The following is a 121896-nucleotide window of genomic DNA, read 5'->3' as shown; positions in this document are numbered from 1 at the left end:
AAGTGATGAGCCTGAGATTTCCCTAAAATAAAATAACTGCACAGTGGGGCTGGGTGGCTTCCCCTTCCCCCCCCACCACACCCCAGCCTCGGAAAATAAAGAGGAAAGGGGAAGCAAATAGGTAAAATTCAGAATAAAATCATATTGCTCGAAAACTCACACGTCCTCCCTCCCTCCCTCCCTCCCTCCCTCTCTCTCTCACACACACACACACCACACGCTCTTTCTCCTCCTCCTCCTCCTCTCTGAAGGTGGGTAGCAGGAGCCATGCAACATCTGCAGAACCGGATGGCAAAAGAGCAGGAGGAAAAATAATCCAAGTGGAGTGCTCAGGGGACACTGAGTTGGGGGTTTTTTTTCTTTTTTCTTTTTCCTTTTTTTTTTTTTTTTTTTTTTTTTTTAATTTTTTTTTCCTTCTTCTTCTGCGGCGTACCTGTGAGATTCGATTTCACATTTTGCTGAGCCCATTTCGGGGCATTTTATTTTTCTTTCTCCTGGGATTTTCTCCATTGCCAGAGGATGTCTCTTGTTGAGAGGATGCTGAGAGGAAGAAGAAACGAATTCTTTGACTGGCACTGAAGGAGTGGGGGGGGTATTTTTCCCCCTCATTTTTTAGTTTTTCTCCATTATTCTTTTTCTCTAGGAAATCATTAACTGGGGGGGGGGTCGGTATCTTTTTTTCCCTCCCCCCCTTTTTTTGGAGGGGGATCTCAGAAGATCCATCTTTCCTTTCCCCTCCCCTCCAAAGACATTTTTTTTTTCACCCTTCGTCTTTGTGGAAATGTGGACATTTCGAGCAGACAGATTGAGTGGAATCGTCTCTGCTTTAGCAGCTCTTTGTCTCGCCTGCTGTGCGCAAAGGTAAGGACTGCGATCCCAGGCTGCGGGGACGGCGGGGCTGGCACGGGGCTTGTTTGTCTTCCTCGGGCTTTTCTCCATCGAGCTGCGTGCGGGAAAGGGGAGGGGGCTCTCTCCCCCAAATCGCTTCCCCTGCCGCCTGCTGTTGTTATTCCCCGATCTAGGGGGAGGAGGGATGCTGTTCCACGAGACGCGGAGCAGCCCCTGCGGACGGAGCCCATCTCGCGGAGCGCGCCCGCGCGTCCCCCTGCCCGAGCCGGGGGAAAATGGCCAAACGAAGGGGTTTTACCGCGGAACATGGAGCCGCCGGAGCTGCGCTGCGCACCCGGCACGGGCCGCCTCGGCCGTGCCCGAGCCTGCACACGCAGCCACGCTCGCATCCGAGCGAGCTCTGCGGAGCTCCGCGGGCGATGCCCACGGCCGCGCCTCCGCGCAGATTTACGGGCGCGCAACGCCCTCCTCCGCGCCTGCCATCCCTCCGCATCCGTCCCTGCGTGCGCGCAGCCGCCCGCGGGTCTCTCCGCACCTCCAGAGGCAGCTTCACCTGCCCTGCCAGGCCCCGGGGCAGAGCCGAGCATCCCCGGCGTGCCGGGGCTGCGGCTGCGCCCGGAGCGCTCGCAGCGCTCCGCAGGTGCTGGAGCCCCTGCGGCCGGGCCGAGGGGTGCGGGGTGCAGAGCGCACACCCACACACACACACACACCTGTGAGCTCGCTCATCCGCTGCTCGCACACGCGGGGCAGCGCTGCTGCTGCTGCTGCTGCTCCCCGCCCTCCCTCCGTCCCTCCGTCCCTCCGTCCGTCCGTCCGTCCCTCGCACACCTGCGGGCAGGTGCGCCTGTCCCTGCGCGGGCGGGGCAGCGGGGACATCTCCCTGCTCAGCCGTGCACGGGGGGCAGCGAGCTCCCGACACACGCGGGTCCTTGCAGGGCTCTGGATGTGGGGTCTGTGTTCCCATAGTTATAGACACACACACACGGGTCCTTGCAGGGCTCTGGATGTAAGATCTGGATGTAAGGTCTGTGTTCTCACAGTTATAAACACACACACAGGTGCTTGACGGGCTGTGGATGTGAGATCTGTGTTTCCATAGTTATAGACACACACAAACAGGTCCTTGCAGGGCTCTGGATGTGAGATCTGGATGTAAGGTCTGTGTTCTCACAGTTATAAACACACACACAGGTCCTTGACGGGCTGTGGATGTGAGATCTGTGTTCCCATGGTTATAGACACACACAGGTCCTTGCAGGGCTGTGGATGCCCAGGTCTGCATTCCCATAGTTATAGACACACACACACGCACAGGTCCTTGCAGGGCTGTGGATGTGAGCTCGGTGTTCCCATAGTTATAAACACACGCAGGTCCTTGCAGGGCTCTGGATGTGAGATCTGTGTTCTCACAATTATAAACATACACACAGAGGTCCTTGCAGGGCTGTAGATGCACAGATATGTGTTCCCACAGTTATAAACACACACACACACACACACACACACAGGTCCTTGCAGGGCTCTGGATGGTCACATCAGTGTTCCCATAGTTATAAACACACACAGGTCCTTGTAGGGCTGTGGATGCCCAGATCTGTGTTCTCACAGTTATAATCATACACACAGGTCCTTGCAGGGCTGTGGATGCCCGGGTCTGTGTTCCCATAGCTATAAACACACACACACACACACACACACACACACACAGGTCCTTGCAGGGCTCTGGATGGTCACATCAGTGTTCCCATAGTTATAGACACACACAGGTCCTTGCAGGGCTCTGGATGTGAGATCTGTGCTCCCATAGTTATAAACACACACAGGTCAGTGCAGGGCTGTGCATGCTCAGGTCTGCGTTCCCACAGTTATAAACACACACACACACACACACAGGTCCTTGGCAGGGCTGTGGATGTGAGATCTGCATTCCCACAGTTATAAACACACACACACACACACACACACACAGGTCCTTGCAGGGCTCTGGATGGTCACATCAGTGTTCCCATAGTTATAGACACACACAGGTCCTTGCAGGGCTCTGGATGTGAGATCTGCGTTCCCACAGTTATAAACACACACGCACACACACACAGGTCCTTGCAGGGCTGTGGATGTGAGATCTGCGTTCCCACAGTTATAAACACACACGCACACACACACACACACTCAGGCAGCTCAGCACTCACTGTCCAGGCAATCGTGTGCCATTTAAAGCCCACCGCAGCCCCCTCTGCTCCGACGTGTGCCCTCGCACGTGTGTTTGTGCACCCAGCGCTGATTTCCACCCAGAGTCTGCGTGTGTATGTGTGCACAGCTCGGAGACAAAACACTCTCCATGTGCACAAGCCTCCAGCTACTCCCACACGCCCCAGCCAGCAGCACGGGGTGCTGGTATGGAGATGTTTGCCTGCGAGTGTACGTGGATGTGCCGAGCACATGCCCGCTGACACGGAATCGGGGGCACAGCGCTCCGGAATTCAGATCACAGGCTGGCTGTATGTGCTCCCCGAGAGGATGCAGACCCACATTTGCCAGGAATAGCGCTGGCATGCAGCTGCTCGCCCACAGCTGGGCAAATGCATGACTTGCCTCCTCAGCAGGAGGGACGTGGCTTTTTGGATCAGAGGGAGCACTGGGAGGCAAAAGACCTTGTCCTTAATCATGATGGTTTATTCCCTCAGTAGGCCAACTTGTAGCTGGTGAGGAGGAGAGAGTCCCCAGGGCCCTCTTCTCACTCTGCCCCTTCCTGCAGGGCCCCTGACACATTGCTTACTGTCACTACCTCAAATTCCCTGCTCATATTTATGAGGTAAACACTGATTCCTGAGCCTATGCACTGCGGGAAGCCAAAGAGAGGTGTCTAAATCCCCCGAGAAATGCAGGGTGTCCATGTTATGAATATTTGTGTACCGAGGCATACCTGTCTAGAGATGAACAAATGCTGGAGCACCCTCTCCATCCTCAGCGACAGGACTGAGTTTTGCATGCTGCAAAACCTCACACACCTGCAGAGAAACCTGGAGATGCAAGTGGACCTGGTGAGCCCATGTTGTGAAAGCGTCTGCCTGCGCACACCTCTCTGGCCTTTTCACAGCAATTAAAGCTGTGTACAGAGCTGTACCTCTCTCAGGAGCACGCTCAGGAGCGGAGCTCAGACCCCTTCCCCTGCCAGCACATCCCTGTCCTGCCGAGGAATTCCTGCACATCCAGAACCTGCGCATCCAGAGCCCCGAGAGCTGCCCAGGCTCCCCGGTGCTGCCGTGTGCTTCCACCCACACCCCCAAGGGAGAGTCTGGGCACCAGGGAACCCAGCCTCAGGGACCCACAAATGCCTGCTGCTGTGCTCCCCATAAATCGTGTCTGCAGCCCAGCACCTCGTCACACCCCAGCAGAGCCAGGTCTGCACCCCCAGTCACCCCCTGTCACCCCCAGACACCTGCTGGGATGCGGTCACACGCGTGCACACACATCTGTGCATCTCCTGGGTCTGTCTGTCTGTGTGCACAGGCAGGGCACGCCTGTCTGTCTGTCTGTCTGTCTGTGCGGACACACGGACACCCCAGCCGTGTCCAGCCGGGCACGGGGCGGGCAGGCAGAGGCAGTGCCGTGGTGCAGCTCTCCAGGTTGACCGGGATGGCGGTGGGAGGCGGTGCGGACAGGGAGACACGCTGTCGTGGTGGGTGACTGCAAAGAGCAGCAGCTGTCCCCGGCGGGGTCTCCATTCTCATGCAAAGCAGGGGACGAGGGCGGCACAGAGGCTGGGTGTTCAGGCACAAAACCTGATAACACCCCGCAGCACCGAGCGGCTCCGGTATTTTTAGCATCCCCTGCTTTCTGCTCTCCCACCTTCAGCTTTGGTTTGGCCCTCGGGCTGATTTTAGAAGGAACTCCCTTCGTGCTGTAGGTGTTGGGGAGGACATCTGCCCCCTCCGTGTGCAGGTGAAAGGGCTGGGAGGGAAAGGATCGCTGCTCTGGCACACAGAGGGGAAGATGGACTCTCCTTCCCCGTCTCTGCCTCTTCATCTGCGTTGCTAAGAAGTCACAGTGATGCTGAGTGACAGAAACTGAATTTTCAGCCGCGCACTGAGGCCATGGAGAAAAAGGAGCATTGTTTCCTCCTTCTCTTGAGTCACCTGGAGGAAGGCCTGGGAGCAGTGAGGAGCAGAGGTCACAGGGGTGTGTGTGACACTGCAGGGTGCCACTTGTGCAGTGGGGACCTCGGGACGTGCCAAGGCTGTGCCGGGTGATGTAAGAGCTGGAGCGAGAGCCCAGCGTGGCTGAGGGAGGGGAGTGAGACCTGCAAGAGAGAGGCGGCAGCTGCCCCACGCACAGCCCGGGGGACAGAAAGGACAACTTCTGTCGGTGCCCCCTCTGTGGGCAGGGCACAGGGAAGCCCCCCAGGTGTGTGGGTCAGTGGCTCATTGAGGGGGGCAGCAGCAGGACGTGGGGTGCTCACACCAGAGGGATACCAAGGGACGGAGCTCGGGGTGCCCCAGAGTGAGGGTGAGCTGCGGAAGAGGAGCCAAAACACTGCTGAGACTTCAGAGCACCTCCCAGGATGGCTTGAGGGGCCCTGTGGGGTTTGTGGGCAGGTGGGGGGCTGAGAGCTGCACCAAGGACGGAAAACACGAGTGAGAGAGAAAACAGAGAGGCTCTGCCCGTGGCTGAGGTGTTCTGGCCTGTGGAGGATGCCGAGGTACCCGGCCAGGACCTCTGGTGCCGTGCGGGATGACGAGAACTCTCTTCTTTTGTCTTTCAGCCCCTCCACTGGAAATATTTCTGTGGTGAAAGAGATTGTGGACAAACTGCTGAAGGGCTATGACGTCCGCCTCAGGCCTGACTTCGGAGGTACGGTGAGGGCTGACCGTGGGCAGCGGGGCAGGGACGGCCGGAGGAGCAGGGATGGCTGGAGGAGCAGGGATGGCCAGAGGAGCAGGGATGGCCAGAGGGGCAGGGATGGCAGCAGGGCAGGGATGGCCAGAGGAGCAGGGATGGCCAGAGGGGCAGGGATGGCAGTGGAGCAGGGATGGCAGTGGAGCAGGGATGGCCAGAGGAGCAGGGATGGCCAGAGGAGCAGGGACGGCTGGAGGAGCAGGGATGGCAGTGGAGCAGGGATGGCCAGAGGAGCAGGGATGGCAGTGGAGCAGGGATGGCCAGTGGAGCAGGGATGGCCAGTGGAGCAGGGATGGCCAGAGGAGCAGGGATGGCCAGAGGAGCAGGGACGGCTGGAGGAGCAGGGATGGCAGAGGAGCAGGGATGGCCAGAGGAGCAGGGACGGCTGGAGGAGCAGGGATGGCAGTGGAGCAGGGATGGCCAGAGGAGCAGGGATGGCAGTGGAGCAGGGATGGCCAGTGGAGCAGGGATGGCCAGTGGAGCAGGGATGGCCAGAGGAGCAGGGATGGCAGTGGAGCAGGGATGGCCAGAGGAGCAGGGATGGCCAGAGGAGCAGGGATGGCAGCAGGGCAGGGATGGCCAGAGGAGCAGGGATGGCCAGAGGAGCAGGGATGGCCAGAGGAGCAGGGATGGCAGCAGGGCAGGGATGGCAGTGGAGCAGGGATGGCAGCAGGGCAGGGATGGCCAGAGGGGCAGGGATGGCCAGAGGGGCAGGGATGGCAGTGGAGCAGGGATGGCCAGAGGAGCAGGGATGGCCAGAGGAGCAGGGATGGCAGTGGAGCAGGGATGGCAGCAGGGCAGGGATGGCCAGAGGGGCAGGGATGGCCAGAGGGGCAGGGATGGTCAGAGGGGCGGGGATGGCAGTGGAGCAGGGATGGCAGTGGAGCAGGGATGGCCAGAGGAGCAGGGATGGCCAGAGGAGCAGGGATGGCAGTGGAGCAGGGATGGCAGCAGGGCAGGGATGGCCAGAGGGGCAGGGATGGCCAGAGGGGCAGGGATGGTCAGAGGGGCGGGGATGGCAGTGGAGCAGGGATGGCCAGAGGAGCAGGGATGGCAGTGGAGCAGGGATGGCCAGAGGGGCAGGGATGGCAGTAGAGCAGGCATTGCTCTGTGTCTGTACCAGTCCCTCAGCCACTCCCAACACGCACAGATCTCAGGGAGTGCTCCCCTCAGGAACGTCCAACCCCAGCCCTCACCTCCTCATGGCCTTCTCCCACACATTTCTTTCACCCTTCCTGCTTGTCCTTCTCCTCTCCTTTCACCATCACCCATCTCTGCAGACAGCTGTGTTGTCCATGGTGTGATGTTTCTGGGGATATTTTGCCACAACAGAGACACTCAGCTTTTCCTCTGCTCCAAGCTTTCCTCCATCACAGACAACAAGTCATCCCTCCTCCATTTCTGCTCCCAATGCCAGATATTTTGGCTCTTTTCCCCGCAGAGGGTCGAGGTGATTGCTGCTGGGGTTGTTGGCCTGCAAAGCTGCTCCCTCAGCAACAGTGAGGCACAAAATATTCCCTGGGGAGCTCCTGGCCTGACTGCCATTCAGCAGGAGGTGCAAGGGTCTTCAATTCCTCCCTTGGGTGCTGTGAGCAAACAGGAGAATCACGAGGGCCTGGTGGAGATGAAATATGGAAAATTTTTGGGCACTGTGGTGTTCCCACGTCCAGTTGAGGTCCATTTCTTGGAGAGGAGCAGGCAGTGGAAAAGCACAGGGAGGGGGATTTGAGGATTTCTGAACTCAGTTTTCCAAGTTTGTTTTTTTTAAGTTTTTTCTGGGTGCTGCTATTTCCTCCTCATGGGGAGATGCGTGGGGCTGGGGGACAGCTACACGTCAGGGTGTCCCTCTCCCTGGGACTGATGGCAAACAGGCTCATGCCTGTTTGTCAGGGGAAGAGAGGCCAGGGACAATTATTTAGTGGTTCAAGAGAGCAGTTTTCTCCTAACAGGGCTGATCCATAGTTCCTAGAAGCTGGGAGTGGAGGAATATCCTCACTGATTTCATCAGGTTTTGAAGGCACCCCTGTGAATCGCTGCTTCCCACGGCCAAACCCGTCTCTCCATGAAACCTCTGGTTTCCCTGTGCCTCACCCAGACTGCCCCAAGCGCCGTACCCTTCAGCAGGCACTCCCTTCCCTCCCCACAAACGCCGTCCCCACCGCCCTCATCTCCTTGTCCCACCCTGTGGTGGAGCAGGGGCTTTCAGGTGGCAGCAAAGGCGGCTGGACCCCGGCCTCAGGGAGGGCTCTGGGGTGGGGGAGATGACCCCCATCCCTCCGTAGTGCTCAGGAGCCTCTGGGAGGTCAGCCAGTGCAGTGGGGAGACACTTGGGGTGCAGCATTCTGCAGGCAGACAGGGCTTCCAAATCTTCCCTCTCTCCCTTGGAGGTGGGATATGGCTGGCTTTGATTTAAAGGCTCTGCCCGGCAAACGTCAAATGTCCCTATTGCCTGGCCAGCCCTGACCACGGGGATTGGTGCAGTCACATTTTATGAGGGGGAGAACCGTGGAGATGACATAAAACTGGAAGGGAAGCGCGGTGTGGAGCCACGGCGGCGGCTGTGACACAGTGAAGCGGGAGGCGAGCTGGCTCCGCAGAGTCACGGAGCAGAGGCAGCGGTGGGGTGGGGGTCCAGCAGCTTTTGTTTCCTGATTCCAGGTCCCCAGGGCACCCAGGAGAGGGCCCAGCCCTTCCTTCAGTGCAGGGCTCCACTGACCCTGCCAGATCTGGGGCTGGGCCGGGCAGGCGCTGCGTCCTGCCGGGCTGCAGGATGGACGGGGCTGGGCAGCCGTGGCGTTTGATTTGATTTTACTCTGAATTCTCACGGTGCAAAGCTGCATTTCTCTTCACTCCGGCAAAGAAATAGAATTATGGCCATAACCCTTTTCCCTGCAATCGTCTCACTGTTGCCCTTCACCCTTTCTTGTCCTTCCCCTTGCTCATGAAAGCAAGGTCCTGGCGGGGAGCGCCTTGGTGCTCCTGGTGCAGGGATGCCCAAACTATCAGCACCCCTGGCTCCCTCCCCTGGGGACAAGCTTATCCAGGAAAAAATCCTGCAGCAATTCCAGCTAGGCTGGCACGAGAGTCTGGAAGCTGGAGATCGTTGGTGTTATAAGGCCAGGGGAAAGGGGTGGAGGTTTCCTTGTACCACCGCTGTACCCACAGCTCACCGGTTCTCTGGGGTTTTGGATCAAAGCCATTTCCAGGTGAAATCCAGTGGGATCGTGCCAGGAGGTGTCTATCCCTGTGGCAGGGTGAATTTTCCCCAGTAAGTTGTGTGCAGCCGTAGGGCCCACGGGAACAGCAGGAACAGTTGTGTCAGGGGAGGCTCAGGTTGGGTATTAGGAAAAGGTTCTTTTCCCAGGGGGTGATTGGAACTTGGAATAGGCTCCCCAGGGCTGCCAGAGCTCCAGGAGCTGTTGTACAATGCTCTCAGGCACAGGCTGGGGTTGTTGGGGTGCCCTGGACAGGGTCAGGAGTTGGACTGGATGATCCTTGTGGGTCCCTTCCCAGGTGTTCTGTGATTCTATGGAAAAGGCACGGCTTGGGCAAAGCCCTGGGAGCTGTGTGTGTGTGTGTGCAGCCCTGCCGTCTCCCAGGGGCGTGTGGGACTGGACTGAGCTCCAGCTCCAGTATCCTGAGGACTGGGCTGTTCTCCAGGACTGCCCTGTGCCCCACCTGGACTGTCCTGCCGCCCCTCCTCTGCCTTCCAGCCAGGGATAAAGAGTGCGAGCTCTCTCTGGGGGGGAGGCGATCCCACCACCCGCTGTGCTCTCATCCTGGGAACACCACTTGGGGTGAGCTGGGAATGGCCAAGGTGGCACCCTGGAGGGGTGGCAGGTCCTGCTGGGAGCCCTGTGCCCTAAAGGAATGCCATGGAGCCGTCTCAGGGCGGGCCAGGGGTGACCAGGGGGTCTGGCTGGACAGACAGCTGCCTGCCCCAGCGGAGAGGACTGGAGCAAAGCAGCTGCCGCTCAGCTGCCCGTGAAGCTGGGTGAGCTGTGCCCCTAAAGCCAGAGCTTTGGGCTCTCTGTGGCTCAAGGAGGAGGCACGGGGGGCAGGAAGGTCACAGCAGCCAGTGCTGGGTTTCCCAGAGGTGTGGGCACAGCAGGTCCCCACACCTGCACCCCACAACGTGATGAACTTCCCTTCCTCCCTTCCCTGCTCTTTCCTGCCTGCTTTCCCCACGTTTTCCTCCTGCAGCAGAGTGGTTTCCTTCTTGCCATCCCCATCAGTGGCAGTCACCCTGCGCTGTCCCCACCCTCTCAGCCTTGTGGACAGTGTCCCACCTCCACCACCTGGGGTGCCTCCTCCGTTCACTCCTGCCTGTGGAGCAGGAGGAACCGGGATCCTTTGGATGCGAGGGCACATGGAAGAACCTGTTCCCATGTACCTCTTGCCATGATGATGCTGTTCTTGCCCCTCACAGTCTTCCTAAAAAACCCCCAGGGCTCATCCCAGCACCCCCACCCTGCCCAGGATGTTGTGCTTCCACCGCTCCAAGTACAACTCGCGGCTCCCCAGTCCTATTTTATTTTATTTTATTTTATTTTATTTTTTTCTTTGAAAAAGAGAAAGAGAACTCCGCTTGATGCCAAAAGGAGGACAGGCCTGCTGGGGATTGCAGTTCACTTTTTAATTTTGAGATGCCTCGTTAGCTCTGGGCCGAGCTGAGTGGCTGAGAAGCATCAACCACTCGCTCTCCTCCCTCTCCCCCACCCCCTTGGAAACCCATTAGGCCGAGGAGCAGGTCGGCTCCTGGGGCTGGTGCCGTGGCAGCGAGCTCCATGTGCTCACCTGGGGAGCTCGGAGGAGTGGGGGGACACCGAAAGGAAAAGCTGGAGCCGTGTGGACACGACGGAAAAATCTGGGAGCAGCTCCACCGGCGAGCCACGCCGGTTAGGTGGGAGCAGCCTGAGGGACTGAACCCAGGCTGGAGAGATGTGGGACAGTGACAGGGACCACAGGGCTGCTACAGGACAGGGCCTGGGGCTGAGAGGACAGGAGGGGTCATGGCAAACAAGTCCAAAGGGTCTGGCCAGGGCCGTGGAAGGGATCTGGAGCGGCCTTCAGGAGGGGTGTGCAGTGGGGAGCGAGATGCAGCCAGGCCACCAAGAGGGAGATCCTTGTGCTGGTACCACCAACGAGGCAGAGAGAGGGCTTTGAGCTTTGGGACAGCACAAGGGGACATCAAATCACAGGTGGGTGCCATCCAGCTGGCCCTGAGGGATGGACAGCCCGGGGGGTGATTTATAGAGCGCACTAATTACACCGTGAGGCAAGCGGGACGTTCATGGCTTAGGGCTGGGTGAGCAGGGGATGCTGCAGGTGATGTCTGGGAATCATTGCAGAGCCATGGGCAGGGAGCTTTCAGAGCAGCACCCTGGCTCCTCTAAGTGCTCTTAGGCACTCGCTTTCAGAAGCATTAGCTCCACAGGAGAAAAAAAAAAAAAAAAAAAAAAAAAAAAAAAAAAAAAAAAAAAGGAAAAAAAAAAAGAAAAAAGGGAAAAGAAAGCAAACTAAGATCATATTGCCCCGGGGTAGAGGAGGCAATGAAGGAATGGCAGGAAGATCCCACTTGAGCTCAGTGACTCAGCTGCTCTCCGTTGGTGCAATGTTTCCAGCCCGAAACTTTACAAGAGTTCCAAGCAGATGGCTCTTTATGGTTTTCCAGCATCATTTGCAGGTCTTGGTAGCCAAAAGCAAGGTGAGGGCACTCTCTGCTCCTCGCTGCCAGGCCTCCTGGAGCGAAGGGCTCCTGGTGTTCCTCCTGGGGGGTATGCGGGTGTCTGGAAATGCCCGCTGGAAACAGAATGGCCGTGAAGCCCTTGGGATTGCACAGTAAATCCTGCGTGGATCCAGCAGCTTTCCCCACCCCTTTTTTAGTTCAAACTTCCCTAAGGAAAATGAGCATTTAAGGGGTCTTGGGTTGAAATGAGCCTGTGTCCTGCTCCTCATCTGCTTTGTGTCATGGACGAGGCTTCCCAGCTCTCGTCGCCCTCATTTGGGATATCCAAACCCCTCTTTGCAGCAATATCTTGGCCTTCCCCCTTGCTGTCCCCTGCCCCTCCTGCTCTCAGCTCCTCTCTGCTCCGTCACACCTCCTCCCTCCTGGGCACCCAGCCCTGCTCCCATGTCCTGTTTATTCCAAATTCTGTGGAGCTGGGGGTGAGATCCTCAGCCTTTCCCCGTATAACAGCACCACTTGAAAGCCAGAATTGTAAAAATAAATGATTGCTGATGCATAAAGCGTTGCAGTGAAAGCATCGTCAGTGGTTCAGGGCTCCAAAACTGGCGGGGCTGAGCGGCTGCGCCGGCTGGCAGCGATGCAGCAGTGTTGGGGCTTGTGTTGTTTCCCTGGCCCACCAGCCCCGTGTGCCTGGGAAACAGCTGTGCTCTTAGTGGTCCTGTGCTGGAAGGAACGGGAATTTGGTTTCTTCCATGCTCAAGGCTGGTGGTACTGTTAAAGCCTTCCCAAAAACCTCCCTGTTTTCCACTGCATGTCAGGTTGTGGGTTTTTGGTTTTTTTTCCAAGGCAGCTAGCTTGCTTTGGATTTTTGAAGTGGGGGGGGTGAGCAGAAATTTTAGGAAAAATGATTCAGAAATTTCTGAGAGCAAGCCAAAGCGTGTACGTGCTGGGTATTTTTTTTTTTTTTTTTTTTTTTCCCTGTCCTAAAACGTTGGGGGATGAAACCGGCGGTACCTACTGCAGGGCTGGCCCCTGTGCGTGCGGAGCAGGCAGGTCCTCGAGGCCACCAGCCCTGGCACAAGGGCTGTGTCCCCACTGCCTCTGGTGCTGGGGCAGCGCCTCAGAGCAGCGATGCAGCTGCAGCAGGACCAGGGTGTGGGGCTGGAGGAGCGCAGCGGGCGCCGGCCCTGTGCTGCCCGTCTGAGGGGACACAGGAGCTGCTCTCCTTCTTTTCCAGGCTTCAGTTCTCAGATTTCCCCTTCTCTTCTGTGGCAAAAAAAAATATTTAAATCTCAGAGCATCCAGATTCAATTTTCCTTTCTCTTCTGAGATGCCTCGAGTCAGTCTTTTGGGGCAGGGAATTGAGATTTAGCAGGGAGGATCTCGTCCCACCAGCTCCTTCCCTGCCCGCAGGAGGACTTGCCCAGCGTTGGGCACGGGCTGAACCTGAAATGCTGCTCTTCACAGAGCCTGGCTGTGCCAGAAAACGTCACCCTTCTGTCCCCATGCCGTGGCTGGGCAGAAGAGCAGCTCTGGGTTTGAAAGCAGAGGGGTAATTATGGATCAGGCTGGGGAAAGGAGTTGATCGAGGAAGGAGAGACAGGAGCTGTCAGGGCAGTCTGTAAACCCCAGCGTCACTGGAGGCCAAAGGAAAGGTGGATACCTACTGGGGCTGTCAGCAGTCCCACTTCCCTTCCTGAATGAAGAGCATTAAGAAAAGGCCATTCTTGGTCAGTAAAACCAGCTGCAGCTGTGCAGCCCTCACTTCCTCCCCAGTTTATGTGACTTCTGGCTCCAGACCATGGGTCACGTCCTCTCTAGGGCTAATCCAGAAGGAGGATGACAACCTCCTGCTGTTGTGTCTTACTTCATTAACTGAAGTGGCAGGAAATGAAAGGATCCCGTCCTTCTTGGGACATATGTGGATGTTAACACATTGCCACATGACGGAATTTCTATTTTTTTTCACTTTGCTCTTTTTATACGAAATACATGCTGCCAAGAGGACTTGGAGGCTGCAAAGTCAGGCGCACAAAGACTTCAGAAAAAGCCAGAACTGGGGTTTCTCCGGGGATCTACATTTGGTCCCTTTGGGAGGGTGCACCAGGAGGCAAGGTCCAAGAGCTGCCTCCTCCTGAGCGGCCCTGCAGAGCACACCCAGGTGCCATTTACACGTGGAGCTGATTTCTCTCATTCCCTTCCCTCCAGAGAGGGACACGGCCGTGGGGACAGCTGAGGTGGCCACAGCAGGCGATGAGGGTGGGTTGAGGTGATTGTCTGATGCAAAGCCCGGGACTGAGCACCCGAAGTCCACCTTGGACTTGCCCTTTCCTGGATGTTTTGTGCCCAGACCCGCTCTCCACACAGCAGCAGCTGTTTTTATGACTGCTGTCAAGCACACCAGGACAGCAGGTGTTCACACCTCTCCCCCAAGAAGCCCCAGTGAAGGTGTGGTTTTCCAGGATGCTCGGCAGCACTGGAGCCTGTTTGGAACACAGCTCCCATGGATTTCAGCCATAGCTGTGAGCGCTCAGCCCCAGTGCCCTGAGAGAGAGACAGAGTTCACCAAAACCCCTCAGCTTCAGGTGGCTGGGGCAGGACAGAGCATGCAGGAGCCCTGTGGCACATCCAGTCCTGAGGAACAGGCTCAGCCACAAAAACATCTTCCCTTCCTGGTGGGCCTCCCCCCGACTCACTGCAGGGCAGGCAGGGACCCCACTGTCAGTGCTGCCCGCCTGCAAATCCATCCTCTATCAATCAAGGAAAAGGAATGAGCTGGGGACAGTTTAATTAAGAACTGGCTCCATAACATCCATTCAGCAGTGGGCATCCTTCCACCTAACCTTCATCCATTTTGTTTTCCTCATGATTTTGTTCTTGAGGGCAATAATATTTTAGGATATTAGACCAGGCCCTTCCTCCAGTGTGACAGAGCTTGTGAACCTTTGGCTGCCATTGAACACCCTTGTGCATTCGTGTGTGGCCACCCTTATTATCCTCCTTCCCAGACAGGTATCCCTGGCACAGAGCAGTGGAGGCAGATTTGGGGAGAAGACAACAATGGAGATGAGTTCCCCTGAGTCTCAGCCCAAAAACTGACCTCGGGTTTCTGAGCAAGCTTTGTGCCTGCCACAGAGCTGTGCCTGCTTTTCAGGATTTGGTGTTCAGCGGGGAGCTCGGAGTTTTGCTGTTGTCCATTCCAGGGTACTCCCACTGGAAATGGGGGAGATGTCCATTCTCACGCTTATGCCCAAGCCTGTGTGGGATAAATGCACCTGGCTGCACTTCTCCTTCCTTTCCCCCTTGCCTGGCACAGTGTCTCCCTGCAGCTCTGACACAGCTGCTCTTCCAGTCCATGGCAGGGCACTGGGCTAGCAAGGACCCCTCAGAGATCTCTCTCAGAACCAAGATGTCATCATCATCTTAACTGAGCTTTCATTCCAGGGATCTCTCTCAAAACCAAGATGTCATCATCATCTTAACTAAGCTTTCATTCCAGGGATTTTGCCTCCACCCTTAGTCACAGATTTTTTTTTACATCAAGATGCAACGCATTCGCGTTACTGATTAGCAGAATAATTCCAATACTTCTTAATTAACTAACTGACTAAAAGCAGATTGTTGTTTACAGCCACTCTGGAGGATGTTTGCCACATCACCTGGACCCATGTTGCTCCCTGACAAACATCCACGTAATGCTCACCATTTCTGAGATTATTCCTGCCAGTAAACCTGCCTTTGAGGGACTGCCACTGAAAGCAAAATGTGAAAGGAGTGTAAAATCCATTAGCAGAAGTCCTTTTGATTACTCAAAATACATTCCCATCGCCCTGGAGCTGTTCATCAGAGCAGCTTTACATACCTGCATTGTTCATCTCCTAAGACTCCCAGTATCCCACTTAGGCAGAGAAGTATTTTTAATCCATATGACACAAAGTGGAAAAGCCAAGGAATGTGCTGTGGTTTTAATGCTGTGTGAAAGAGACTCTGTGTGTGCATGTCACTTTTCTCACCTGTGTCTGGTTCAAAGAAAAAGAGTTGGAGGGTGATGCAGTGTCAGGCTGGCTGGATGTTAGAGGGTTTTTCGGTGGTACTGACAGGGTTTGGATCTGTAAAATCCATTCTTGCAGAGAGCCGTAAAATCCATTCTTGCAGAGAGCCCTTGCTGGAGGTTTTTATATCTTGGCATTTCATGTGAAGCGTCATGCACTTGTTAAAGCATGACCAGAAACATGGAGAAGACAAAAGATGTGTTTAATGAAGGCACGAGGTCTTTCAGAGGAATTCACATCTCCCGTGTGAGAGAGGGCAGGGTTGGATGGTGGAGCCCAAGAGCACGGGTTTGACAGGTCAGTCAAACGGCTTTTCTGGAGATGCAGGGTTTGATCCTGCTCCCAAGAGATGGAGGGATGCAGAGCTCCTCTCCCTTCCCGCTGGGATGTGGGAGCAGCTCTGTTTGCTGTGAGCAGAGCAGCAATTCCAGCCTGGCTTGGGAAGCGCTGATCACGCCGTTCCTACAGGCTGTTTTTCTGGTTGTGGCATTTATCCCTGGTTCTGTGTCACGGCTAAAAACTCTTTTTTCCCTCTGATCTTTCCCCCCTCCCCTTCCTGTTTCTCCTGCTCTTTGCAGTCCTGCAGGAATAGTGCTGTTAAATAATTGTGCTTGTGACAGGGGTGAGCCTCAGCCCGACCCACTGCATCCAGAATTCCCCTCCCTAGACCTCAGGACCTCTTAGTTCAGCTCTGGGATGGCTCCGAGTGTAGCTCTAGAGAGGAGAGACTCTGTAAAATTACATCTTGTTGTTCCATATTTATTCTCCCTCAGTGGTTTCCATGTCAAACTTGCTCAGTTTACCAGTCAAAACAAGATATTTCTACCTGCCAGCTCTGCCAGCTCAGCCTGGGCTCTGGAAATCAAGCTGTGCTCTCTCTGCCCTGGACATCATCACTCGCCAAAAAGGATTCTCAAACCAGGGCTGAGCTGGATGTGATGTGGAGTTTGCACCAGTATAATTTGTTCTCGGACGGTCTTAGGGGCTCTGTGTGACAGATACCAGCGAGGCTCCTGCGCTGTGCAAATCTTGACTAACAAATCTTCCCCACCCCCTGGGGGAGGACGGGCCACCACCGGGGCCATTTTACACCTCGGGGACGCCCAGAGCGGGAAGATTTTTGGGGGATGATGCTGAAAACCCACAGCAGCACCAGGGAGGGCAGTGGGAATCTCTGCTTCCTGTTGTTCTCTTTACTTGCGAGAACAGACCTAAGCACCTCCTGATCTCTGGGCATTGCTTGGTCACCACACTGGGAGCTTTCCTTCAGCTGTGGTGTCCTGTGGAATCCCCACAGGGAACATTCAGGTGGGGCCACTTTGTGCTGCAGAGAAATGCCGTGGTATAGCCATAGGAAAGGCTCTTAATTAGTGGGCATTAATCTTGCTCACAAATAGTTCCTCTTCTGGTGGATGAAGCAGAAGGACTTTCCTCAGCACCTCTTCCGAGAAAACCTGAAATTCTGTGAATCTCATCGCTGGCAAGATGTTTTAAAAACCACTGCGTGCGGCTGAAAATATATTTACCGTGTATGATCGTGTCACAGAGTAGGAAAAACCTTAAAAAGGGCAGGGTGTCCTGCGCTGCTTTCAGCTTTCACTCTTGGGCTTCTGCAGTGAATGTCCCAGGAGCTGTCAGCAGCAGGGGACTCCAGAGCCCTCCCTGTCCCCAGGTGAGGCTCACCCTGAGCCTGCACAGCCATTCCAGCCACCGACAGCCACGGTGGCCCTTTGTGACACAGCCCAAGAGCAGGGGAAGAAATAGGGTGACTGCCTCGGTCCCTGGGACACTCTGTCACCACCCTGGGAGAACACCAAAGCGCCCCTTCCTCCTCCACAGCTCTGTGCTGCAGAGCCAGGATGGGTTTTCTGGCCAGCAGATCTTTCCAAACACATCCCCTCAGCCCCCCGGAGTACTTCTTGCTCTTCTCTTACACTCTGAGATGATTCATGCTCCCTTTAAGGAGCTTGGTGCTGGTGTGACCGCAGCAGGTGATGTCTCCAGGCCAGGGGAACATCGTGCCAGGGGAAGAGCCACGTCCAAGGGCTGCACTGGGCAGTTCAAGGGGTGATGCATAAAAAAGGGGGTGCCCATGGCAGTGGCACAGCTCTGGGTGTAAGGCCAGAAGCTGTCAGGCCAGGAGAGGAGGTCACCCAGGTCACAGATGTCACCTGGAGAAGGTCTGCAGGAAAGCCCACTCTCCTGGCCTCTGGAGAAGGATCTCAGCTTGGCAGGAAATTTTTGGAAGTGAGGGAGAGGGCAGGCTATGAGCTGAAATCTTCTTCTTATCCTCCTTTCACAGCAAAAATAGAACATTTATCACAAGTTCCCCTACATGTTTTCCTTCCCTATTGCACGCTAGCTCCTTGCTAGTATTTGAAGCTCTAGAAAAAAAGAAATTGATGAGTACTCAAGTTAATAATGTGTGCTTATTGTGTTGATGAATTGCTGGAGATGAATATATATGTAAAAGCTCTGCAAGACTCACTCATCCATGCATCCTGAGTGAAAGCAATTATTTTGGTGAGCAAATGGGACTTAGTTTTATGTCTTAATAAAGAGGTTCTGGGCTAAAAGGCGACTTTTGTCCCGGACATTCTTGCAAATCAAGCCTTGCTGGAATAATGGAAACACCAGCACATGGGGCAATCTTTCAGAAATGAACATCTCAGAATCCTTTTTCCTACTAAACTCTTGCAGTTCTTGGTTACCACTGAATTTTGTAAGATCTTCCCTGCCTCCAGGCTGTGGAGGAAGGGCAGGACCACCTGAAGAAAGCACACCCAAGAGCCTCAGAAACTGAGGGATAAAAACTTATCCTGTGGATGGCATTTGGAAAGGGGAGGCTTCTTTGTATGTGTGTGCTTTGTTTCTCATCATTCCTAACTGAGATATGAATTTAATGTGAATGTAATGGTTTTCTCAGGCCTGACTCGTTTCATTTTTTCAATACTTGTCCTTTAAATTGTCCTGACTGCCCCTGAGCATAAACCTTGGGCATGGTGCAAGTTCAGCACCAGGTCCCAACCTGGCCATCTTGTTCCTTTCGTTTTTTCCCCCCCATGCTGGGGATGTCCAACTGGATCCAATCCAGGAGTTACCTCCTTTAAACACAAGGATTTGTAAACAGTGATGAGGAGGTGTGACTAACTCATCGAAAAAAAATTTGAAAACAGGGAGGAAACAAGAGAAAACACCTTGTTGTTGTCACTTTGATAAAAATGACGAGTCCAGGTGTTTTGCTGTTGCTACAAACACTTCTGAGGCAGAGAAACGGATTTGATGTGAACAGAGGAGCTTGCGTTAACCCATTTAGATTAATTTGGCTCAGCTCATTTGCAGCTAAGGGGATTAGATGGCTCAGGATCTGGTAACGTGCGAGAGCGTTTTCCCAGACAGGTCATTTCCTGCAGGCCAGGTCTGCAGTTCTTGTGGGAGGACATTTCCAGTGCTCACCAGAGAGAGGCTCCTCCACGGAGAAAACTTTCATTGCTCACCTGCCGGGGCAGCCCCAGCGCCGCAAAGCTGGGTCGGCACCTTTGTGCCCTGGGTGGGCAGGTGAGAAGTGAGACACCCCGACGGGCAGCTCAGGAGAAACTTCCACAGCTGCCAGGCGGGGAAATCTCCTAAATGACCTCCCCTGTGGGCATTCTGGAACCTGAACTGAGGGGGTGGAGTGTCCTGGGGAGGGAGGGAGTGGCTGTGATGCCTTGGGAAGGCTGAGCTGGAACGGAGACTGGACAGAGCTGGAGAATAAAGTAGATATTTATTGAAAGGCCTGTAAGGATACACCTTGGGCAGGACAGGGCTACACCCAGGGTGGACCCAAAATGGACACAAAATGGAAAAATCGTCACAAGGTCTTATATTTTTATAGGTTTTGGTCCATTTGCATATTGGGGTTTAATTGTCCAATTCCAGCTCCAGGCTGTGAGGTCCCATCCTTCTTGTTCCTCCCTCCAGCCACCCTTGTTTGTGCTTTTGGGGCTGAAAGTTGTCCTTGGTGTGCAGCAGGAAAAGGATTTGTTTTGTGTCGCTGCTGTGTGCAGAGAGCTGAGTGACCCTGAGTGTGAGCTCAGAGCTGCACCTGGGCAGCACAGAACATGGAACACATGAAAGATGAACCTTTACACATCAGCTGGATGCTGTGGGATGGGATGGGATGGGATGGGATGGGATGGGATGGGATGGGATGGGATGGGATGGGATGGGATGGGATGGGTGTCCCTCATATAGCAGCACCTCCCCTGCCATTGGGGGTGGTTTGGCTGTGAAGAGGAGGGTGGTGCTGTGGTTTTCCAGGTATTTTGCTGCACTCCTACCTCCTGGCTCTGCAAGGAGTGTTGTGATGCTGGGGGAGGGATCCCAGCACTTGGGATTCAGCCCTAAACCTGAATTAAAACCTGTGTGCCTCTGTGGACCTTGTAGCATCAGAACTGGTGCAGAAATTGAGCATTTGGCATTGTTAAAGGTGTTTCTGAGGCTGTGATGAGTCCTGGGAGTTGGTCTGCTCAGCGACTGACCTGGGGAGCTGGAGATGGGGCAGCTGCCTGTGGTGAGTGTGTTCTGGTACATGGTTAAACACCCTGCTTACTTTTGCACCCAGGGGCTCAAAATATTTCCTGTCTGTGTGCAATCCCTTCTGAAGAGCTGCCCCCTTTCAAAAGCAGGTGCTGGTCTGGAAAAGGAGGAGCAGGAGGGTACCAAAGGCTCCTGAGCCTGCCCCAGCTGGAGGAGCAGAGGCTCTGGCACTGCCCTGGCTGGCTCTAGGAGATGGGACAAACACAAACTCTGAGGGCCTGGGTAAAAGCAAAAGGCCTGGACTATCCCTGAGCCCACCAGAGCTTCCCAGGCAGGCAGAGCTGTGCCCCAGGGCTGCTCTGGCAGGGCCCCTGGAGAGATGCAGTTGCCTGCCAGGATCCTGACAGAGGTAGGAGGGAAGTCTTCTCAGGTGGAGCGCTGTGGGGGTGGCGGATCAGCGTGGGCACAATGCTTCACGCTGCTGCTGCTGGGGAGAAGAAGCCTGGCTTGCGTCGCTTTGCTGTCAGTCTACGACAGGCACTTGCTTGGCAGAGCCCCGCTGTCCTCCTGCTACTACTCCTGGTGGAGGAGAGCTGGAGGGACCTGGGATGCTCGGAGCCTCTGCTCTCCTGGGGTTTGCTCGGTGTAAACACAGGCAAACGTGGCACTCCGTAGTGGCAGCTCTGCAGCGAGGGATCCAGCAGGGGAGCACCAAGCCTGTGCCCTGCAGGCTGCAAAGCCCCGGGGCTGGTCCATGTGGGTGCCCTGGGGGACGCGGGGAGGGCAGGTGACCCATCCCGCAGGAGGGTGGATGAAAATATACTTCCCTCTAGCCACCCCCCGGCTCTCGCTAGCTCAGTTATTCAGGGGTTTTAGGGAAATATATTTCAGAGAGACAGAATAGAGATTTCAAAAGAGTGGCTCTCACCCCCAGCTTCCGTCCAAGCTTTATTCTCGATGTGATGTTCCAGGAGGCCGAGGAGAGAGAGAGCGAACCAGGAAGAAACAGGGGTATATCTAGTTTTGGGCCAAGGAAAGATATTGGCCCTGAGCCAATAGGGTCAGGAGTAGGTATGATAGGGAAAAAGGGTTGAACTACATAGCACAGGTTTCAGGGGGACTCTGAGGGGAAAAACCATTCCTCAGAGGAACACAACAGGTGGAGCACTGCCTTCATCTCCCGAGGGTCAGGTCTGGGTCCACCTTCTGCAGTGTCCCTGCTCCAACAAAGACTCCAGTGGCAGTGGCAGCCCTGCAAAGCTTTAAGGGATGGATGGAGCTGGCACACATTCCTCTTGGCAAAGGGTTGATTGCTAGGATCAGGTTGGCGATGGTCAGTTCTGGTGAGGTGATGCAGTTGTGTGTCTCTAAATTAGAGCTTGACAAACCTGAGAACTTAATTTCCTCTTGCTCTGCCGTGACCTTACCAAATGTGCCTCACCTGGGCAAGAGATTCACAGGCAGAAGCTGTTGGAAGACTGTTTTCATCACTGAAGATGAAACAGCTTCAAAAATCTATCTCCTGGACATTGACCTAGGCCTCTTCCAAGAACAGATGAGGTTCTGAGTAGTCAGTAACTTTTTTTAATGCTGAGAGCCCTGTGTGTGTGTGTACAGGTGCTCTGCTGGACTGGATCCACTGGCAGTCCAGCTGTCAGGTTTGGTCTCTACTCTCTCATTCCATTTTTGAGCCTGTACTTTTGAGACCTTGTTTTTATTCAGCTTGGGTAGCTGTCTACCAACATCTTTTTAAATCAGCCTTGATTTAGCTTCCTCTGTGATCCTTCAATCCCTCTGGGACAACCTTTACACTGTTTTTGCAGCCAGCTGATTGTTCTCTCTCACTTCCGAATTTCCACGGGACATTTGCAATATCCCACTCTGATACCGACTAATCCATTAAAGATACCCGTGAGATAGATTAGGTGATCCAGCGTGCCTCACCGATGGTGCTCCTTAGCTCTGCTTCCCCCGGAGCGGTCACAGAACGGGTGTTACATCTGCCCTGGGAAAGCGCTGTTCCTTCAGAAGGATCGCTCAGCGCTGCCTCAGGAGCAGGCACGGTCTGCTTGAGAAAATGTTCTGTGACTGTTCGGATCCGTGGGGAGGCTTCCTGCGACGACAGGCTGGGGCTGGGGCTGCTGTTAGCGGGGAAACCTGCGTGTCTGCAAAGAGCCGTGCTGGCAGGAGCAGAGGTCAGCTCTGCCTGCTCTGCAAAGGGCTGTGGCTCCTGGCTCCTCACTCAGCAGGTTTGGATATTCCAAAAGTCTTCCCAAGAGCTGTGCTGTGGTTGTTCCCTTCCTCAGGTGTTCCGTTCTACCTTTGTGCTGTCCTCCATTTCACCATCCCGGTGAGAGCTTCCTGCAGCTTGCCATTTTCCTCAGGATGTTCCAGTTATTCCCCTTTCTTAAATAAATGTTTCAAGTTCAGTTGTCCAGATGGATGAGGATGCCAGGAGAGGAGCCTGGAAGTCCTCATTGTCCTCTTTGCACGGGGTGTGGTGTGGGTGGAAGGAAACCATACCAGGGCTAGGCAAAATCTCATTCTGTGCATGGGCTCAGTGGTGTAAAAAGAGCAAAGCACTCCCTAAAGGAGTGTGGGGAAATGTAGGAGACCTGTCACACCCAAGGAACTGTTGTCTGCCAGACGGACCTCCTTGGAGAGCAGCTGCAGTCTCCATGGGACCTACTGGTGGTAGATATCCTTCCTGCCCCTCCAGAACCATGAATCCATGGGGAAAGAGCAGGCATTGACATCCCCAGACACCCTGGAGGCCAGGGCCCTGTCTTTTAGATCCAAAATCCCACTGAGAGATTCCTCAGCAGTGACAAATCCCTCATAAAACCTGTTCCCCCCCCGCAGGCAAAAAGCCAATGAGAGATTTGCTGTCTTGCCTTGAGACCATCTCTCCTTCTGGTAATGTACAGCAGTGCCCAAAAGTGTAAAACCAGGGAGGGTAAAATCCAAGGGATTCCATGGGGTGACCTGCTGGGAGTAGAGGAAGAGCTTCAACATCAGCCTCTGAATGTGCTCGATGTTTCTGGCAAAAGGAATGCACAGCATTGGCTGTGGGTGGGGGAGAGATCATGAAAACAAGAGTGGAGGTAAAAAAAACCCAAAAACCAGGTGGGAAAAGGATTGGAAAGTGTTAAATGGATGTTTAAACCTAGATTATATTGGAAAAGTTTGAGTTAGGTTCTTAAGGGACCCTGCTGAACTCGGTGCTTCTAGGTGTCACTGCAAATCAGAGATGCTGGATGAAAGTGGTTCCCAGAACATTTCTGCTTTCATGATACATGGTCAACTTTTCTTGTTCCTCAAGTGATGTTAACACTAAACTGAGTTCGTGCTTGATGCTGTACATAAGCTCAAATAAAAGGAAAGGAATGGGAAAATCAGCGTTGGGAAACTTCTTTGTGATTTGGCTTGTGTCGCCTGCTGGGCTGGCATCTTTTAGACGTTCTCTCGCTGCTGTAGCGGAGCCTCAGTGCTGAGATCTGTAAGCACAGCTATTATGCAGACAGCAATTTGTGAGCTCCTCTCTTGCAATCTTCCTGTGTGCTGAAAACCCAGGAGCGTTTCCATCCTGCCTGCGCTGGCGTGTAGTAAATTTGAGTGTCCTGACAGCAGCCTGGCCTCTGAGTTATCTTCTGGGTGGTTTCAAAAAAACTACAGCACAGGACTAATTAGTCCATCAGCCGAAAAGGATTCAGGGCTATCTGTTTTGGGAGGGCCAGAGGGAGATTTATGCGGAGGATGGACGTTTTCATCCTGGCAGCAGCTCCTCAGCCAACGACGAGCCCGGTGCTGGATGTGCCACCTTCTGCACCTCCAGCTACCTGGGAGCTCTCGGCTCCCCCCTAAACCACGTCTGTCAGGCCTTGTGCAAGCAGCCCATGGAGCCGTGACGCGGGCGCTGGCTCTGAGCTGCAAACACAAAGCCAGGCTGCCCCGAGGTTCCGAGCTGGGAACAAAGCAGAGGCAGCGGCCTGGGCAAGCCATTTTGTGCAGCAAGAACGAGCAGAGGCCGAACGCTCCCGCCTCGTTCCGGAGCGCGGAGTGAAGACCGAGGGGAGAAGTGCTGGTGGTGGAATGGCAGGCTGTGTGCTGGTGGTGCCTCTGGGGAGGCTGAGATCGCCCCAGGCGCTGCTCCTGTTGGGTGGAGGGTCGCTGGATACGCAGGAGAGGCACTGGGGTACCTGGCCCTCTTCCTGCCTGCCTGTACCACCCTGTGTGTGCAGAAACACTTCCACCAGACGGTGCAGGGCAGCCTTGTCTGGGACTGGCTGTTTTGGGGCTGCCCTTCAGCTTCTGGAGGCTTTGGAGTGAGGAGCAGGATTTTGCACGGATGGGAGCTCATGCCTGTGGGTATTTACCATCGCAGGGTAAGGCACAGACCTGTTCTAAATGTGGGTTTAGTAACTGAAGCCTCTAATTTTTTCTCTGGTTGGCTTTGTTTACTCAGCAGAAGACCTAAAAGCAGCTTTCGTGCTGCTGCAGGGATCTCAGAGGCTGGTGATGCCACAGGCAGGGTGCGAGCAGGGAATGCTGAGGCTCATGCACAAAGCTGTCTCGAATAATTTCTCCCCTTGTCCAGAGGAGAACGGGGCTGAGCTCCCTCCTGCTGCACGCGTGATGCACTCCAGCGGCAGGAGCTCAGCTGCCCCTTTGCCATCTCTAACCTCCTACACAGAGTGAGCAGCTCCCAGGATGGGTTTGGAGACGTTTTCTGTGGGTTTGGGATGCGGGTTCTGTACAGGAGAGGTTGCTTTTTTCTTTTGTCTGTGCGAGCGTGTCGTCGCTTCAGGGGCTGGTTCGTGGATACCTTTAAAATAGAGATGTAGACAAATTGGCAAAAGGCCAGAGGGGAGCAGCACTAATTGTCAGCGCTTTAGAAAACATGACCTCCGAGGAGAGGTTGAAGAAATCAGGTGCATTTAATCTAGACAAGGCAGCATGGCTGGGGGAGGGAGGGGGATGTCATGGTTTCTCAGAACATAAAAGCTGTTGTTAAGGAAGGATGATTGATTTATTCTTTCACCGTCATGGAGTTGGGGGGGGGTGGGGTGGAATGATGAGACCAAACTACATTTAAACTGCAGAGAAGATTTGGTTTGGGTATCTAGGAAAATAGAGATCTTTCACTTCAGTATATTTCACTTCAGCGCAGTGAAATGTGGGAAGGTATTGTTCAGGGAAGCTGTGAAATTTCTGACACCCTGTTAATGCCTTTGTTCCCGTAGTTCAGACTAAAGGGTGATTTTCAGGCTGATCCCTGTCCCGCAGCCACTGCAAACCTTGGCTCTGCCAGCAGTGCCAGGTCCACGTGGGCAGGAATGCAGGAACCAGGAACCTTGAAGCGCTGGCTGGAGTTCATAAAGATGATGTGGCCTCAGCGGACCATAAATCGAGCTCTGTTCACCTGCCCACAGGTTTGGAGTCTTTTTGGCTGCGTCCGTGTTGCAGTTGGAGATCTGGAGGCACAGGAACCCAAGCTTGTTCTGGTTTTAACTTCCCTGGAGAGGAGTGAAGAGGGGACAGCTTGGACCTTAGCTCAGAGCAGTCGCCTGAGTAATCACCGCCCTGTTTCACTGAATTTTGTGCTTTTGCCTTCAGTGAGCTCTGCAGGCTCAGAACCAGGCTGAGCTCTGGGAGAGATGTCCCAGTCCAGGCTGCCGTCACCTCTGGCTGCAGTGCAGGCACACGCAGGCTTGGAAACACAACCTTTCCTCTACACTTGTGCTGAGTTATTCCTGTTAGCAACGTGACTCCAGGTGCTGGGGGTTTATGCATTATAAAATAAAATGTGAAAGTAATAACTGGTTGCTGGGAAAATATTGCAGATTAGCACAACTTGTTCTCTACCTTGACTGTGTTTATATTTGACAAGTATCACTTTCAAAAAAAGGACAGGTTTTATTATAACTTGTTTGTCTGCTTCCCTTCCAACTTCCTGAGTGCATTATTCTCAGGCATCAAGCAACTTTCAAGACAAAATGTTGGTGAACTCTCCAGTGGTGGTGAGAAACAGGGATGTGTGAGGGTGCTGGTAAAAGTGGCACAACTCCTCACACTCCCTCACTCGTGATCTTGCCTACAAATCCTTTCCAGGCAGAAGCTTTTTCTTCAAGGGGAGAAAGTCTAGTTCTTTGTGCCCACTGGCAAGGCACAGATAAAAGCACAGGCCTTTAATATCAGGTTTACTTCTTTTGCCCTCTCTCGGACCCACAAATGCAGAGTTCTGTCCATTCTGGGCAAATCTACAGATGATGTTATCCCAAATTTGAAACACCCTACTTTTGTACCCCTCTTGCCTGAAGCCATTAGCATTGGCAGAATCGATGTCCTTTGTTTATTTCCCTGTACTACTTAAAGTTGGGCACCAGCTGGCCTGGTTTTCCATTGGGCTGCACTGAGAGTCAGGACATATTTTTGTGCTGGCTGTGTCCACCCTCCTGAATCCCTGTCCTGAGCAGGCTGGGGGCCAGCCTTCACAACAGGGCTGGAGAAGGTGAAATGGCTTTCCTGGCATCAAGATAAAGCAGGTGCAGCAAGGGCAGGGCTTGCGTTTCTTTGTTTGTGGGACAGTCACACAGAAGCCCACGGGCTGCACACCCCAGGGCTCGCAGGTGGGCAGTGGATCCTCCCAAATTCTCTGGTTGGTGGGATGTGGAGGAGCTGGCAACGCCAAGGGGAGCCCTGCTGACTCTGCAGGGAGCTGATCCCTCCACTCCAGAGCTGCTCCTGGAGCTGGGAGTGGGGAGGTCTGGAGCTCTGACACTGAGTCACTGCATGACCCCGGGCGCTCGGATGCCATGGTGATGAGCACAGCACAAACGTCTGGATGGATAGAATGGATTGGATGGGCTCTGGGTTTGACAAATATTTGTCTGTCCCCGCTGCCAGTGCTCCCCTGCTCCAAACACCCAGCCTGCTGCTTTCAGCAGGGGAAAGAAGCCTGGCTGGGGCTGGGGAAGGACGGGGTGCACAGCCACAGTGACACAAGCCCCGGTGGGGACAGGCTGGAAGGCAAGCAGGCAGTGGGGCACTCTTGGAGGGAGCAGCATTGCATGGCAGAAAGGCTCTGGAATGGGAATCTGGCTTCTCCCAGGCTCTGCTGCAGCCCTGTGCGTGGCCCTGACTCTCCTCCTGTAACTAATTAGCCTGCAAGATCCTCAGGGCAGCGCTGACTTCCTCCTCCTGCCATGGCTTCTATCACAAGGCCCTGACTTCAGGGTAAAAAAAAAAAAAAAAAAAAAAAAAAAAAAAAAAAAAAAAAAAAAAAAAAAAGACAAACTATCAAAGTGAGACTTCCTTAAAAGCTTTGCTGTGCCAGTGTCAGCCTCTGGCACAAAGAGGCTGCAGCAGGATCGTCTCTCCCTGGTGTGACTGTTGGTTATTTTCCCACCTGGCTCCCTTGTGAAGGATGAAGGTACAAGCACTCAGAAGTGTCTGTGAGGGGATCTTCAGAGGCTCCAGGAGGTCTCCTGAGCGCCCCTGCCTCGGGCACCCTGTCAGCGAGCCCGGGGTGCTGCAGCCTGCACTGCCTCTTTAAGGAGATTTGCATAGCAGGGCCTAATTACAGTGGTTGATTCTGATGTTTTCAGTGTTGTTCATATTCCATTAAAGGATAATGCTGCTTAATTTGCAGCAGAGGGTCTCGGTGAACAGCACACCCAATCACAAGGCACCCCTAATGACACTGCTTCCCTGCTTCTGGTAACACATAATTAAAAAATCACTTCATTTCCAGTTGTGTGGTTCTCCCCTCTCCCCCAATCTCCTAATTACTTTCTAAGCCATTTCATGATTATCTGTAAATACTTCAGCACTTAGATCTACTAATGAGTGCATGGAAGAGTTAATACCTTGAGTGGCACAACTTCTTGCCTTTCCCTTTCTAGTGACGCACTGCACGGGACCGTTTTCCACCTTTCATGTGTGAGGAGAGGGGCTTTTCTTGGGGTGGGACTGGGTTTGCGCTCTGCCTTTGGGGTTGTGGGCCTGAGCAGGGGAGGGGTAACATGCAAAAACCCCGTCTCCAGCTACAGGAAGGGTTTTGCTGGCTTGGGTCGTGGGTGTGTGTCACTAGAGGACATGAATAGAAACGATACACTCCAACTCCAAGGTAAAAGAAGGCTAACTTTGTTATGATGACCTCACTTATATAGATTCCGGACAGTGACCAGGGATTGGAGAACGAGGTTGCCACCTCTCCATCCCACTGGCCAGGCTAGAAGTCAATCAGTTGTCCCTCATCAGAGAGGAATGTGAAAAACAACTCTTGTTTATGTTACAAGCGTGAGAAGACTCCACTACAAAATGTAAACGTTCACAGAAAGCTAATAGAATATGGCACCAGGTGTGTACCTCGCTGTAAATTGTTTTACGTGGCTTAAACCCCACTGCAGGGACTGTCCTGTTCATAGCTCTGCTCTGAGAAACCACCGTACAAATGCTGCCTTTTCACTTCGTGGATCTGTTTCCTCTACTTGTCTGGTGCCTTGGGTATTAAAACTCTCTTGGGATTTTCAGACTGAGTACTCAGAGCAGACAGAGTGATGGAGGAGTGAGCTGGAGCATGTTTCCTGCCCGTGGCTTCCACGGGCTTGGGTGCTGTGTTCTTTGTATGGTCAATCAGGACCACCCTATGTGAGCCCACCAGGAGCCTCCTGATGGTCTCTGAAGGGATTGTTTGGAATAACCAGGGATAATTGCGTTACTAGGGAGTAATGAACTTCCAGGAATTAAAAAAAAAAAAAAAATCAAGCTTAGGCTGCGCTGCTCCTTGGGGTGAGTCTGTAAGTCTGGGAGTGAGAGAAATCTGATCACTTGAGCACATTCAGTGCTGAGATACTCAGGGAATGTGGGGCTGCCTAAAATCAAATCCATGCTTTTCTAGGAAATTCTTATATTGCAGATAAGAGAGGAGGACTTGAACGGTGTCCTAACCCAGCCTGTTTGTGTTTCAGGTAACCCTGTCACAGTGGGAATGAGCATCCACATCTCCAGCATTGACCAGATCTCTGAAGTCAACATGGTGAGTCTGGAAAGAAAGAAAGAAAAGAAAAGAAAAGAAAATAAGAAAGAAATGGGAAAACAAACAAATAAAAACAAACAACCAAAATGAACAAACAGAACCAAAACAAAACAACAAGAAAACCCCCACCAAACTCCACCCTCCAAAAAACCCCCAAAAAACCCCCCAAAACCCAACCAACCAAAAACCAAACAAAAAAAACCCCTACTATAAACTGTTGTTCCACTTTCTGGCTGAGATTTACTTCCAAGGCAATGGCTCCTTGGAGGCAGCTGGATCTCTGCTGGCATCTCTGGAGCTTGTGGCATCTCATCCAGAGTAGATTCTTATCACTCCTGGTTGCACAAACACCTCCTCAAGTCAGAAAAGCTTATGCCTTAAAAAGTAGATGTGGATTGTATTTTTTGGTTGATACAAAGGTGGCTTTATAGTCAATGTGTCCCTGCCAGGTTAAAAACAGTGAGTTTTCATTTGCTGGTGGTAATTCAACATTTCCATGGAGACCTGTGCTGGAAAGAGAGGCATCTAATGGAAATCTGCTTTTGGGTGGCATTGATAGATTGGAGCTTTTCACACAGTGTGAACAAAAAAAAAAAAAAAAAAAAAAAATTACCTGCTCGAGTAGCAATGGTTTGGGGTGAAATCTGTGAAATTTGCTGATTGCTTTGGTCGTGGTTTATGTTCACATCCAGGACTGTCCCTCAGAAGCCCTGAGCACCCAGCAGAGGACAGAGATTGTGTTGTAATTGCCTAAACTTGCCTTTCTCCCTGGGGTCCAGAAGCTTTTCCTCCAGACTCTTGTCCTTTCCCAGAGGCTGGTGGGAGCCTCCTGACAGTTCCTGTCCAGCTCCTCACTTCCTGACCCCTGCAGGAGAATCCTGGGCCAGTTCAGAGCTCTTGCAGTTCCAGTCAATTAAAATCTTGGCCTCCCACTGCTCCTGTCCCATTTCTCTGTCCCTGGCCTCCCCTGCCCCGTTTCCCTGCCCCACCAGCTCCTCTGCTGCTCTGTGGAGGGGAGGAGGGGAGGTGACACCACCTGACCGGTTGGTTTTGTTTCCAAACTGCCTGAAAAGCCTGAACACGAGTTGGAATGACCCAGGGGGAAGAGCCAGCCATGAACCTTGATGCTCCTGTGTGAGGGTTTCTTTTGCTGCCTCTCTGCTACCGTCACCCGAACTCTCTGCGTGACGTGTGACGCCTCAGTCCAGTGACAGTGACACTGGGCACTGTGTGTGGCCCCAGATTTGGGTACAGAGGCACTGGGTAGCTGTGCTTGAGTTTAGGCTCAGCTTAGCAGGGGCAGATGTCTTAACCTAGTTCCATCTCTCGTTCCTGTCAGGCCACAACTCAACTTTGAGTCATCTCCTCCCGCAGGCCCAGCTTGGACCTGGATCTTCTGGGGTGCTGGGCCAAATGTCACCCTGCTGCTAGAGCCAGAGTGGACAATCTGGGGGCTGGGATCCTGGCTTAAGACCAAGACTGGCACAAACAAAGCTGGGAGGGGGTGAGGGGTTGTCTCTCAGCCCCCCTGCAGCAGCTGCCCCTGTGAGCCTGAGCAGGTCTGTCCCCAGCACAGGAGGGACAGGGACCCGCTGGGGTGAGTCCAGAGGAGGCTCCAGCATGAGCAGAAGGATGGAGCAGCTCTGCTGGGAGAGCTGGGATTGTTCAGCCTGGAAAAAAAGCCAGTTTAGGGGTGGCCTTCCAGTACCTGAAGGGAGCCCACAAGAAAGGTGGAGAGAAACTTTGTACACGTGCCTGGAGTGACAGGACAAGGGGGAATGGATCAGACTAGGAGAGCAGGCTCAGATTGGATCTTAGGAAAAAAATCTTCCCTGGGAAGCAGTGAGGCCCTGGCAGAGGGTGCCCAGAGGAGCTGCGGCTGCCCCTGGATCGCTGGCAGTGTCCAAGGCCAGGCTGGATGGAGCTCTGAGCAGCCTGGGGTAGTGGAAGCTGTCCCTGCCCATGGCAGGGGGCTGGAACAAGATGATCTTTAAGGTCCTTTGCCATCCAAACCACTCTGTGAGGGCAGCTGAGCCCTGCAGAGGCTGATGGAGAGGTGTCCATGGGCTAAAGGGGGCCAGGCATGCAGCAGCCATTGGCCCAGCAGCACTCTCCAACCCTCACCATGTAAATGCAGTGCTCCCCCCTCTCCAGTGAGCCCCTGCTTCCCTCTGGCACAGAACTGGGGCAGAAACAGCAGCAATAATCCCTCTGTGAGGCACAGATCTCCTGGCGCAGGCCTTCATCCACGTGCTGCTCTGGATCCTGCAGAATCTGAGCAGCACAGGGACGGGCACTGAGTGCGTGGCTGTGGTCAGGCTGGGCACCACTGTCTGTGCCACGCTCCTGTGGGCATGAAGGAATGCCACTTCTGGACTTTTGATTATCCCTCCTGGCTCTCTGTTTGACAAGAATAATCTCCAGCCCATCTTTCCTACATAGACTGGGGCAAGGGGAAAGGGTGTGGAAAGGTTTGGGGATGGGAGATGAGGTGAGGATTTATTCAGGATCAAGATCTCTGAGCACCGTGGGTGAGGCAGCTTCAAAGAAGGGGTTAAAAATCAGAATCATCTTGAAGAACAAACATCCAGGGAGCAGAAGAGTTCTCATGTGATGTAAGTTTCCAGGCTGAAGGGATTTCATGTGCATCATTCTTCTGTGTGACAGATGCCCCGGGGAAAGGGCTGTGTTTTACCCCCGCTCTGGACATGGATACTGGCAAGAAAAACAAGGCTTTTTTTTTTTTTTTGGCATCGTGTGTGCTTGGGAAAGGAACTGTGCAATGAATAAATTAAAGGCGCACAAGTGAAGCTGGGTTGTCATGGCGACCGAATGGCTTCTATTGTTCCACGAGGAGTGTTATTACTTACTGCCCCTTGTAGGATAATTAATTAATCCTCAGACATCGTTTTGGGAACAATGGTGCTGGGACTGGGCAGGCTGAGGAGAGCCCCCGGCTCTCCCAGGCCTTTCCCTGGCGCCTGCTGGCTGCCTGGTGGTGGGGAACAAGTGCTGTCAGTGACCAGGCATTGCACGCTCCCAAAAGTTGTTTTCCAAGGGAGTCCAGCTGGTTGTGGTGCTGCGGAGCCATCCAGCTCCATCCCCGAGCGCCTCTCGCCCTCACTCCCATGGGAACCGTGTTCCCAAGATGAAGAGGTGGTGACACTCCTGTCCTGGAGGACACGGGGCTCTCTGAGAGGGCAGCGCAGTGATGTCCTTGTGCCGGATGTTCCCAGACACTCTGGCACACACGGAATGCTTTGCAGCTGCCGGCTGGTGCCGTGTGTGTTCTGACACCCAAAGCTGATGCACCTCCGGCTGCCTGAGGGCCACCCCCAGGTCCTGTGCCAGCAGGGCCTTCATAGGTACAGTGGCAACCATCTCCCAGTGATGAGAGGCCACAACTGCAGCCCTTATTTTAAAAAGCGTCGCCTCCTGGGTCACGGCAGCTGCTGCCTGTGTGTGGTCAGCCACATTTTCAAGCTCAGTTTCTAGAGGGATGCTTTCTTGCTGTGTACCCCCCCCTCAGCACGGCTAAGCAACGCTGAGCTGCAGCCTCTGTTCTTGTCAGTGATTAGAAGGATTATTTGCTGAGCCAAGATCAGCGACATCAATTGAAATGTCTGGGGAAGGATGCCAGGGGCCAGGCCAAATAGGTGTTGGGGAGGGCTCGTTTGAGTGGCAGACCCTCTGGGAAGTGCTGATCCATGAAGATGAAAGGCCTCGCTGGAGTCTTTTCATCTCCTGTACAAATCTGCAAGTTGGGGATTTGAAGGCAGGCTGAGAGGAGGAACGTCCTCATGCTGCTGTTGAGCAGCTCAGGTGACCCATGAAGGACAGGAGGATGGCATCTCCTGGGTAACCCACCCAGCCCATCTCCTCTGAGGTGACCTGGAGTCGCTAGAGGACATGAAAAGAGTGATACACACACAGCCAAGTTCAGAGCAAAAAGAAGGGCAATTTATTTACTTGACCTCGCTTATACAGATTCTGGACAATGACCAGGGATTGGAGAATAAGGTTGACACCCCTCCACCCCACTGGCCAGACTAGAAGTCCATCAATTGTCCCTCCTCCACGGAGGAATGCGAAAACAATCACTGTGTTTATGTTACAATCCATGAGAAGACTCCACTACAAAAATGTAAACAGCCAGAAGGCTGAAAGAATATGGCAACAACCTGGGACTGAGTTGCAGTGAGCAGGGTGATGCCTGGAATGGTTACCTGGAACCGAGGCAGAGTTAAAAGAATAAAGTGAGTATTTATTAAAGGCCTTCAACAGGTTCACCCTGGGCAGTCAAAAGCCTGGCAGAGGCTACACCCAAGGTGGATGGTGGTCACGAGTTTTTTTGGGCAGATATAAGTTTGGTCTATTTGCATATCAGAGGTTAATTGTCCAATTACAACTTCAGGTAATGAAGTCACATTCCCCCACTTTGCTTCCCCCCAGTTTACTTTGGTTTATACGTTTCAGGACCTGAGGCTGTGATGGTGTCCTTGGTTGTCAGGCCTGGCAGGATTGTTTGGTCTGACCAAACTGAAGAGAGCTTGCTGACACTCCGTGTGGAGTGCAGAGCTTTACACTAATGCAGCACAGGACCTGAAAAATACAAAAGCTGAAAACTTAAGGAATCAAGGGAACAACCTGCAGGTGTTCATGGACTCTTGGTGTGCGGTGGCACTGGACAGTGGCACGTTCAGGTCTCTTGGTGTGGTACCAGGTCTCTGAGGAGTCCAGCAGCGTGTCGGAGCTGGGGAATGAAGAGCTCTGGCAGTGCTCAGGTCACACTCAGCTGGAGCAGCCTGTGGGTGCCTGTCCTTGGGCTTCGTGCCCTGAATGCTGCCCAGTCACTCACCTTAAGGTCTGGCTCAGCCAGCTTGTCCTGGTTCTGGTGGTGTCCAGTACCAATGGCTTCAGAGAGAGCTGCAAGTCTTCCCCCACTGCTGGATGTCCTGGCCTGTTCAGGGTGTGCGGTGTATTCCTGCATGGTGGGACTAGACAAGGACTAATCCTTCCAATGTAGCCTTTTCCCTCTCTAGGCAATCTCTGGGGACATATTTTTCTGGCACCAGACAGTTCAGACTCCCTTGAAGTATTAATGAGCTATTTCAATAAGGAAAAACTAAGCAGAAGTTTTGTATGCATTTGAAATAAGAGGAGGTTACCCTTCATAAGGCTTCAATTTTCCTGCCCTGTGATCTGTGCAGTCCTAAACCTGCTCCCTCCTGTGTCTGCACACCGTAGACAGCTCGGAGCATCCAGCCATTATAGTCATGATTTCTTTGTGGCTCCTATAATTTATTCATCCCAAGATGCTCTCCTACATCTGCAATAACATCATTTCAGTTTGTTATAGCACCAGCTTTAAAGTTTTATAAACCCGGTGACAAGTTGAAAAGTTACAAGAGGATTGTTGCAGAGGGCTAGTGAGGGAAACAAGGCTTCCAGATAAAAACCTTTGCAGGAACAGGGGTGTGAAAGGTGGGATGTTGTGGGATTGACAATTCCTTTTGCTGGGGAGGGGTCTGCAGTGGGGCAGGGTTAGGGGTCAGGGTACTGCGCTTGCCAAAGCTGACCTTGATGCTTTGCTGCAGAGAATCATGGGATGGTCTGGGTTGGAAGGGATTTAAAGCTCATCTCGTTCCAAACCAGGACACCTTCCACTCCCTCAGGTTGTTCCAAGCCCCATCCAACCTGGCCTTGGACACTTCCAGGGATCCAGGGGCAGCCGCAGCTTCTCTGGGCACCCTCTTCCCAACGCCTCACTGCTTCCCAGCCCTGTGCCCCTGCTGCCAGGCTGTGCCTTGTTGGAGTGACTGCTCTGGCGCCGGCACGCTGCGCTGGATCTCTTGGAGGTTACGGCAGGAAGCGTCGTGGCTGTTATTTCCCAACTTCTCGAAGCTTGCTTGAAAAACAAGCTGTCTGCTTTGGCAGATTTCCCTGTTCAAGAGGGATGTAAAGCGTGTCTCAAGGCAACCATGAGCTGCAAGGGTTTTCAATTAGCTTTTAACCCAAAATGAAGTGGACCAGGCTGTGTGTAAGAGTGTTCTTGACCAGGACAGTTGATCCTACGACCTCTTACGCCACCATCAGTGGGCAATCACTCTTCTCACTCCATCAAATTTTCCATCTTTTGGGCATGCTTGAAATGGATTTTGTGGTGGAATCTGTCCTGAGCAGGCTTTGCAGTTCTGCTTTCACTGGGATATATGGACACCTGCAATGCTGGACAGACCTGACTTTGCTGCAGTGTGCCCTTGGAAAGGATTTTCCATTGGTGTAGATGCCTTGAGCTTTAAAAACCCAAGATTTTAAAGAAGAAAAGTTCTACTCTTACGCTGTGCCTTTTAGTACCACCTACTCTCTTCAAATGTACCAATGTTTTCCTTATTCCTAATTGAAAACGTTCTGTTTTGTTGCTGTCTCTTTTCAATGGAGAAATGACGAACAGATACTTCTCAGTTGCTATGTCCTTGGGTATCCAAATGTTTTTAAAAAGCAGAGGTTAAAGCACGTAAATCCTACAGTCAGAGTTTTCTGGAGTTGTATGCTGTGAGATATAAGTGTGACACGACACTCCAGTGCAAATGTTTCTCTGTAGCCTTGGGTATCCCCAGCCCTGTGACACTGTGCTACCTAAATTCTCTGCGTGTTACTTCTTGGTATTCAAGGCTGCTGAATATTTAGGGCTGCCAAAATATGGGAGAACTAGGAGGCAGGGTTGGTGCTGAGCTGCAGATGGTGCCCTGCCGTGGTGCTGCAGGGGATATGGCCCTGCTGGATCGCTGGAGGCTCCTGGGATGGAAGTGTTGTAGGTAGCAGAGGGTGCTGTGAGGCCTTGGTGATGGAGAAGGATTCAGGGGGGATTCATGCTGGAAATCAGGAAAAATTTCTTCACTGAATGAGCGGTTAAGAATTTTGGACAGGCTCCCCAGGGAAGTGGTAAAGTCACCGTCCCTGGCAGTGCTCAAAAACGGAGCAGACCTGGCGGTTTGTGGTGCGGTTTAGTGGCCATGGGGGCGTTTGGTCAAAGGTTGGATTCCATGACCTTGGAGGTCTTTTCCAACCTTAATGATCCTGTGAGTCTTGATCTGCTCATGGTAAGGATGGCAGAGCTCTGACTTGGGGCGAGCTATCCCTACGGGCATGGGCAGGTGGGCATTATCTGCCTTGTTTGTACACTGTGGTCTAAACCAGGATATCGCAACAGGCGGCTGGCATGAAAGGTTTCCTCAGGGCAGGCAGGGACCTGTGCCTTCCTCTGCTGCTGGTGGTGCCTCAGCACAGCTGGGCTCACACAGCTCTTGTCCCTTCAGCCCCTGGCGTGTGGGGACAGCTGGGAAATCAGACACAATCAAACGTGAAACAGCATTTTCCCGAAGGGGAGGCAAAGGTCCACGTGCACACTGCCATCGGTCACACAGTCACCCTGGGGACCTGCTCACCTTGCTTCTCCAGCTGTAGGAAGTGGGAGACACACGAGCACTTGGCTGGCTGAGGGAGAGCAACAACAGCTTTTTCCTGCTGCTAGATGTTTGGAGGAATAAGAGATGTCTGTGGCAGGGTCTAGAGAAACCTCCAAACAACTCTGGGCTTCACAGCTTTGAGATGCGCTTGTTTGCATGCAGGAGGCACGACGGCCTGCCCTGAGGCTTGTCTGGAGAGAGGGGAAGAGTAGAAATCCACTGAGCTCCAGAAACACTTTTGCAAAGCTGATGTCAGGGACACACCTCACGTGCCATCGTTAGATTTGTGGTTAGGAGCTTTTTATCCTTGCTGCAGCGATATCCCATGAGCGCTGAGGCTAAGGGTGACTTTCACCAGCACTGACAGCGCCTAAAATGTCAAGGATCAGATGTGGACACCTGCTCACGTCACACGAGGTCTGTCTTTAACAGAATTCCCACTGGCTGAGGCAGTGTGTCAGGACAAGGAAAGCATCTGGCCTCAGGGGTGCTCTGCAGGGTGGTGGTGGGGGGATTGGGTGCTCAAGTTTAAACAAGGAGTGGTCCCCTGTCTGCCTGACACACGGGGATGGTTCTTCCAAAGGGGTTGCATGAAATAGTCAAGAATAAAGTGAACTCGTGAAGGGGCCTGAAGTGCTCCCCATTCACTTCCTCTGAAATCAGTTACAAAGAGGTTGTCCCGGCTTAAAATCTAGAAAATAGGTCAGTGTGACTCATATGTCAATATTTACTGCATTTATCGCAACTTGTAGAAGGGAAAAATCTCGCCTGCCTTCCATAACACTTCACAAGTTATCCCATTCCCATGACAAAACTCTCCCCGTGCCCTTGCTCCTGGTGTTGCTCCCGCTGCAGCGGCAGCCCAATAAATTCGCTACTACTTGGAGTCCAGTTGCTAAGTAACAAGCCAAGGATCACCATGCAGTCTCTCCAAACGCAGTGGCCAGCTGGAAGCTGGATCTGCACAAAGCCCCAGGAATTCCTTTGGAGACAGAGGTCTCAGGGACTCGGTGCCTGTGGAGCAGCCTGGTGGAGCAGCAGTCCTGCCACCAGAGCCTGAGGCTCTCCTCGTCTGAGGGGACAGCTCCGTTGCTTCCCAAAAAATGTTCCCCAAAAAAGCTGCCCTGTGCTTGTGCTGATGGGCTATGACTTTTTCAACCTTAATGATGACCTCAAATGAATTTTGTTGGCCAAATGGCACGATTTGGCCCTAAGTAGGAGGTGAACTGTGAGAACCTTGCTGGAGCAAGCTCTCAGTTGAGGAAAGACCGAACTGTTGGATAAGGGATAAGTTTAGGAAGGACGTCGAGATGCTGGAGCACATCCAGAGGAGGCAGCGAGGCTGGAGAGGGGCTGGGAACACAAACCCTGTGAGGAACAGCTGAGGGAGCTGGGGTTGTTCAGCCTGGAGAGAAGGAGACTCAGGGGTGACCTCATCACTCTCTAAACTCCCTGAAAGGTGCCTGTACTCAGCTGGGGTTGGTCTCACTCCAGGCAGCACTGAGAGAAGGAGAGGACACAGCCTCAAGATGCACCAAGGGAAATACAGGTTGGATATTAGGAAAAAGTTTTTCACAGGAAGGGTGATAAAGTATTGGAATGTTCTGCCTGGGGAGGTGGTGGAGTCACCATCCCCAGATGTGTTTAGGGAAAGCCTGGATGTGGCACCGGGTGCCGTGGTTTAGTTGAGGTGTTGGCGCTGGGTTGGACTCAATGATCTTGGAGGTCTCTTCCAACCTGGTGATCCTGTGATTCTGAAGGGAATGATTCTCTCTCTTGCCCCTGAAGCTTTCTGTTCTACTCTTCTTGTTTCTGCCTGGGGATCTTCCAGCACTCACCTGATATCTTAATGGGAGAGTTTGCAGAGTGCTCTTCATCTGCATGAGGTGAAATTCTGTGCTATGGGAAAGCCGTGGGGTGAACTGGCCGATCCCCAGACCTTGGGTTTGCAGCATGAATAAAACGTGGTTGTTAGGAGTGATTCCCCACTGAGAACCTTCCCACGGCCCTGCTCTCCCAGAGGAGCAGCTCTGCCAGTCCTCCAGTACAAGTTCAAGCCTGGGGAGAGCTGAGTGAACCCTGGCCCAGCGCTCAGAAGCAGAGTTCCCGTGTCTGGCTCACCAGGCAGTTTCCCAAGCGTTTGGGTGCACTCCCAGCAGAGGCCGAGTTCACTGCGCGCTTGGGAGGTGACTGCACCCCACGCCAGGAGAGGAGTCGTGCTGGGGAGGAGGAGAGGCCCTGGCTGGATGGTTTGCAGCGTGCTTTCAGCTGAGCAGGGCTATGCGTTGCAGCGCTCCATCTGTTCCCCTATCAGCCGAGTTATCTTTAGCTCTGAACATGTCAGTGTTGTATGGTGCTGGTATGAACAGCTTCAGCTTGCACCCCAGCATTCCTGTAGTAGTTAGAATTTCCTACGGCAGAAAACTGCCTGGGATAATTTCCCCCCCGCCCGAACTCCACCTTTGCTTAAATTTTTATTCATGTTTTTACGCGGGCAAAACTCCCCCAGCCTATATATATATATTTTATATATATATATACATGTATTAAAAAGCTGGCTCTATTGGAGAGCAGCGTTCCAAAGTGCCACCTGTTTCAGTAGCAGTGTTGCAGCACTGGAGAGCATTACTGCAGAATGCTAAAGTGGCTTCCCCCCCGAGTGAAAGCTTCATCTGATTTGATTGAAAACCAAATTGGACCTTGAGACTCTGACCTTCTGACATGCTGTCATACATACATTTAAAGCACCCAGCAACAGAGAATGTATTTGTGCCAGAGTGCCAGTGCCTCAATATAGAACCGAAATCCGAACACAAGCGCTTGCGTGTCGTGCTGCTATTTGAATATGTAAATAAAGGGGGCTATAAATAGCTCTATATGTTATGTACATGTTAAGTGAAGGTGGCAGATCCGACAGCTGAATGGCTCTGCTGTTTCTGAATGCTGGGAGAGGCTCCCTGCACGCTCCCCACATCTCTCGTGTTTGTTCCTACCCCTCTCAGCCTCTCTGCTATCACATTTTTCAGGCCTCTGGAGAAGATCGTGTGTGGGGACAGGAGCTGTTAATATTCTGAGTCTGTGCTGAGTTGCTAGGCTACAGAGAAAAAGGAACATTCAAGGAAAAGGGATGGTGGAAGGAAGAGGGTCTGCTGAGCTCTTTGGAGATCCAGAGAGGTGCTCTAGTCAGACAGAGGGATTGTTTTGGGGAAGGACAGCATGCATGCGGGATGAGCTGTGGGCAGTCCCTGCTACCCTGGCACAAACAGAATCTCAGGCCAGCCCCACACAGGAAAAAAAATGGCAGAGGAGGGAGTAAAAGGCAAGATCTGCCGGTCCCTCCCACGTCTCTGCTTGCCAGGTGTGCACAGCTGGTCTGCTGCTGCCTGTTCCTCGGCGTGCTGGGTCACCAGACTGGGCATGCCACCTCATACATCCCTGCCTGCATTTTCCAGGGTGTGCTGAGCTCCCATCTGAGCCTCTGGTGAGGAGGGAAGCAAACCCAAACCGTGATCACTGCTCACAGGTTGGATCTCATCTCCTTCTCCCTCTGTAGCACCCTGCTACCCCAGTGTCTCCTGGATCTTCAGTGTGGCTGCAGGGGAAGGCAGCCTGTGCCTTCTGTGCCCCTGCCCACCTCCTTTGATGCTTTCCTGGGTCACTGATACACAAAGCATTGACCTTTTTATCCGTCAAGAGTTTCTAGTTGGGATTGCAGGGGACTTGAGGTCTTGCAATACAGAAGCTCCAGTAGAAGCCTTGTTATCCCGAGTCCCAGTGGTTTGCCCCAAAAAGGAGTGTCAGGTATTTAGCTGTACCAGCTGTGAGCCATCAGACCTTTCATGTTCTGTGTGCTCCACTCTTCTGGAGGGGTGGGCTTGCCCTGCGCTTCTCTCTGTATCAGATCCCTCAGGAAAAAAAAAAAAAAATTAAACAGTGGTTTTGGGTATTTTTATTATCTGGATACTTTATTTACTGAGCTCACGTGGGCTCCCTGCCAGCTCTGCAAATAGAGCTCCTTGGCTCCAGGACTGTTGGTCCTGGTGCTGCAGCGAGCACTCACTCAGCGTGGACAGGGACTGCAGCTTGTTCTCCCCATCCAGTTGGCTGTGAAGTCAAAGCCTGCTCTGCTTGTGGACCTCCTCAGCCTGCTGAAACCTCTTTTTTTTTTTTTTTTTTCCTTTATGCATCCTGTAATAATCTTGACTTGTTCAGCAGAATCAGGAGTGTTCTGTACAGCTGCAGTGTGAATGCTGTCTTCAGTGTTAGCAGCACCCACCCATCAGGTCTGTGATCCCGCAGTCAGGATTGGGATGGATGAACTGGGAGTGGGCCAGCGTGGTTCTCATGGTGGGCACTGCTGCTGGGCTCAGCCTGGGCTGGTTCCCTTGGCCTGCGCCTGAAATAACCGGGGCAGACTCACCCATGGGTGGAGGAGGAGGTACCCACCATCCATCCATCATGATTGCTACTCCCAATAACCCTGGCAGTAGAAATTCTTTCCTAGAGCAGATCCTCTGCTCCCCCTGCCCCTTGCTGCTGTCCCAGCATGACTGGGCAGTGCTCTGTGCACACTAGAGCTGATGAAGCTGATTCCTGGCCCTTTCCTCCAGCACCATCCCCTCCCACTGAGCTTTTATCACCTGAGGGGCCGCAGATAGAGCTGTGCAGGATATTCAGGTGCAGAAAGTCACCCCAGATACAGAACCGCGTCTCTGGGTGCAGGAGTCTGAGGGTTTGCAGGTGAAATGGTTTGCATCCAGTTTCCTTGTTCCTGTTAGAGGCAGGCCTTGTTTTTCCATCACCAGGGCTGCCATCCTCTGTGCTGAGACCTAACTGAGCCCCCCTGCCACAAATATGTTCTGCTCTTCGCCATCTACTTCATCCTTCCTGGGTGACCAAACTTTGCTTTCTACAGGAAACAAGCACCAGTCTGAGTCCTTGGTCCAGCCCCTCTGTGCCAGCCTACTTGAGGTGATGTTTTCATCCAGGAGGTGCTAGTTGTCTTAAATGATTTAAAGGAATTGTTTGCCTCTGGCTAACTCCTGGGAAATGACATCTTTCTGGCAATTCTCAGAACCTGAAACAGGAAACCTTCCCTCCCTAAATTAAAACAATGCCTTCAAATGTGTGCCTTGGTATTGTTGTAGAGTCTCGCGGTTTCAATGTTCAGAGCTGGATATATCACATTTTATTTTGCCATGTAAAGTAATAATATTGCTTTATTTATAACATGAATTCCTGCCTCTGCAGCCCCAAATTGCACTGGAGGTCTTGATAGCATGGGGAATAATAAGCTCTGTTTAATTTTTTTCCTCAGGGAGGAAAAAATAATTTCTGTGTTTACACACTTCACACTTGCCCAGAGATGTGGGGGAAAGGTTCGGGAAGCATCACTCATCTTCCAGCATCAACTTTCCCTTGACATAATCCAGTTTTCTTCCTCCATCCTTCTGAGAGCTTTAGAAACTGATATCTTCACCAGTCGCTGTTCAAACGTCTCACTCAGATTTAATTTACTCTAATAGGCTGGTTGTTGCATGTTTAATTAAATACCAAGTAATTATTAAAAGCGTTTTTGAGGTTTCGTGGCCGTATATTAGATATGCCAATATGTGTGTACAGGAGGACACTGGCAGCGCAGGCTGTAAGGCAGGAAGGAGGGGAAAGGGGAGCTGGGAGAGGGGAGGAGAGAGGTGGAATTCAGGCACCAGCACTGTGGAAGGCAGCGGGGTAGAGGGCTGGATCAGTGCAGGTCAGCAGCGGAAGGTGAGGACAGCCTTGGAAAGCACCAGGGTTTTCTGTGGTGGGTCAGCATATTCTGTTTTAAATCACCAAGCACTTCACACCAAAAAGCATCTTGTAATAGAAGAGCAAGCTCGTGGATTCCCTTTCCCAGCTCTGCAATGCCTGGTCATAATTCTTCTCTGGGATTCCACGGAGATGGGGCATTGACGCTTGTGTGTCCCACACTGTGGGCACGGGTGGCCTTGTGCATGCCTGGGGAGAGATTAAGAGAGGTAACAAAAGGGGCTAAGTTAAGATTTTGCTTTAAGTAAATACGGTAAGGGAGAGAAGGGATTTGGGAAATCTTGGAGCAGCCATTTGGAGACATCTGATGCTCTAGCAAAACATAAATGTGAGTTCCCTATCGGTTCCCAGCCCATCTAGGATTAGAAGATCGTGTAACAGCATCTCTTTTGCCCCCAGAATGGTCAAATCTGTGTAGTGCCTTTCCCAGACTTTGTGTACGGCCTTGCTTCTCTGCCCTTAGTGGGGTGTCTGGCCAAAGCGTGCCCTTCTGTGCTGGTTTGCCATGGCAAGCTGCAGGAAACAGAAATGCGCCCCCATTATGTGGCCACTCTCAGGAAAAGGCAGCTTCTCGAGTTGTGGTGGGTTTTGAGAGCAGTCTAGCTGGTGGTGCAGCAGCAGGACAACTGAGGCCACAAAGGGCTCTGGGTTTGGCCTGGCTGCTGCACCTGGGGGACAGAGGGAGGAGAGCAGCCCAGCAGGAGAGGTGTGCATCAGCTCGCAGATTTCATGGCTCAAGGGCAGAAGGTGCCTGGCGTTGTTTTCAAAGCTTCGCCGGAGGAAGACGTGCTGCAGGTGGTGATTTTGGGATCGCTGCCTGTAACTCTGAGCAAGGTTGCTGTTTTTTCTGTGCTCAGAGAGCAGGTGATGCTCGTCCCTGTGCCCACCAGTTCTGGCTCTTTCCTCCCGATCTCTGCTTCCAGCCGGACTGGGGCAGTTCAGAGGGTGAGACATGATGCTCAGACAGGACACTGAGGTCCAGGCTCAGGACTCTGAAGGCCTTGTCACAGCTGATCCCTTTGGCTCAGGACCCAGCTGTGTCCTTTAGCTGTCACCTGCAGGGCCAGCACCATTCCAGGTGCTGCAGGGATGGGGCCAGGCAGGAGAGAAATAGGGCAACAAAGCCACGCTTTCCCTGCACACCCTGAGCTGTTGAGGGTATTGCCGACACCTGTCCCAGTTTCTGGTCATGCATTCAGCAATTAAACGCATGCAAATTACTACAAAAGTAGATCAGATTAGCGAGGGGAACAGATCCATGCAAAATACTTGTCAGGTCTCGAAGAAAATGAGTTCAAGAGCACACAGACCTGCAGCACCAGAAGGGCACAGAGTATATCCTAGAAGCCAACCCTTCCTTGCCCTGCTGGAAGAGTGCTTTTCCTGATTCCCAAGTCAGTGCTGACATCTGGCTATTCAAAAAGCGGGAAAGTGGAAAAAAAGATTGTGTCTCTCCACCCAGCGAGGCTGAAGAGGAGGGAGTATCCAAAATATTTGTCACTTTCTGTATAACAGCTGTCACGCAGAACTCCAGGCTTGTAAAGCTGGGCACTGGCACTTGCACCAAAACAGAAATTAAAAGCAGCGTTTTGGCAGGACGCTCTGCCCATGAAAAGTACAGTAAGTACAAAAGCTGCTGCCTCCTGCCTCCAGCAAAGGTGAGAGTCTGGACTGGCTCTGTGCTACCTCAGGGCTGGAAAGGCTGTGGCAGGTATTTACTTAGGGCAGGTTGAGGTCTGGGATGCCTTGGTTTATCTGTTTGGAAATGGACAATCCCCTCTTGGATGAGCTGGATGAGGAAGAGCTGCCGCTTTATGCTCAGTCCTTTCTGTACATTCCTGAACATCCCTGAACATTCCTGAATATTCCTGTATATTACTGAACATTCCTGTATATTCCTGTTCATTCCTGTACATTCCTGTATATTCCTGGACATTTCTGGACATTCCCATACATTTCTGTTCAATCCTGTACATTCCTCTATATTCCTGTACATTTTACGCCGTTCCAATTCCATGCGGCTGACTGCAGGCAGATCCTGTCTTCTCCCCTTCAAAACAATTCCTCTTATTCCTCCTACCCCCTCCTTCAAATGAAACACACTTGAGGACTATTTTGTCCTTTAATTTCTTTCCCAAGAATGACGGGAACAGGAGCTGGTGTTTAATCATCAAAGAAGTTGAAGCCAGCAAACCGTTCATTAGTCTCTGGCAGTGGCAGCTTGGTTTTTACCAAGTCAGATGTTCCATTTTTCTCCCTCTTTCTGGAGCATCTTGGCTTTCCTAATGTTCTTTTGTGATCTTGGACAAGGAGACCATATGTCATTTGCTTATATAGGGAAGGGCTTTTATTTGGTTGCTTCTCCAAAAGGAGGTTCTTTATCAAAGTCAGGCGGCGAAAAAGTCAAGTGGTACAGCCAGAGCTAGAGGTGAGTTGCAAAACCTCCTTTATCCCTCATGCCCAGAGTCCTCAGCAGCAGAAGAGCAGTGCACTCTCTCCCCTGCAGAAAAGTTATTGTTCCCGGTGCCTTACAAGTGCTTGGTGAAACAGCCTCCAGTGGCAGCCTGGAACAGTCACCTTCCCTTTCAAAGCCCCACTGAAAGGTATCCAACTCATTTGTCATCCACAAAAATGGACCGGGCACAGGCAATATCTGCGTTGCCAGAATTGCTGTACTCTGAGCAAATATTTGACCTCTCCACGCGCATTATTCTTTCAATTTCTGCTGCTGGTGCCTGAGTCTAGTGGAGCCCCTAATGAGCCTGCACACTTCTGCCTCTGGACTGGTTCAGTGCCGAGGGTTCTCTAGGTCGCAGCACAAAGGAAAATGATCTGACCCAGCCTGCCCACGATGTGTGCCTCTTAGGAGCTGTGCTGGGGATTTAGGGAGCGGCTGCCTGGGAGTTCTGTTCAAATATGGAAGCAGTTGGAAGATGGAGCCCTGCAGCAGCATCCTTGAGCTTTTCTTTCCTGTGAGCTCCTCTCTGTAACAACTTGAATTTATTTTCCATATTAATGCTTAGACCTTTCAAAATACTCTTAGGGTCCTGACTTCATGCTTTTGTAACATCTAGTTGCACAGGCTCTGTGGAAAGTTATTTCCATTGCCTTGCCTTCGGTCTATTCTTGTGCAACAACCCATTGCTGAACGTCAGACTCTGCCGGAGCTCTGCTCTGTGCTTAACCCCTGCAAAAGTTCTCCCTGCCTTGCTGCCTCCTGCCTCTATCAGAGCCTCTCAACTGCTTTGGAGAGTGTTTGTATTATTTGAGCTCTGATGAGTAACCCTGAAGTGTCTAAAAGGAGGTGGGACGCTGTGAGCCTGAGAGCACAAGGCTGCGGTTGTTTACTGGCTTAGTACAAGCGCTACAGGGAGTTGGAAAAGAGAAAACCTGATTTGTACCTGTTTAAAGTGATGTGTGTGTAGTGAGGAACTCAGTGTGGAGCTCATGGCCACAAGATTGCAGACGTCAAAGGTAGAATATTCTGAGAAATGAGATAAGCTCTCATAAGAGAAATGGAGTACCTTCAATTAAGAAGGTACCAGCTCTGACTGAGGAGACCCTTAAGTCCAAATAGCTGCAGAATTAAGTACCACAACAAACCTTTTTAACTTATATTCCTCCATGCCATTCTCTCTCCTGTTACTGAAGACAGGCTATGACTGTATAAAGACTTTTGGTCTGACACAGTACACCTGTATCTCCAAACCCAGCACAAACATGTCTGTAAGAGCTGCACTTGGGTTCAGGGCAGGTTTGTGTCCTGCATACTGACACGGGACTGCAGGAGAAGAGGGGCTCCTTAATTTTGTGTCCCTCCCCTCACTGCAGTGACAGAAAGGGACACGATGCCCTGGGGTGCCTTAACTGCTCCTGTCCGCCCCTTGCTGTCCTGTGATCTGTACACAAGGAAGTTCAGGTTGCCAGTCTGAGCTGGCTCCCTGAATCGTCCCTTGGTGGCCTGGCCACATCCCTGCACACCGTGGCTGGCCTACAAACACCTCTCCCGTGTCCTCACCGAGTTATGGCGAGTTTAGACAATATCTGCTTCTTCCAATGTGGCTGGCCTACAAACACCTCTCCCGTGTCCTCACCGAGTTATGGCGAGTTTAGATAATATCTGCTGCCTCCAAGGCTCAGCTTCCTCCTGCCCTCCAGTGTGTCCCAGCTCCAGCAGCACCCAGCCTGTGCTCCCCAAGGCAGGAGTGACTCCTCTCCCGTGTTTGTCCCCTCCTCTGGATTCACAGCTCCTCTCACTGCCTTGGTCTCCCCAAACTCTGCACAAGCCTGTTTGTTCCTGTGCTCAAATCTGGCACCTCACCCCGGGACACTTCTCCAAGAGGCAGCTTTGGTGTCGTGCAGCAGCGGGTTCATTTCTGCTCCCGGGCTGCACAGAGCCAGCACCATGGGAGGGATCCAGGGCCAGTCCAGGTTCGCTTCCTAAACGGGATTTCACTCCCAAAAGGGGTTGTGTGAGGTGGAAGAGGAGAAGCAGCTTATAGGATAAATGTTAATAAAGGTGTCTGGAAAATGATCCAGTGGAAATTCATTCCTGAATTCATACCTACAGTGCCAGCTTATTTCCCTTCTTGCTGTGACTCAGCTGCTGCTCCCTCAGACTTCTCTGCCCTGTCCTCTGAGAGTCTGGGGAATCCCTGTGCATGCTTGGCTGAGTTTGTTGCCTCTGGGGCTCTGCAGGAAATACCTTCCTCCGTTCATGCCCCTGCCGTGTCAACATTCCAGCCGCTCACAGCGCACACCCTCTTTGGTTCTTGGGGTCTCAGCTGAGCAAAGGCTGTAATTATCAGCGTCCCCTCACCTGGAGATGGATTTCAGCACTCCTGTCCTCAGCAGCTGGTAGGACACCCCATCCTCCCAGCCCGTGGGGCCCCCAGGCCATCTCCTCTTCCTTTCGCAGTGCTTTTTGTGTCCCTCTGGGTGGACTCCGCTCACAGGGCACTGAGTGCGCACCGCGCCGTGAGTGTCCGCCAGCTCCCACCTCCGTGCGTGCCTCACGGAGCAGGAAGGAGCAGAGAGAAGGAAAACCTTTGGAAAACTTGGGAGCGGGGTTGTGGGGGTGCTCAGCGGAGCACACCGAGCCAGCGATCCCTCAGCCAGGGCCAGGCTCAGCTGCTCCCCAGCCTTCCAGCAGGCTCAGGTGCCATCCCAGCTCCGGGAGGTGCGGAGGGGAGCTGCGGTGCCCGGAGCCATCCCGCACACGGCTGGGACGGGAGGGCAGCGCAGGGAGTCGAAGGGCTGGGAGCGGTGCCGGAGCTGGGAGCTGCTGGGTACCAGACTTTGGGGACAAACCCAGGGATCTGAGCGCTGCTGGGCTGGCAGAGATGGAGGAGAGGCTTGTTTTAAAACACACAAGCCCTTTCAGCAAAGAGGCACCTGCTTTTTCGGTCAGTGAGCCTCAGCAGGGCTGAAACAGCTCTCCCCTGGCCAGAGCTGTTGATTCCGTCGTTTCAGCCTCCCACAGTGGGATGCTGGGCAGGGCAGGGCCAGCCTGGCACAGGCTGTCAGCTCAGCTGGACAGAGTTTGCAGGTATCTTTGCAAACTTGCTTTTCCTTGGGATGGAAAACAGGACAACAAGGGGAGGCATGCAATTCCTGGTCGTATCCACCCTTCAAAACCCCCTTTTCTCTGTCCCAGCCTTTGTTTTTTTGGTTTTTTTTAATGAATTCCAGGTTCATGCTGAACACTTTCCAAAGTGCAGTGCAACCTGCAGGGGGTTTCTGAGGAGTGGCATCTCCCTTCTTCCAGCCTCATCTCTCCTCCCCAGCAGGCACCAGATGAAGCAGGAGGTTGCACAGGGTGGCCTGGCACACGTGTGCCCCTTCCAGTGCGAGTCCTGCCTTCTATTCCAGTGCAGATTAACTCAGCTGGGTGAGCTGGGAGCTCCCCACAAAGCTCTCCCATCCTTGCCCCAGCTGGGATGGCCATGGCCAGACTCTGGCCCTGCCTGAGCATTTTATGGTCCTCCACAAAGTTTCAGTGGGATCCATCATTTGGAAGCATTTTTGTTGCTGCTGGAGCTGCACTGGTGCAGGGTGGAGGGGGTCAAGGCTGCCAGTTTGGAGGGAAGTGGAAAGTCAGATTTTCCTGCACCTCTTGTTGCTCCTCCAGCAGCACCAGTGCAGAACTCTGGTGTGTGTGCAGAGGGAAAACCCTTCACTTATCCCTGCACAGGCAGCAGGGAGATCCAGCTGTGCTGTCCCACCAAGGTGCCTCCGTGGTGAGGTGGGAGGAAGAGCTGGAGGGGTGTGTGGGCTCCAGGTGTGTTTGAATGCAAAGGCCTTCACTGAACCCGCTAAACTGGCCAACTCTGTCAGCTGGTGACTCTGGGAGACCCAGCTCGTGCAGTATCTGTGGCATCCGCGGGCTGGTGAGTGTCGTGGATTAGTGGGAGGTTTGGGAAAGCCTCATATTAGCCCAGTGACAGATAAAACCCCGCAACAAAGGCGTCGTCATCCAAGACTGGGAGCAAAACCGGGCTCGTTGCTTCTGATTCCTGAACCTATGAACTCCTGCATGCCTTGGCTCCATCTGGCCATTCTGCTCCTGCAGAACAATCTCACCCTTGGCCATTATTGCGTGTGCCTCTGGAAGGAAGGCTGTGATTAAATCTCAGCAGCTCTGGAGCCTGGCCAGGATGTGATGTGAGGGTGGCACGTGGGTACTCCATGACTGCCTGACCAGGAAATGGGGGATGAAGAGGAAGGCAAGCTCTCTGCTTCCTCTCCTGGATTATGCCCCTCTCACTTGCTGTAGGGGCCCTGTCAGTGCTGCCCCCAGCCCCCAGCCCCCAGCCTGGGCCTGCCCTATCCCTCTTCCTCACAGCTTGGTTCTGTGCCCATCCCATGGCAGTGGCACTTGTCCTTCCAGGGAGGGCTGACCACTGTGGGGTGGACACCTGCCCTGCTCCTCCTTCTGCCCAGAAATCCTGCCTGCTGTTCAACAGTGTGATGAGAGCAGCAGAACAAGACGTGGAGCACTGGAATCAGCAGAGAGTCAGGCTGAGGGAAACCTGAGGCACTGCGTGACCCATGATTATCAAGTGCTCACCTCCATGATGCCGCCCAGAGAAATCTGTTGTGCCAAGAAACCCAGGAAGGCTGGGGAACAGAGCCCAAGAAACCCAGGAAGGTTGGGGAACAGAGCCCAAGAAACCCAGGAAGGTTGGGAAACAGAGCCCAAGAAACCCAGGAAGGTTGGGGAACAGAGCCCAAGAAACCCAGGAAGGTTGGGAAACAGAGCCCAAGAAACCCAGGAAGGTTGGGGAACAGAGCCCAAGAAACCCAGGAAGGCTGGGGAACAGAGCTCAGCCCTGGGCTGGCTGTTCTTCCCCAGGAAGGTCCCTGCCCCTGAAGACCACCTAGCTGATGGCTAGGGTGTAGGCTTTTCTTTCTGAGTTTGTTCCCATTGGTCCTGGGATTACAGAGGATGCGTTTAGAGGGTGCATTGATCACTCCGTAAGCAGCTTTGCCCTTTTTGTCTCCTGGGCATCAGTGCCACCTCTCGCCTGCTGCTGCTCGAGGGCTGGCAGGAGCCTGCAGTGACAGCAGGGTGGCCTGGTTAGGGGTGAGGTGTTGCAGGGCTCTGTCAAGGATTAGGGGAACGCAGGTCAGTGAAGGAGCTTGCCAAGATGTGCTGGTGGAATTCTCAAAGGGGGGATGGAAAGGGTGCCTCTGTAGCCAAGAGTCTCACAGGCAGGGGAGGAGTCTGTTACCAACAGGGGTAAGAGGCTGCAGGAATTTGGGTGCTCTGCTCCTCTGTGCTCTCACTGCAGTGTAACCCCAAGCACCCTGGGAGGGATTCTGGGGACAGCAGGGTCCTGACCAAAATGAGAATGTTTGTGCCTCAGAGAGACGGGCTGTGAGGTTTCTGAGGCAGGAGTTTAGGGGGCCTTTAAAAAGCAGAGCAAAACAGCTCCTTGGCCAGAAAGCTGTCGCTGTGTTTTTGTTCTTTTCAAGACAGCACAGAAAGTGACAGATATAGCTCTGTATCTGGTGTACACCGCAGATTTACTCCGTGACCTTTCGGATGTGCATGTGGGTCTGGATTTCTGAATCATAGTTAGACACCCAAAAGCTGGCATTATCCGTGATGTGGGATTATTTGAGCTTGTTTTCAGAGGTGTTAATCAAACCTGGCTTTGAATGAAGTCTGTGGGAGAAGACAGGCAGGCAGATGCCTCAGTGCTCAGCCCAGATGTTGGTGCATGAGCAAGCTCCTCACCAGCCCCTCGCACAGAGCTGGGATTTGCAGGGCAGAAATGCCCATCCTGCAAATTCACGTGGTCAAGAGGATTCCTATGGCACTGTAGGGACTGCCTGGGAAGAGACAATGTGTGTGTGATCCCACCTGTTATAGATAATTTGCAAAAATGTCTTTTATTTAAGAACTTGGGGGAAAATCTCTGACTTCTGCAAAGTCACTGTCAACAGGACTTCTGCCCACTTCCTAATCAACAGCCTGTTATTTTAATGCTGTCTGTTTTACCCCAAAAATCTTGTCTCCCAGCCTATTTAAGACCTGTTGTGAGGACGTTTCCTGAGAATGTTTCCTGAGAATGTTTCCTGTCGTTGGTGTGTACAAGACTCCTTCCTATACTACTTGATTACCTGAGAAGAAGAAACTGTTCTATTGTGTGGCACCACACTGTGCCTCTGAACAGGCTGATCCGAGGCTTCTAGATGTACGCTGGATGTGCCCAGCAATGGGTTTGGTTTCTGCAGAGCTACAGCCACCGGACAGCTCATGCTCCCTTCCATAAAATTCTTGTGTTAGCAACGGTTTTAAGTGTCAGCTTTTCTCTGTCGGGCAGGAGGGGAGCAGGAGATATGGATGGCGTTGTTCTAGGTGGGGAGGGTTTGGGAATCACAGAATTATTTAGGCTGGAAAAGACCTCTAAGATGGAGTTCCACCTGTGACTGACCCCTGCTTTGGACCGAGTGCCATGTCCAGTTGTTCCTTGGACACCTCCAGGGATGGGGACTCCATCGCCTCCCTAGGCACTCCATTCCGATGTTCAACAACCTTCCCATGAAGAAATTGCTCCTGATGTCCGAATCTGTGGGGAAATTTTCAGGAAACTGCCCCTTTACCAGTGGATCATGCTCCACTGACGACAGATTTCCTCCCCATATGTCCCTTCCTGAAAACCATGATGAACTCCAAACTTAGCTCCTATAACGAGGCAAGTGCTGAGAGCTCGTCATGGCTGGCCTGGCTCCACCTTGAAACCTTGGCCTCGAGGTGAGGCTCTCCCTGTGCCCTTTGGAACGGCCTCAGCTTCTGCTGAAAACAAAACTGGCTTTTACCAGCTGGGTGGTGACGAGCAGTGCCTGGACACGAGTGGATGGCATTTATGTGGCCTTTATGTGAGGGAAGTGGGAGAGCAACCCTGGAAGTCTTTGCTGGGTGGCCACTGTTGGTTGACACCCCTTGGTGCTCCTGTAGCCCGAGCTGCTGCTGGTGGTGCAGACAAGCTCTCAGCAGGCTGGGGCAGCAGGATTGGGATGCAGTTTTCCTCGATTGCAGTCACGTAATGGCGTTTTGTCCCCTGTGAAACTCGGGCTTGCTCCCATTTTCACAGAACAAATCACAGCACACACCCCACCAAAAAAAAAAAAAAAAAAAAAACACAAAACCCAAACAACAACCAAACAAACAAACAAACATGTTGGAGGTGTGGACCCAAACAAATTTGGGTGCCAAGGAATTCAGAGAGGTGTCAGAGCTGCAGTGGCCCCAGGCTGACGTGTGCCCGTTTCTCTCCCAGGATTACACCATCACCATGTACTTCCAGCAGAGCTGGCGGGACAAACGCCTGGCCTACAACGACCTTCCTCTCAACCTGACCCTGGACAACAGGGTGGCCGACCAGCTGTGGCTGCCTGACACCTACTTCCTGAACGACAAGAAGTCCTTCCTGCACGGGGTGACGGTGAAGAACCGCATGATTCGGCTCCATCCTGACGGGACCGTCCTGTACGGCCTGAGGTGAGTCCAAGGATTGCTGTCGAAAACGACGCCTCGCTTAAACTTCTCCCGTTTCCAAAGATCTCCTGGTCAGGCAAGGACGCAAAAGATACTCGAGTGCTACGCGGTTTTGTGTCTGTGTTCTTCCTCCAAGCTGGAAATGGCTGCTTCTTTCAGGCCTCCAACATTTCCTGTGCTGCTATAGATGGATGTTGGAGAGGGGAATAGTCTGCTCTGGGCGTTTCAGGTCACTGTCATTCACGTTGCGTAACACTTCCATTCGAAACACTCATTTTTCTGTTGCTTATAATTTTCTGCAAGTTTGGGCTATGGAGATGAGCCTTTGATACTGTGTTACCCAAGGTTAAATTTCTGTAGCCTTTTAGTGAAACCACTTCAGTCACTTTTTTCCGTTCAAGATGGGTTTGTGTACAGTTTAAAAAAAAAAAAAAGTCTGTGTACTAGAACAATTCTGAAGATTGAGGCATGAAAATTGATATCTGGCAGGAGAATGGTCCTCAGTGAGGACACTTTTTGTGGTGTCTGGAACAAATTGACAAAGGCAAGTCCAAGGCCTTTGAAATCGCTGTGCCTGTGTGAAGTGGACGGAGAAAAGGTTGGTCTTATTCTCTTATCTGGGTATGTGAAGGGGCCAGGGTAAGTAATAAAGTGGAGAGGCAGAGAGCTAAAAGTCAAATCTGCAGCTGCAGGACGCTGTGGATGAAATTCAGGAAGCTATTTTTCCAACCCTGCATTTGTTTACCTAGTTCCTAGTATTTTTTGTTTGTTTGTTTTGTTTGGGGTTTTTGTTGTTGTTGTTGTTGTTTTTTGTTGTTGTTGTTGGGTTTGTTTGGTAAGGGTTTTTTATTTTTGTCCTGTTTTGGTTTTTTTTGTTGTTTGGTTTGTTTTTTTTTCCTTTTCAATTACCAAAATTCACAGCTGGCCCTTTTGACCTGCCTCCACAAATAATTGTGAGAGCATCTCTGGGCTTATATCCCAGTGCAGCAAAGGGGGAGGAAAGACCTTTCCCAATTCCAGAGAGGGCAAGCCCACCGTTCCCACTTACAGCATCAGCTCTGGTGCTGTGTTCCGTGGCAAAGTGTGACTTTAGGATCATTTTACACCTCTCTGAGTGTCAGGGCTGTTTCGGGGAGGGGAGGGGAGGGCTGGGTGTTGGCATGGCAAAGCAGGAGGCTGCCCAGAACGTCATCCTGCCAAAGGTGCTCGTGCCCTGTGCTCTCCCTGCAGCAGAGCCCTGGGAAGCCAAAGGAGCAGCAGCCACTGCTGGTGCTGAGGGACAGCCTGGGGTCCCTGGGGTCATGGCTGTGCTGTTTTTAACTTGCAATTAATGAATGCCTCCTGCTCCACGCCCAGAGATCACAGAAGGTGCAACAAACCCGGCTCTGTGAGCCTGTCCCTGCTGTGCCTCTCCCTTCCCGGGACAGGTACATCCATCTCTCTCCCTCGGGCCAGTGATGTTGTTTGGCTGAAACTGTCATAGAGCACCGAGCTGACTTTACCAGACCCACCAGAAAAACTGCAGCAGTGCCACAGCTGACTCCCCCAGATTTGCTCATTGTTTTAAAAGAGGAGTGAAGGCCGGGCAAGAAGATGTTTTGACTTGGGGGACAGGTAGGAGTATAAATTCGGGAGGGAGGGGGCAAAGAGTGCTGCTGAGCTCAGGCTGCTCTGTGCTGCTGATCAGCCCACCTGAGCGCAGAGCTGCCTCCCCCAGGCTGGTGGGCAATCTCTGCACACACCTGCGCTGCAGAAGTGCAAGTGCTGGCGTGTTTTTGTCAGCTGCCATTTAATCGGCACGAAGAAGGAGCAGTGTGAACTCAGCAGCAGCAGCACGGGTGACAGGCTGTGGAGGTCCTTGGAGGGTTTGCACTCGAGCTGGCTGGGGCTGGGACACTGTGCCAGCCCCTCATGGGCTGTCCCTTCCCCTCCCCTCCCATTCCAGCTCCCTGGAATGACCCGTGCGAATGGGAGACAAGAGGAAAATTGCACCCAGGCCAAATGAAAGAAAATGACAGCTGTTTGCCCACAGTTTCCAGGGCCTCAGTAAGAGCCGCCTGTGTTGGTTTAACTTTTGGCTGGTTTTCCTGGAAGCTGCTGCCTTGCCCCCGGAGAAAATGGCAATTGCAGAAGTGAAGCTCTGAGCAATGGCAGCTCCTGCTCCCCAGCTGTACCTCAGGGCAGGATGCCTTGCTGAAAGAATTTGGGGTACAAGCCAGGTGCCCTGAATGCTTAAAGTCCCTCTAGCTTTGCACACAGTGGTAGGAAAAGGATTTCTTTAGGGCTGCTTTCTATACTGGCTCCTACATCTGCAATTTTGCTGAAAACAGGAGTACCAGGTCCAGTTCTTTCCAGGTGCAGATAACGGTGATCCTACTCAAAAATACCCAGCAGGTGTTAAGCAGGCAAGAAAATAGTTCCTGAATACTCGCCTGTGTTCCTTGCTCTCTGCAAATGTGCAGCCAGGCTTGCCCTGCCTACAGGAGGAGAAGCGCAGGTCCACCCTTGTTGGAGTCCAGGGCATTCCTTTGGCTGCCCTGGAGGGTCAGAGACCTGGGCAGGGGGGTCTGGGACCCCAGCCCACAGCCCAGAGCTCAGGGAAACACTAGCTTTGATTTCAGTCCATGGGAGAGGCTTCTTGCGCTGCAAGAGGATTTACAGGCCACAAGAGTGTGAAAAATAGTCGTTTAGTATATCACAAGGTGAAAAAACAGTGGGTTTGGGATTTTTGGCATTGGAGTGAATGGGGCAAGATGGAGGATTTGGGGCGTTGTCTCCTTCTTCTTCCTTCTTGTTCCCTCACTCCATTTCTGCAGTGACGTTGGCACAAAGTAGTTAGTGAGGATTGGGTCAGAGTAAAGATGACCTTTTTAGTATTAGTGATAGACATTGGTAAGAAATAGTAAATAAAGAATATGTAGCAATTAGTATAAAAGATAAGGACAGCCCTGAGATGGGGGGAGTCGTCACACCCTGTGTTCCGAAGCCTGTCCTTGTCTTGCGTTTTGTGGAGGGATTTACGAGATGGAGTCGCCCTGGTGGCAGAGGGCCAAAGGAGCCAAGACCTGTTTCCTTTCCTTTGCTGGCCTGTTTTCCCCGGAGCCAGATCCCACATCCCTGCTCCTCTCCCGCCACCTTCTCCCCGGTCGCTTCCCCCTCCTCTGGGCTGATCCCGTAGCAAAGTGACTCAATCATGCTATTTGTGGCACAACAGTCACTTTTTTTTCCCCCAGCAGGCTCTGATGTCAGAGAGCAGGGAAGGATGACATCCTGGCAGGCCCCTACCTTCAGCAAGTGTTGCAGGGACCAGCAGGACCAGGCTCAATCCCTGGACCAGACCCCAGGGTCCAAGTTAAGGCACACCCAAGTCATGAGTAGATGATGAGTTCTGTGAGGCTCCAGATAACTTGTTTGCACGAGTAAATGAAGCCCTGTGATCCGCCCTGAAAGCTGGGTGTCAGAAAAGCATATTCTTCCTGGTTTTGGCGGAATTAGCAAATTAACGGCTGAAGGGAGTGCGGCACAGCTCCATCTCAGGGAAGCGCTCGATACAAAAGCTTACTCCAAAATTAATTCCCACCGGGCTCAGATTAAAAGCCGGCTGCCAGGTCTCCGACAAAGGGGGATGAATAACCAGCAGCAGCGATGCTGGGATGCAGGACCGGCGCTCCCTACCCCCTTCCCCAACCAGCTACCAGATGGCACAAATCCCAAAAAGCCAAACAGAGCCCCGAGCCGGCCCAGAGGGCACTCCCAGCCCTGCAAGCACCCAGTGGGATGGGAGGATGCAGGAGGTGGTGCTTGAGCTCACCCGGCCCCTGAACACCTTGCTGCAGCGAGAGGGAGGCACGGGAGGGACCTGAAACAGGGCAGTGCTAAAATGATGTGGGAACTCTGCAACAGAAAGGGAGGCTTGAAGGTGCTACCCACAAAGACAAAGCTGCTGGGTGGTGGAGGGAGGCGGATAAAACACTGAGGAAAAGCTGGGTAGGACTGGCTGAATTTAATACGTTTTTCCACCTAATGGTGCTTTTTGTTGTTGTTTTGGTCAGAAATTACATCGGTTCCATCAAATTTTAAACAACAACAACAACAACAAAATTAGGGAGATTTTTTTTTCATTTAAGAAAAGCCACGTTGGAGAATGTTGATGTTTCACGTAGGTCAATATTTCCCTCGCTCTTTCAAGCTGCTTTACAACCACTATTGATGTTTGAGTAACAGAATTACCAAGGCTTTCTCTGGACCTCCAGACGCTGTCTGGAGCCCTGCCCCAATATTCAATAAGCTTTGCATTATCACACATTCAAGCTATACATTGGCCTGGGGTTTTTATTTCCTTCCCCAGACCGTGCAGCATCCATTTGGTAGTGAAACAAGTCGACACTTGTCAAGTGCTGATGTCACCAGCATTTTGCTGTTTGCAGAGACCTAAAAATAGCAACGACTGTAACAATGCTGAAATTCTCCTACGGTAATTGGGGAATCGTATTCGAGACCGGCTTTAAAACATCCTTCAGGGAAATCTTGAAGCCGTTTGGTTTCATTCCAATTAGAGGCTGGATTTGGGCTAAACAGGTGATTTTGAGGAGGCCAGGCTGCATCCCTGGGCTCGTGGGGAATTTGGGGTGTTGGGAAGCAGGCAGGGAGCAGCGTGGACGATGCGTGGCTGGCGAGGAGCCCAGGCAGTGCAAACTGAGCAACTGGAAAACTGCAGAGGAATTTGGTGGTGGAGGCTAAATCCTGTGCAGAGGGAAGGAGGGATCTCCTCCCGCTGAGCTGGGGGTGGTGGTGGGGAACGTGTGTGAGGTGGGGTTTTTATTCCTGGCGCTGGTGATGTAACGAGGTGTGTTTGAGGGATGAGTCACTTCGGGAGCACGCAGAGGTGCCAAGGCACCGTGGGGCTCTGAACCCAGGGAATGCTCTCCTGGGGAGGCAGAACCCTCTCATCAGAGTTAAAAAACCCCCTAAAGCAAGAGGGAGACCATTGCTGTGCCTCAAGCACCTCAGAGTCTGCGGGTTTAAGCTGAGAGATGCTGGGTGTATCTGCTTTGGCAGCACTTCGTTCCTGCTCTCCGTGGTGACTCGTCACCAGCCAGCTGCTCCTAGGGGACACCAGCCCTCTCACTGATGACCCACTTGGGGACCAGACCTCGCTGCTGGGTGGGGCAGCAGCCAGGACATCCCTCCTGGCTCACCTGGCGTTGTGGAGCAGCGCAGGGTGATGTCAAACATCCCACCTGGTGGCCCATCCAGCCTTGGGGACACCATCAGAGCCCCCTGTGCCACCCCAGAGCCAGCTCTGCCTGCTCCCCATGGCTGGGGCTCCTCCTGGGGGCTTCTCCACAGCCCCCAGCCCCAACCTGCCCCTTGACCAGGATCTAGCCCTGGCAGTGTTGCATTGCCCAGGTCCCACCCTGGGGTTTTTTAGGTCTCCGGCCAATAAAAAGGTTTCTTCTGCTCCTGTCTCACTTGGAGCTGCTGTCTGCGGCCATGTCCCTGTTTTCTCCATGGGTGTTCGTTGATTTTCTGCAGAGGATCTGGCCTGATGGGTTAAAGCAGGAGTTTTTAACGCTGAGGAGGTTTTTTTCTGTACTGAGACCACTGAGCAATTTTCTCCTCCCATCTCACAGGCCAGCAGGGAAGATATCCACTATTTTTGCTTCCCTTTCCCTCCCTGAGAGAGGTTTCTCTGGAAATGTGAGAGATGATTCAGGCTCTGCGCCGTCTCTGGGGGCTCTGCCTGCTCCCTCTGCAGGTTAGGCAGAGGCAACAGAAATCTCCCCTGTGGCAGCTGGGGTGCAAAAGGCTGGATTCATATCCATCCATCCAGCCCCTTGGAGCTGGTCCTGAAGCCTTGTCCTGCTGCCTTGGGCCATCCTTAGCACAAGGATGTGGAGGTTGGAAAAGAGTTCATTAGGTGGGCGAGAGGAAATCAGGGTTTAATTAAGAGCTCAGCTCCCCAGGTGAGGTTAAGGATAGAGCCTCTCCTGCATTTTTGTCTCCTAGGGTTGGGATGACAGATTTAACAGGAAACACTTGAAGAAAGTTTAGCAATATGAAATTTCTCAATAATTTTAGAAGCTGTGGAAGAAATTGGGGCTTACTGAAACAGGAGAAAGCAGCACAGCCAGGGCTGCTCCCCGATCCTTAATGTTGCCAGAACAAAGGCAAGCACCATCCTGGCTGGAATTGCTGCCTGTGCCGCATCTCCTATGAGTCTGAGTTGTTTATTAGCAGAAACAGAGGTCAAGGAGCATTCGCTGTCTGCTGAGTGGGCTGGTGTGCCCTGAACCCCCAGCTCACCCTGGCAGCAGCACCTCTTTGTCTTCCTGCACATCCTGTCCCAGCCACCACTGTCAAGCCTGTTCTCTGGGCTTTGCCTGTTCTTTGCCACCTCCCATAGATTTAAGTCAGGCTCTTTTATTAATGCACCTTGTGCCAGCCCGATGCTCTCGAAGGGAGACACCTCTGTTAAGTGAGAGTCGCTGATTTCTGAAGCAACTGTAAGAAAAGAACCTTTTGAAAGGTGTTCCAGCGCTCTCCTGTCCCCCAGGTCAGCTGGCAGCTGCCCAAATGCGCGGTGCATTTGGGATGGAATAGAGGGGCAGAAGAAAACAAAACCTTGCAGTCCAGGCAGCTCAGCTTTGCACTCTCCCAGTGTGTAAAAAATGGTTGGTTAAGATGAGTGGTACCCTTAGTACCAGTTTAGAAAAGCTCCCTTTTGCTCTCCCATCTGAGTGCAGAGCACATTGTTATTTATCAAAGGATGCCTATGCAAGCACAGATGCTTTTGGAAACAGAGTGACCTTAGCAGGATTGTGCCAAGGCTTGTGGAATCAGTTTAGGCAAACAGACACAAGGGGAAAATATCCCATATCCTTGCCTCGCTCTTGGTTCAATCATGACCTCCAGGAGTCTGCAAAGATCAGACTGTGTTAAAAGAATGGCAAAATTCACCATGGGTTTATAAATCCCTCCAGGCCCTTGGAAGTTTGTGCTTACTGCCAGGCAGAAGGTGACATTTGCCAGCATGTTTTTATGACTGACTTTGAGAGCGCACAGAATGAGAACTCGGTTTTGGTCTTATTCCCATGTTTAGCAAAACAGTAATTTTGCCTCTCTTCTCTACTCTTAGTCACCAGAATTCCCGTAGGAGTCTTTCTTGCCCCATGGGGCGAGCCTGAATAAGTCCTGCAGAACCTGAGCTTCCATCCCTTCTCCTTGTTGCTGCAAACTGCCCTGAGCTCTGGGAGTCTGCATCCCGAGGGGACGGGAGCATCTTCAGCTTCTCGGGAGATCTGGAATGCAGAAAGTTGCAGCCAGCAACTGAAATGTTTGTCTTTGGCTGTGAGAGTGTTTGTGTTAGTCCCTGCATCACGGCCCTTCATCCGTAACTGGGAGCTAGGGTGAGCTGCTTGCTGGCCGTGTCTCCCCTGGAATTAGGAAGGCAGTGGTGGGGGGATCTGTGCTGTTCCCCTCCTGTTCTCAGCCACACTGAGTTTTAGTCAGCCTCCTTTCCAAGCCAAAGGTGTCAGGGAATATTCCTGGACACTGAACATCAGTTCAGTGCTTCCTGGCTTTGCTCTGTGTCCATAAACTGTCCCTGGGGCATTCCCCAGGTGGAGCCCAGCAGGGGCTGGTGACCATTCCCAACAGGCTCCCTGCATGCAGCCAGACCCTTTTCTGTGGGGTGGAAATTGAAGTGTAGACCAAGGCTGTTCCATGCCCGTTTCCTCAGAAACCAGTGCCAGGCTTTTTTAATTTGCTGGGATAGACACAGTTATGATGCAGAAGTTTATTTTTGTGAGGATGAGCTTTAAGGGGCAAGCCCCACACTCGCTTCAGGAATGCCTCGAAGGTAATGGTCTTCTCTCTCCCACTCAATCCTCCTTAGAAAGCCTGGACTTGCTCCTTTTGCAAGCAGGCCACATTTTGGGGAAGTAATCTTCTACCCCTCACACTGGTGGCTGGTGAGCTCGGTTCTCCCAACACGCTGGAGGTGGTGCAGGGGGTGCATGGGTGCCTGAGGGCTTTCAGAGCCAGCAGCACAGGGAGATGTGGCTGGGGCACATGGAGGTGGCCAGCACCAGGGTAAGGAGGAGGTGGAAAGGAGACCCTGGAGCGCAGCAGGGTTTAATGGCAGCTGGGAGCTCCTGTGCACTTATATAACCATTCTAAATAAGACAGAAGAAGCCATTAATAAGTAAACAGTGATGAGGAGGATCAGAGTGGGGATGAAATGGCTGGTGGTGTTCGTGTCAGGGAACTGAAATATTTGACGGTTTGCAGCAACCTGAGCGTTCCCTTTCGAGCTGCAGCTCTGGTGGGGCCGTGCTCTGCTGCTGCCGGGCTCGGTGCAGAGCAGCAGCCGAGCTTGCACCACCCTCCGCATGCCAGCATCTGCTTTGGCCATACAAGCTTCCAGAGGGCAGAGCTTTCCTCGTTGTAGCAATCAGACACCCAGACTAGCCCTGTGTGACTTAGCGCTCCATGGATGTTTTTCTAGAGGTGGCCTCTGCCTCTCCTGGGGATGAGAGGATTGTCCGGAGTGAGGTATCCATGTTGCTTTGGATCCACACGGTGCTGGCAGAGAGGGGGATATCCACCAGCCTGCCTGAGCTGCTCAACACCTCACCCGTGTCCCTTTCTCCCTTTTTTCTTCTTTTATTCTTTTGTGAGATGCACGGTGCTTCCTCCACAGCGGTGTCCCCCCAGATGAACCGTGTTTGCCTGCCAGCTGTGCCCTGGAGCAGCAGGGCAGTGAGGCCTTGGCTGCTCTGATGGCACATCTGCCTGCAGACCTCGGGACAAACCATTAGGGGCAAGGGCATGAACATCTGGGGGTTTTTTTGTGTGTGTGGAAGGGGCTGTAAAGGTGGTGAACGTGAGGGGCTGGCCCAGAGGCCTGTGGGGTGGGCAGGGATTGAGGGAAGGCGAGCTGGAGGGTGCAGGTGGTGATGGCCAGGCTGGGTGTGGAAGGCGCCGGACGCTTCATTGAGCGCGCGGCGCGGGAGAGCCGCTCCTCTCCACGGGCAGCGTCTCCGTGAATCGCCGTCAAGGCAGATGAAATTTCACACCACACAAATTTCTGAATTTGAAAGGGGAGGGAGGTGGGTAGAGAAGCGGGAGAGGAGGAGGGGGAAGGAGAAGATGCGGGCTGGCCGGGCGCCAGCGCCTCATGCTAACGCCACGGGGAAGGTGGCATCCTTCCCTGGCGTTCCCTCTGGTCCCCGCGCTCCCTGCTCCCTTTCACTGTGCTCACGTCTTCTGGAGGCAGTGTGCTCTGTCTAGAGCTGTTTACAGGATGGTGGCTTGTTCCCTGTCTCCTCATCTCCCTGCTCACTGAGTGAGTATCCTCTCCTCTGCCTTCCCTCTTTTAACCTCTCCTCCTCCTCCAGCGCTTCCTCTTCAGGCTGCTTTACCCCGTGCAGCCCCTGATCATCCTCCTCTCTTCCCTGCTGCTCTGTCCTGTACTCTCTGCTCTCCTCTCTGTCATCTCCACTCCTGCCTTCCCTATCTGTGCTCATGCCATCATCTCTCCTCCTTTTTCCACCTCTTGCTTTCCTTCCACCTTGATTTTCTCTTACCCCTGTGGAGACAGGAGCTCCCAAGTGTCAATGCCCCCAGCCATCCCCCTATCCTGTCCTCCCCAGGCGGTTTCCCACGTGCCAAGCAAGCCCTTCTCTTCACACAACAGCTCAAAGTGTATCAAGGCTTTCATTTATACCCATGAAAGGATGAGGCAGAGCTTGGTGCTGTGGCCTGCTGGACCACGGCACATGCTGTCACCCCAAAAGGTCACTGGGCTGACGGCGTTTTGCTCCTGCTGCCCTCTGACTGTGAGAGGTGCACGAAGCCTCTCATCCCCCCATGAGTCCCGCCTGTCCCTGGTACACAGCCACCAAAGGAGCTGGAGAAAACTCCCCTTGGCCCCTCTAGGAGCAGGTCAATGATGAGTCTCCGAGCAGGGTCTATCAAAGGGAAGTTGGTGTCCAGGATACTTTGTAAGATCTGCAGTCTAAAGAATTAAACACCTCCATCCTCCCTGGCCTATGTCCTGGGTTGGTTTATCAGGGTTCAGGAAGCCCAGAGGCAAGACCTGACCTGGACCTGGTGGCCCAGACCAGCTGCCTCTTGAATCTTGTTCCTCTTCAGGCGCCCACACCTGGCTGGTCCTGCGGTGCTGGCGTCCCTGGGCTGGCCAGGCTCTGCAGCTGAAACACCCTGGACGGGCAGGTGGCTGCAGCCTGGCACAGCTATGGATGGCTGTGCCGCCTCTGCTCAAAACGCACACCAAAACCCGACATGGTTCCCATTTTACCTGCCCCAGCAGCTTCACATGGGCAAATCACCTGGAGTTTGGGATCTGCACCTGACTGGGGCGTCTCTGGAGGATGCTGAGCTACCCAGTGCGGATATACCTGCCCTTTCTGGATAGGAAGAAAGAAATTATCTGGCTTTTTGAGGACAAATGTCCTCTTAATCTTGTTTTTCTCCTTTCTGTCCTACCTGTCCCTTCCTTTCGAATCAACAGGGCTGAATTCTGCCCTGATGTAAATCTCTGCTGATACAAACTGGTGCGATCTTGCAAAAAAATCATTGGCGTGGCAGTGGATTTATGCCAGCTGCCGGCGCGAGCAGGGTTTGGTGCATGGAGTGTGGTAGCCATATCTCACTGTGTCACGCTCTGCATTTCCAACCAGTGCTGCAGGTGAGAAGCAAATCCTGGCCAGAGGGTCCCTGTCGAGCCGAGCAGGCGGGAGCCTGGCCGTCCTTTCTGCAGCCAACCCTGCGATTTTGGGACGGACACCCTGCAAAGCTTTTAGCCCACGGGGGCTCCACAAATGGGGTGGAAAATTTTCATTTAATCCGGGTTTTTTTTGGTTGGTTGTTTTTTGGTTTTTTTTTTTCTCCTCACACTTTGTGGGGGGAGCGGGGAAGCGCGTTTGTGGCCGCGATTTCCCAGGGGTGCGCTATAATCCGGGGAGTGGATGCCGTGTGCAATGACTCATCCCCGTGCGCCGCTCCATCCCAGCGCCGGCCACCCTGGCCTCCACACCTCCCACCTTGGGCTTCCCTGCCAAGGTCACAGCTCCCCTGCTCAGTTGCCCCCACCGCTGTTAGCCCAGTGCAGCAGGATGAGGGTGGGACGGGCGTCGTGTTTCCAGCTGCCCTCCAAGAGCTTGGAAGAGCGATCCACGCCACGGCAAAGCCGCGGTGGTGATTTTTTAAGTGGCTCCTGTCCTGTCGTCCTTCTCCCCCTTCAGAGCTTTCTCCTCCACCCCGAATGCATTACGGATAAAAGGGTTAAGAGCTCGCCTGGGCCCCCTGCTCGGAGAGAGGGCAGTTGCAGTGTTGTATCTAGACCCAGTGAGGATATATATAAATTCCCTTCGTCTCTTCGGATCTATTTATAGCACGGCAGGCAGTGGCAAAGGCTCTCCTCAAGGCTTCATCTCCTACAAACAGACTTCACAGACAGCAGAGAAGATAAATTTAGCACACGAGATTTCTTAAAGAGCCAGCAGCTCTGCGGGGCTGCCAGCCTGCCCTGCCACAGCCCCTGCCCCGATACCCCCACTGGGGCAGCCCTCTCACACCTTCTTCTATCCTCCCACCTTCTTCCCCCCTCCTCCCCATTTCCAATTTTATGTCCAGCTTCACCCATATTCTCCCCCTTTCTGGTCTCTTTTTCTACCATTGATGTTTTTTTGCTTTCTCTCTTTTTTTTTTTTTTCTCCCCTTCCCTTTCACTGGTTCGCCATCTCATCCTCCCTACTTACTTGTTTTTCTTTCTTTTTTTTTTTTTTTTTCCCCCCCTCTCTTTTCTCTCTCCCAGGCCACAGGGCTCAGAAGATAAAGCTTTCTAGTTAACAGTTCACTGGTTATGCCTACATAGTAAAAAAATGTGTAGCTTGATTAATGCCTTCCAGATGGTTAATTGAAAAAAAAATAGGGGGAGAATGCAGCAATCTCTCCCCCGTCTCCAGCACTCTGCACACATCCATCGCACGGCAAGAGGACTGCATTAGAGGGTGAGGGGAGCGATAGATTTGAGAAACAGGGGCAGCCTGTGAACTGCAGGGCGGTGCCGCCGTGCTGGGGAGTTAACTCTGTCCCTGCCTCATCTATCCCACCCCAAAATCCCCCGCCCCAGAGATGGACAGTATTCCTTGCTGGGACACACACGGACCCTCCTGGCATCCTCAGCTGAACCTCAGCGCCGCGCTGCTGATCCTCTCCAGCAGCCCCAAAGCAGCGCCCACCCTCGTCCCCTGCCCGTATTGATATTTTTGGGGGATGCACACACCCCCCACACACATCGCCCGTGTGTCTTTGCTGACCACGCAATCCCCGCTAGCGGGGCCGTGGGGCGGGAGGGCTCTGCCGGGGGGGCTCCGGGTTTTGGGGTTTGGCGGTGCCAAGGGTAAAAGGGAGGGGACGGGGATGGGGGGGCTGTAATTAGGGGGTTTGGGGCAACTCCTGAGGGAAGAGGGGCGATAATGCGGTCAGCGATAGGTCACTGCTGGGTGATGGAATCAATCCATCCTCAGCCTCACCGACACGTGTCTGGCAGCGTCTCCTCTTCCCCCCCAAGCCGGAGCTGTGCCTACTCCCGGCTTCTTTGTCTCTCTTCAGGGACAGACAGCAGGAACAGATCCCTCCCCACCCCACAGAGCCGCTGCCTTGCTGCCGTGAGTCACGGAGGGTTTGTGCCGTGCCACCGGGGGTGAGCCGCGCCAGCCCCGCGCCCTGCACACCTCCCACCCCGGATCTCCCTGGTTTCCAGGGAAACAGCGGCCTCAAATGCTGCCTGACTTTCACTTCTGCCTTTCATTTCTCCTTTTTTCTTTCTCTTTTTTTTTTTTTTTTTTTTTAAAGGAAAAAAAAGGAGACACAACAGATTTTTTTAATTTTTTTTTTCTCTTCTTCCCCTGTCTCCCCCTTTCAGGATCACCACCACGGCCGCCTGCATGATGGACCTGCGGAGGTACCCGCTGGACCAGCAGAACTGCACGCTGGAGATCGAGAGCTGTGCGTATGCCTCGGGCACGTCCCCTGCCGCTCGGTGCCACCTGATGCCACCCGCCCCGGCCACAGCTCCCCGCTCCTGGGGATGCCTCCCGGGGGCTCCCTCGCCCATGGGGGGAAATTCCCAGGAAAACGGAGCTCTAGCAGCAGGCTGGGCGTTAAAATCAGTGCCAGGAGAGGGGTGGAAGCCTCCCTTAGCCTGAGGGAAGCCCTGGGGAGCTGTCCTTGCTCACGGCTGGCTCCGCTCCCTGTGGGAGGTGGCACCAAGCCCTCACCCCGCCTGGATGTTCCCGGGGCTGGCACGGGAATCCTCCTCCAGCCGTGCTGCCAGAGCCGGTCCGGCTCTCCTCGATAAAGATGCTCTGCAGGGTCCCTGCAGGGCTGGCCCGGAGCAGCAGAGCTCCCGGCAGTGCTGCTGCAGCCTCGGGGGTGATTTTTTGGGAATTGCTCCTTCCAGCAGGGAGCTCCCGCCGCTCCCGCGGCTGTCCCCGTCCCTGCCGTGCCTGGCTCCTGCGCTGTGCGGGGTCGTGGGATGGAAGGGAGCTCCTGCCGCCGGCACGACTGCCAGAATGCCATTTCTGCCGCTCCTCAGCAGTTTGGGAGCAGCTTACAGTGGAACCAAGAAAACAGGAGGCAGGGAATTACCCGCAGTTCCCCGTGTTGCGATTTTGTTCCTAATGGGTCATGTCAAGCCAATTTGTTCATCGAAGCCATATTTCCTCACGATATTCCTGAGACCCAGGCCGAGATGAGGAGATCCAGTCGTTTCCTTCCTCAGAGCTTTTGTTCTTCCACACACTGGCAATCTGCAGGGCTCCATTTCCTTTGCTTCCCCACGACTCTGGAACATCAGTCCTTTTAGGGCCGGATTATAGACCCAAGGTATTTTAAAAAGCAAGGGAACCGACCCACACCTCAGAGAAAAAGCCCTTTTCTGGTGCAGGGGTGCTGGGTTTGGGACCAGCAGAAGGCAAATGGGGTCCCCTGCCCCACAGCAGCTCGGGGCTCTGACCTGTAGGAGATAAGCACTGCCTGTTGATCCCACCCCACCACCCCAAAAATAACCCTCGCCACGGATACCCCTGCCTATCTGTGTGCCAGGATCCAACAAAAACCTGATGAGGCAGGCTGCAAACAGGCTGCTAATCTGACATTTTAAAGACGTCACATCAATATTTTTTCGATATTTCGGATGGGAATGACTTGTCTTTGTGAAAGTTCGTTTACTTTTTAGAAGTAAAATGGAAATTTGGTTTTCTCTTTAAAGCTAGAAATCAAAGCGAAGCATTTATTTTTAGACCAAGCAACCTTTCCCTCTAGAAACACTTTTAAAAAATGGCTTCGTGAAAAACATGCTCGATTTCATATTGCATAATGCCATAATAATAAAAAAAAAACAAAAAAGAAAAATACAAAAAAATTGGTACCCAACATCAGCAGGCCATAGAATAAATGGAATAGAGCTAGTTAACTGTGAGATCTCCTAAAATTAGTTACCGTAATTTGACATTTTCCTCGCTGATCAGGAAGTAAATTTGAAGTCACTGCTGTTAAATTTGTGGATGATGGAGTTAGCAGCGTGCGGGGCTGTGCTCGCCGCGCATTTGAATCCTTCCCAATCGGAATCCATCCGGAAGGGCTTTGAACACAGCCAAATGCAGGGCTCTGTGCCCGTGTGCAGGGCTGCAGGGCCGTCCCCAGGGGCCTGGAGCCGCACGGGGAGGTGAGGAGGGCATGGCAGCCCCGGGCACCACGGCTGGAGCTTCTGTGGCTCTGACAGAACGGGCTGGAGCGTTCTGTTATATGAACCAGGGGAGCCCTGAGTCAGAGCTCAGAACGTGTCACTGAGGTGGGGAAATGGGCTCTGCCTGTGTTTGGGTTCCAAAACTTAGGGGGGAAGCTGAGAAATCGGGAGAGGTTGAGGAAAGGCGCTAAAAAGTGGTTCGAGGGCTGGAGCAGATGTTGTGCAGTGAGAAACCTCAATAGCTCAGTCTGGTTTGCTTGCTGCAAAGGAGGTGGAGAGGTGAATTGTTTACAGGCTGGGTTTGCCTCTGCAGAGGGGGAACGCTGCGAGGAAAGGGCTTGGGAACCTCCTGGAGAAATCTGGAACAACCATGGGAGCCTGAGAGCCTGAGCCAGATGAATTCAGATGTGAAATGGTACACGATGTTTCTGAGCTGGGGCTGCTGGAATCAGCCACTGGCAGGAGCGGGGGGACTTGGATGTTTCCTGCTGGTTCCAGCCCCGGGGCTGAGTGATGCAAACACCAGGTCCTGTGCACAGAGAGGGATGAAAGAAGGAGAAGGATTACTCAAAGGTCCCAAAACCCTGTGGGCTCGGAGGTGTGAGGGTTTACCACTCTGGGAGCAGCAACATGCCAGCTGGGGAGGGAGGTGGAGCCCTGGCTTAGCTGATTTCCATCAGAAGCAGATGTGGCACGGCATTTGGAAGATTTGGTTTGTGTTTTTGAACCCATGAATAAGCACAGTAATGACTGGGAGTGCAGGATGTGGGCTCGGAGACTGCACAGTCATCAAATAATTCCGTTTGGGAAGACACCTCGGGGTGTCTCTAGTCCAGCCTGCAGCTCAAAGCAGGGTCAGCTGTGAGATCACACCAGACTGCTGAGCCCTTTGTCCACTCAGCAGCTTCGGGATGACACTGCCCTCAGCGGTTCAGCTCTGATCTGGGGGAACCCTTATCCCTCAGAGAATTCCTCCTCAGTGTACATCCAGCAGCTCCTCATTGCCCTGAGCGCACCGATGCCCTGGTGCTGGGTGTGGTGGCCCCTCCTGAGTGGCTGTGAGCCTGGCGTGGCCGGGCAGCTGCCGCTGCTGTCAGGGTGGTGGCTGAGCCAGGCTGCTGTGCTGCAGTGCAGGTGCTGACCTCGAGCTGTCTGCGGGCACAGCGGAGGCTCACGCTCCCAGGGCAGCCTTGCCCCGAGCTGTGCCAAAGCCTGGCCGTGTCTTAGTGCTTTACTGGGGATCTGAGGCCACCCTCGTGCAGCAACAGCCAAAGGGCTCCAAAAGCGCTGTTGGTTTTCAAGTTGGGATCTATCCTGGTCACAAGGACAGTGAACGTCACACTGCTGGGTGAGGGGTTTCATGGTTTCATCCCCTTGGCCTCATTCCCCATGTGCCCAGAGTACTTGGGAGTCCATTTCCAGCCCATTCAGCCCTCTCTGGCACACTTTGGGGTTAAATCAAGAAGCTGCAGCCTTGGCTGAGTTAACAAACCCATTACTCTGAAATGTGAGGGATGAATATTTGAGCCTGATTTTTTTTCCCTCTCTTCTCTCATTACTGCTCTTCTCAGCCAGCAGCTGGTAAAAGCAGCCCCAAGCCTCAGAGACTCTGTTCACTTCTCGGATCTGAATTTTGACTGAGAGTACTTAGAAAAGGGAGGTGCTCTGATCTTCAAACTTCTTTTCAACTGCTGCTGTAGATCTTCTTCTCTCTGGGATTTTTTCATCCTGAGCCGCCCTGTTTGCCCAGTCCCACCAGTCTGTACTGTGTGGTCTCCCCCTCCTGGTAAAAGGAGGCCGTTTTTAAAAAGCAGAGCGCTGCGTTTGGTGCATTTGGTGCTCAAGTCCCTGTCGTGTCAGCCATGGAGATCACATAGTGCGAGTCAAGGCTGGATGGGCCACACCTCACCTTTTTCTCCTGAATTCTAGCCTGAGGTGGGAGTTCTGGCCAATTTTTCCTCTTCTCCTGGTGTCTGTATTGCCAAGTTCAGCTGAAGAAGGAAAGTACTTCAGCAGGGAGAGGCTAGGCTTGGTGTGGGCTTTCTTCAGGACCCCTTTAGTGCAGATGGAGGTGTCGTCTGGCCCAGCCTGTCAGCTCAGCTCTCCCCGTGTGCTCCTTCCCCCCTGCAGATGGTTACACGGTGGATGACATCGTCTTCTTCTGGCAAGGGAATGACTCTGCTGTCACGGGGATGGAGGTGCTGGAGCTGCCCCAGTTCACCATCATCGAGCAGAGGCTGGTCAGCAGAGAAGTGGTCTTCACCACCGGTGAGTCTCTGGTGGAGGGATGCATGGAATGGGCAAACCCGCTGCTGATCAATGGGTTTGAATCCCTCTGATTCAGATGCTGGGGCAGTAACTTAGGATCTAGCCTTCCACTTGGGGCTCCTCTATAAAAATGGTATCTTCTACACCCACCAACTTTGCCTTTTTTTTTTTTTTCTTTTTTTTTTCCCCCCTGCTTCTCTTCAAGGCTTTCAAAATCATTTTCCCCACTGCAATTGTTCCCATTTCTTAGTCAAAATAATGGCTCAACTCAGAACCTCTTGAGAAGGTTCTCAGCCTTCCTCTGATTTTTACCTGGTTTACATCTGGGTCTCAGAGCTAATGTAGGTGCAATAGTAAGGAGAAATTATACCCACTGAGAAGCAAGTGAGCTATGAAATGATGCAAACCCCTCTGTACATGGCAATAAAAAGGTTTGGAGAGAATACCTGGGACGACTCAGATGCTGGAGCTGAAAAGTTGGAGTGGGTTGGATTTTGGTTGCTGGTCTGAGCTGGAGTTCACTGCCAAAACAGCACAGCACACACCTGTCAGAAAAAAAAGGACTGGTGAAATATTGTGTTCAAGCCATTCAAGTTGCACATAGCGGTGAGAGAACAACCCCTCCTTTTTCCCAGACTGCATCCCTGATGGTCTAGAACTGCTGTTTTCTTGTTACTTTAGCTGCCAGCCAGGGTTACACCCATGTTTCAGGCTCCTGTGTTGCCTGAGGGACAGAGGTGGGGAGGAGGAATGACTTGGGCTTCATTGTCTCACAGCAATGAAAGAGGCACTGCTTTGTCCCTGTCAAAATTAGCCTGCTCCAGTGGAAGGGCTGTAAAAAGTACTTATTGTCCTCACTATCCTCATTAGGTTTGCTAAAAGATTAGGAGGAAGTTGCAACAACTTGAAAATAATAAAAAAGGGACCTTCAGATTAACTAGCAGCGCTCTATTTGCATATGAATTTGCCCAGTCTGACCATAACCCATTTTTAGAACAGCATGGGAAAAATATGATTCAGATCTTCATTGCTGTTTGGAGGCAGACCTGGCACATGAAACGTTGGAAAATCATCTTGTGGCACCCAAATATAGGGTTAAAGTCTCCTGTGTAAGCCTCCATCATATTGGCTGGCACCACGACAGCAATTCCAGCACTGAACAGCCATTCTCCCATGATGGCTGATATAATAATGTGACTTATCTACAGTTTCCTTTCTTCTTAATACTCTGGGACTACTGAGCAGGTTCTGAAGAGGCCCCTTGCAAAAACTGACCAGCCTGCAAAACCAGCTGCAGAAATCAGGAGATTTCTCATTATTCCTGCCTCTCGAGAACTTTTTCCAAGTAAAATTTCAATTCCTAACCTAATCTCTTAGCCCAAATACAGCCTTGCCCTGCTCTCGGGTCACATCCTCCTCTAATGTCTCGTTGGCAGGTTCGTATCTGCGCTTATCCCTGAGTTTCCGGATTAAGAGGAACATTGGCTACTTCATCCTGCAGACCTACATGCCATCCATCCTCATCACCATCCTGTCCTGGGTCTCCTTCTGGATCAATTATGACGCTTCTGCTGCACGAGTGGCACTGGGTATGGACTTTTCGTTATATTTTTGGAGGTGTTTTCTTGAGGGGGATCAGCTGTAACCAAGAAAATCCCTTTATTTTATGAGGTAGCAATTAAGTCTGTCAAAGTTGTCATGCCAAATGGACTTTTGGGGTTTTTTTTCTGAGAAAAACTTTAAATTTTCAATCAGAAGAGTTACATTTTTTGGTTGTTGTTGTGGTGGGGTTTTTTTGGTGTTTTTTTTTTTTTTTTTTTGTGTGTGTGTGTGTGTGTTTTTGGGGTTTTTTTTCCTTGTTTTGGGTGGGGTTTTTTGTTTGGGTTTTTTGTTTTTTGGGGTTTTTTTGGTTTTTTTTTTTTTGGTTTTTTTTGGTGGTTTGGGTTTTCTGTTTTGTTTGGGTTTAGTTTTTGTTTTTTCTTTTGGTTTTTTTTTTTTTTTTTTTTTTTTTTTTTTTTTTTTTTTTTTTTTTTTTTTTTTTTTTTGGTTCATTAGTACCTCCCGAGCTGGAGTCTGGTTTTATTTGAATCAGTAAAAGTCCTACCAAAATTTTTTTGGGGTGTGAGTTTAAACTCCGTAAACAAAAATGTAGATGGTCACTGATTGTCAGGTGCGTGGGACCCTGACATGCCATGAGCTCCTTTGCCCTGGTTTGCTCTGGTTTTCTTAAGAAGAGAAATCCGTGCACCTCTTTGTCTACAGGTGTGCCAGGAGGGGTCAGTTGGGTGATTATTGCTGAGGCTGGATGGACAAAAAGTTGTATGGGAATGGTTAAAAGATGAAAGAGATAGAGGAAGGGGCATTACACATTTTTCTGATAGCTCAGGCCCCATACAGACGCTCTCTGCAGGTGAAGACCTTCACAGCCAAGGCAAATGCGGGACAGCAGTTAAAGTCCAAGTTCTTCTTTGGCACGTGCTCCCCTAAATAGGAACGTTTTCCTCTAAGAGAGGGAATAAATGAGGTCTTTAAAGCAACAGAAGGGAAGTGGGGGTGGATGGCAGATGAGGGATTTGAAGGAGGAACAGGAGGAAGGCGGATGGCTGGCATATGAGGATGGGGCTGTGGGACATGAGGGAAAGTTCACGGGCAACAGCAGAGGTAAGGAGGGAGCAGGGTTGGATCTGTGAGTGGGACAAGGCTCAGAGAGGCCATGCAGCTCAGGTAGAGGCTGGGTCTTACAGCAGAGCTTGGGGGCTCCAAGTAGCTCTAGGAGAAGGAGTTTGAGAAGACTCAGAGGAGGGGTGGGTTGTACAAAGGTCTAAAAGAGGTGATTTGGCTTTGCCTGCTCTGAGAGGCTGGAGCAGAGAGATGGGGAGAGAAAAACTTGGTAAATTAAAAGGGTAAGTTGCATTGACAGGAATGTAATCAGAGAGAAGAAAAAGAGACCGTGGCAGACATTGTGAAAGCACAAGCAGAAGGGTGGAGGTGAGATGCACAGCTGCTGAATCTCTGCTGACATCTGGACTCAAAGGAGAAGACAGAAGAAAAGCATTGTAGATCAGAACTGCAACTGCTCTCCCTAAACTATTCCTGACAGTTCTCGACCTAACCTATCCATAAAAAGCTCCAAAAAGAGAAACCCCTCAGCCTCCTCTGGTCACTTTATCTCCAGATTTACCTGCTCACACAGTCAAAGAGCTCCTCTTTGCCTCTGCCCTAAGTCTCCATTGCAATTTGTCCACTTCTTCATGGAGGCATGGAGAACGTTCTATTCTCCCTTTCTTTGCCTCAGATTTCTGTATATTTAGACTACTGCCTAAATATAGACCACATTGTGTGTATATAAATATATCTCCCTTCTGTTTACCCAACTGAAGGCTAATAGTTCTTTCAGCCTTTCATCTGAAGGAGCGGCAGCAAAGACACAGCGAGGGTGAAAGGGGGAACGGGACGAGCAGAGGTGCAGGGTGCACAGAGAGCCAGCGCTGCAGAGGTGGGGCTGAAACCACAGCAGCAAATTAAGGTCATGGAGATTATCAGAGCTGCCAACGGACAGAGGAGGAGGAGAAAAGGAGAAAAGAGGATCGGCAAGGTAGTAAGAGCAGCTAGAGGAAGACTAGGTTGAAGAGGAAGAGTTACCACCCCCAAAAGAAGTATGAGGGCTCGTTGCCATCGTTTTGGAGCTGGCAGAAGGCTGTCAAAGAGGCAGGTCTGAGGCCACTCTGACAGTCCAGAGAATGGAAGAGTCTGAGATGGAGCTGAAGAAGAGGACCGGAGCTGTGAGAGTAATCATAGTGAATCAGGCTTTTGGAACTGAGTAGATGGGGGACAAAAGTGTTCACAAAACGCTTATTTGAGATGCAAGAAATGAGAGGAGGCCTAAAAAGGAGAGTGTGAGAACCATGGGAGGAATGTGTACAAGTGATAACTGATGTAATGAATGGTAAAGCTGGTGAGAGGAAGGTGGGAACTGATGGGGTCAAGGACAGAAGCCTACGAGGCAGGCAAAAAAAAGGCAGTGCCATGAAGAGGAAATCTCTTCACTCTTTCTCCAATTCATGGCACTGGAAAGACACAGCAGCTTATAAAACTCATGCCAAGGATGCTGAGGCATTCAGTAGCACACAGTGAAGCCTGATGAGTTCATGAGGGAGAAAAAAGGGAGGAGGAGAGGAGAAAAAAGAGCAAAACAGTGTTTCCTACCACACTGAGAGACAGAGGGAAGGTCAGGGGGACTTAAAGAAAACAGGGTCCAGTGGATGCTGATCCCTGTCATACTCAGCTTTGACACTCTCTCCAGCAGTTTGCTGCTGGTTCATTTGCTGCAGCAGTTTGCAGTGGGCACGTGGGCTTAGAATAACGACAGTTTCCTTCCCAGCTGCACCGCTCCCACCCCTCCTGAGGCTGTCCAGCTGGAAGGAGGGAAGTGGGAGCTGAGATTGGCATTTCAGGAAACCCTCCCACGGCAGTAACGGAGCACCTGCCCTCTCCTCGCAGGGGTCACCACGGTGCTGACCATGACAACCATCAACACCCACCTGCGGGAGACTCTCCCCAAGATCCCCTACGTCAAGGCTATCGATGTTTATCTCATGGGCTGCTTCGTCTTCGTGTTCCTGGCGCTCCTGGAATATGCTTTCGTCAACTACATATTCTTCGGGCGAGGGCCCCGGCAGCAGAAGAAGCAGAGCGAGCGCATCAGCAAGGCCAACAACGAGCGCCACCGCTACGAGGAGAAGAGGGTGAGAGAGCAGGTTTGTCCTCTCCTTTCATTGTGGCAGGAGAATTCGGGCTCTCCACTGCGGAGAAGCCTTTGTGCTCACCACGAGAGATGGGCCCCTGTTTCCCTTGTCCGGTAATTTTCCCTCCTTGATTGTCCTTATCCAGTCTCATCAGAACCCTCCCCTTGTGTGGGGCAAGTGTAGCCAAAAGTCCCTCTGTGGCTTTTGGTCCTCCTGTGTTGGCAGAACCACATTTCCCCCACTAAAAAATTTGCTGCAAGCACAGGTGGCTGCTCCTTCCGCCCCAACAGCAGTGGACAACCCTCAAATGCAGCACATTCCGTGCTCACAAATGACCCCATCCAGGGTATTGTCACCGAACTCTGGGGAAGAAAGTTTTAAGTATTAATGAGTCGGGCATTACTTTATCCTGGCCAGGATGTGCAGTGGAAATCATTCCAACCACATGTGATTCTTTACCAGGGTTTTCACATGTTTATATATTAAAAAAAAAAAAAAAAAAAGAGAAATTCTCATTTGCTGGTTCTGCATGACACAGTTCTTAGTATTTGATCTTTTGCTCTTTATTGATACGTTCACCTCCAATGCTATTTTTGGTCCTCGTTCTTTGGCTCTCTTATCAATCTTTTCCTAGACTGGGAACCTGCCAGGGGTTTAATATCAGTTAATGTTAATGTTAATATCTGTTACTGTTAATTCTCTGTCTCCTCTGTGTCTTCTGGCTACTCCCAGTCTAGCTCTCAGAATCTAGGAATCTTCTTTTTATTGATGGAGGCATCACCCAGTGAGACTCAAACCCTCACTGAACAGAGTCTTTCAAAGAGAAACCTCAATTTCCCTCCCCTTTGGCAAAGGCGAACCAGCCCATGACTAAAGTTGATGCTTTAGGAAGGCTGGCCTGGAACAGAGACTGGGCAGAGCCGGAGAATAAAGTAGATATTTATTGAAAGGCCTTTAGGGTACACCTTGGGCAGGACAAGAGCCTGGCCAGGGCTACGGTGGATGCAAAATGGGCACAGAAATGGCTGACTGGTCAGGAGGTCTTACATTTTTATCAGTTTTGGTCCATTTGCATTTTGGGGTTTAATTGTCCAATTCCAGCTCCAGGTTGTGAGGTCCCATCCTTCTCTCTTCAGCCACCGTGGTTTGTGCTTTTGGGTCTGAAAGTTGTCCGTGGTGTGCAGCAGGAAAAGGATTTGTTTTGTGTCACTGCTGTGTGCAGAGAGCTGAGTGACCCTGAGTGTGAGCTCAGAGCTGCACCCTGGGCAGCACAGAATGTGAAATACAGGAAAGCTGAAACTTAAGGCAACAAAGTTACTTTAAGAATTTATAAATTATATAACTTCCAGCAGTATCGCTACCCAGAAGTCTGTTCAGAGTGGCCCCTAAAGGTGCACAGGACACCCCAGTACCTCCGTGTCTGTGTTCCCCGTTCCAGGTCGACCCTTACGGTAACATCCTCCTCAGCACGCTGGAGATGAACAACGAGCTGCTGGCCACGGACATGATGAGCAGCGTGGGCGACTCTCGAAACTCTGTCATGTCCTTCGAAGGCTCGGCAATCCAGTTCCGCAAGCCGCTGGCCTCTCGGGATGGCTTCGGCCACCACCCGACCCTGGACCGCCACGTCCCGCTGACCCACCACGCCGCCGCCCGCAACCGCGCCAACTGCCGCCTGCGCCGGCGGTCGTCCAAGCTGAAGCTCAAAATCCCAGACCTGACGGACGTCAGCACCATTGACAAGTGGTCACGGATCATTTTTCCGATCACTTTTGGATTCTTCAACCTTGTTTACTGGTTGTACTATGTAAATTGATGCCTGCGGCCCTCCGAGAGAGATAATAGGGACAGACACTCAGACAATGACAACACGGGAGTGTTGTGGTCTTTTGGGTTTGGGTTTTACTCTTTACTATCATTGTCATTTATTCCTATGGTTCATTAGATTTATTCTAAGCTTACTCTTCTCTTTTCAGCACATGTAGAACCACGGAGTGTGGGGTGGGGTGAAGGGAGAGAAAGGTACGGGAGGGGGTTTGGTTTCAGGGAGGGATGTGTTTGTCTTGATTTTGGTTTCCTGCTGAAGGACTTAAACCATTGTAAAAAAAAAAAAAAATCAACAAAACCAAAAAAAAAAAAAAAAAAAAAAAAAGACAGAAAAAAAAAAAGAGAAAAAACACAAAAAAACCCTTAAAACAAAGAAAAGTTAAAAAAGAAAAAAAAAAAGAGGGGGGAGATTTAAAGAAGTTGAGTCAAAAACTGGTGGGGGTGATAGGTTATCTTTGGCTGTGCTCACTAATGCTCTATCCTCACTTCCATTTCACTACTGAATTTCATCTTTCACTTTTCAGTCTTATATATTTTTTAATCTTTCTTCCGTCACTGCTCTAAACCCCTTCATATTTATTCTTTCATGGATTCATGAGATGGTGGGGTTTCACTCTCATGCTATGAGATTCTTTTCTTTTCTTTTTCTCTCTCTCCCTCTCTCTCGCTTACAAGCCTAAAAGAATCTTTTAAACCAACAAATAAAAAGAATATTTATTTTGGAAGAGGCTGGGAAGGGAGGGGAGGACGAGGCAATTATTTGGGAGGGAAGGGGCAACGTGGGATTCATGGGAGGGGGGGGAGGAGGGAACTTATCAAAACCAAGGCACATTTGCAAGATGCCTTTTTCCACCTTCAGGAGTTTGCAAGCTGTTTTTCCTGCGTGAATGTGCGTGCGTGGAGCATCTGTGTGTGCGTGTGTGGGCACGTGTGTCCATGGATGCGTGTGTGCAAGCATGTTTTCTGGGGAGGGGGGCTGGGGAGGGGGGTTTTGTAATATCTTTTGTAGAAAGAGAACACAGGTGACATTTAACTGGCAGCGTGTTTTGGGTGGGGGGGAATAGCAGGGGTTTGTTTGCTCGTTGCAGCTTCACCAGGTCGGAGGTCGGGGTCCCAGCTCCAGAGGCAGAGCTGGGGAGGCAGAGTGTGCAAACTGGCACTTGCTGAGGGAAAGAGAGGGATTTGGGGATCAGCAATAGGGCAGGGCTGCTGCTCACTGCTGGCATCTGATCTCGATTCAGCAGATTCAGTCCTCAAAGGAGGCGTTGTTCCTAGTTATTCCCACCCTGCATCTTCCTTACTGAGTCTGGAGAGAAGAGCAGTTGCAGGACTCTAAGGATTTAACCCTTCCCCCCTCTCCCTGTTCCTTATGCCAGACAATGGATCCACACTCCAGCCCTGGGAGTGACCACAGCCTGCATCGAGGTGCAGGAAAGGCTGGGTGTCATTTAACTTCGTTATGTTTCAGGATGAAAATAAATAGGGAAATGGTAGTGATCCCCTTTCCGAAGAAGTTCAGGAGCGAATGGTGGGCTGGCAGCCTCTGATCTGTGCTGCTTCTACCAGGCCTTGCTTTATGTCTGTTTAGACATACAGAATGTAGAGAAAAAGCACTCTGTGCCCTTCCCCGCAGATGATGAAGCTGAGGGTGAGGTAGAGCTCCATGGAGCATCACCCTGCTGCACGATGATGGTCTCCAAAGGCTGGGCAGGGTGAGGGTTGCAGTGAAAATGCTGAGCTTGGTGCTTGTGGAAGCCCCTGAGTCCCCAGCAGCTTCCATCCACAGGCATTCCTGAGGAAGCTGCAGCAGGGGAACCTGGCCTTGGACAGGAAGGTCAGACTTTTCCAAAGGGGCCAGTGACCTTCAGGAAAATCACTGAATTATTGGCCACTTTGGCAATCACTGATGATTGATGATCTCCCTTATAATATTAATAAAAGCCATGAAAATGTTAAATTCACAAGTGCAAAACTTTAACCCTAGGGTCATTCTGCCATTCCTGGAGTAATGATGAGAACCTTGTTCTTACCTGATTGAGTTTTTTCCTGTCAGACCCGCAGACACCCACATTGCCCTTTATCCAACCATCCTTTTATTTTCCTACTAGCATTCTCCTCCTTTTTCCTTGATTCCCATTGCTTGGGAGAGCAGAGTGATCCTCTGAGACCAGGGAAACTCCTGTTTTTCAGATGACCCTGATGCACATCGTTCATCCACTAATTTATGTCTGTACAGTACTATGAAAATGTGAATCACTACAGGCCCGACCTAGCAACACTGAAGTCAGGGAAAGTTTTACCTAGACTTGGCTGAAGCAGGATCAGGCCTCATCAGAGTAATTATTGTTATTTTTATATCAGTAACGTGTCTTATGCAGAATCTGAAGCATAAGAGTAGAGCATCCCCCCTTTCCCACGCGTCTGTCCCCCTCTCTCATGTTCATGCATGCACACCTTTGGTCCAGGCCTCCCTGGACTCACCAACGTTTTAGCACAGTTGTTAAATCAGACTTAGATTCTCCCCTGCCCCGCAGAACTGTCTCCTGCTGGTTCCCCCATCCATGAGGGTTGGGTTTTCCCAAAATTGCTGCAGTTCATGGTCTGTATTGGTCTGTATAGGAGTAAGAGTCTGGATAGTGGCTGGAGGATCAGGTAGTTCTGTCTACCTGATATGCAGGAATTTAAATGGCCAGTGGAGAAAGTTACGCTTTCTAACGAGATTCTCTTCAGAAGTATCTTTTAAATGCTTTAATGGAAGTCATAAAGCTGTGTTTTATGACAGCAGCAGTATAATGTTGGTGGATATAAGCGTGCCATGGCTGCAGTTCCCACATGGAGACTGCCTATCAGCAGGTCCAGTTTTCAAGGGGAGTCTAATCAGGAAATTGATGATTAAATAAAACATCTAAAAATTTACCCTTTATAGCTGTGATTGCAATGTAAAGGGTGGTGAGAACGATGAAAGTGGGGAAAAAAAGAGGCAGCTATAAGAAACGCGTTCAGACTGGAGTGAAAACAAACGTCTGCATGGTGAGAAATTCTGAAGCTGAGGGAGATGAGTCAGGAACTCCAGTAATCTGATAGTTGTAGTAAAACCTGACAAATGTGTGCCGTTAGTTAGGCAGCTGAGAGCTCTCTGAGCCGGCCCCAGAGGCTGGCAGGGGCAGCAGCACACAGATGGTGCACACCCCACGGATGCTCTTTGCTCCTCGGGTGCTGAGCCCCACACGGGGCAGGGTCCTGAGCGACCAGTGCCCTGCAGGTACAGCCTCCAGAAACTGGAGATCAGCCCCAGGGAGGCTGTGTTTAATATTTGAGGCTTCAATCCGGGATTGACCCCAGTGACAATCCAAAAGATTTCCAGGGGAAAAAAAAAGCACGGCTCAGCAGAGTTCTTCACCTGCTGGGACTGGGAGCCAGACTCCTGGGCTGTGGCCTCTGCTCTCTGTTGGCTGGGTTCTCATTCTTATCAGGAGTTATCCTAGTTTCTCTCTTTGAATGTTTCTAACTTGGTATCACCAGGTCAGTGTTACTCACAGAGTCAGTCCATCCACGCTCCCGGACTTTTGTGTCCGACACAATAACCTTTGCCAAAGAGTTTGTGGTCAGGACTGGTCACGGTTCAGGAGCTGCCTTACGCTTGATGATGGTGGGGCAGAGTGCTAGAGAACAACAGCGTCCTGGGAGTGGGATGAGGAGTAGGAAATGTGAGGGAAGGGTGCTCTCCTCTCAGAGTGAGGTGGCACCTCCGCTGTGTCCACCCCTAAAGAAGGCAACCAACCCCTGTCTTGTTTCGAGGTCCAGCGATCCGGAAAGGACGTAGAGAAGGAAAAACAAGGCATTTTTCTGATATTCAAGGCTCAGAGGTTTCAAGCCATCACAAGCATGAGTGTTACCAGGAATGTGCTGGGGATTTCCATGCTGCATCTTGTGTGCCCACTGCTGCCCTCTTCTCCTTAACAAAGGGGAAAGGGCGAGGAGAGGGTTTGGGAATGCTTTTGCAAAGTGGAGCTGCTTCTGATTTTCGCTGCAGTGGTGCAGAAGGCAATGCTCAGGGCTTGGTTTGTTGGCAGCTTGGGGCAGGTTTGTTGCTCGCTGGGTTGTGCTTTTTTAGCATCTGAATGAGGGACGTTCTGGGCTGCCTGAGGGAGCCACGCTGGGGGAGAGTGTTTTGCACCTTTTCCACCTGTAACAGCCTGGGGAAGGCATGTGGAAGAGGAGGAGGAGCAGAAATAGAAATGAAATCTCTCTCAGGACATACATGGCCAACACAACTCTATTTCTTCATTTTCTGATACTGTATAGTGCTGTCACTCAGGGACCTTTAGTGACTGGGACCTTGGGACTGTAATTCTGCCCGTCCCCTTCCTATCCCCTCTTCGCCTTGAGTATTGAGAAATGAAAAGACAATGAGAGGAAGTGCAGAAGAGGGAAACGAGCCCTGGTGGCAAACCCCTGCTATTCCATGGGTGACAGAAAAGCTTTGGTTATTACTAAAGTAAAAGGAAGGTGCAAACCTTTAAATTCATGTCTTCGAGCATAAACCAGCCAGTAGTGTATATAGGATAAGTTCACAGTGCATGAAACAAACAGGACTGTAGGTTTTAACTGGCATCCAACTTTCTTGCATGCACATCTGACACCACGCCAGCAGCTTATGTCTTGCAAATAAGTAGGGAACCTGCCAAGGCTTGGCACTTCCTCTGTCCAATGGACAGCACATCCACTTCCCAGAAACAGAGCCAGGAAGGGAGCTGATCTGGCCAGTCTGTTTGACCAGATCTGCTCCAGAGGGTCTGGCAGCAAGAGATAAGGGGTGGGGAAGGGAGCTGGTTTTGTTTTCTTTATTGTGGAGAGGGGGAAGGGGGTTAAATCCCTGAGCTGTTTTCAGACAGAAGAGAAGCCTCTGGAGCTGCAGACCAAAGGACAGTGGCTTTAGGGAAGGTGGTCACCAGAATCCTTATGGGTTGAGGAGAAGGTGGTTGGTGGAAGAGAGCTGTAACTTCAGAAGCAGAGCAAATAGGGGAGAGCTCTTGAAAACAGATGTACAGTACAACAGGTTTGCAGGGACTGGAGCACTGGGACCATCCCTGGGCCAGACAGGCTGGGTACAGCTGCGGGCAGCGCTCCAGGAAGCCCAGCCATGGCAGCAGACCCTGGCAGGCAGAGCCTGTCCTCTCTGGGGGACAGGGCGGTCAGGAACAGGGAAAAGAAGGAGACTCAGGGTGCATGGCCATCAGCAGAGCTCAGTCCCTGGGGGCAGGGACAATCAGTTGCATCCAGACAAAGTTGCAGGAGCTGGGCTGAGATGTGCAGGGGAGTGACCGCTGTGCCAGGCTGGGGCACGGCTGAGCCCTGCCCTGGTGTCAGACCAGAGACAATGAGGCAAGAAACGTCCTGCCGGTTACCAAATGCTTTCTTGGAGAGGAGACTGGGCTGACCAAGCAGGGTGGGATGTCGTTACAGTAGATGTGAAAGTTGGGATGGGGGCATGGTTTGGGTGAGAGATGTGAAACCAATGTGTTGGAAGCAGGACCTAACGCAGATGCTGGGAGGGAGGGAGGGGTGGGGGGGAGGGTGGAAGGGTGGGAGGGAGGGGAGCAGAGACTGGGGAAGAGAAGATGTATATAGTGTTGGGTTTTATTTTTCATTTCCTTTTGTTCCTTTTTTTTTTTTTTAAAAGAAAAAAAGAGTTGTTTGATTTCTAATGTCTTGATGTAAACCAAATAAAAACGGTTCTGTACATTCAGAAGTAAGAAACAGCTGAAAGGTGATGAGTATAATAAAGGAGCACTGACCTTCAGGCTGCTATAACCATTTCCCCAGACTTTTCCCACAGGATTGGAGGGCAGACCTGTGCCTGTGCCTGCACAGAGGTGCTGGGATGGTGACCTTGGGGCTGGCTCCCTGATCCACCTCCGAGCGCAGCATAGAAGAGGTGGGCAGTAGAGGTGGAAGTGATGGTATGTAAGTAACTTTTGAGTGTTTGATCCCACCACCCCTGAGGCCAGTGGGAGGGGGCTGTGTGCTAAATCCCAACCTCTTGTGCACAGGGTCTCCTCCCAGAGCCAGCCTGCGCCATGCCTTACTGTAGCCTGGGATGCAGAGAGGAGGGGAGGATGGTACCAGCTGGGGAAATGCAGACAGAGTGAAGGCAGTGGGAGCCTCAACTGGCTTTGAGAAGCTTTTGATAATGCTGTGGCTTCCTCCCTGTGTCTCAGTCTGCGGTGACAAGTGCTGGGATGTGCCCAGGTGTCACCGAGACACACAAAGCAGTCACACACAGACAAGAGATTTTCGCAGAGGTCCTTCTGAACCAGCTCACAGCTGAGAGAGCAGAGAGAAGAGACCCCTTTGTTTATTTCTTACTTTTTATACAATTATGGGTCTAGCAGAAGATTGGCTTTTTGGGGTTTCCACCCCTCAGCCTCAGTGGCCAGACCAATTGTCAGTTACAATTGTTTTCAGGTTAGAAATATGCAAACAAAGGACAGAGAATGAAAAACAAAGGATTTGTTTATGTTAGATCTGCGGGAAAAATGTAGAACTGCTCTTAATATTGTACAATAACTAAAAAGATCTGACTCCATTTAAGAAAATCAAAAGGCTCAGAAAAACCAGGGTAACACCCAGGTGCTCAGAAGATGTACAAAGCAAGGCCTCCATGTGGAAAGATTTTGCAATTCAATATGACCTTACCTGTGGTTTCATGACTGAATATGGAAGAGAATGCAAACAGGGACCTTGTGTTAAGCTTGTCTGTTAGAGTGGCCATTGTCCTTGCAGAGACAAATTCTTCAGCACAAGTAAAAAAGTCAGAAGTACAAATGAGTGGGCTCAAGTGTACAGCGGTGCTTGAACGTGAGCTGAGGCTCACATGGTTTCCATGTTAGCAGAAATGAGTGATGGGGAATTCCAAGGATGATGGTGCTGGCGGGTCTGAGACATACAGGTAACCAACCCTCTGTGTTACAATCCTGGGCAAAAAGCAGGATGAGAAATTGCCTGTCTTGTGTTTAGTGCTTTGGAAAAACAGAGGAAGTTTTGCCTCCGTGGGGCAGAAGTGTGGCTTCTCTGCAGTGGGGCCAACAAACGTCCTGTGGTTTGTGTTATTGCAGCAAGGCTAAAAAGAGAAAAACAAAGCAAACCAATGCTTTTTGTGGAAGGCAGACCTAAGGGGATTCTCAATCCTCTTGGAAAAGGCCATTCTTCAGCAGAAAGGCTGGAGTGCATCAGTGTGGGGCAGCCCCAGAGCCCCCCAGAGCCCCTGGGTGTCCCAGCCACCAGGACAAGTGGGGAGCCAAGGGCAGGTGCTCTGCTGGGACAATTCACTGGGGAGCTGTGTGAGCTCCTGCACTGTGCTCTGCCACAAAGTGCGGTCCCTTGCCCGCAGAATGTGGGAGTGGCAGCACAGACCTCTGCAGACAATGGGAGCACAGCACCCCAAATCTCCCCTCCCCAGCTCCGTGCCGTGGGCTGTCTGCTCCCGCTTAAGAAAGCCAGAACTTGCCAGTGCCAGGGGCAGAAAGCACTCGCTCAATAATACTGAATATGTGTATGACAAAGTGAGGAGAGGAGACGTGATAGACCCATTTATGATCCAGGGATGCACATTTTATCATTTGCACAGGCTGAGCTTGGCATTTATGCTGGCAGACTTTTCCCCCAGAAAGGATGAAACAGTATAGCGGTGAGTAATGTTATTTTTTTGAAGGGGATGATAATTTCTCTTCCAGTATGTGTTTTAAACAGTGGATCTGTGTTGGTTCTCCTTCTGTGAAGCCTAATGCCTCCCAGCTCTCAGTGCTCTGATGTGGGGAAGCACCAGAGTTAATTGTTTTACTTAATTAGATGCTGGGTCCATGGTTTTCGGGAACCTTGCTGCGTGTCTGATGGACAGCGTCCTGGCACGAAGGCCAAAGATCTTTTCCTTGTCTTTCCCAGCCCTCTGGACATGCCTTGACCACGGTGTGCTTTGCTGGGTGTGCCATCAGGTGGCTCCTGGTGCCCTGGTGCTGCTGAGCCTGGCAGGGAAGGTTTGGGGATCCACGGGCTGGGAGAAGCCAGGCCAGGGAGGAAGGAACTGTGCTTTCCTTTCTTGTGGTGCTGAGGCCCCTTGGGGACTCAGCCAAGGGCAGTGGCCGTGTTTCCAGCAGCAGGAGCAGCCTGTGTCAGGTCAGCAGAGGCTTTTCTCTCTGTGGCTGGGCTCTGGCCAGCAGAGAGGGGAGCTGGCACAGCCTCTGCACTGGCAGATGCTCTGCTCCACGCTGGGATGAACTTGCTTGTCTGACTCTGGCCTTGAGGGAGTCCTCTCGTTTCACCTGCAGGGGATGGTGCATTGGGCTGGGCTTTTCTCTCTCTCACCACCATCCCCTGGCCGTGCTGGAGCAGCACCAGGCCCTGCCAAGGCAATGGCACTCCCAGCAGGACCAGAGGGTCTCAGTGCACGGTGAGCAGGTGACTCCTGGTGCACAATGTCATGGCACGTCAGGTGGGAGCCCCAGGATGAGGTGCGCCTTGTGAGAGAGCTGGTGCTGGCACAACTGGTGATGCTTCAACCTCTTTTCTCCAGAAACAGTGTCCCACAGAACCTGAAATCTGGGGATCACTGTGCTGCCTGCAGCTGGGGACCCATGGTGGCTGTTTCGAACAGGGATAGCTCTTCTGCTTTTGTTAGAGATCTGCTTCAGGCTTTTGTTAGAGATATTGTCACCCTTGTGGCCCTTGACTTTTGAGGCAGAGAGAAGGAAGATGTGACCCAGCGCCTCTCACAAGCAGAGACTGGGCACAAATCCCAGCCCCTGCCAAGGCTAGGAAGGTTAGGAAGGGAATTGGCAACATTTCCCTCTCCCATTTCACTTGCATTGAAGCAAGAAAGGGGTGGGCAAAGCAGAGATTAAACCCACACAGTCCCAGCTCAGCAAAGCCCCATGTCTTGCTCAAGTCTGAGCGCAGGAGCAGACCTGACAACTGCACATCTCCTTGAAATCCTGCCTGGATCTGACAGCTTCACTGGGCTGGGGCCAATGTGCTTGGCAGGCCAAAAAGGGAAGATTCTGAGTGAGCAAACCCCTAGAAAGATTCAGCAGTTGTCACAGAGAAGGGTTTCTAATATCTGGGAGGATGAGTAGCTAGGTGCTGGAGGAGAAAATGGAAAAACTGAGGATAAAGGAAAGCCTCAGGAATTACCCAGAAATATCCCAACTTCTAGCAAGTGCACATGACCCTGGTGGCAGGGCTGTGGTCGGCTCTGTGGGGCGGGTTGCTTTGCTTTTATTTTCTTTTCCTACTGCCTGGCATCTCATAATGTTGTGTCTTTGTGCGAAATCACATCCCCTTCCAAAAGAGAGCCCCGGGTCCCTGGAGGGCAAACGCCCTTCCACGGCGTGCTCGCTACAGGGATGTTGCACCAAAAAAGATACCAAAACAAGGCTGGGGCATCCTTCCCTGGAAAAATCCGTTCCAATTCTGGCTCGTCCTCTCAAGCTGCACCCATCCATCTCCCTCCCAAAGCCGAAGAAGCCGCGGCATCTTCGCTGACTGGGGACAATCGATGCGGACTGAAATCCAAACAGCGGAGCAACAGTGACAAGAGGACAGGAAGATCAATGTCAGTGTCGATGTGTGCTATCAAAGGGACTGCTGTGAACCATCTTAACATACTCTGAGTGGCTGCGTTGCATCCTGTACAGTGTTATTAAAAAAAAAAAACAGAACAAACCACCCATTTTTATGATCTTTAATTTGCTTTTTCTGCATGAAATAAGACCTTGATCCTTGTCTTTTTTTCACAAAAGCGGATTCTGCTTTAACTGATGTAAAAAAAAAAAAAAAAAAAAAAAAAAAAAAGAAAAAAAGGAAAGAAAAATAATGTTTCTAGCAAAGTGATTTAGATGTAGACATTTTTGTAAAAAAAAAAAAAAAAGAAAACAACAACAACAAGAAGAAAAAAAGTTTAAAAAAAAGGGAAAAAAAACCAACAAAGAAATAAAATAAAATGACCTAAAGAGCCATCTTTGTCTACTCTAGAGGTGGGAAGATGTGACTGGTGGGTGGCACTTCCTGCTGTGTCCGTGGGAGCCCACGGCAGCCAGGAGGGCTCTGGGAAGGATGTGGTCACCAATTGCTGCCAGGTGCTTTCAAAAACTGTCTCCTTCTCCTTCTTTTAGGGACAGTGAGCAGGAGGGCAGGGGGAAGGGTGGGGAGGAGCAAGGAGAGCTGCCTTGATTTTCTTTTGGAGTTTTGTTTGGGGTGTTTCTGTTCCTGTAGTGACAGTTTTTGAAAGGTGACGATGAAAAAAAGTGGGGAAAAAAAAAAAAAAAACAAACCAACAAACTTGAAAATAGTTTACAGTTTTGTACAAACATGAAAAATGGTAACAACTTATGTTTTTAAAAACGGTCCATACCAGTGCCAAAATAATGTAATGTGTACATTAATTTATTTCATTAATTCATTCTCTCTTTTTTCATTTTTTTTTAAAGGTGTTAAAACACATAAAAATATTTCTTTTTTAACAAATGCTGTACGTGGACATAAATGTACTTGAACGCTGTTGGTTATTAACTTGGTAGGAATATTTCTTGGGCTTTTGGGTTTGCGCTTTTTTTTCCTACCCAGAACAAAATAACACTTATAAAACACAGCCTTTGAAGGTGAAACAATCAACTCCTTCTCTGCTGGTTTGAATGTTCTGCGTTTTTCCATTTTCAAGGCACTGTCTTTATGCCAAGTCTGCACCTTGCCATAGAGAGGACTCAAACTTGTCCTGAACTTTAAACACAGCTATGTTAATGCCACCTGAAAGGTGTGTCCAAAGGACTTTGCTGAGACCTAAGCACAGTTTTCTGCACTTCCAAGTGTTCTGCTGGCTTAAACCAAGAGCTGGAATGTGCTCAAGCTCCATGACATTGCCTGGAGCAGAGGGGAAAATCAGAATAAACTCCCAGTCTTGTTTTTCCACCACAAGGTGAGTAACTTACCCTAACTCTGAAGAACAAAGATTAGAAATTCATTTTCAAGGGCTCTTCAGTCCTATTTCCAAGAGCAAGTAAAATATTCAAGCCCTTGTAGGCTTGGCCATGCTGAACAAAAGGGAACCAGACTTTTAGAAATTACTGACGCACTTCCAGCAAGATGTGGAGGTATTTGGTGACCAGAGTTAAGCTCCCAAATTCATTTTTGAAAGATTAAAAGGCCATCTAGAGGTCTTTGGACATTCAAGTCAGGCTGCCGTTCCAGCCAGGGGAGCGGGGGACTCCGTTGAGCTGAGGTATCACCCATGGAGGGACCGTGAATGTTGCAGCAGCCCTCTTGTTAGAGGGTAGAAATGAGCCAAGACACAGACTTCTTATCACATGAAAATGTCCAGGTTTATTCCTCTTTACAGCTCAGCCATCCTGACCCCAACCATCCACTGACTGGCTGCAGCAAGCTCCTGCTGGAGGCTTCCCTTGCAGCCTCTGACTGCAGGCTTTCACCTGGCTGGACTGTGGCTGCAGGTTCCAGCAACAGGCTCTTACTGCACACCTGTACTGATCCCACAGCAGTGATCCTCTCTCCCAGGATCCTGCTGCTTCGTGATCCTCCTGCTCCCTCTTCCTCAAGACTCCTCCTCCTTCACGATCCTCCCCTCACCAGCTAACCCACTCCCTTTTGTCACGCTTATCTTTATTGGGTATTGCTGTTACTCCTCAGGGTGAGGCTGTATCGGGTAATTAACACAGCTGTTAATTATCAGGGCAAGGTCACCTGTATTCTCTTCCCCTGCATGTGGGGACATGGGGGATGCTGGCAGGGGTGGGATTGTGGTCAGTGATGATGGCAGTAAAAGGAGGGAGCTGGCCTTGAATCCCCGCTTCCCTGGGGTGCAAAGTGCTGTTACCAGCCCAAAACCCATTCCTCACCCAGGCTCTGCTCTCCAGCTTGGTCTGCTCCACACCTCTGTGGCTCTGCACCGGCAGCAGAAATGTAAGGATTAGAAATACAGAGCAAACAATGAGAGGGGTGTGCTGGTGGGATGCTGGGAGGGTGCTCACTGCTGATGAGGCCATCCTTGCACCCCTGAGGCAGAGAGGTGCTGCCTCCCCCACGCTCAGGCAGGAAAACAGGAATATTTACAGGGCCTGGTATGCTCTAGATGGACATTCCGGTGTCCAGAGCTCTTCCCAGCTGGGACCTACTGCGAGTGGGATCAGTGTGGCTGCTGGATGGAAAGTCAGGGACAAAAATCATGCTAGGAACTGCATTCAGCACCCAGCATGTGAAATCCAGTCCTGGTTCCCCTACCCAACACTTGATGAAGTCACCACCCACTCAGCAAAAAAAAAACCCTGATATTTTGCAGGTAATGGGGACAGAGGTTTCTTTTCTTGCCTTTTGTTTTTGTCTTTATTTTCTTTCACTGAAGTCTATATATAACACAAAACCATTTTCTTCTTTTCTTCAGATTCAGCTTTTCTCTCTTCTCAATAGCCATTAGGACAGCTCTTGTCTCTAAAAGCCCCGAAACCCTGCTGAGCTCAGAGGCTGCAGCTGCAGCCCCAGCAGTGGGGAAGCCCTGGGAGCATCTCTTGCCTCTTTCTTCCCTGTAAAACTTCAGCTTTAATCAAATACGGGAGCAGCAGGAAGCATTGACTCCATGTTTGCTTAAAGGTGAAGTTATTTCAAACCTGACACGGGAGTTGGACATCTGGTCCTCGGTCTTGTGTGTCCAAACTCTTGGGAGTCTCATCCTCCCCAAAAGCATAGATGAAAGCTAAAGAAACTGTTCTCCCCAACAAAAACAGCAAAAGGCAATTATTAATGATCATTAATGGTGCTAGGAAACTTAAGGAATATTCAGTGATAGAGCTCCACATTTTTACAGGTTCTTAAGTGATTAAAGCATCCAGGTTCCTCTGACTTTTCAATGGCTTGGGCATTTAAGTTGCACAATAATAATATCCAAAGTGACACGCAGAGTTTGTAAAATCATTAAAGCATATTCAGACTGGTTTATCCTGGAAATTCTCTTGAGGCTGTGACAAACACTTTGTATAACAGCATGGAAAAATGTCAGTCCAAACTCTCCTATCTCCATTTGCAGGAAATGCCACTGCAGATCAACCTCCAGAAGTTTGGAAGGGAGCAACAAGGCAGAGTTTAGTGCATTGCTCTGCCAGCTACCATGCATTAAAGCAAATATAAGGCCTCTTCAATATGGGAGAGATTGGAGATTCTGAAAAGAAAGGAAAAGTTATTTGGAAATTTCAGTGAGATATTTTTAATGCATGTGAAACCTTCAATGTCAAAAGGATTTCATTTTTTGTTGGTATGTCTTTGGAGCATTTTGTCTTCAAGAATAAATTATGTTTTTATCTGTACCAACACCATTTTCATTGTCTAATTTCAGGCAGGCAAAGGTAGAAGAACGCAAATTTGCAAAGAGACAAAGAGAGAGCAAAGTTGATACTGAAACTTAAACGAAATAAAATCTGTTATTTCAATTCAGCTGAAGAGCATTTCATTTGAATCACCGCAACCTGACATTTTTTTACTTTTTTTTTTTTGACAAAATGCAGGTTTTTGAAGGGAACAAAAAAGAACAGCAAACATTATCCAGCCAGTTGTCTTTTGAAGACAGACTGACGGAGTCTGACAGACTCTGTGCTGCAAAGTCCTTGCAAGGCACTCTCAGCCTGGAGAACAGAAATCCCCACTCGACCCAGCTGCAGCCCCAGTACCTGGTTTGGGGGATCCAGCCTGGGCATCCCGTGCTGGCAGTTTGGTTTGGATCCTGCAGCTTTCCCCCAGACAATAGATTTCTCCAAAGCAGGGTGGTGCTGAAGCAGCTGCCTCCACCGGGCACCGTGTCCACAGTTTAAATATTACCAGTTCCACACGTTCCTGCCACCCGGGAGAAATGCAGGATCAGCCAGAGCATTTCACCTCCAATCCCACTCGTGGATTTTTCCCCCCAAACAGAGCTGTGCAGTCAGAAGCAGCCTGGAGAGAGCCCACATTGCCTCCCAAAAGCCAGCTCTGATATTCCAATTCTCACACCAAAAGGCTGTGTGGGAAGACAGGGCTTTTCCACGGCTCCGGGGTCTGCTTGGGCAGGCGGCTCCAAACACACTCAGCATCCCAGGGTGTGTCTGCTGAAGGGAGGAAGGCTCCTTCTCCATCACACTGAAGAGCTAATACCTCCAAAGTGTGGCCAAAATCCCCCAAAATCCTGCTTCATACAAAGTTAATGTGCTCAGGGACAAACAACTCAGCGGGAGATATTGTGACAAGCATTCTGTCAGGGTCTGCACCAGCCTTGGAAAATGGGCTTGCTTGAGTCTTGACACCACACCGAGCACAGTGAAGGAGTCTGGCCTTGCAACAATGAAGGCACAAATTATAATAGCCAAGTCTGTAGCTGGGAAAAGAGCCTCCAGAGAAGTTCCTGGTTAAAAATGTGATTTATGTCAGTGGTTCTGTATAGTCGCCTCAGCTCTAGGATCAAAACTTCACCTCTGTAGCCTATATGTGAAATATCACTCTGATTTGTGTGTTGTGTATTTACAGGGCAGGTCCTAGACCAGGATTTAGATGAGCTCCCTAAAATTCATTATACCTTGTCAAGGAAAAGTCTGACTTCAGCCAGGACCCTATGCTCTGTGGAAAAAAGATCACCCACCCCTTTCCCCTGTTGCACTTGTGGGACAACGGAAGAGTTCATCTGCAGCCGTCTCTGAGGTGAGAGGCGTCAGGTGAGCACTCAAGAAAAAACAGAAAGTGCAAGCCGCTGAAACATGGAGCACCGGCACATGAGACTGCTCTTCATCCACCACGTCCAAAATCCATGCTGCACAGGCCCTGAGCGAAGAGCTCCGTGCGTGCAGAAAATCCAGCGTGTTGGTGGTGCCATCCAGAGCCGGGAGCTTGGAAAGGGCCCAGGTGCCAATCCCTGATCCCACGGGGCAGAGCCGTCCTCGCCCACCCACGGGCTCCCGCTGCGCGTGCTCCCACCCGCGGGCTCGGGGGAAGGATGAGCGCATTTTCAGCTGGATCCCTCTCCCCGTTGCCATGGGGAGACAGACACACCCTCCCCGGGTGCACAGAGCTGCCGCTGGGCTTGGCCAGGTCCTGATGTTCGTGGCTGCGCTGCAGGTGCAGTTTGTTCTCAGGGCAGGGCAGGAGGTCAGCGCTGTGCCCAGCAGCGATGGCCAGGCTCCTGCCGGGGCACGAACAGCTGCGGCGTCTCAGTTCTGCACCTGGACACCACCGTGGGCTGGCAAAGGCATCCCTCACCGCCTGTGCACCTGCTTAACACTGGAGGATGCACAAGTACTATTATTATTTCATGGTTTTAGTCCTTTTCCTAAGGCAAAGGCTTCTTCTTTTTTTTTTTTTTTTTCCCCCCTAAACTTTGAGCAAAATCCATTCTGCCATTTTGAAGTCAGATGGGTGAAAATGAGCCAGCTTTAAATCAGAGTTGCCAACTGGTTTAATTTAATTTGGTGAATTAATCATGAGCCTAGTTCTAAGTCCTTCTTCTTCAAAAAAAAAAAAAAAAAAAACAACCAAACTCCACAACAACATGTTCTTAGATTCATGGGAATATATCCAGGGCTGTGTTTGCATTTAAAAACAAAAAGTAAGTTCCTGTCATGGAGACAAACTCTCATAAATGCGACTGCTGGAGCCTGCTACAGGCAGATAAATTAAAAGAATCTGTCATTAAATGATTGGTACTGAGGTAATAAGTTTCAAGTCAAAAACAAGATTTTGGAGAAGCAGAAAGGCAAATAACTCATGATTACTGAATATTTGTGTCTAGCAGTTCTCTGTACCCAGTCCAAAACCTCCTGAGGTTCCTTTCCTTGCAACGTAAATATAATTGTCCACCCCCAGATCCCCACAGGAGAATAGAACTGTCTCCTCTTGAACTCTCACCGCAGCATTTCTGACCAGCTCTGCTGGACAAAGGGAAAAGTGTAACTATTGCAGCACAAGCAAGGGCGGCACAGAAGGACAGGGCTGCTCATTTTTACGTTCTTGTTGGGTAAAGTTTCCACCTGGCTTCAGGTTTTGAAACAGCGAAGTCGATTCACACTCCTGGAGCACGTGAATGCCTCGGGAGGGGCACGAGCGGAGCAGGAGTGACCACCCAAGGACGGTATAAACAGAGAAAACAGAAACGCAGAGCTCAAGTCTGCAGATCCCCTGGGGCAGACCCTGTTCCACTGGAGCAGAATCAGAGCATTTGTGGCCTTGGTGGGGAAGGTACCCAGATTCCTGCTGGAAGGAAGAGTTTGCTCCTGCTCTGGTTCAGAAAGAGGAGATAGGATTGTCCTCCCAATGAGATAAAATTTATTTCCTGTCCACATGGAGTAGTGGCAGGCACTGGGTGCTTTGGAGGCAGGAGAAGGTATCTGCTGGGCAAATTAGGGAGAAACTCCCATGACAATGTGAGCAGAAGCTGTTGTGCACCTTAGGTCACCGTAATTGTATGAAAAGGATGTGCACAGAGGGGGTCAGGAAGGATTATGGATTTAAACTTTAAACTTTAGGAAATCCTTCCCTATGAGGGTGGGCAGGCCCTGGCACAGGGTGTTCAGAGAAGCTGTAGCTGCCCCTGGATCCCTGGAAGTGTCCAAGGCCAGGTTGGATGGGGCTTGGAGCAGCCTGGGGTAGGGGAAGGTGTCCCTGCACATGGCAGGGGGTGGAACGGGATGATCCCTTCCAACATAAACCACCCTGGGATCCTGTGATCAAACAGGAGAGGAAGTTTCAGCATCACCTCACCTCCCTACACGTTTGCACACACATTGTGCCACTACTTGCCACTACACAGAGTTCCCGGTTCATGCTGAGGTGCTGGAGTAGTGGAAAGCATCTTGACAGAGCTCGGAGGTGAGTGGACTGTGTCTCACAGACGGGATTAGGAAAATTAGATCAGCACTTCATCGTCATTCCTTATGGCAGGGAGGGGATTGATGTGTAGGCAGGCAAAAGGAAGATGAAATTCTCACCACTGAGGGAGTCTTTTGCAATTTCCCCTCAAACCTGTGCTTGGTACCTTTTCTCAAAGAAGGTCATTCACAAGAAAATCCCCTTCCATATGCGGCTCCCTCCAGAGCTTAGATGTTCTTGTAAGGCTTATAAATCATAGAGGCAGCTGTTCCCATCAGCATTTTTCTTCTCTCTTGAAGTACTAACAGCCCCAGCAGCTGCTGAGTCTGAAGGTAATTTCACAAATTAACCTGAGAGCAGCCCACAGTCCCAGGACAGCAACCCCACCTGCTCCATGCATCTTCCTGAGAGGGACAGAGCTTGCAGCCTCAGCACTTCTGAAAGCTTTCCAGGAGGATGGGAAAGTCTTAGGAGGGGGAAGCCTCAGCTGGAGAAGCGTTTGAGCCAGAAGGCAAACAGAGAGCACAGGATGGATGCGTCGTACAAAGGCAAAGTACAGAGCAGAAATAAAAATGAGCGGGGAAAAAGGCTGCTAAGAGCATGGATGGAATGATGTGCAGAGTTATCAGCTATACTTAGAAAATAAATAAACAGGAGCTGAAAGAACTTGGTACCAGTGGCTGCCACCCAGGTGGCAGGAGCCAGAGTCCTTGGTAGGTTGAACATCTTTGTTTTGCTTAATGTTCTGCCAGTTTTTTCAATACCACGGTGTGCTCACACCCCAAACTTGCCCACGGAGGTTTGTCTTTGCTCTTTTGTGTCCCTGGGGTGTGAAAGCTTCTCGTGAACTCATTCCTGTGCTGCTCAGGTGAGGTAAACCTGCTCCCTGGTACCCAGAACTTCAGAGTTCAGCTTTGCACAGGGTAATATGGAAATTGGTGAGCTCTGTTGCCTTCTTGCTCAGGAGCTGGTGGGAAATGGGACTTTGTCAAACGCCCTGCACAACTCCTGCAGGCCCTGCAGCTGGACATTCCAGGGCCTGAAATGGCAGGAAAAGGCATTTGCTAATGGAGATGGATGAAGGGTGAGCTCCAGTAATGGATTTGGGTTTCTGTCCCTAGAAATCCATTGCCTACACTGGGGTTTCTATTTCCCCTTTCGGCTGATTAATTAAATGATTTATTTCTGTAAATACAGAGCGAGAGACAGGGAAGGGGACTGAAACAAGCAGAGCGTGCTCCCTTCAGTGGCCAGAGGATGCCCGATTTCCTCACCCCAGCTGTGCCCAGGGGACTCCTGTCCTCCTGCTTGATCAGCAGCTGGGGGATCAACACTGCCAAGTGTCTGGGTGTCAGCTCTTTGTGGATAATGGCTCTTTTTTGGGGACTTGGCAGAGATGCTTGAGGAGCTGTCCCGTGGACGTGGTGACTGTGCATGCACTGAGAGCGTGACTGCATGAGCTGCGCTGGTCTGGCTCCAGCTGCTCTGGGGAGGGGGAAATCTGGGCAGGAAATGGGGCCTTTTCCTCAGCACCCTGGTCCCTCACTGCCCGTGGCAGGGAGAAGGGGAGAGATGTGCGGGTGCTCTCCTTTCCTCCTCCAGCAGCAAGTTCCTTTGGCCAGTGCCTTCTCCATACGGCGCACGGGGCCGTCTCATGATGCTCCCACAGCCGAGGAATTTCCCTGGACACGGCCAAAAAAGGCCCTAAAGGCAGCCAGTGGAATGGCAGAGGGGGTATGGAGCCTGTCTGCCTCCCACCATTCCCCAGTCCTTTCCAGTGGGTCAAACCCGCTCCCTACCTGCTGCTGGAGAACTTGCTCAGGGGATGCAGCCCCTGTGACCGTTCTGACACCCATGGAAACTGGAAAGCCATGGAAATGGGAGGGGTGAAGCTGCCTGCTGTGCCCTGCCCACCCCAGAGATGTGGGACCTGCTGCTTCCGACCCCTCGGGGCAGAGGAGGGGGCTGAGTGTGACCAGGATCAGGATTTTTCCTTCCGCCCCAGTTCTGTGAGAATACTCAGTTTCTTCACTGCTTTTCTTCCTATATGGGGCTAAAAAAAGGCTTGAGCCTTCTGTATGAAATATCTGATTCAGTGTAAATCCATACACTCCTCATCTCCATACGCTCCTCATCTCCCGCCCTTCTGTGAGAATTGCTTCTGCACTTCCACGAACAAAAAATAGAGCGTTTGCGTGAGCACAGCCCTACTTACAGGAGGAAACGAAAGTTCAGCGCTGCCCACAGTTTGGGGCTCTGATATCCTTGAACACATCGTCCTAAACCAAAAGAGCTCCGGCTATCCCACAGGCAGAAATGGGATGTGTTTGAAGCGTGTGTTTGACTGCCAGGCCTGCTCCTGAGCGTGTTGAGCACCTGCAGGGTGGGATGTGCCAGACCCGAGGTGGCACTGGGCATCCCTTGTCCTCCTGAGGAGCAAGGAGCAGGAATCTGCTTCTCCCTCAGCTGCAGCACCAGACAGGGATGCGTGCCAGGGGAGAGCACAGCCCTCACATCCACTCGTACTTTTGCTTCCAAGAATTGTTCTTTGGTGAGGAGCGCTTTGATTAAAGGAACTCATTTACAAAGCAGCAACAAGCAAAGAAAACCCGTGTGTGAGCTCTCCACGACAGCCACAGCATCTCATTGCTCCTAAGCTCCAAAGACCAACTTGACATTTCACTCCCGCTCCTGTGCGGAAGCAGGAGGGACAGTGGGCACCAGAGAGGTCATCAAACCCTCAGTCCCCTGCCCTCTCCAGCAGCCAGCATCTCCTGCACAGCCTCATGGTTACCCCAGTGCAACATTTTGGGGTCCCAGACATTCTGCTCCTCTGACTCCACTTCAGGAGGGGTTTCCTGTGTAATGTCACACCAGACTCTGCTGTTTCATTTAATAAATGTGTTCCAGGGCTCTGTGCTGGCCCCACACACTTTTCACAGCTCTTTTTCTCCCCAGTGCCTGTCCCATCTTTCCCAGTGTGGGCCCCCCAAAAGAACTGCCAGTCTCACAATTAGAGGTTCACACCTTGATCCTGCTCTTGCGTGTGATGTCCCCTGGCAGCTTGTTGGCCAGGGAAGCTGTGGATGCCACACCCCTGGAAGTGTTCACAGCCAGGCTGGATGGGGCTCTGAGCAGCCTGATCTGGTGAAAGAGTCACTGTTTCCACAGGGAATTAAAATGAAAATTGGAATTATATTGTGCAGGGGGTGGGAGGAGTGGACTGACCATCTCAGATCTAGCACTGTGGCCACACTGAATACTGGAAAGAGAAGCCTCTTCTGGGGACAGCTGCTTCTTGAGAATCTTCTCTCTTTGCTGCATGTAGCTCCACACATCCACCTGGAGCTCAGTCCCCAGGAAGTTTGGTTTTGTGTCTTGGTTTTGGGTCTGCTGTGCTCCAAGCTGAGGCTCTGCAGCGTGTCCTGCTTTTCACAGAGGATTGAGAGCTCTTCTTGGGTCCACGTAGCTCCTTTCTGGTTTAATTTTCTCCTAATTAATTTTCACAGTGAGGGGATGGGAGGCAGAATTGCAGCAGCAGAAGTTCTATTAGAGAAAAGGAAAAGATTTCCATAGCGGAGGCAGTCAGCCAGCAAATCACAAAATCACGGGCCCGGGTCAGCAGTGGGATCTCTCTAATTGGAGACACTCATTATTTGACAAATCGGACCTGAACACCCAAGTTAACTTCAAAGACGGTCAGAGCTTCGGTGTTGGGGATGCCCCTGGCACCCAAGGACGTGCTCCAGACCAGGGGCAGGAGCTCAGATGTGGCTCTGGAGCAGGATTCAGTGGAGCAAACTGATTTGGGTGGAGGAGAGTAAAAATAAAGCACGGCCTTTATCGGTGGGGCTGTGTCCAGAGGCCAGGAATTAAACCAGAAACACACACGAGCGTTTGGGATGGGGAGTTATTTAATCAGCTGGAATTAGCTGAGGGGTTTGTCACTTCAGCTTTTGTGTTTGGAGTGATTACAATTAAAATGCAAAGTTCTGGCTGTTTAAGTGCTAATTGGGGGATCAGTGGGCTGTCTTTTCCCTTTCTCTTCCAATTTCTTTTATGGCTTTGTTTCCAGCGCAGAAGGTGTGGCAATCCCAGGGATTTGAAATGAGGGAGAGAGGTGGGAAACACCAAATAAAACCTGTGTGGGCAATTCCTCCAAAACTGGAGAGGGAGGGAAGCAGGGATCTACCCTGCATAGGGAACAAACCTTTGCAAAAGGATGTGATAACCCTGCTTTCCTGTCCCCTGGGTACTTTTGGTCCCAAAACATGTGGGGATTAATTGAATGAGTTGGTCGGTCAGGAGTTTGCTTGTCTTTGCAGCTTGTTTTTGCGTGGTGAAAGAATTGTCACCCACAGCAGCCCTTTTCTTCACCAGTGGGTGCTTTTGCAGGGAGAGGCCTGGATTTTGGAGAGGGCAGCTGAAGGACTGAGCTGTGCAGAGACTGACATCAGCCTTCCCCACACCCCCAAACCAGCAACTGCAGCCCTGAGGCAGATGTGGGCAGCAATTATCACACCCACGAGCTGCCTGGAAAGGGAAAAATCCCACTTGGATTTCCTGAGTGAGCAGTGAAAGGGAACAGTCTGAGGCCTCCAACACTCAGAATGGGGATTTCTTCATGCACAAATGATGTTTGGAGAAGAGTCTTGAACGTGGTGGTGGGGCCAGGCTGCAATTCCAGCCAGTGTTCCTGCTCCTGGTGCCAGCTCTCCTTCGTCAGCTCAGTGGTGGGGTCAGGATTCAGGGAAAATGAGGCAACAGCACCACAAAAAGAAAAGCACTGACCGCCACAATGAGCAAATGTTGCTGTTCCCTCCCCAAATTTACACCGTCAGCTCTGCCTCACAGAGAGCTGTGGTCAGCAGTGATGGGCAGCTGGGCAGGATCACCTCCATCTGCTGAAATCGTCTTTTAAGCAGCTGAGTGTTCCTTGTGCTTGTGCCTAGCCCAGGCTGTTGACAAGGTGATGTGTTACCCCGTCCTTTTCGATGGAGAGCTCAGGCTCAGAGCACAGCAGGAATCCACCCAGGTGATGCCAGCAGGGAGCAGAGCTGCAAAAAACCTGGATAATCACATCAGAGGGGATTGCAGAGCACAGGGAGGACCGGACAAGGGGGAGCCAGGGGTGCAGAGAGTCACAGCGGGGCGAAAGGGCCTGGAAAGCCCCTCCTGAGGGAAGAGTGACAGCAATTCCCTGCAAACTCCATGGCAGGAGCCAGAGGAGGGCAGGTATTCCACAGCTCCAGCCCTTCAATGAAATAAAAACTCAGGCTGTCCATCCTGAACCCTTCCCAGGACGCAGTGCCAGGGTGCTGCAGGGCCAGGGTGGGTGACAGGGAGGTGTCCACCTCCATCTGGGGACCAGGGATGGTTCTGGAGGGGCTGAGAGGAGGTTACCCCTCCCCAGTGTGGCATTTTATCTTCTTTCCTCCCAGAGTCAAGATTAAATGCTCCAGAATTTCTTGTTTGGGCTCAGGTGTTTATTAATTCTTATCTATATTACAACCTCACAAGCTGAAAGTTCTACAGCACTCCAAGCTAACAAACTGGAAAATGGTCCCTACCGCTCTCTCTACAAGGCCTTTTAAGTATAAACTGTCCAATTAAGAAATGACACCTAAATTATTTTTACTTTTAACCCAATAACCAACCACCCGTGGCAGGCAATGCGGCTTTTTCTACCCAATTGCAGAATCCCACCCAGACCCATGGAGAAGAAGGTGAAAAAGAAGGACTCAGCCCTGCCCTAAATCCTCCATCTTGCTTTATATACATATTACTATATTCTAAACCCTTAAACTCTAAGTTTTGCACCCTGTGACTTGTTTTAAAACCCTTGTTTTACACCACAGTGCTGTAATTCAATTTCGGAAGCCTGTCCCACGGCCTCAGGTCAATGCAGTGGTTTTTTGGGGGTCAGTGCCCGGCAGCACAGAAAGCCTGAAATCCTCAGTGCCCGGGGTTCCAACACCCCGGCGATGCAGAGCAGAGCAGAGTGAAGGGTGGGCTGTCCCCAGCGTGGCCAGGGCCTGCAGGAGGTTCTAATGAAGCTTCTCCTGCCCAGCCAAGCACGTCAGCAGAGCAGCCCCATCCCCGGGAAGGGGAGGAGGGGTCCCAGGGGCTCTGCTCACAGCAGCCCGTGACGCAGCTCCCGCTCTCGCTCCAGCGGTCTCCAGAGATGGGCAGCTGTGTGTGAAATGCGTTCAACTTTTGTGGGTTTTTTCCACGAATTCAGCAGGATTTACCGCCAGGGAGAGGGGAAGGAGAAAGGGAAGCGGCTTCTGATCCGAGTGGGGAGCGCAGGGACGTGGAGTTGAGGAGGAGAGAGGGGGTGGTTGAGGGAGCCTGTGGGTGTTGGAGCAGAGGTACTGGGAATGCACTGCCTGTGGTTGGGATGGTTTATCCTCACTCACTGCCCGTGCTTCTCCCATTCCCCCACAGGCAGAGCTTCCCTCATATCCTGTATTTGTGGGATACAGGAGCTCATTCCCCCAGATCCTGAGCCCAGCAGAGCTGTGGCAGGGGGTGGCTCCCTGTGTGAGGCTCCCCGGGAGAGCGCAAGGAATTTCCAGAACCAGGTCCAGGGGTGTCTCTCCATTCCCCCTCCCCGGCTGGGCTCTGTCTGTCAGCACAGCCCATGTGAGCTGGGGACAGTAGTGGCTGTCTGTGATTCCTTGGGATTTTAGTTTTTCTATTTCTCATCTGTTTGTAACCCTGCAGTTCTTTGGTGCAGAACTCCAAACTCCACAGACAGTGGGAGCTGCTGCTTCCCCATTTTGGTCAGACACAACAATTCCTCTCCAGGCAATCAAGGACACCTCACTGCCTCAGGCCTGAGAGATGGAAACAAAAGTGAGTTGGGGACAGCAAACTTGGGGTGAATGACTTCATTACCTGAAGCTGTAATTGGAAGATTTACCCCCAATATGCAAATGGACCAAACTGATAAAAGTGTGAAAACCTGTGACCTGTGGTCCATTTTTGGGTGTAGCCCCTTGAGGGGAGCTTTGTCTGCCCTGAATGTACCTGAAGGCCCTTCAATAAATAGAACTGCTTTTAATTCCCTTTATTTTGTCTGGCCTCTGGTTTTGGGTAGTCCTGGAGAGGCATCATCCATGCACCTCGTACTGAACCCAGCCCCAGCTCTCCCCTTGCTGCTGCTGCTCAGCAGATCCCAATTCAGCCTTGGGGCCAGGCTGGGTGAGGCCTGAGGTTCCTGTTACTACACAAGCTCCCCAAGGAGCTGGGAATCTGGCTTGAAACAAGAGCCAGAGTCTGAGATCTGAGTCCTTGAAGCACGTTTCCCTCACTGAGGAGCCCCAAGGCCAGGCTCTGTGTGACCTGAGCTGCAGGGTCGGTCCCCAGGTGCTGCAGGGGACAGCTGCCCTGTCACACAGCGGTTGTGAGCTGCAATTCCCACGGGGGTGGGTGTCTCAGCTGGAGGCTCCCTGCCCTGGCTCCCTTTGGGGGTGCAGATGTGCTCGGGGCCTCGCTGCCAAAAAAGCTGCGGGAGGAGCTGGAGCAAGAGCGCACGTTCGGTGTGGTGTGGGGGAGAGATTGCCACACACACAGCTCTCACTCTCCTGTAGTCTCCAGAGCAGGAGGGAGATATTTCGTGGAAATGTGCTCGGACTGGCAGGGAAGGAATTTTTTGGTAGCATCTCAATTCGAAGTGCTGTAAAATGGGGTGCTGCTGAGGCAAACCCTAAACTAAAGGGTGTGAGTGTTTCCAACCTGTCTTCCTGAAGGAAAACTCAGAGGCAGAGAAAAGCAAACCTGTGCTTGCCTAAGAGCCTTGGATTTTTATTTTTCCCCGCTTCAAGCACCCAAATGGCAGCACAGAAGGAAAGGCTGGCAGCATTACCAGGTCACCTGCTTGGAAACAGCCCTGGGTGACAAGGGCACTTTCCAGAAGCCACAGGGAGAGTGGGGACCAAGCCCAGTGCTAGGGTCACCTCAGGTTCTGTGGGAATTCTGTGGGTACAATGTGGGAAGGCCAAAGGATAGAGCTGGGATGAGGAGGAGACACCGGGGGCACTCCCATGGTCCAGAGCAATGTACAGTTGGGGTGTTCACCTAAATGTGCCCAAGCTCTGGAGCACCAAGCACCTAAATGTTCTTGTGAGGGAAAACCTGATGTGCCAGCTCCTAAAGGCCAGCCTGATGGGATCCCAGCTTGCACAAAAGCAGAGAAAACTGCATTCAGGGATGACGCTTTTTGGGAAGCAGCAAGGACCATTTGTGGCTGTTTTCCAAAGTGAGGGGAGGAGAAGAGAGAGGGAGGCACTGGCCCCAAAAAGAAGGTGAAACTGGAACTCAGAGACTCAGAGACGCAGATGTAGAGACTGTCTTCTGACCACAGTGGGCTGGCGGGGCTTCTCCTTTTGTACATCCTTACCCCAAAAATAATTGGGGCAGAAGGATGGGGTTGGCCTCTGTTATCTCACTGCTGTCCAGTGAAACCTTCAAACTGAGCCACCAGCACTGGGCTGTGCTGGGAAGGAATTTGGGAGCATCCCCAAAGAGCTGTGAGGCCTTGGGCTCTGTTATTGTGGCCCCGAGGTGTTTCTGCAGCCAGGGTTTGGTAAAAGAGCCGCTCAAAGCAGAGGTTCGTGCTCTTGTTCTGCCAACAAAGGCGTTTAAACGGCAGCAGAATCCCGAGCAGAGCTGATAACAGCTGTGCTATTTTCATCCCTCCGTGTCTCCCTGGCCTCAGCGCCCACGTCAGAGGCAGCCCAGCCGGGAAAGACCCTGGGAAGGGCCCTGGAAGCTGGCAGTGCCACGGGAGGATGGCAGTGCCACGGGACAGGACAGCCCTGCCACTGCTCCTTGGCTCTGCTCCCCTGGATGGGCCACCGAGGCCTCCCCAGCCCAGCAGAAACCGCGGGCAGGAATTTTCCTCCTGCAGGAGCAGATCCCAAACCCACGGAAGCCTTGGTAAATAACTGAATGAGGTTCCGCGCTCCGCTCCCAGATGCCGCCGCGGAAATCCAGAATAAGTTCAGTGGATGAATTCCAAATGGGCCAGCGTCGGGGAGAGACGGATTTAGCCTGAATGGCAGAGCAGGGAAATGAGCTGCTTTCTGCTCAGTGCATTGGAGCATGAACATAATTTCCCTCGTGAAGTTTTCGAGCGATCCTCTGGAATGTAGCAGAAGGGAGCTGTGGCTCCTCAGCGCCGTTGCTGTCTTTAGCTGCCCTGTGCTTGTTGTCCTGTCAGCAGAACATCCCCTGTGTGCCTGAGGGCCAGAGGAGCACGTCTTTGGGGTTGGTAGAGCCATGGTGTCCCAGGTGGGCTCTCTGCCAGCAGGGATGCCTCTCACGGAGCAGGGAGCAGCAAGCTGAGACACCTACCCTGACCCTTCTGCCCGAATCTGAGCCCCATCTCCAGGGCTACTGGAGCAAAATCTCTTCTGTGGCACGAATTAGGGCAAGGCTCCCCTTGATCTTTGCATGAAGCACATGAAAATAGTGAAAGATGAGGCAATGTGGTTTTGCTTCTTCAGCTTTCTTTTTTCCCCTTCTAATGTACCTCGTTCTGCTTCCAAGTTGATTTTTTTTGAGCTCAATTGTATTTTCCCTTGTCCACCCTGAAGGTTGTATGAAAGAATAAACAAACAGCCCTAAATGAAAGCCTGCAAGTGACACAAAACAAAGCAAGAAGGCAAAACAGTGTCTTTATAACCAAATTGATGTCAGCATCTGTGGAAATGAAATATTTAGCCCGGGATTCAGCGCTTATCCTCCTGGTGTCGGCTCTAATCCGAGCTGCCACTTCAGAAAACGAGCAAACAAACAAACAAACAACAACAAAAAAAATCAAACCTGTTCCCTTACGGTGCTGGTTTCAAAGCTGTGGATCTGGAGCTGGGGATTCATCCCAGCGAGTTTCTGTGCACAGACTGTTCGGGGGAACTCGCCGTGTCCCAGCACGGTTTCTGCGGCTCAGCTGCGGCGTTTCCTCCCTCCCCTCCCTGCCCCCAGCTCCCTCCCCGTGTGCTCATCCCCGTCCCAAATGCCGCTGCTGACAGCACCCCAGAGGGACACTCTGGGGGCACTGGGGTTTTTTAATGATTTTATTTCCTCCTGCTGCTGCTGCTGCTGCGCTCTCTGCTCTGCTGGGCACTCGTGCCTCTCCAAACCCACGCCAAGCTCCAGGCCAGGTGTCCTTAACGCAATAATCCACCTCGAAAAAAACTCTTTAAACTGACCTTTAAACAACCCCTAAGGAGATTCCGTTTGGGGATTTGGGTTTGGTTTATTTCTGGAAGCAGGAACAACAAAAACTCAAACAGTATTTTTAGCGTTGAAGACCCCAGGAGCGCCAACAAATCCAAAAATATTCCTGAAAAGCAAGACAGCAGGGGTCTGCTTTAGCCACAAATGCCACAGAAATAGTAACCCCAGGAGAAACTTTTTTCCTTTTTTTCTTTTTTTTTTTCAGTGCTGAAAGCAAATACTTTTTCAGCCAAAATAGAAGTTGATGTAACAGCTTTGACCTTTCTTGCTGTCAGCTGTCAACCCAGCACCACCACCATATTCACCATGTCCTCAAGTGCCACATCCACGTATTTTCTGAATGCTTCCAAGGGTGGTGGCTGCCCTGGGCGTCCTGTTCCAGTGCTTTACAAGCCTTTCAGTTCAAGAATTTTCCTTAGTATCCGATCTAAACCTGCCCTGGCACAGCTTGAGGCCGCTTTCTCTTATCCTGTCTTTTGCTACCTGTGAGAAGAGACTGACACCCCTCTCCCTACAACCTCCTTTTGGGGAATTCTGGAGAGCAGTAATGTGCTTTTCCTCCAGCTGAGGGTCTTGCACTGATTGTTTACGTTTCAGGGATTGATGGTTTGATCTTTCCCTTGTCTCCAGAGTATGCTGGGCTCCTTACCTGGAGTCTGGTCTGAGGTCTTTGACCCAAGCAGGCCAATTGTCCCCACTTCAGGCGAGTCCAGGGCTCCCTGGAGAGCTGCCAGCTGTCCCCTTGTCCCTCTGCACCGTGCTGAAGCTGGGACCCAGCTCTGTGGCAGCTTTTAGTGACCACAGCGATGTCCTCAGAGCACAGCAGCCTGCATGGGTTTAAGGCAGCAAAATTAAGCTCCCCCCAGGCAAAAATGAAAAGCGCAGCGAGGTTGGAGGGGAGATGGCCCAGCTGGTCCTGCCTGCCTTCAGCAGAGCCATGAGCTGGCTGTCCCTCAAGGAGTTTCCTCCCCAGTCTGCCCAGTGCTGTCCCTCAGGGGTGGGGAAGGAAGGGGAGCAGGGGACGAGGGGGACACTGGCAGCAGTCAGTCAATCTTGGTCAACCTTTTTATTCCCATAAATTTTTGTCCACTTCTAGCTCAAAATACACAGCATTTAAAGGATCAACAGTGAAACAAAACACAAAATTGAGCAGGGCAAGGTTTCAGCAGCTCAAATGTTCTTTGGCCCATTTCAGGACTTATTTTTCCAGCTGAAATTTTCTTCCTCTTTTGGTCTAAAAAAAAAAAAAAAAAGGCATGTGAAACACACCTGAACTGGGAAAATATTTCCCTCTGCTTTTGAATGGCTCCTTTCCCAGGCTGCCAGCCACCCACCCAGCTCTTTGCAAAGTCCCTTTGGGCACGAGCAGTCTGCCAGCAGCTCATTTCTGCATTCCCAGCCCTGCAAAATGCTGCTGCCGTTCCCACCAAGGCCTGATCTCACAGTGGGGAGCCCCAAGAAGCTCCTAGCTGATAAGGCACTGCTGGCTGGAGGGTTGAAGGCTCTGCAGAGGGATCTGGACGGGCTGGCTCCATGGGCTGAGGGTCAGCCAGGTCCTGTCCTGGGTCCCAACAACCCCCTGCAGCTCCAGGCTGGGCAGAGGGGCTGGAAAGTGCCTGGTGGGAAAGGCCCTGGGGGTGCTGGGCAGCAGCAGCTGGACACGAGCCAGGTGTGCCCAGGTGGGCAGGAGGCCGATGGCACCTGGCCTGTCCCAGCCACGGGTGCCCAGCAGGAGCAGGACAGTGACGTCCCCCTGGCTGGGCGCTGTGAGGCCACTGCTCAAATCCTGTGTCCAGCTCTGGCCCCTCACAGGAAAGACACTGAGGGGCTGCAGCATCGCTGTGGCCACCCAGCAGAGCACACCAGGGGAAGCTCCTGGGGCGCTTGCCCTGAGTCTGAAAGGAAGAAGATTCTGTGTCCTGTGTCCTGCTGAGCAAAGAGAGTGAAGCAGAGACACAGAGCAGCCCTTCCCTGCCCTGGGGCTGCCTGTGGAGCCCGGTGACTGCCAGTGCCATCCCTCAGGAGCAGGAGGAGGTGCTTCAGATGCTGAGAGTTGGCACAAGGGGGGCACCAGAAGAGGCTCTGTGCAGGTGTCTGTCTTGGCTGTGACTCCGTGTTACATAAAAGCGATGCAGTTTTCTGTGCAGACAAAGATTTCCTGGCTAGAAAGGGGAGATGAGAGATGTAGGTTTGGGAGGGGAGGGTGGGGATCTCTGATTCAGCCCTCGTCACTCTGGGAATTTCAGCAGCTGCAGAAAGCTCCTGCATCTTGTGGAGCTGTGACTTGTAACTCCCCACAGCCACTATTCCCAGCTGCAGCAAATGTGCTGTTCTGAGCTCTGGACATCCCTCTCCAATCCCAGCCTCAGCTGCTCCTCCCCATCCTCCTCGAGGAAAGCAGAGCATTTTCTCGCCCCCTGCTTTCCTTACAGAGCAGAAGGCGAAGCCCCCCTTAGCTGGACACCAGGGAGGCATGCCTGGATAAGCCTGTCCCTGGATTTCTGCCTCCTGATTAACCGGAGATAATTTTAATTAACAGCTGATTATCGTTACCATTCAGGACAGCTCAAATTACAATATGTAGAACTCTGGTTCCTTCAGAGGGCATTACAGCAAAAGTTTATTGAAAGACGAGCTCTTTTACCCAGTGTTTCAGCACAATGGATGTTATTGGTTATTTCAAACCAACGCCTCTCAGTAAACATCTTTACCACAAACAACTTGGGAAAACACCAGGTTCTAGGAAGAAGATACCTGCAGGGATTGTTTTTTAGGTTCCTCCTTATGATTTCCCGGGCCCAAGTGAGAGAGTTATGTTCTTGGCTTTTCCCACAGGCTTCAAGCTACTGCCTGGAGCCTAAAATCTAATTTCTGACCGCCGTCAGTTCCCACAGCGGATAGCCAGGATTGTGGAAGACTTTGGGCCAGGTGAAACAGCTGGATGGGTCACTGTGGGGAGCAAAGCTGCTCCACGGGGCTGCACCTGAAGCTGAGCTTGCAGCTTATTCACGTGGGCAATGCCAGTGTGGGTGCTCTCAGATTGGGTGAAGAAGTATTTATTTTGGAGTTACGAGAGGTAATTGTGACGTTTTCCCCAGATTAAAGGGAATTACGGTATCCTCATGGTATTTGCCTCCGTCTGATTAAATGCACTTAAAAGCCTGGGTTTAAATCACTTGTTGATTTTTTTTTTTTTTTTTTTTTTTGGGGGGGCGGCGTTGTTTTAATTATTTTGGTTTAGAAAACAAGCTCTTCAGCGTGTTGGGTGCTCCTGTGAAAAAGCTACTCTTTGTCTGGTTATTTCCCTGGTTATTTCCCTGGAATTATGTTGGTACAAACATTCCACTGAGAATACAGGAGAAAAGAACAGGAAGCTACCAAGGGAAGTAGCCTAGACACAATCAAGCAGTCATCTACTCAAACTCCACCAGAATTTATGCATCTGTTTTTATGATTTGTCTTTATATTATTTATATTTTTTATATGAATGTGCTGGTCGTGCTGGGCAAGGGTGGGGAGGCACAGGGTGCCCAGAGCAGCTGTGGCTCCCCTGGATCCCTGGAAGTGCCCAAGACCAGGCTGGACAGGGCTTGGAGAAACCTGGGGGAGTGGAAGGTGTCCCTGCCCCTTACATGGAGTGGAACAAGGTCCTTTCCAACCCAAAACTTTCTGTGGTTGTCTGGTTCTCTGGAGTCAGCCCAAAACAGCACAGGGGTGCCCAGGCTGCGTTGGGAAGCTGTGGTGTGATCCTCCCCTGGTCTCCCCAGCTGGGCTGCAGCCCCCAGAGAACACCATGATCAAGTTCCAGGGATCTGTTTGGATCCTGGCTCCAGCACTGACCAAACCTCAGAACCTCAGACATCCACGGACGTATTAAGCGGTGGGCATGTGAAGACAGCAAGTTAACTCGGTTGTATTACAGCTGAGGCAGATTTAGATCTCTACAAAGTCTGGCACTGGCTCCTATTTTTCACCCAAAGTGTTCTCTTCAATCTTAAAAATGGCTTTGATATGTGCTGAGTACCCAAGAGGCTGTGATCAATTTGTTAGAATGAGTTTATTAAAGAAGAGAGCGCTCAGAAGAAGAAATTGGGAACATGGCACCTGTAATTATCTCTGTCAATTGAGATGGATTCTGAAAACCTGAGCTCCCCCTCTCCGGCTTTGCTGCTGCTCTGATCTTTCACACACCCTGCAGCTCTGAGCTGTGCTGGCTGATCTGCTTCTCTCCCCTGAGTTCTGGGAGATTCCCTCCTCTCCCCTCCTCGCTGTGCCATATATAAAAAAACCCAAATGTGCCCAACTGATGAAAATTTTCCTTTTTCAAGCTGACCCAACTTACGTGCAAGTTCGTGTCTGATTTCAAAAACAGCTTCAGCCAAATGTATGCAGGACTTGTTTGTCATCAAGCTGAAATGTTTTGAAACGGTCTTTTTTAAACTTTCAACACTGGAGCAAACTTTGTTTAGCCTAACATTAAAAAAACCAGAGTAGATGATAGAGGGCATTTTTCTCTTCCTGTTGAAGGAGCCCCTTAGGCCTGGCTTCGTTTTGCCAAAGTGGTTGACCCAAATTCCCTCTGCTTTCTTCAAGTTTGGCCACTCACATGAAAAATAATCTGTTCAGCCACATCTCTGCTGATTTCTCACCTTCTGCCCTGTCCTTCCTCCTGCAGAGTCTGTTGCCTCCTTTCCCCACCCATTTTGGGGGCATCCCCCACTAAATCCCCCCTTGTTTTGTGACACAGCCCCTTCTCTCCAGGCTGCTCCTCTGTGGAGGAACATTTAATTGTCTGGCACAGTTCCCTCATTATCCAACCCCACAAATGTGTGTACACACCGTAGGAATGAACGATGGACGCTAATAATGCCCGATTAACTCACAACAAGTGCGTGTCACAAAGTCAGCACCAGCGGTGGGGAGGTCCCCGTCCCCCTCTGGGGCTCCTGAGGAGAGGGTCGATGGCACCTGAGCGCGGTGTGAGCCCAGGTGCCTCCCACATCACCCAGGGAGGGTCTGGGGGCAGCAGAGACCCTGTCCCTGTGCCCCCAGAGCCCAGGGAAGGGCTGGGAACAGCAGAGCCAGGAGCTGAGATACTCCAGCACGGCGCTGTGTGAAACTGGGCAGGGGTTCAGCTCCTCCTCACCATCCCCGACCCAGGACAGGACATCAGAAACTCCTGCTGCTGCCAGGGAAGGTCCTGGGCAGCGCCTCATCCCTCCTGAATTTGTTCCCCGTGTCCCCATCAGTCAGGCTGGCGCTCTCACAGGACAGCTTTGATCTTCCCAGCCCTGCTGTGGGAAGCCTGGCAGGGCCAGCGCTGCCTGCTGGGGACCATTACAGCCCACTTGTTACCGTACCTGGTGGCTGAGGCTCTCTGCACCCAGCCCAAGGGGCAGGATTGGCCTCGGGCAGGAGCAGGAGGGGGCTCCCACAGCCCCCGGGGCTGTGCTGCCATCCAGGGAGCACCCACGCCTGCTCCAGCTCCTCCCTCTCCCACCCAGCGCTGGCAAAGCGTCAGATGAGCTCTGGCTGGTCACAGCCTGAAGGAGGAGATGGGAAAGGAGCAGCCAGAATAAAGGCACTTCATCTTCCTGAGTGAACAGTTCCTGTCCGTGGGAACAAGGGGAATGTCCCTCTGCAGTTCACAGGCTCTGCTGGTGTGGGATGGAGCAGGGGTGTCCAGCAGAGCCCTGCTGTGCTCCCTGACCAGCAAACAGACACTCTTCAGTCCCAGCTGGGCTCGAGGCACGGCTGAGACCCCGAGTCCGTGCTCAGCCCTTGCATCCCTGTCACATCTGTGAGAATGAGAGATGCACAACAGCACGGGTTCTGAGTGCTGGCCTGGAGAGGAGCTTGGTCAGGCTCTGACCTCAGCCACGGGCACAGGAGATCCCAGCACCTCCAGCTCCTGAAGGCAGCAGTCACAATCTGTGCCCCACATCCTGGAAAACACTGCTCCCACCCCATTTCCACTGCTGCAGCCAGACTTACAAGGGTCAGGGACTAATAACAGCTTGAAAAATCCTCACACCAGCACCAGCAGCTCAAGTGCTGAGCAACCAGACAGAGCTGAGTTATTCAGCAGCTTCTCTGCTCTTGACTTTCCCCTGACCCTGCTTTTCACATGTCCCCATTTCCAGTTTGGCTGATGCTGAAGCTTACAAGCCACTGCAATGCTGCTGCTCTCCATTGCTGCTCCTTCTGCTCCTCCTTCACGTCGGGCCCCATGCTCCTTGCCTTGTCACCACTGACAGCGGAGCAGCAGCTGTCAGTGAAAGGTTTAAACTGGGGAAAAAGGTTTAAATTGCACCGAGAGGGACTCTTCTGAAGATGGGCTGAAAGAAGGAAAATTTCTGAAACCAAATCTTCAAACCAGGGAGCCCCTGAATGATGCAAAGGGAAACAGCACAAGAAATTCCCTGCAAGAGGGACCTGACCCCGAGTCAAGCTGAGGATCCCACGCCTTTCCTGTGCCAACCTGCAAACCCCAGAGGTGCTCCCACCCTCCCAGGGCTGGCAGTGCCCCCCAGGAGAGCGTGTCCCACACTTCCCTGAGTCAGGACTCCCAGCACAGCCCCACCATGACCAACTGCTCCCTTCCCAACCTTGCACAGCTCCTGCCTCAGTGTGACGTGGGCAGCAGCAGCACAGCACAGGCCAGCTTTCCGTTCCAAGCAATTCAAGGCATTTAAGCTGTCCCAAACCCAGGAAGAGTTCATGGTTCTGCACCACGTAGAAACGTGGTAAAATTGCAGAAATGTGTTTGGCAAATCCATGGAGTTACATCAGCACAGAGCCTGGTGTTTCTGGATCTCTCCACGCTCTGCAAAGCCGTAGGAGTTTGCCAGAGGCTTTCACCAGAGCTGAGCTGCACCTTGGAAATGCAGCTCTGCACAAGAGCATCCTCTGCTCACAGCCAAGCACAGGAGCTGGGGGGTCTCCTTCCTTCTAAAGGGCTCTGCAAGGCTTGGTAGGAACAGTGGTTCGTTGTGTTCCCCTCCTGAAAAGGTGACTTATTCCTTTAATTTTTAGATTTGCCTGCAAAGGTGACTTATTCCTTTAATTTCTAGATTTGCCTGCTGCCAGCTACCAACAGCCTTTGCTGTTTATCCAGTGACAGTCTGAGCACGGGGGGCAGGTTTTTCTCCTTCCACAGTCCCTTTCCCATCTTGTCTACCCGGGAAATCTAGCAGGGGAGGAAAGCCAAGGAAAGGAAAACCAAGCTGGGAACAGAGAGTGACCACAGTGGCAGGGCTACCCTGAGCAGCCAGGGTGCAATCTCACCACATTGAGGAAGGTGAGCCTGTGTCACCACCAGGAAAAGGAAGGTGCTGCCAGTTAAGTCAGGAATGGCTGAGGACAAGGCGAGAAGCCATGTCAGAGCTGAAGTGTAGCTCTTAAACTGATGGTTGACATGGTGGGGTCCCAGATGAGGCTGATCCAGGCAGCTAAAGCCTATTAACAAAGGAATGAAAAAAGCCCTTTCATTCCCGTTTCTGGTGTAGTACATCTTATTTTTCCTTTATCAGGCTGTCTGATCATCACACACATTAGCTGTCCTCCCAGGAGAGATAAACGCCACGAAAACAGACACGGTACCAAGGGAAAAGCAAGGATGCTGACAGTGCCCCAGGTGGAAAAACCGCCCAGGTATTTGGGCGAAGCAAGCCCCACCCCCAGGCACAAAACACTCCAGGAACCACTCAGTAAGGGGAAAGCTTGGAGAAAATCTGGGACTGAGGTGTCAGGGTCAGCCCTGAGACAGAACACGCCAAGGAAGAAGGGGGCCAAAGTCGCCAGTGGTCACCTGGCTGCCACCACTGCAGGGGGCTTGGGGCAGCCCCAGCCCTGCAGTTCCTGCAGCACTTTCCTTGCTCTGCCAGGGAAATGGAACACTGTACAAAGGGTGGCAGGCTCCATCCAAGGACAGCCAGCTCTGCAGAGGTCTGCCTGGGGAGAGGGAGGATTCCTTCAGACAGCTGGGCTGGTGCGGCACAGGCAGCCTGGCCTGATACAGGAACCTCAGAGTTTATCTTTCAGCTTCCAGGATAAAGTCAGGAGCTGTTCCAAGCAAATATTTAGGGAAAAGAGCTGCCTAATTTATGGAGCTGAGTTGAGAGGGTGTGAAGGCCTGACTGGGCATAAAATTAAGCCTCAGTGTTTGCAGCTTCTCCTCCCTGCCAGGTGTCCAAATCTCTGCTTGGACAAAACTGGTTGTGCAGCCTGTCCTGAACTGGCCTGACTGGAAATTCTCCACTGGAGTCTTCCCTGGAGTCATTGTAATCCAGGGTGAGTGGGGATTATGCTGCTCACTTAGAGAACCCTGTGGCCATCTGGCCACGGAGGCTAGAAGGGCATATTTTTATGGGAAGTGTATGCAGGAGGAGGGTCAGGACATCTTGATGCCCTTGGCAAGAAAAAACATTAGTTTCCTTCAGGCAGGGCATTGCATGTGGTTCCCTTTGCTTGAATCCCTTGGGCACCACCCTGGATTGTGTTGCACCCAGATTAACCCACTGCATCTACCAATCCATCTGTTAACGCTGAAGAATTCCCAGAATGTGAATGTGTCTCCAAGTGTTTATTTAAAGCCTTTGGCCTGGCTAAAGACTTCCTATGATGGCTGTGGAAATGAAGAGTGTTGCCCTTGGTGCAGCTGTGCTGTTTGTGGAGGGATGTGTGATTTTTCTGAGCTGCAGGATCTCAGATTGGGCGGGCGAAATGGAGGGTGGATTTATCCCTAAGGATAGGATGGCAGAGAGCTTTGACATCTCACAAATTAGGAACTGTTGTTGCTAGGACTGTGTCCCAGACCCTGCATGATTTCAATCCTGGGAGAAAGCAGCAGGAGGAGCTTTGGTTTATGTCACCTGCAGCTCACAGAATAATCATGGAGTCATTAAGGATGGAGAAGGTCTTTAAGATCAAGTTCAGCTCGGCACCACCACCGTGCTCACCACTAAACCATGTCCCCAAGTGCCACATCCACATGTCCTTTGAACATTTGCAGGGATGGTGGCTCCACCACTTCACTGTTCTGGTGTTTGACAATCCTTCCCAAGAAGAAATTTTTCCTGATATTCAATCCAGTCCTCCCCTGACATAACTTGAGGCCATTTTCTCAGTCCCAGAACACTCTAGAGGAGCATCAGGTCCTGTAGTGCTGCTATATGAACAATACTTTCTAAACAGGCAGTAACTTCTCCCTGACTTCCTGAATCCTTAAATTTGGAGGGGGAAAAGAGGTGATATTTGATTGCTTACCCTCCATTCCCATGGGGTGCCTTCCCTCAGAAGGGTTGGTGCTCACACACCGCCAGCCCATCCAGCCCTGCCTGCCACGGCTGTGTGCGGTGAGAGCTGAAAGGGGCAGAGCCCAGCTGGAGAGGGCTGCGTGGGGAGGAGGATTTTAGGCTGGTGGTGGAGTTGGGGGAGAAGTTTTTGGTTGTATGCTTTGCGTGGTGTTGCTGGTTAGAGGCTGGGCGGAGCAGAATTTGGTGTGAAGGCTCTGGAGACGCGGATCTGCTGCTGAAGATTTGCCTGAGGCTTGGGTGAGGAAGAGGAGGAGCAAGAAAAAACGGGGTAAGAAAAGCCAGAATAACGAGGGACTTCTGAAACAGGAAAGCTGGCTTTGGATGTATCTTAGGTCTGGAGCTCCAAGGCTGGGATGGTTTAATTTTCCCCTCTGGTGTTCAGGATGTGTTGCTGAGGGGACACAGGGTAGCACAGCAGCGATGTTGTAGTGGTTTCATGTTCTCCTGTCTCTGCTGGACAAATTTAGTGGGTGGTTTAAATATCTTTTTCTCCTGTGAGCTAGGATTAGGAGAAAAAAAAGGCAGGCAGATAGATTTATTAGGTAGACAGATATATAACACACTAAAAGAAGAAAATAAGAATCAAAAATGAAACTCTCAAAACACCCTCCCTCACCCACAAACTCTTCACTTTCCCACAAACAACACCAAGAAACAAAACCTGTGACTTTCAGACAGTTTCACCGTTTAAAAATTATCTTTCATCAGTTCTTTAGGAGAGGAGTCTCTCTTAGTTTCCCGTGGAATTTCCCCCACTGCCAGCCTAGGACAGGTGCCCAGCAGGGCGAGTGGCAGAGCGTTTGCTGCGTGCCTGGGCGCAGGTTTGGAGCTCTGCAGGGGAAGCTCAGGCTCAGAGCTGTGTCTTGCACCCTCCCAAGGTCGTGCTGCTGCCCACAGCGCCTCTTTCCTCAGAGGAAAAATTGGATTTCCATGGCTGCGTGGGGCCAGAAGTGGGAGGGCTGCCTGACATTTGCTGTGCTCATGGAGCACCAGCCCTGCCCAAACCTGACCTGGCAGTGCCCGTGGAGCTCGTGGTCTTTTCCCTCCCACGGAGTGATCTCTGCCTCCGCTTGATTTGTCTGATGCTCTGTGGACAGTTAATGATCGTTACAATTTTAGTTTAAAAAAAAAAAAAAAAAAGAAGTTATTTACCAATTTTCTTTCCCGTGGAGCTGAAAATAATAGCAAAATCAATCTAAACTACCTAACACTAAGAAAACAAATAGATTATCCAGATGATCAAATTAAGCCGCTCACAGAACTCATGGTGGCTGCGCTCAGTTGCAGCCGTGGGACTCCAAAATAATTATTGCCAGCAGCCAAACGTGCGAGGGGTTGGGTTTTTTGTGGGGGGGAGAGTTGGGGTTTCAGTGGGGGCTGTGAGAAGGGAAGTGCAAACACCCTACAGGATGGAAAACATGAATTTAACTGCTGGTATCCCATAGGTTTAATGACATTTGGTATTGGCTTTTTTTTTTTTTTTTTTCCTCCTAGTCAAAATAAGCACATAGAAAATAGCAGTGATGGGAATCTGCATTTCACCTCGGGAAGAGGAAAAGCAAATTCAGTTTGTGAACGAGTTGGTGAATGTGCAGAGTCTCTTTTCTCTGGCTGTGTGGGGCAGTGGGGAACCTACAGAAAACTAGAAAAAAACAACCCAACATCCTTTTGAAAGGAAAACAAAGGAAAGGTGAGGAAAAGCATCAGAGTTGTGGTGGTGGGGTTGTTTTTGTTGTTTGGGGTTTTTTTTTTTTGCTGGCTGCGTCCCTGGTTGTAGCCATGACACAGTCAGGGTGCCGATAGGATTTTCCTAAATATTTCTGCCCTTAATGAGGTATTTCTGGTTTATGGTGTTAAAGACCCAGCTGAGATGCAGCAGGAGGCTGCATGCAGCACGGTGGGCAGTGGATTAGCAGGAGAGAGGATCCTAATCCCAGAAAAAAATGTCCCCTTTTCTTTGGAGAGTGACATATCTGGCATAGCTGCGGTATTGGACTGTCACCTCTGCAGGAAGGCTCCAGGGAAGGAAGAAGCAAAGGTAAAGAGCAGGGAGGAGAGGGGCAGCACAAATAAATGTTCTGAGCAGAGAGCTGCAGGCAGAGCGAGAAGCGAGGGTGCAGTCCCACGGGGATCCTTTGTGCTGAGCCTGGGGAGAGGAGTTTTGTAGATGTCAACAGACAAAATCCAGCAGCACGGACTGTGCTTTCTACCCAAAACGGTCAGCAATCAGCATTTTGGCTTCGATTTGCTCAGGGCTTTTTTGTTCGTTTGTTGGTTTTGGTTTTTTTGTGGGTTTTTTTGTTTGTTTGGTTTTGGTTTTGGTTTTTTTGTTGTTGTTGTTTGTTCGGTTTGGTTTGGTTTGGTTTATTTTTTGGGGTTTTTTTTGTGTGTGTGTCATTTTGTTTTGTGAGGGATTTTTTTTTTTTTGTTTGCTCATTGGAGGGGTTGTTGGGTTGTTTGTTTGTTTGTTTGTTTTTTCTTGCTTGTTTGTTTGTTTTATTGTTTTTTGGTTTTGTGGGGGTTTGGGGTTTTTTGGTTTTTTTTTTTATTTTTTGGGGGGGGAGTGTTTGGTTTGTGGGGTTTTTTTCTTTTTTTTTTTTTTTTTTCGTTTTTTTTTTCCTTTATCTTTACAAATACTTGCATGACTTTAGGTGAGGCTGTAGCTCCCCTGGTGTGTGTGCTCAGCGCGGGCTCAGAGCCAGGTCCCCGCTCGCAGGAAATGCTGGGTGCCCATCCCTGCTGCACAGCAGCAGCCTCAAACGGGGAGCAGCTTGGCCAGATGTGCAGGTGCAGCCTCCTGGCTGGATGGGCTCTCCAGATGTTGGCTGCCTCTGCGCTGCTTGTGATGCAGCTGGCTGAAAGTCCACCCCGTGCTGGGGTACGCTCATTTTTTGTGAGCACTTTGTGGGCCCCTGCCAGCCTTAACCCAGCCATCAAGCTGGGAAAACAGCTGGAAAAACAGCTGGAAATATCTGCTGGTCCCATTCCACATCTGGGATGGCTGGAGGACACTGACCCCACGGGTGATTATGGCCAGAGGAGGAGGTTGGTGTTGTCTTCAAGGAAAAAAACCCAGGGAAAGCTGCACAAGCTGAAATGTGGAGGCTTTATTTGCTCACCAATAATTACTCCAGAGCTTACAAAACTTTTTCCTCCAGTGAAAACTAAGACACATCTCTCCTTTCACTGCGGCTCTGTCTAAATCTAATGTGGTCCCAACTATGCTTAATTTGGCTTTTTATTACCCATGTAGTTTTTTAAAAGGAAAGAAATACCTAAATTTAGTAGCATCAGTGGTTTCTTTGCCTAAAGACGCAGCTTGAGGGATTGATGCAAATTTGCTGATAAACTTCAGCTGAGGATAGGAAAGAAAATGTTGAAAGGTTTGAAAGGTTTCCGTTGGACAGCAGCAGATGTGAACACCTGCACACTTCAGTGGGAAGTGGCTTTTTGATTATTTTTAAATTGGCTTTTTTTTTTTTTTTTTTTTTTTTTTTTTTTTTTTAATGGTTAAGAAACTCAGAGAAAAATTGAGTTATCAGGTAGGAATACTACCCTGAGTGAGTGCTGATATTGCAAATTACTCATTCTGATAATGGGAAGCTGCCCAGCTTTCTCCTTTTGTGATGAATGCAGGTGTCTCCTGCTTTTAATTTTTATGGACTTCACGGTGGAGAGGAAAGCGCTTTTGGAACTCATCTGCTCTGTGGCAACGAGGCTCCTGTAGTTTGAGGCTGGGTTTAAGGTTATTCTGTGTAATTAAGTGGAGCAAGAGGGGCTTCTGCGAGTGGTGATGCTCCCTCAAACGTGGAGTGCACTTAAAACAGGATTAGCCAAGAGGCTGATTTAGGGGAAGGAGTCAGACAATGCAATTTTCCCAAACGTGGCTTTGCATATGGAAAAGGAGCTTGAGGAGGAAGGGGCCGAGGGCAGAGCTGCTCTCTCACCAGCATCCCTCCCCTGCTGCCCCAGCCTCACCTGGAGGGAGAGCACGGGGCTTGGCTGGGGAGGCATCTGTGATGCTGCGATGGAAGGGAAAAGTGTGTTCATCCATAACTCTGATTATAATTCCAGGAGGCCGGAAGGAGGCAGCGTTTGGAAATTAAAATGAGATTTAAAGGGGCAGTTAAGGGTTCTGCCACTGAGCAACGCCGATGATCTGGCTGGGAATAAATCAGATTTCACCTGAAGGAAGTGACCTGGAAATAGATTATTGCCTGTCCCTTAGCCAGACCTGCTCACCATGGGGTGTCACTGAAGGGAGCGTCAGGTCACCCTGGTTGGAGCTGGGGAGCAAAACCTTCTGGGCAGAGGCTTGGGAGCCTCTGAGGTGGCTTTAGTTCCAGACCATGGAAATCTCAGCTCGGAGTAGAGCATCCCTCATTTGTACGATTTTGCCCCTTGAAAACGCACACAAAATCTTTTATTAAAAACCCCTGCAGATGAGCTAACAGCTGGGAGAAGCTGGAATATGATTAATGTCTCGTGAATTAGCCCTGGAGGTACTTTATGGAAATAAGATTTACAACACTATTACACGCAGTCCTGCATGTGCTTTACATTTTAAAAGGAGGGGGAATGAACGTTTCTCCCTGCTCTGCTCCCTTGGGCCCTTGCAGAGGCACAGGAAGATGATCCCAGCTGACCTGGGATGGAAGGGTTTGGTGCTCAGGGAGGTATTGGACCGTGCAGTTAATTGAATGATCTTGCTGGCCCCAGCGCTTTATCAAGCAAGGAACCAAAATGCGTCCTGACGCGTAGGATGCAATTACAAGTCATTAACAGAGAAATTAGGGATGCCAGGATGGAAAGAAGGGCTCCATCAGGCTGTTTTGTCCATCCTCTCTGCCAAAGGAGCATCGCCCCTGACGGCACATGCTTGGCTGCTTCTGGAATCATTTAGCTCCTGACACCTTTGGAGAGCTGTGGTGCTTCCAGCAGTCCCGTTTCTTCCAGAGGTTTAAATGTTCTGCTTCGGGTTCTCCTTGCAGGCCACATAGGCCTTGCTGGAGGGAGATGGCAATCCCTGTGGAAGTGGCAGGGGTGGACCAGGCCTGGCCACGGGAGGGGAGAGGAAAGGTGACTGTCCCCTCCTGGGAGCCCTCTGCAGCTGGCACCAGCCTACCCTGGCTTTGCCTCGCTGCAGGAAATGCTGTTAATGACCTTGATTGGCCACAGAGAAACTCCTCCATTCCTTACGTCTGTCACAGAGGTCTTTTCCAGCCGGAACTATTCCATTATCAACCCAGCACCACCCCACACTCACCTCTAAACCACATCCTCCAGCACCTTCTTTGCGCACTCTCAGGGGTGCTGGCTCCACCGCTTCCCTGGGCAGCCTGTTCCAAGGTTTCCATGGAGGAAGTTTTCCCAATACCTCATCTAAATATCAATCCCCTGAGGAGAAGCTGAGCTCCTGGAGCTGTGTGACCACCTCACACAACACAGACCACGGGTGCCTTCTCCTAGAGCGAGCAGGCAAGGTTGGAAGGTTGGAATTCACTCTCCTCACCAGGAGTGACCACATGAGATGAGGCTGAGCTAATTTGGGTAACACGGGGTAATTAACCTGGTGGAAAGATGATCTTTGGGGGAAGGTGATGAAGCACTTGGCTCATCCACTTGGTTGGCTCTGCTAAAGCACGGGATTTAGTGGGGGCTAGATGATGAAAGAAGAGCTCTGAGCTGGCTTTGAGCTCACGCTGGTTTTTATTTAGCCCAAATCCATGAGTACCTGGTGTTTTTAAAATCTGTTTAGGAGGAGACTGTTTTGTTAGAACACCCTTGCCATCCATAGGCATCCCTAAGCTTGGCAGTGAGCCTCTCTGGCCAAACCCAGGCTATCCCAGGTGACCCTGGACCCCAAAACGATGCCAACCAGACCTGCCTCGATGTCTGATATCATGTCTGCTCCAGACAAGCTGAAGGATACAATTATTCCCCTATTTATTGAATATTTTTCAGCAAATTTGAGCAATCTGAGATAAATTGAGATCAGAAAGTGAAGATGGCTCATCTCCCTTTATCCTAAAGGCAGTGGAGGGGTGGGATATCTGATCCAAGCTTGTAAGGGACTAATGTGACACAAAGCTTTTCTGTGACAGGTCCAGGAAAAAGCTCATTTTTCTCTCTGAACTGCACTCAGGGAAGCCCAGCTCTGTTGGGAGCACGGTGCAGAGCAGAGGTAGCTCCTGGGAAGGTGGATGCCTGCAAGAACGCGGAGCAGAGCCACCCAAAGCTCCAGCCTGGCTCACAGCTCTGAGGGGACTGTGCATCAGGCTGGCTGTGCCCAAGCTGCCATCAGGGGCCACGGTGAGCTGGGATTTTCCGGCACAGCCGGGGGCTCAGCTGCTGCTGGGTGCTGTGGTGACATCCTGGCATCTTGCTGGGCTCTCAAGGCACAAGTGCCTTTGATGCATTGGGATTTTAGCTTTTCTATTTCTCATCTGTTTGTAACCCTGCAGTTCTTTGGTGTAGAACTCCAAACTCCACACACAGCGGGAGCTGCTGCTTCCTCATTTTGGTCACACACAACAATTCCTCTCCAGGCAATCAAGGACACCTCACTGCCTCAGGCCTGGGAGATGGAAACAAAAGTGAGTTAGGGGAACAAACCTGAGATAAATGACTTCATTACCTGAAGCTGTAATTGGAAGATTGACCCCCAATATGCAAATGAACTAAATTGATAAAAGTGCGAAAACCTGTGACCCATCATCCATTTTTGGGTGTAGCCCCTGGGGGGCTTTGCCTGCCCTGAATGTACCTGAAGGACCTTCAATAAATACAACTGCTTTTAATTCCCTTTATTTTGCCTGGCCTCTGTTTTTCTGTAGCTCCAAGAGGAATCACCTTTCTTCTGGTCTCACGTGGAGCTGGGGAACCCCTGCGGCTGTGCTTGGCAGCGATGCCAAAGCCAAACCTCTCTTAACCCTTATTTTGGTTTTTATTCCCATCTAGTGGCAGGCCTTGGGAACTGAACGTCTCAATCCAAGTGAGCGCTGCCCCAAAGGTTGCATTATGCAAGCTCAGAGCTCCTCGCTCTCCCTTTTCTGCTTCGCCCCCACCGCTTTTGTCTTTCAGTTGGGATTATATTTCAAATTAGTTGGTGCCTTCCCACAAAGGCAGCCCTGAATCTCCATGTGAGAATATACACGTTTCACGTGTCTCCATCAGTGTTTCAGTCCCCTGCAAAGTGTAGCTTCGAGGCAGCAAATTCCTGGCAGTGACAGCAGCTGCACAGGGCACAGCAATGTCCCTTCTTTGTCCCTACCCAAGGCTCTGTGCTGGTTTGAGTGAAAAGCACGTTGAATCCGTAATCAGGAAAGCCAGTGATGAGGTGTAACAGATAACTAACCGTACTGAACTTTGTTTGTAACTTGATTGCCAGTTGGGGTAGGTATCTAAGCATCTCTGAGGTGTAAGTCTTCTCTGTTTTCCTAAGACTAGTTAAACCCCAAAAGAACCCCTTTTGGATTAAAATAGAGCTGTCCTCAAATGCCAGATGCCTTTGGACAAATCACCTGCAGGCTTGCTATGCTGTCACTAACATGAAGTTCATAAATCTTTAATCTGAAATTGAAATCTTCCGAGAATCCCTATCTGAAACAACATGAAAGTCACCAGGCAGAGACCTGAACTTCTACCACGGAGATAAATAATCCTAGAGTTGTACTTTTGTAAAAGTACTGTACTAAACTCTGCACGATCTTCTGCATGCCACTGCAGTTCTCTTGGAGAAATTATTCGAGGCAGAAGGGCTGTGTTCCTGCTGCTTGTCCCACAGTAATGGAGAAGAGTGGTGATGGCTGTATTCTCAAAATAATTACACACCCATTCTTTCATGGTTTGGGATCAAAGACCGGCGATCTTTTTCTCATGATTGCAGATATTGTTTGGGGGGTCCCGGTTTTCATGCAAAGGACATTCTGGGGCTGAACACTCTTCTCCTGTGGCTGACTCAGTTGTCCACCAAAAAAGTGCTGATCGGTGCAATGCAGACTGATTTATCTGTTAGAGGGTTTTGTTGATGGTTAATACTTTGCTGACAAGTAGATGCAGGTACCTGAGGTGGCTGGGCCATGGCATGGGCTCTTACAAAAGGCTCCAAGTGATGCCTTGGCAACCCCAGTGAGTAAAAAAATGGGAAGAAAGAAACAAACAGTAACAAAACAAAACAAAACAAAACAAAAAAACAAAAAAACCCCAAACAACTCACCAGGAGGAGGAAGGAATATGATCAGATAGTTAAAGATGCAGTGGCAGAATAGTAAATCTGTCCTTAACCAGAGACACAAAAGGGCGAAGGTTCCAACTCAAACAGGAAAAAAAAGGAACTGGAAATTATCTCAGCTGTTGACAAACTGTTTTCTAAAAGAAAATATAAATCCTCTCTTAGATACCAGCCCCTTCTGCCTGTGACCTTTGCTGCTCCTTGTGCTGCAGCACGGCTCCGTTGCTCCGTGCTGGAGGGATGATGTGTGTGCCACGTGCAGGAGTTTTCCCGTGGGCTGTATCAAGGTTTGCTCCTTGGCTCCGTTTTTTTCCGTGTTTCTGTCACGCTCCACTTGGCTCAGGGTTGCCGGGGTGTAATGAATGATCTGGGATTGCATAACTCGGATTTCAGGGAAAGGAAGGAGATGAATGAAGCGTGGCTGAGGCTGCAGTGGAGCAGTGGGGGGTGGCAGAGTCCTGGCACCTCTGTTCAAGGAGAAGAATTCAGTAAAGGAAATGGAGGAAGCCTTCTGTCCTGCATCGTTTGAGATTTATGAAGCAGACTGTGTTCCCTGAAGAAGCAGTCTCCCCTCTTCCCCAAATTCACCAGTTATTGTTTTCTTTCCAAGTGTTTAAGCACAGCTGTACTCTCTGAACTGAGGGAATAGGAGGAAGTGAATGGAGACGTGGAAAACAGGGTGCTTCGCTGTTGGTTTGGAGGGGAGAAGTTTTTGGCACGTTTCACTCCTCCCCTGAAGTTTTGGTCTTTCTCTTCCCCAGGATCTGACACTGCAAAGCAAAGTTTTACCAGATGCCAGAGCAATGGGTGATCCCTGGGTGTGCTCATCCTGAAGGATGTGGATGCATGTGAGTCGTGTCATTGCACGTTCCTGCTTTGTGTTAAACAACCAGGAACCAAGGACAGCAAACGTTTCTGGGTTAAAACTCCATCTCTTGTGGGGTTTTAACTACAGTCCTGATGCTGTTTGGACTCTGTGATGTTTCTGGTTCTCTGGCTGTGGCAGAGGTGCTCAATGCTTTGACTGAAGAGCTGTCAGAGCTGAGGTGGGGTTTGGTGTGCCTGGGATGGATAATCATCATTGCTCTGCCAATTGGAATGCCTTCAGAAGGTCCCAGAGGGGTTTAGGAGGGAGGGCAGGGAAGTCTGGATTCACCCTGCTGGGTCCCCACCAGTTTTCAGCTTGTGCTTGGGGTCCCAGCTGCTGGGGAGCTGCAGGCACACACACGGGGGCAGGCTCTGGTTCCTTGCTTCACTTCTGATGTGTG

The 121896-nt window shown here is 51.5% G+C and overlaps 1 protein-coding gene and 1 long non-coding RNA gene across 3 annotated transcripts; one reads left to right on the top strand and one right to left on the bottom strand.

Annotated features, from left to right (window-relative positions):
• Window positions 1-325: 325 nt before the first annotated feature.
• LOC120762022 (gamma-aminobutyric acid receptor subunit beta-4) lies at window positions 326-76117 on the top strand. 2 transcript variants are annotated; one of them, XM_040083988.2, is made up of 9 exons: window positions 326-861; window positions 5612-5700; window positions 28980-29047; window positions 52113-52333; window positions 65286-65368; window positions 69240-69377; window positions 70814-70966; window positions 73878-74122; window positions 75561-76117. In XM_040083988.2, exons 1-9 carry the CDS (start codon window positions 782-784, stop codon window positions 75936-75938), a joined length of 1455 nt encoding a protein of 484 aa, XP_039939922.1. In that variant the 5' UTR covers window positions 326-781; the 3' UTR covers window positions 75939-76117. The 2 variants fall into 2 exon arrangements, with proteins under 2 accessions (XP_039939922.1, XP_039939921.1); XM_040083987.2 differs by having other exon boundaries at window positions 73878-74134.
• A 35698-nt stretch (window positions 76118-111815) lies between these two features.
• On the bottom strand, window positions 111816-117860 carry LOC120762073 (uncharacterized). Its single transcript, XR_005703812.2, has 3 exons — window positions 117662-117860; window positions 113406-113482; window positions 111816-112894 (listed from the first exon to the last, which is right to left on the bottom strand). It is a non-coding gene; the product is annotated as an uncharacterized LOC120762073 (long non-coding RNA).
• Between the last annotated feature and the right edge of the window lie 4036 nt (window positions 117861-121896).

Source organism: Hirundo rustica, chromosome 21 (genome assembly GCF_015227805.2).
Source record: "Hirundo rustica isolate bHirRus1 chromosome 21, bHirRus1.pri.v3, whole genome shotgun sequence".
In the NCBI taxonomy this organism is placed as follows: Eukaryota; Metazoa; Chordata; class Aves; order Passeriformes; family Hirundinidae; genus Hirundo; species Hirundo rustica.
The sequence above is the reverse complement of the archived record's forward strand: the minus strand, read 5'-3'. Positions and strand labels throughout refer to the sequence as shown.

Bases quoted from the DNA above. Each gene is read 5' to 3' on its own strand.
- LOC120762022 (XM_040083987.2), top strand. From the start codon at position 782: ATGTGGACATTTCGAGCAGACAGATTGAGTGGAATCGTCTCTGCTTTA. The intron at 29,048-52,112 runs GTGAGTCTGGAA...TTTCTCTCCCAG, and splicing joins AGATCTCTGAAGTCAACATG to GATTACACCATCACCATGTA. The intron at 52,334-65,285 runs GTGAGTCCAAGG...TCCCCCTTTCAG, and splicing joins ACCGTCCTGTACGGCCTGAG to GATCACCACCACGGCCGCCT.